General features: G+C 38.0%; 12 protein-coding genes, 1 long non-coding RNA gene and 2 pseudogenes across 19 annotated transcripts; 7 read left to right on the top strand and 8 right to left on the bottom strand.

Annotated features, from left to right (window-relative positions):
- Positions 1 to 510: 510 nt before the first annotated feature.
- Positions 511 to 2,674, bottom strand: LOC106348220 (prolyl 4-hydroxylase 5). 3 transcript variants are annotated; one of them, XM_048751216.1, is made up of 8 exons: positions 2,579 to 2,674; positions 2,226 to 2,468; positions 2,059 to 2,146; positions 1,512 to 1,788; positions 1,274 to 1,403; positions 998 to 1,185; positions 795 to 891; positions 511 to 720 (listed from the first exon to the last, which is right to left on the bottom strand). In XM_048751216.1, exons 2-7 carry the CDS (start codon positions 2,429 to 2,431, stop codon positions 818 to 820), a joined length of 963 nt encoding a protein of 320 aa, XP_048607173.1. In that variant the 5' UTR covers positions 2,432 to 2,468; positions 2,579 to 2,674; the 3' UTR covers positions 511 to 720; positions 795 to 817. The 3 variants fall into 3 exon arrangements, with proteins under 3 accessions (XP_048607173.1, XP_048607175.1, XP_048607174.1); XM_048751218.1 differs by having other exon boundaries at positions 1,512 to 1,609; positions 1,691 to 1,788; positions 2,059 to 2,143; positions 2,226 to 2,611; XM_048751217.1 differs by lacking the exon at positions 2,579 to 2,674 and having other exon boundaries at positions 1,512 to 1,609; positions 1,691 to 1,788; positions 2,226 to 2,531.
- Positions 2,675 to 4,626: 1,952 nt separating this feature from the next.
- LOC125583750 lies at positions 4,627 to 5,830 on the bottom strand. Of its 3 annotated transcripts, none has more exons than XM_048751213.1 (4): positions 5,651 to 5,830; positions 5,287 to 5,566; positions 5,061 to 5,140; positions 4,627 to 4,951 (listed from the first exon to the last, which is right to left on the bottom strand). In XM_048751213.1, the coding sequence occupies exons 2-4, from the start codon at positions 5,533 to 5,535 to the stop codon at positions 4,801 to 4,803; spliced, it is 480 nt and encodes a 159-aa protein (XP_048607170.1). In that variant the 5' UTR covers positions 5,536 to 5,566; positions 5,651 to 5,830; the 3' UTR covers positions 4,627 to 4,800. The 3 variants fall into 3 exon arrangements, with proteins under 3 accessions (XP_048607170.1, XP_048607172.1, XP_048607171.1); XM_048751215.1 differs by having other exon boundaries at positions 5,314 to 5,566; XM_048751214.1 differs by having other exon boundaries at positions 5,314 to 5,827.
- Positions 5,831 to 6,955: 1,125 nt separating this feature from the next.
- LOC125583054 lies at positions 6,956 to 7,726 on the top strand. The gene has a single exon (XM_048749597.1). The coding sequence runs from the start codon at positions 6,956 to 6,958 to the stop codon at positions 7,724 to 7,726; it is 771 nt and encodes a 256-aa protein (XP_048605554.1).
- Positions 7,727 to 20,642: 12,916 nt separating this feature from the next.
- On the top strand, positions 20,643 to 25,286 carry LOC125583749 (lysine-rich arabinogalactan protein 19-like). Its single transcript, XM_048751212.1, has 2 exons — positions 20,643 to 22,394; positions 22,487 to 25,286. Exons 1-2 carry the CDS (start codon positions 21,927 to 21,929, stop codon positions 22,580 to 22,582), a joined length of 564 nt encoding a protein of 187 aa, XP_048607169.1. The 5' UTR covers positions 20,643 to 21,926; the 3' UTR covers positions 22,583 to 25,286.
- Positions 25,287 to 26,983: 1,697 nt separating this feature from the next.
- On the bottom strand, positions 26,984 to 31,479 carry LOC125583745 (zinc finger BED domain-containing protein RICESLEEPER 2-like). Its single transcript, XM_048751205.1, has 2 exons — positions 30,597 to 31,479; positions 26,984 to 29,983 (listed from the first exon to the last, which is right to left on the bottom strand). The coding sequence occupies exon 2, from the start codon at positions 29,974 to 29,976 to the stop codon at positions 28,351 to 28,353; it is 1,626 nt and encodes a 541-aa protein (XP_048607162.1). The 5' UTR covers positions 29,977 to 29,983; positions 30,597 to 31,479; the 3' UTR covers positions 26,984 to 28,350.
- A 165-nt stretch (positions 31,480 to 31,644) lies between these two features.
- LOC125583744 (serine/threonine-protein kinase STY8-like) lies at positions 31,645 to 35,235 on the top strand. The gene is made up of 16 exons (XM_048751204.1): positions 31,645 to 31,984; positions 32,190 to 32,304; positions 32,375 to 32,454; positions 32,545 to 32,655; positions 32,733 to 32,787; positions 32,881 to 32,991; positions 33,096 to 33,146; positions 33,335 to 33,507; positions 33,598 to 33,705; positions 33,780 to 33,853; positions 33,934 to 34,109; positions 34,199 to 34,294; positions 34,392 to 34,472; positions 34,553 to 34,606; positions 34,694 to 34,828; positions 34,929 to 35,235. Exons 1-16 carry the CDS (start codon positions 31,782 to 31,784, stop codon positions 35,001 to 35,003), a joined length of 1,698 nt encoding a protein of 565 aa, XP_048607161.1. The 5' UTR covers positions 31,645 to 31,781; the 3' UTR covers positions 35,004 to 35,235.
- Positions 35,236 to 35,647: 412 nt separating this feature from the next.
- LOC106348215 (UPF0548 protein At2g17695) lies at positions 35,648 to 36,727 on the top strand. The gene is made up of 3 exons (XM_013787906.3): positions 35,648 to 35,910; positions 36,000 to 36,176; positions 36,249 to 36,727. The coding sequence occupies exons 1-3, from the start codon at positions 35,852 to 35,854 to the stop codon at positions 36,640 to 36,642; spliced, it is 630 nt and encodes a 209-aa protein (XP_013643360.2). The 5' UTR covers positions 35,648 to 35,851; the 3' UTR covers positions 36,643 to 36,727.
- A 237-nt stretch (positions 36,728 to 36,964) lies between these two features.
- LOC125583747 (putative F-box protein At1g47790) lies at positions 36,965 to 39,529 on the top strand. The gene has a single exon (XM_048751208.1). It carries the CDS (start codon positions 37,680 to 37,682, stop codon positions 38,907 to 38,909), a length of 1,230 nt encoding a protein of 409 aa, XP_048607165.1. The 5' UTR covers positions 36,965 to 37,679; the 3' UTR covers positions 38,910 to 39,529.
- A 262-nt stretch (positions 39,530 to 39,791) lies between these two features.
- Positions 39,792 to 44,228, bottom strand: LOC125583748 (protein NOI4-like). The gene has a single exon (XM_048751211.1). It carries the CDS (start codon positions 43,991 to 43,993, stop codon positions 43,784 to 43,786), a length of 210 nt encoding a protein of 69 aa, XP_048607168.1. The 5' UTR covers positions 43,994 to 44,228; the 3' UTR covers positions 39,792 to 43,783.
- A 2,573-nt stretch (positions 44,229 to 46,801) lies between these two features.
- LOC106348213 (serine acetyltransferase 2) lies at positions 46,802 to 49,249 on the top strand. 2 transcript variants are annotated; one of them, XM_048751209.1, is made up of 11 exons: positions 46,802 to 46,943; positions 47,049 to 47,189; positions 47,599 to 47,796; positions 47,870 to 47,929; positions 47,997 to 48,092; positions 48,176 to 48,200; positions 48,304 to 48,398; positions 48,479 to 48,645; positions 48,731 to 48,804; positions 48,882 to 48,941; positions 49,028 to 49,249. In XM_048751209.1, exons 2-11 carry the CDS (start codon positions 47,049 to 47,051, stop codon positions 49,078 to 49,080), a joined length of 969 nt encoding a protein of 322 aa, XP_048607166.1. In that variant the 5' UTR covers positions 46,802 to 46,943; the 3' UTR covers positions 49,081 to 49,249. The 2 variants fall into 2 exon arrangements, with proteins under 2 accessions (XP_048607166.1, XP_048607167.1); XM_048751210.1 differs by having other exon boundaries at positions 46,827 to 46,951.
- Positions 49,250 to 53,180: 3,931 nt separating this feature from the next.
- Positions 53,181 to 55,558, top strand: LOC125583053. The gene is made up of 3 exons (XM_048749596.1): positions 53,181 to 53,388; positions 53,865 to 54,811; positions 54,857 to 55,558. Exons 1-3 carry the CDS (start codon positions 53,181 to 53,183, stop codon positions 55,556 to 55,558), a joined length of 1,857 nt encoding a protein of 618 aa, XP_048605553.1.
- Positions 55,559 to 62,559: 7,001 nt separating this feature from the next.
- LOC125583052 lies at positions 62,560 to 64,841 on the bottom strand (annotated as a pseudogene).
- Positions 64,842 to 65,126: 285 nt separating this feature from the next.
- On the bottom strand, positions 65,127 to 67,340 carry LOC125583746 (cyclin-B2-1-like). 2 transcript variants are annotated; one of them, XM_048751206.1, is made up of 9 exons: positions 67,122 to 67,340; positions 66,916 to 67,039; positions 66,773 to 66,829; positions 66,535 to 66,688; positions 66,333 to 66,461; positions 65,931 to 66,242; positions 65,753 to 65,851; positions 65,480 to 65,658; positions 65,127 to 65,400 (listed from the first exon to the last, which is right to left on the bottom strand). In XM_048751206.1, the coding sequence occupies exons 1-9, from the start codon at positions 67,183 to 67,185 to the stop codon at positions 65,265 to 65,267; spliced, it is 1,254 nt and encodes a 417-aa protein (XP_048607163.1). In that variant the 5' UTR covers positions 67,186 to 67,340; the 3' UTR covers positions 65,127 to 65,264. The 2 variants fall into 2 exon arrangements, with proteins under 2 accessions (XP_048607163.1, XP_048607164.1); XM_048751207.1 differs by having other exon boundaries at positions 66,535 to 66,685.
- Positions 67,341 to 80,372: 13,032 nt separating this feature from the next.
- On the bottom strand, positions 80,373 to 81,953 carry LOC106351969 (annotated as a pseudogene).
- A 1,689-nt stretch (positions 81,954 to 83,642) lies between these two features.
- Positions 83,643 to 84,247, bottom strand: LOC125583743. The gene is made up of 3 exons (XR_007320829.1): positions 84,160 to 84,247; positions 83,981 to 84,053; positions 83,643 to 83,673 (listed from the first exon to the last, which is right to left on the bottom strand). It is a non-coding gene; the product is annotated as an uncharacterized LOC125583743 (long non-coding RNA).
- Between the last annotated feature and the right edge of the window lie 28,463 nt (positions 84,248 to 112,710).

Below are 112,710 nucleotides of genomic sequence, written 5' to 3'. Positions count from 1 at the left end.
GAATCAATATAGAAACCCGAGTATACAAATACACAGTAACACACCGACGTAATACTCGTCGAAAATCATCGGATCTGCTCGTCAGCTACAAGATCTGACCGAAGAATGATCAAAATAGATCACTAAGACCACAAAACGCAGACAAAGAATACAAGAGAATAACAAAGAAAAGCATAAGACATGAGAGGAATGAAAAGAAAAACGGTTTATTTCCGGCGACCGCGCGCACGAGACGGCGGCCGCCAGAGAGAGAAGAGAGATTAGAGTTAGGGTTTTTTTATCGTAGCTTTATTTTGATATTTGCTGTGCTACATAGAATTATGGATTTTTTGGTTCGAATCTAAACGGGTCAAGAATCGAATCAAATATACAAATATTTTGCCCAGCTCTTAACAAAGATGCATATGATGAGGATATCATCTATATCTATTTCTATCAACCCCAAATGATGCTTATCCTGTTGCCAGTATCTTCTCCGATCTTTCATATATACAGATATTGGAGTATTAGTGAGTGCAAACAGAAAATGCGTGGTTGTATTATTGAAGTTATAAAACTCAGACTGAACATATAAAGTTACAAAAATCTCAAGTAGTTTAGAAGAAAAAGTAGAAAATGTTCAAATATCCCTCGTGAACAAACAGTCTCCAGTTTCCTAAGTAATGATCCTCACTTTAAGGGAAAATACAACAATACACAAACTTGAGCTGTCGTGAAAACCTACAAATAGATTAAAGAAGTTAAAGATAAATACTTGAAAATGTCAATAGGTAGTTGAAGATTTAAGAGATTACCTCTTCAAATTTTAGTTTCTATTTTAGACCTTGAACTCGTGGACGTGGAACCATTTGGTGGATGACCATTTGTTTCCTTTCACCACTGGACATCCCCCTGAAAAATCAAAGCCAGAGGACATAGAAGTTAAGAGACACTGATATTATTATTATTATTCTCAGTGAAAGCAAAAGAGAGCGTTTTGGTTGTTGGATCTTTTCACCATGCAAACTGGAAGGGTCTAGAGAAGCATCAGGTCTCATGTTCCAGAAAAGTAAAGCATCTCGCTTCTTTGGTAGAACAGAGAGTCCTTCTTTGCCACATTTCGAGAGCTCGTTCCACCATGGGACTGCACTAATGTTTCCTTTTGCAGCCGGGAACACGGTCTCGCCACCATCATCAACATCCGAGCTAAAGTATTGTCCAAAAGAAGATTCTTTTAAAAAAAAGCATAAAGAAATTTATCTGAGAAAAAAAGATTTATCTTTTGGTTACTTACAGGTACATAAGTACAGTAGCTATACGTTGCCCACCGTTCTTGGTGTTGAACTCATCTAAGAAATAATCATAGTGAGGCTCATACTTCTGGCCTACTTGGTAGTGAAGAACCTGAAGACCTTCTCCATTTTCTACAAACAAAATTCATAAAATCACGAGTCAGATCAACCGGTAAATGATAAAATCTTTTAGATGTTTTCGTCACTTATTGGATAACTAAAGCAAAAAAGGGAACGTACCAACAGGAATGAAGGTGAAATCTGAAATCCTTTTCTCAATAGTCTCAACAATTTCGTCATGTCCTCTCCTAAGGAAAGTTCCAGAGCTCGTCCTTACTCTGAAAAGAGAGGGACCGTATACACAAATTAAGAAACAACAAACCTTTCCCAAGTTTGAACGATAAGAGTGGGATGCAAACCTGCTGTCTTTGCTCCCACCGGTTTTCTCATCAACCACCGCTGACTTAACCATGTTGGGTTTAGCGAGGTTGATCAGGTGCTCACATTCTTCATTGGTCTAAAAAGAAACAGAAATAAAAAAGAAGCACAAGATCACATCTCGGACATTCCAATTTAGTAACTCATTTCAGACACAAACCACATGTGTGTTTCTCACTGACAAAAACGTGTTTCCTCCATTTTCAACAAAATTTTAAAAGAAGATTCAAGTAGATCTAAACTCTGTGGGATCACAAAGTCAAACTAAACTTAGAAACAAAAAACATCAACTTAGCTTTATCTGGTCAGACAAGAAACAAGAACTCTAAGAAGAGGCAATCTGAGTTACCAAAAAATTGTGGTAAACGACAGCTCTAGGCTCCCACGATATCACTTCAACCCAACGCTCCCCGTTCCCTTCCTCATCTCCACCACTACTATATATCAAAATTCACAAAAAATAAAACACTCATGAATCGATTTCAGAAAATTCAGTTCGAATCGTTTATCACTAACCTCTGCTCCTGGCTCTTGCGTACAATGTTGGTCAAGTCGTTGGGCTTGGAAGAGTTTCTGTTTGCATTCGGAAGTGACAAGATCCCGAAACCGAGAAGAATCATAATCACCACGAGCAGTAGGATGATCACCTTGAACGCTTGAGTCGATCTCGATGATGATTTTCTCGGTTGGTAACGAATGCTATTCTTCGATTTCGACGCCATTTGATTGACTTTTGATTTTCTCTCAAGATCTAAATGACTAAAACATTGAACGAGACCAAGTTACAGAGCAGCTTTGGTGATTGGAGTTTATTATTTATAAATATATATAAAGCAATTATTATTATTATTATTATTATTATTATGTACTATCTTCTTCGTGTTTGTTTTCTTCTTCTTCTTCGTCGTGTTATTTGTTGGATACAGACACTGTGTAAGAGAAGGTGGCTTTGACTTTTAATATTCCGACTCAGCCCTTTATTTTTCTGTTATTTATATTTTTAGCTCCCGATACTTTTGGGTAATTCGGATTTCACCCTAATTTGTTTTGTCTATGTGTGTGAGTCCGTGACAAACTTAAGCCGATTATTATTAATGTCCTCGATTTTATTTGGCACTAATCTCTTTTTTTTTTCCTGGATAAGTTTCTTACATTTTCGACATACTGCCTCCGTACCCCAAAATTAAGATTTTCTAAAATTTTAATTTTTACGATTATTAAGAATATAATAAATTTTTACGGTTTAGTTTATTACTCCATCCGTTTCATAATATAAGTAGTTTTGGATAAAATCACGAAGATTAAAAAGTATTTTATAATAAATATGTTAGATATAATTTAACCAATAAAAAATAAATCTATTTAATTTGATTGGTCACACTGTATTCAATAAATGTAAAAGTTACCTAGAAATACGAAAACTACTTATATTTCGAAACAAAAATATTTTCCTAAAACTACTTACAATATGAAATGGAGGGAGTATTTATTTTTCTATACACTTTTCAATTACTGTCCACCAATTAAATCTAATCAATTCAAATATTTGTAATTAATGTTTTTCAAAAATATACAAAAGTACTTTAAAAATATATAAAATCTATATTTGTGAAAGAAGAAAAAATCTAAAAAATCTTATTTTTGGGAACAGTATAATAATGGAGTGGGTGGAAAAGAAAAAGGAGTTTTTTAATTCCGAATTTTATAGATTATTTTAATTGTAAATGGCGATAAGAGACATTTACGATCACAAATGATGTTATTCTCTAAACAAGATTGATGAATAAAAACATTGTTTTAGTATTTACTTTTGGGAGATGTCAAATAAAAGAGGCTTTGAAAGTTATAACGTTACTGCCTATCAAGGTAAGTCAATAATGGAAAATAGCATATAGATCTATCCTCTACTTTTTAGTCTTGGACCAGATTTATAAATCAAAATTTCTTGTTGTTCAATGTAAGTTGTCTTTGTTTATTTATAAATTGTGATGTGATAAGAACATGTTCGACATTTACCAAAACATGATATGGTCACATCTTTAAGTCTTTAGTTGTCTATCTAAAAAGTCAACCTTTTCTTTAGTGGGTAATGTTTAATACTAAGTCCTTAGTTTTTTCCTGTTAATACAAAATCCTTAGTTGTAAATAGTAGATCACTAATCCAATTCTTACCAGCATAAAGATAATATAATTCCCTTTCAGATAATCTTAAAATGTTATTTTACATCAATCCCAAATAAATCTTACATTCACTTAATATTGTTCTATTAATCGAAATCAGTTAGTTGTTTTTATCAATGGTTGCTACTGACAACAACCCATGATTAAATTTTGGCAACAATTCCGTAATATTTAACTGAACACTTGTAGTTTTATGGAAGATGTTGTGTTTGAGGAAAAATATAATTCCATTGGTCCTAGATCACAACATATAAGGTCTTCTTAGGTCTGGTTAGAAAAATTTAAGACTAGACTAGATAATCAGTATTGTACTATTGGAACATTAGTTGGACTTTGGCTCACATACCTCTCAACTAACAAGAAAAGAAAAAAACAATTCAATAATACTTGAGATATAGATAGAGATTAAGGGTCTAACTGTTGAACATTAAGAATGAGTAGCGACAAAATGCAGAGGAATAAAATTATAGGAATGAAGAGAAAGATTATTCCTTATCAATTTTATTGAAAAACAAATTTGTTTTATATTCCTTTAGAATAAAAGGAATGAAAATGAATGAAAAGAAAAAAATATTTCTTATAAATGGTAAAAATAATTAAAAACAGTAAAAAAATACATTATTTTCTTTCGTTTTTTGGTCAACAGTTAGGACCTAAGTGTTCATCTGCTATGAGTAGAATTATATAAACACCAAAGTACAATAACCTTATCATCTACGGAACAAGAAGAAATTAATGTTCCATACTAATATTGAATTTTATTCAATAGTTACAAATCAACAATCACACAATAAAGTCCATATCCATTAACATGGGAACAGTAACACATGAATGTACATAGACACAAACACACATATATGTAGACATATATACACAAGACAATTGATCTTGAAAGAGATTTTGCTCATATCTAAAAGACATTGAGCGACGTTGCATAGAGAGGAATGCAAGGCTTGAAGGAGAAATAGTTTGGTACATAAGACGAAAACCTTTTTCTCTTCAGTGAATCAGAAGATCCAAGAGCAGGCTGGTTCAAGTAGGCATACTTGCTCTTCATCCACCTGATAGAGGATACACATTCAACATTCAAATAGCTCAAAAAACAAGGTGGTTCAATATATAGTATGTGTTAAAGGTGTAAGATTATGTCAAGGAGAAATAAACAGAGACCAGTCTTTAATTCCCTCTTGAGCTTCAATTTCAGAGTCTTCCATGTCTAAGCTTTCTTCAAAGCGTTTGTAGTCCTCATCCTGAAACAACTATCGATCTTAGAACCTCTAGCTTTCATCGATTGGTTTGATCTAAAGAATCTCCTCAAGTTAAAAACACGAGATCATATAAAAACTTCTACAAAAGAAAGATCCATTTTTCCTCTTAAGTGAATTAAGAAACGCACAAGAATTGTTAAAACCAAAGGACGTACAGAGAGATTGCGGGCTCTAACACGAGATGCAGCCTTAATAGCAGCAAAGAGATGCTCCTCTTCAATGATCTGCTTCTGCCTCCAGAACTTCTTGATCTGTATATTGGTTATGCTGTCTCCATCGATCTTTCTTGATCCATATCCTGGAGATGGAGGAAGCGGTGGAGGAGGAGGAGGCGACATCAGTGACTTCTTGAAACACAAATTCTCAGACTCATCCATAATCTGCTTCTTCGTTTATATACAGCTAAAACTATATACACAAGAGGAGTAGCTCAAAGATCACAAAGAGAATGAGGAGAAAAAGCTGCTGAACCTAACAGATTCTGAATCTAACCTTCAAACTAAAGAGATACACCTGAGATTCTTAAAGAGTCTACCAAACAATTAAATGAACGTCTATGTCTACTCTGCCAACTTGTTGCAATTATCTTGTACGTCAAGACAAACTATAAGCTTTAAGCTATACTGTAGAAGAAAAAGACAGGTGGGTGTAACTTCTAAACTTCATTCAATAATAAAGTAAGCAATTAGGAAATGTGAGGATAATGCAAAAGCATATGGTCTTTGAAGCACCTAATGGTACATCTTTCAATCACAGCCGTTGAATCATAATGGCCATCGCAATCAGTATCACCGGAAGGCCATTTTCAGCATGACGTACTCCATTAAACAACTAGTAGACCGGCGTTTGTCATTAAATCCGAAATTCTGATTAAACTATCCGTTCTTATTCAAACAAATCCGGTAAATGATATTTCAAGTTTCATTTAGTAATTGAAAAAGAGAAATTCGATAGTTATTTTTAGGTTTTTATCATAAAAATAGTTTTCCATTTCAAAAATGACCAAAAATTTTCTATTAAAGAGTAATTTTTTTTTTATATCTTATAGTTAACTAATCTAAACTTAGAGTTGGGTGGGGTTTTGAGAATATAGTTTCAAATTTTTAAAAATAAAAAATAAAAACTAAAATTTTCAAAATAAAAATGAACTATTTTAGTCATTTTTTTTTATTAAATGCAATTTTTGTGACAAAAACTTAAAAAAATACTAAACTATTTGAGCGGATTACCCATCAAAAAAACATCAAAAGAAAATTGATTATAAGTAAATATCTAAACTACACTTACGACCAAAGCAGTCACTAAATCAGACTACGAGCCTTTTATAGACAAGATCAAAAACAAGATGTTGTCTTGGACGAATAAAAGCCTCTCCTTTGCTGGCAGGCTGCAGCTAATCAAGTCTGTGATATCCAGCATTGTCAATTTCTGGAGCTTTGCATTTATCCTTCCTATGGGTTGCTTTGAAGTGATTGAGAGTTTGTGTAGTGTTTTTCTGTGGTCTGGATCTCCGCATCAGACTCACAAGGCTAAGTGAAGTGTGAAGACTTATGTTACCCGAAGACAGAAGGAGGACTTAGATTGCGCAGGCTTAAAGATTCATAAAAAGTCTTCGCCCTCTCTTTGATATGGAGGTTGCTCACACGATCAGATTCTTTATGGGTTTCATGGGTGCAACACTATGTGCTACAACAAAGCTCTTTTTGGGATGTTAGAGATGATAATAAAGGCTCTTGGATTTGGAGGAAGCTTCTCAAACTAAGACAGCTGGCTTATCCTTTCATTCGAATAGAAGTCATGAATGGTGAAAAAGCTTTTTCCTGGTTTGATGATTGGTTGGAGATGGGGAAACTATTCGACATAACTGGAGCTACTGGGACTCGTTATCTTGGAGTAAGAAGAGGAGCTCGGGTCTCTGAGGCGGTATCACAGGGACAGTGGAAGGTTAGGGGTCAGCGGAGTATACATTTTCAGGCGTTACACGCAAAGATTCAAGCTACACCTGTTCCGCAGGCTGATCTCTGTGAAAATGTGTATATGTGGTGCCACGCCATGGACACATACAAAGAGCAGTTCTCGGCAAGGGACACTTGGGATCAAATTCGAAGTAGGAAGGCACAAGTGGCTTGGTGTAGTAGTGTCTGGTTTCCACAGGGTGTGCCTCGCTACTCCTTCATACTTTGGTTAGCTGTTAAAAACATGTTATCAACTGGAGACAGAATGAGAATGTGGGGCATTAGGCAGGATTGTGTCTTATGTGGAGAGCGGGATGAGACTAGAGATCGCATGTTTTTTGCTTGCCCTTACTCGTATTCAGTTTGGGATAGAGCCGCTAGTGTGCTCATTGGACCAGGTATCAATCCAGATTGGCAGGATACACTCACTTTTATTCAGGATGGAGGACGTTGTCAACTGGACAGTATTCTTCTACGGCTCGCTTTTAAGACAACAGTCTATCATGTCTGGAGGGAGCGCAATGCTCGAAGGCATCTCAGCAATAATCAGACTGTAGCACAACTCATTAAGCTCATTGACAAAGCGGCCAAGAACAGAATATCATCGCTTTGATACATGTTTCCCACAAACTAGAAGGATTGATGAGAAGGTGGTTTGAAATAGCCAGAGTTTAGAGTTGATTAGAGTCACGTAAAGACAAGCACAAAGTCTTTTTCTTTCGATTCTTTAATTCTTTTGTAAATGAATTCATAGCTTGATCAATAAATTTCAAATTTCTTCAAAAAAAAAATCAAAAAAAAAAATAATCTAAACTCCAAGTTTTATCAACCAAACTTAAAATAATATATATATATATATATATATAATATAATAGGTTTTAAATAGAATTATAAAATTTAGGCAAACTCAATGTATTATTAATCAAATTCAATCCAAATAGAGTTTAAGTGACTGAATCCTATAACCTGACCCGAATGTATATCGGATCGTATGTGCTTTAAAGAACTAACTTCAACAAACTGGATAGTGAATTAGCCCCACCAGAAAAACGATTGCAATAACAAAAACTTATGATTATAGAGATGATAAGATAAACAGAGAAATATAATCACAAATCCAAGTCAAGCACATACTTATGATTATTAAACAGAGGGTTTTTAAGCTTTTATATAAACTAGAGTTTTTTCCCGGGCTACGCCCGGGTTTTTGCCTATGATAGTGTTCGATGGATGTTCTAGGTAAACAATTATTTTTCCTCTGTCTTGAGATCATGCAAAAGTTATAACATCCGAGGCTATGTTTACATGTCTGGGTTCTTTGTTAAAGTTATGAACCATTTGAGAGATTCGCTAAGTATTTTGTTTCGCCTCCAATTTCGTTTTGTAAAAGTGAATAGTTTTATCAATTTGTAATTTGCTTTAGTTATTTGTATTCGAGTGAGAGTAGAGAAGAGTAAAAAGACTTTTAAGGTTGTGTTTGTGATAAATGTTTGAGAAATGTAAATTTAGCAGACTATTCATGATTTTGTTATTGATCAAGGCTCGTTTTTGTCCATGATGCAATATTTGCTCATAATATTTTAGGTTTGATTACATTAAAATATTTCAGTGTTATTTACTAAATCTAATAGGTTTTAAAAAATGAAAATTTTATAAACAAAAACTATTAGTATATAAGCCAACATTAACTCTTACTAAAAACTCATAGAAATTTTTTTATAAAGTTAACCAACTTAAGTGTATATATAATTAAGGGAAATTGAGTTTAATAACACCAAAAAAACATAATTCACTATCTAACTAAAATCCTACCCTCTCTCCTCCATTCTCTTCCTAACTCTCTCTTCCCTCTCTAAAAATCTAATTTTCTCTTTTTTGGTTATTTCACAAATAAGTCATATAATTAAATTCCTTGCAGACTCAGTCCTAAAAAAAAAAAACTGCCCCGTTTAACATAGGTTTATAAGTCAGAAACTTTTACATGTCATGAAATTGTTGTTAAACTTTAAAATTTGTAAATTTATATATTCACCTAAGATTACAGAATTTAAATTTTAAGGAAACTTTTGGAAACTTAGATTTTAACTTTTGTTTTACTCTTCTTTCTATGAGTAAAGTGGGTGTTTTATTTCAGTTTTATATTGTTTGTTATCTTTACATCATTAAGTATATTGTAAGATTATATTTAGGAATATGGCTTGGACCAGCACTACATATCTCTCGAGCTCTCTTCTGCTTGTCTCTGACTCTTATTGTAGAAACACATAATATTAGTCTCGAGATAAATAAACCTTCTGATCAAGCAAAACCATGTCTACAGCATAAACTCTCCCCCTTTCTTCATGTTGCCTAATTGGAAGGGGAAGTATAGCTGACATTGGTTACACATCATCGTTGAGAAAAGTCGGGAACAACGGGACATCATCTTTGAGAAAAGTCGGCAACAACGGGACTGTATGTAATATTGTTATAAAAATGTCTAGATAATATCATATATCGTTGAGAGTTATTGCAATATATTGTTCAAATATGAGTAATAGATTAGATATCAAAAGATAAAAGCGGTTTAGTAGATTAGATTTTTGGTGGCAAAAAAAATATGTTAAGTATAACAAATAAAATCATTGTTTACAATTTTTAAAAATCAAATTTGTAAATCCAAACACAATGACAAAATCAGAGCACAAACAAAACTTTATGCCTCAAGTTTTTAGTACGTGTAAGTAAAGATAGGCAACAATGTCATGGGAGAGACTAAGGTAAGAAGCAATATCAAAACTTCATACATATACTAAAAAGAGTCTTCTCTAGAAGATCTTATGGTTTGGCCTTAATCTTTTCCTTGCCGGGAAACTTCCTTTTGAGCATCTACAACTTCTCTGTAGAAGAAAGAAAAGACAGTATCTTGAAAAACGATAGAAAAAAAAACAAAACATAATGAGGGTTTCAAACAAACCTGAACTCATCACTGATCTCTTTGCTTTACTCCTTCGTAAAAAGGCATTGGCTGCCTCAACAAATCTTTGTAGAATCATTGATAACTCAGTGAATTATAATGTTTCAGCGTTCAAAGTCAACTGCTTTTTGTAAAAGGAGTGAGATGGTTTTTACCTGTAGGAAACAAAGAGCAACACCTTCACGGAAACAACATCTTTTAGACCAATCAGGTTTTAGTTCTCTGCAGACGTTAGCATCATATAAGGCATGTTCAGCTTGCCCTAACCGCAACCAGCAGAGGCTTCCGTTTCAGAAGAAGGTATGATCTGTGGGGTCAAAATCAATGGCCTTTGTTCAAAGAAATGCCACAGAATCACAAAATGGACATAAGTTTGAGAATCTTCCTATGAGTTTTTGAAGTATTTTAGTGTTGAATACATGTGTGTAAGTGTCAATGGCCATCTAGAAATGCTTTCTGTGAACGTGTCTTGTTCTCTTGCTTTTACTTTTGTGGCTTGCACCTTTGCTTCTGGAGAGATCTATGGAAATATATAATAGTGTGCTTTAGAAAATTTCATGCGAGAGAGATGGATTTTGATCAAACTTCAAAGTATGAAGTACCTCACTGAGGTTTATGCAAATATCATTATATTTAATATATATATATATATATATTACACATATATTACATATATTTTCTGAAAATATAAATATTACTTTGTTTTAAATATGAGTGAAACTCATGATTTTTTTTTTCTTTTTTACTATCTGAATATGTATGGGATGGTGAGAAAATGTGAAATTGATAAATAATTTGTTAAAACTTAGTTTTTATATTTTTATCTTACATAATTAGGTTAATATGAAAATATATTATTAATCTCAACTGATTAATATTTTTTAACTTTAAATCACTAAACTTACATTGTTTTACTTACAATTTGGTTCAGAATTATACTATTAGAAAATATTTTGTGGTTTTTAGAATATATATGAGTTGATGTCACTTACTATACATGTTGTCTTCATGACACTGCCCGTTCTAGAAAAACATTCAAACGTTGACATCAACATTGTTTAATACTAAATTTAAAGGGTTTATAAACTTTAAAAGACCACTTGGAGGAAAAACGGGAGTTGGCTCCCCATTCGATTAGAAGTTGGCATGGATACTGTGGATCTTATGGAAAACGAGAAATGAACTCTTGTTCAAAAGCTTAGCGCCGATCCCAACAAATGTTATGCAGCATGCAACACAAGACTCTGAGGAATGGTTTGAGGCGCAAACTGTGGAGAAAACTATCACGCTGGACACTACTGTGGGGGCTCAAAAGGAGACGGTGAGATGGAAACCTCCTCCCAAAGATTGGATGATGTGCAATGTGGGCTTTGATTGGAATAGATCCAAAAATCTGGTGGGAGGAGGATGGGTAATTCGAAATGAGAGAGGAGTGGTTGTGTGTCACAGTAGAAGAGCCTTCAGCAACATCAAGTCGAGGGATGAAGCTAGGCTTCTGGTCATACTCTGGTCCTTGGAGAGCATGCGAAGCCATAAAATGTCTAATATAATCATTGCTGGTGAGTTCTCGGAGATGTTTGGGGCGGTGGAGCGTCCACAAGCTTGGCCCTCCTTTCTTCACTATGCAGGACAAATTGAATTTAGTATGGCAGGGATTTCTGGGTGTAAGTTGCAAGTGGCGAGCAGAGAAACCAACAGAGGAGCTACTTTCATTGCACAAAGTGTAACGGGTCAGGGTCTGGTCAGATCATATGTTCAAAGTGGCCACTCCCCTTGGCTTTTTGAGTTCTTTGTCAATGAAAGCTGTTACCTCTAATGAAGGTTCTCGAAGTGAAAACTTGTATGGAGGATGGATTAAGGAGAGAATGTTTGTTCCAAATTCTTCCTTTCCTATTTTTTGGTACCATATTTGGCTGATTGTTCTTTTGGATCAGAGGTGTACGTTTCCTCTTTTTTGTCCTCTATGGATTTGTAAAGCTTAGAACTTCAATGATAAATGGAATTTTAGTGAAAAAAAAAAAACTTTAAAAGACCACTATTTAAAAAGTACTAATTGTAAAACTGATTCTATAATTTATTTTCACACTTATGTGGGTTCATTAACAGAGTTAGTGTTTTGATTACTTTCTTTAGGAGTTTGTTTAATATTTTTGTGTATCGCCATCTTTAATTTCTAATGTATCACTCAACTCTTACATTTTCTAAATATTCCAATCTGTTTTGTGTGGAAAGATTTTTTGGTTTAAAAGGTCAGGATTAAAGCTAGATTGTAGAGAATTTATATTTAACTAAATATACATTTTAAATAAATCAAGAAGATTCTAATTTTTATTTTGCTGGTACGCAGCAATTAATAATATATTTTAAACCAAAATGCATGACTACCATGTACTATGCATGTTCGTTCCATTGGAGGTGGGCACTACTCCAATCCCTGCGCTTGGTAATCCTTAGACATGCACCGGCTTTAATCTCTCTGTCATAAGCTGAAAAGCAGATAGAGAAATAAAAAAAAAAAGAGGATTTACAATCACTAAAATATTTATTCATATTTTCTTATACTTTCTGCACTATTCTACAATTACTTGCCCAATCAAACATGTAGAAGAAAGATGATTTCGTCGGTACACAAACATAAAGAGAAAGTCCGTAATTTGTAGCAGACGTACAGATCCCAATGATATGCGTACACTTTTAATAGACATGTCCACAGACGTGTAACCACCACCTATTGACTGAAGTAGGGAAGCACCAATAGCTTCAGCTAAGTCCGTCTGGGTAATCTGCACAACAGAAGTGCAAAACAGAAACTTTAGGCAACACTCATCTATATTTGAAACCCACAATTGATCATAAAGAAAAGAACCAATATAAGCAAGCACTAAGAAACAGTACCCTCGTAAAAGCCGAGCTTGAGCGTGCCATGATTATAATTAGATAGATAAAACGTTTTTTTATCAAATCCATAAAACGTTTTTATCTTGAAAACAAAAGCCACTCACCTTAAAAAAACACTCACTTCGTTCTTCTTGACTGTATCCGCTCTCTCTTCCAGGAGCCTAGTTGAACATCATCACATGTTCCTTTCCTCCTCGCAAGAGCTGTGCTGCTCCAATTTCTCCACCAGCTGAGATACGGAAACAACATGGATCAGAGAACTGAAACGCTAATTTAAAACACTAAAACGAGGGTGTAAAGCTATTACTTTTTTCCGGTGGGAAAAGTGACTTTGGACTATAATTCGAGATCCCACCAAGACCCGAGCAGCCGTCATTTCCTCCAATCCTCTGTCTCTCTCGATGTTGACTCTAAGTTGTCACCAGGAACAAATGTTCTACTGACATCTCATGTCAGAGAGAGTAAAGACACGGGTGTGTTATACGTTTTCCTACGCCTCTTTTTCTTATTTTTCCGACACACCTAAGGGTCCTGCATGATGAGGCAGAGCTTCGTGTCCGTGAGAGGTATTGGGGCCTCGTACTGGTTCCACTGCTTTGATTGGCTCATACTTTAGTGTGGGAAGTAGCCATGACATGAAAAGCCTTTGTGCCTGGAGGAACTATCTCCTCCTAACCTCTTTCATCGGATCATGAATGTGATGAGATTTTTGTTATGAGATATTTTGAGAAAGAGAGATTGTATTGATCTGATCAAAACGAATACAGACTTGAGAGAAATTATCCCTAGGGTTCTCTTCCCACCCTTTACAATATTGATCAAACCTCTTGATACCCTTCCCTAACAACGTCTCCTCCTTATATCACAAAAGATGAAAGCGACCTAAAGGTGAAAAGCAACGTCACACACACCTCGTGTGATCGTTAGCCGTTAGCCGTTATCTCCAGCTCACAATGACGGCGTTTATTCTCATTCCTCCATAAAGTAACCAATCACGAGGTAGCAGGAGACACGTCACTCCCTTCCGCATCTTCCTTCGCACGTTTGCCTCGCTTCCTGCTGTACGTGTGAATCAAAGGAGGCCGTATAGCATCATTACTAACATTACCCCCCTCTGCGAAATTGACCTTGTCCTCAAGGTCGAACTCCGGGAACTGCACTTTCATAACCTCCTTCCACTCCCAAGAACTCTCATAATCCGGCAAACCTTTCCACTGAATCAGCACTTCCTCTTGGCCTGAGATTGGGCTCACACGAGTTCCCAAAACCCATTCTGGCTGAACAATCAACACCCCTTCTGTAGACAACTGAGGAGGAAGCGGCGCAACTGTATGTTCTTCCCCTACTGCTTTCTTCAACTGAGACACGTGAAATGTGTTGTGGATTTTAGCTTCCTCAGGTAACTTGAGGCGGTAGGCTACTTCCCCAATACGAGCAACCACCTCAAAGGGCCCATAAAAACGTGCTGACAATTTCTCATTCATGCGTCGAGCAAGTGACTGTTGGCGGTAGGGTCTGATCTTGACATACACTCTCTCTCCTACTGCAAACACCACTTCCCTACGATGACCATCCACTTGCTTCTTCATCGTCTGTCGAGCTTTATAGATGTGCTCCTTCATTGTTGCGATCATCTCATCCCGTTCAATCAGTCTATTCTCCAAGTCCGCATTCGCAGTAGACCCGACCTCGTACCTAATGAGAGCCGGTGCCTCCCTCCCATAAACCGCTTTGAACGGCGTCATCTTGATAGCGGAGTGATAGGAAGAGTTGTAACAGAGCTCTAACCAAGGCAGATAGTGTGCCCATGCCTTTGGCTTGTCACTGGTGAAACATCGCAAGTATGTTTCTAGGCCTCGGTTGGTCACCTCGGTCTGCCCATCCATCTGCGGGTGATACGCAGTGCTCATACAGGGTGTGGTACCTGCCAATCTGAACAACTCCTTCCAGAACTGGCTAGTAAACACCCGATCGCGATCCGACACAATCGTCTTCGGAAACCCATGTAGTTTGATCACCTCCTGCACAAACAACAACGCCACATCTGTAGCAGTGAAGGGATGACGCAATCTGATGAAATGAGCGTACTTTGATAGTCTATCAACCACCACCAACACCGCATTATACCCTTCGGATCTTGGTAGCCCCTCCACAAAGTCCATTGCCACATCTTCCCATACTGCTTCCGGAACACTCAAAGGCTGTAACAATCCTCCCGGAGCCAACGTAGAATACTTATGCCGTTGGCACACTGAACACGCCGCCACATACCTTTTGATATCATTCATCATGCCCACCCAAAAGAACAACTCACTGATCCTCTTCTGAGTTCGCTGAACCCCTCCATGTCCCCCCATACGACCATCATGCATCTTCTTCAGTATAACCCCAATCAACTTTGACTCTTTTGGTAAAATCAGCCGCCCCTTTCAAAGCATCCTTCCCTGTACCACCGAGTAGTCAGGGTGACTCAACGGATCGGCCGCTATCTCCCGTATTAACTTCTGCAATGTTTCATCTTGTGCTACCTCCGCTTCAATATCCTGAAACTGGATCGCCGTCGGAACTGTCATTGCTAGTAGCTCCACGGTCGCATCCTTGTGCGACAAAGCATCAGCAGCCTTGTTCTCCAACCCTGGTTTATAATGGATATCGAAATCAAACCCCAATAGCTTGGACAACCAGCGTTGATATTCCATGTTAATCTCCCTCTGCTCAAGTAGAAACTTCAAACTCTTCTGATCAGTTCTCACAATGAACTTTCTGCCTATCAGATAATGTCGCCATTTTTGTATCGCAAACACAATTGCCATCAGCTCACGTTCATACACAGACTTTAGTTGTTGCCTCTCCGACAATACTTGACTGAAGTATGCGATTGGTCTCTGTTGCTGCATTAGCACGGCTCCCAATCCTTTGCCTGAAGCATCCGACTCTACAACAAACTGATCTTCAAAGTTAGGCAGCGCCAGGACCGGAACCGTGGTCATTGCCTGCTTGAGTTCCATAAACGCCTCCTCCGCCTTTTCGTTCCATTTGAATTTATCCTTCTTCAAGAGGTCCGTCAGCGGTCTTGCTATGACTCCATACCCTTGCACAAACCGCCTGTAGTACCCTGTTAGCCCAAGAAACCCTCTTAATGCCTTGATGTTTCTTGGTATTGGCCACTCCGTCATTGCTGCAACTTTAGTTTTGTCAGCTTCAACCCCTTCTGCTGAGATAACGTGGCCCAAGTACCCAATACTTGAACACCCGAACTTGCACTTCTTTCTGTTGGCGTAGAGCTGATGCTGCTGCAGCTTGTCTAGCACCAACCTCAAATGTTCAACATGTTCTTGCGAGTTCTTGCTAAACACCAGGATGTCATCAAAAAAGACCAGCACGAACTGTCTCAAATATGGTCTGAATACTTCATTCATGATCGATTGAAATGTGGCTGGGGCATTAGTCAAGCCAAAAGGCATGACTAAAAACTCATAATGGCCGTCGTGGGTGCGGAATGCCGTCTTGGGAACGTCCTCCGCTTTGACTCGTATTTGATGGTATTCTGCTCGCAAGTCCAGCTTTGAAAACACCTCTGCTCCCCGCAACTCATCGAGCAGTTGATCGATCATAGGAATAGGATAGCTGTCCATGACCGTTGCTTTATTCAAAGCTCGATAGTCCACGCAAAAGCGCCAGCTCCCGTCCTTCTTCTTCACTAGGAGGACTGGACTCGAGAATGGACTAATGCTCTCTTGTATGATACCAGCCTTCAACATTGCTGTCACCTGCTTCTCGATCTCCTCTTTCTGAGCATGAGGATAGTGAAATGGCCTCACGCTCACCGGGTCACTTCCTTGTGTGAGAGTGATCGCATGCTCTATGCTTCGAGTGGGCGGGAGTCCCTGCGGTTCCTCAAAGATCTTCTCATAGTTGAGCAATAGCCGTTTGAAGAGTTTCGGAGTCTTAGTCTCTTCTTTAGGTCCTGTCGTTAGCTCCCGACACTCTACCACTACACTCAACTCTTGTTGTTCCAAGGCCTTCCTCATTGCCTTTGTTGATACTTCAGAACAACAGATATCAGGTTCGCCCTGTAGTTTAACCCATTTCCCCTCTACCAGCATCTTCAATGTCTGCAACTTCCAATTGACCCTCATTTCCCCCAAAGTCTCCAACCACTGGATGCCCAAAATGATATCCACATTATTGAGCTCTAATGGTAAGAAATCTGTTGTCATTGAGTGACTCTGCATCTCCAACTTAACCTTCCTACAAATACATCCTCCTTTCACGGCCTTTCCTGATCCCGTGATTACCCCAAAGCTCTCCGTCTCCTCTCGTTCCAACCCCAACTCTTCCATCAAACGGTAGTCGATGAAATTGTGGGTGGCTCCACTGTCGATGAGGATCAAGGCCTGTTTATTCCCCACCGCCCCACGTAGTTTGATGGTTCGCGGTGATGATATTCCCACGGCTGATTTGGCCGACAAGGCTGCACACTCTGCGAACTCCGGTGCTTCCTTGTCGTCAATGCCCTCACACCCCTCACCTTTTTCCTCCTCGTCTTCCTCCTGAACTACTAGCACCATCAGCTCTTTGTTGGGGCAGTCCCTTCTCGAGTGCGACTTCCCTCCACACTGGAAACATAACCCCTCTCCTCGATATCGTGCGTATTCAGCCGGCGAGAGTCGCCGGAATGGCGCTCTCCCTTTTCCTCCATTATTAGTGTTCTGAGCTTGAGTAATGGGTTTCTTCTCGTTCTGTGTGGTTTTCTCAAGGCCCGACACAGTTTTGGGCCGTTGGATGTTATTGGGCCCAGATCCATTCCCTCCTGTAGGCCCACCTTTCCTTTCCCGAGAGTCATCGGTGATAGGTTCGGAAACCCTCCCCGCGACCCTTTTCCACCCTGCGCCTCCGCCGTCTGTTCGCAGTAGCCCACCCATTCCTCTACCAACTTGGCCACACTCATCATCTTGCGCAGGTTCCTCGGTTCCATGAGTTTAACCCCAGCGCGGATCTGAGGCTTTAAGCCAATCATAAATGCTGTCTCTAACACCGCATCGGGAACCTCCGGTGCGTTCGTCGCTAAGGAGATGAAGTCTCGACAATACTCCCTCACCGTGCCCGTTTGCTTCAACGTCATCAGCCTCTCGCGCGCCGTCATCTCGTATGACGTTGAGAACTGCTCCAACACGCGAAACTTCATTTGCTCCCAACTTGTGAACGGATCTCGATCACGTTCCCAACGGTACCACATCAGGGCCTCACCGTCATAGCACATCCTCACCGTCCGTAACTTTCCTTCCTCCGAGAACTCACCCAACTCAAAGTACTGTTCGACACGAAGGACCCAACTCTCAGCGTTCTCTCCGTCGAAGAGCGGGATCTCGATCTTCCGTGTCTTGCGAGTGATCTCATCTAACCTCTCCTCCGGTTGTCGCCATGTGCGATCGAGATGGCCTGATAAGTGATTGCGTTCCTCACCGGCTCTTGACATCGTTTCCGATCGCAGCCCCGACCCCCCCCCCCCCCCGCGCGAAAGAGACCGCTCCGGTCTTCCTCGGTCTCAATCTGCTTGCCAGGACGTTGAACGGTTTGAGAGTTTTCATCCTCCTCTTGGCGTCGCAGCGACGCTTGAAACATCGCTACGACCTCTCGCTTCTGTGTCTCATCATCCTCATTCAAACGTTGCTCCAACCTCTCCAGCACCCCCATACGGCTTCGGATCTCAGACACCGTCTCCTTAAGATCCACCACTGTACTCTCCAACACTCCGATCTTACCCATCTCCCCCCTCAGACTCTCCACAGCGGTCTCGACATCAGGTTTCTTTGCTGGCGCCATAGTTTCCAGGAAAGAGAAGCTCTGATACCAAGTTGTTATGAGATATTTTGAGATATTGTATTGATCTGATCAAAACGAATACAGACTTGAGAGAAATTATCCCTAGGGTTCTCTTCCCACCCTTTACAATATTGATCAAACCTCTTGATACCCTTCCCTAACAACGTCTCCTCCTTATATCACAAAAGATGAAAGCGACCTAAAGGTGAAAAGCAACGTCACACACACCTCGTGTGATCGTTAGCCGTTAGACGTTATCTCCAGCTCACGATGACGGCGTTTATTCTCATTCCTCCATAAAGTAACCAATCACGAGGTAGCAGGAGACACGTCACTCCCTTCCGCATCTTCCTTCGCACGTTTGCCTCGCTTCCTGCTGTACGTGTGAATCAAAGGAGGCTGTATAGCATCATTACTAACAATTTTCCTCGTGCTGCCGACACGAATCCAATAAACCATAAGTACCAAAACATAACTGGTAGAGAAAGTGAAGTAAGGTAAGGAATGGACATACCTGGTGCACCACTGTGGACTTGTTGGCCAATTTGGCCTACGTTGTAATCTTCAGCATCCGGGGATGAAAAAAATAGTTTAGATCCCAATATGGCTAATCTTTAGTAAATTAATTTACATGGGGAAATCATGGAAATGATAAAACCCTATTCAAACTGCAACATTTTTCAGACAATTAGACGCAAAAGGAGACATTTTAAAAGACCTTGTTTTGAAAGGGTTGACGGTGTATTAGTGGATTATAATCAACATCACAATTTTAAAATACTAGTCATTTTAAAAACAGGTTTATGGACAGGTAATGAAATCAGAAGTGATCGAACTCAGCTTGGTGAAGTGGCAGTTGCTTCTAGCAACACAAAAAAAAAACTAAGTCTATGTGTGGCAATGGTACTTTGTATCAAGGTTTTCTGCAAGTAGAAAAAGTGTGGCTATTAGAAAGTAGAAATAGAACGCATACCTTTGCAGGAATAGTCCAATTGGAGCTCCAAAATCCGATATCTTGGCAGATAATATTTCATCAAAGAGAATGTTGTCAAGCTTGACCTCGCCGTGAACTATTGGGCCAGGAGCAAAGAAATTGAGGTATGATAGAGTTTGGGCGATCATGATTAGGGAGCAGAAACCGATCAAGAAGAGCAAGAATCCAGTGATGTTTACTATTTTACACAATTTATAATTGGAGCAGGATTTAGTTAAATATGAGAGAGCGTCCATGGATATGCGAAGAAACCACGTAAGAACATGCTATAAATCGAAAATATATCTCCACGCACGAATCTTGAAATGGTTCAGAACAATAGCAAAATCAGGCGTCAACACAAAATCTATCGACCTAGCAGCTAACGAATCCCTAATCTGAGAAAAAAACGGAGCGGGAGACATGAAGAAATGTACCGTGGAGATTATCGCCGTTGAAGCGCTTATCGTTCGCACTTGTTCCAATGGAGGCATGATCGATCGTAACAATGGAGGATTCTCTCTCTCGCCCTCAGAAATTTGAACGAAAATTGTTCGTTCGCCTCAGAGTTTGTTTCTTTCTCTCTTTCGCTCTAGTGTAAGTTGGTGGTAGGTGTGTGTGGACTGCGTTCTTCTTTTTGTCTCCACGTTGGTAAAAGCAGAATCTCTCGAAAGAGGAAAGAGATCCATTCCTCGCAGGTGATTCCGATGAGAAAGAAGAAGAAGTCGACTGGTCGAGAGTGGGTGACGTGGACAAAAATCAGGGAATTACCTGAGATAAAGCTGACATGTCAATTTTTTACTGGTTGATTTTTGAATCCGACTAGGACAACCTGAACATTCAGGATATTTGGCTTTTAGTTATTGTATGATTATTAGACTAATCTTGTCCTCTTTCTCGAATCTGAATTTCTCGGCGTCGATGGCGGTGAAGGAGATCGTTCACATTCCTTGCAACTGTAGATCGTGTTAGCCATTTCTCTAATGCTGATTTCTCCTCCTCTCTAGCGTTTTGTTTTTTCTTCTCTGTACAGAATTTTTCTCAAGAGACGCGTTTCTTCGGTCAGCGCCGTCGGAACTGACTCGGATCTCTGCCGGTGTCAAATTGGGCTCAAGGGGCTAATAGATTATGTGCTTAATGTCATTTAAATGTCTGGGCCTTTCATAATTTTGTTTTTGGACTATGTTATTATGATGACTAGGGATCTTCAACTTTTGCTTTTTGTTTCGATTTGGTTAGTCAGCATTATCCATCTCCTTTTTTAAATCGATTTTTATCATTTATTTATAAAAATTAGTCTATCAAACATGTTGGTTTTGCGTAAAACGAAAGTGATATAACGAAAGACCCCAAGCTCGAAGACGCATTCATCTGCCTTGACTATTGGTTTTGCATATAACAAAGTGAACGTGTGAATGGTAAAATTTGACAGTCTCTTCGTGTCACCGCACCACCTATTTAAATTCTATGTTCATGCATTTCTTGATTCTCTGAGAGGTTTGGGATGAAGCGTCTTCATAGTGAAAAGAAATTTGGTATCTTCTTCTGAAGGTTCCATTTCCAACGCTCTCCCACTTTTTAAACATTTCTCTATTGTGATCATTGATGGTGTTTGAGTGTTTTGTTCACCATTTTCATTCTTCTTCTAAGTTTTATACTCCTTTTGCTCTATTTTCTCTGCATGACTTAATACATCCGCTAAATATTGAAATAAAAATATTTCAAACATTTGTTTATACGAAAAATAAAATAAAATATTTTTCATTTAAAATTTTGCTTCCGTTGTTCTGAATTTTAGTACATAATCGCTAGGATGCTGAAGTAAGGGAATGAATGCTGAAGTAAGGGAATGACAACGTCATAGGCAAGACCATAGACTGAATCTTTTGCCAGCTTACAATCATGCACAATAAGTGAATTTTAGAAAACATGTTACCTGCCGGGACAGAATAGCCTAGTGGTAAAACACTAGAGTGAACTGGATCCCAAGGCACACGGGTTCGACTCCTCCGAGATTCCAGAGAGCGCCCAGTGAAAAAAAAAAAAAAAAAAAAGAAAACATGTTACCTACTATCAATAAGAAAGTTGACAATTAGTACATGCTGTAAATATCACCGCGAAATCCGAATCTATATTATAAAATGAGACTTTCGTTGACCCATGAAAGGAAAGAGCTATGCTACGCCTCCAACAACAGTTGTTCCACCCGTTTCAGCTACTCTGCCACCAGCATCTCTGACTACACCTCCACCAGCAGTTACACCAACCGTCTCACCACCACCAGCTCCAAAGGTTGCACCAGTTATCAGCCCAATAGCTCCGCCTCCACAACGACCACAAAGCCCGCGTGTGCCAGATCCAACCGTCTCACCACCGCTTGCACCAGCCTCTCCCCAACCGGCATCATCACCACCAGCAACTTCTCCACCACCAGCTTCACCGCCTCTAGCGCTTACACCAATAACTCTACCACCAGCACCAGCTCCTGCCAAGCACAAGAAAAAGCACAAACACAAGAGGCATCACCATGCCCCAGCTCCAGCACCAACTCCTCCAAGCCCTCCATCTCCTCCAGTTCTAACAGATTCCCAGGACATGTCTCCAGCACCATCACCATTTCAGAACGCGGTAACACTCTCTTACTAAACTACAATCTTTAAAAAGAAACGCACTCTCACCAAACTGAATTATATAACAATCTTTAATTTCTGGTTTTACAGAACGGAGGAAATGCCTTGAACCAGCTAGAAGGAAGAGTAGCAATGTGGCTCAGCACCGTACTGGGAACTCTCCTCCTGACGGCTATCACAGCCTAAAGTCTCTAGCTTTCTTCTCACTATATCACCTATGTATCAATTCCAAAAGCTACATTTTTCCCCATTGTATACCAAACACATTTGATTAAAAAATAATACATTTTTTCTTCTCTATTCTTTGCAGAAAATAAAATCATATCAAATTTGATCAGTACTTGAATCCTTGGAGGTTTCTTTGCGGAATTCATACTCAACAATGACCAAGATTTTCAACCAGCTTATGATGCTTAAGACATCCACCACACTGCCAAAACAAATTAAAAAAAATTCTTTTAAAGACTATCATATAACATGTCTCTTCAGGACAATTAAGCAAACCAAAGACTTGTGTACCTGGACAAAGACAAGGCCACGTTCATAAGCCAAACGGTTGATAAGCCGTTTAGTTCTTCTCTCTCCGCATGAGTTGCAACTGAACTCCACTTGCAAACTTCTTCTTCTTGGTAGTTTAATACCTGTCCTGCATGAAATTAACCAAAAAAAAATCATCAGCGAGAGAAAGAGAGAAAGACACAAAACACCAACATCAAAGAGCATACTACTCATTGAGTTAACCTCTGAGGATTCCTTTGATTCTTCTTCTTCTGGATCGGTGAGAGACCCTAAAACAGAAAACAACTGATTCCTTTGCTCGCATGGTCCCTCTTCTATCACATGAACAGTTCTTGACCTGGAGAAACAGCAAAAGTATGAGACTTTTGTTGACCCATGAAAGGAAAGAGCTAAGCTTTGAGACCTGTGTTGAAGAGCCGATGTAGGAAAGAGCTAAGCTCTGATTATCATCTTCTACGTGAGACAATAAAAAGATGATAATCAGAAACAATTAAATATAAAAAGAGCCAAATTAACAGATTCAAAAAAGAGTCTCTTCTGTTCGAGGAATGGGAAATAAAAAGCTTGAGAAAGCCATGGAGATGTGGTTTTCTTCCAGCTTGCGACAGCCATGGAGTTTCAGCATTAAAATTTCTCAAATTTTTTTTTCCTATACATGCTTCATTTTTTCTTTATTTTCACGACGAGACTTTGACAGTACTCAAAACAGAGTCACATATCTTGTAAATCAGGTTTCATCTTGAATTAATTTAACATTTATTCAAAAAGATAAAAGAGATAGCCAAATAATTGTTTAGATAATCGCTTAAGTATTTACCATGGAAGATTTAAGGAGATGATTTAGCCAGTGAAGGATCTTAATCTGAAAAGGGAGATGAAGAATTAACCAAACTTCTCAACATCAAAGACATTTCAAAAAAATCAAACAATAGTGAAAATCAACTCAGTCTTTTGATTAACAAACATCATTCAGAAAAATAAATCCCAATTGACAAATCTAGAGTGAATCCGTCAAAATCCAGAGATCAAGTAACTAAATTCAAGCACTCATGTGTATATCAGCACGTAACAGAAGCATGAACTCATTAAATCGACAAAGAGGAAACATATCTCATGATTACCTCTGGAAGAACCTTGCTCATCCATCACTTGTTGACACTACTTTGCAGGGAAGATACTCGATCGACTTCTATTTTTTCGAGACAATAAATTATTGGAGTTCGTAAGAAAACTGAACTCTAGTGGAAGAGGAAGCGCCCTCAAACGAAGGATCTCGAAGGAGACGGCAACCCTAATCAGCCAAAGGTGATGCATAGGAGGACGGTAGCGGGCCGGATCAAACGCATAACGCGACAATCTGATAACTTGACATTTTAAAAAAATAATAGAAGTGGGTCCCACATGCTTGTCTACGTGGATAGTTTAAGGAGTCTCGAAACGGTATCATTATAATATAGAAGATTATAGCCAATATTTTAATTTGGGGGTAGTAATGGTGAGAAACAAAAACTTTGTCAAAATGAACGAGCAAGAATTTGGTCACTTGATTCTTTTTTCCTTCGGATTATAAAATTTTCTTCTTGCTGACTGTCAGGTTTCTGAGAATGATAGTCAAGATCAGAGATGTCAAACAAGTTTACCCATCCTGTTACATCACATACCGCGGCGGTTTAGTCGTCGAGCGGGTCACAGCGGGCCTGTCCCGCACGGACTGCGATCTTCAAAATGTGGACCCAAACCCGTACCGCAGAATATATAGGCTTTCGCAGGCCGTCGCGCGGAACGCCTCTTTATCAAACCGCCTGCTACAACTTCTTTCATGAATGTTCAAGTAGAAGAGTTGTGTAAGAAAGTTGAGGAGAGCTCATTAAGCTTCAATAAATCCTTATCAAAACCAATGCCACAAAGCTCCGTTTGTGTTTGCGTTCTTGAGTTAAAAGCCTTCTTTTGTTATCAGCATAAGCTTTTGTTAAGTTTGAATCTGATTGAGTTGTTGTCTTTGTAATAATTTGACTCAAGTATCAAACCATCTCTCTTTTTAATTATTTGGATTGCAAAAAAAATCGTGAATCATTTTGCCAAATTATACAAGTAACGTGATATACAAATAACTTTTCTCCTAAACAACACTATTGTAACCAAATTTAATTTAAGAAAAACAAAACTTCACTGTACTGAAAACAAAACCAATCAACTTAAACAAGAAATATCACATTGTAATAAAGCAATTCATAGTTGTGTGTAATAAAAAGAGAAACCCAAATCAAAACACCACCAGAGCTCGAATCGTCATCGCTGGAGCTGGAGTCATCATCGCCGGAGCTCGAATCATCATTGCCGGAACTCCTTATGTTTTCTCGGGGGGGGGGGGGGGGGGGAAAGTCACAAGAATCACTTTCTTCTCACTCTCCTTCTCTTTTTTTTCAGGTAAAATAAGAAATGAAGAAAAAAATGCGGGTCAATGTAATCCCGCATGACCCGTTTCAGTCCATCCCGCATGACCCGTTTCGGTCCATCCCGCAGAAAGCCCAGTCCCTTATCCCTATTTTTTATTATAAAATAGACTCCTTACTAATCCCCTACATATTAATTGAGAAGCATTTGAAAAGATGTAACATCAATTTTGTATTAATTAAAAAAGACTTCTTGCTTATGTGGCACATCTAAATGCCTTCTAAATCTTTTTTCTAAGAATTCTAGAGCACCTAATATAAACTATAGTTTAATCTAACGTTGTCCCGTTTTTCCATAATTATATAACACTAGAGAACTTTATATTAAAATAAAATATAAGAAGTATGTATTCTTTCCTTAAATAAAAGCTACGGAATTACCTAATATGATTTACATATATATGGTAATTAATTAATGATTATGAATAATAAATATTTGATAACAATTTTTGCATCCTTTTTCATTTTTTTTTAATTTTATATTATTAAAAAAATTAAACAATCACATTAACCATATAATAAAAAAATAGATTTTTTCTTACATGTTATATTTTGAATTTTTTAAAATGACTTTAAATTACAAAAATGAGAAAACCTTATATGTTATATTTTTTTAAAACGACTTTAAAATACAAAAAATGAGGAAACCTTATATGTTATATTTTTCTTATATGTTGAATTTTTTCTTATATGTTATATTTTGAATTTTTTAAAACGACTTTAAATTACAAAAATGTAAGTTTTCCTAATATAAACTATAGTTTAATCTAACGTTGTCCCGTTTTTCCATAATTATATAACACTAGAGAACATTATATTAACCTAAAATATAAGAAGTATGTATTCTTTCCTTAAATAAAAGCTACAGAATTACCTAATATGATTTACATATATATGGCAATTAATGATTATAAATAATAAAGATTTCATAACAATTTTTGCATCCTTTTTCATTTTTGTTTAATTTTATATTATTAAAAAATTTAAAAAATCACATTAACCATATAATAAAAATTAGATTTTTTCTTATACGTTATATTTTGAATTTTTTAAAATGACTTTAAATTACCAAAATGAGGAAACCTTATATGTTATATTTTTTTAAAAAAAAACGACTTTAAAATAAAAAAATGAGGACACCTTATATGTTATATTTTTCTTATATGTTAGATTTTTTCTTATATGTTATATTTTGAATTTTTTAAAACGACTTTAAATTACAAAAATGTAAGTTTTCTTTAAGTATACGACTAAAAACATTAAAATGACATGTATCAATTCGATGGTTGATTTGAAAGCTTTCAAAACCATATGGAAGATAAAAGTCAAAATAATTCAACTGTGAAAACAATACTGTTCACTTTTTCAAGAATGTGTTCGATAGAAAAAATAAGGTTTTTATGTCATAATTTGTTTAATGTCTAATCCGATCAACCCATGATATATTAATTATAGTTTTGTTTCATAATTTTTAATAAAAATTGATCCGATCCATCGGAAAGAAATTATATAATAACAAGAAAAATATTGTATATGTATAAATAAAATGATCAAATATATAAAAGAAATTATCGATAATATATACAAATAAACTCACCATGCGCAAGGCGGAAGTCTTATCCCAGTACTATTTATGCTAAAAGAAAGTTGGGGCCCTGAGCCCACACCCCATTGCCATGTCTCTTAAACCAGCCCTGGTTGAACTTGTATTGATGTAGTAGTAGTCAACTTTAATGTGTTTTGTCTAGGGATGTTAAAATGGGTAAACCCACCCCATTTAGAACCCACCCCATTTAGACCCATTTAGTTTTAAGGTCTATTAGGGCTCCCCATTTAAACCCACAAATTTTACCTTGACCCATTAAGACCCATTTAGACTCATTTAACTCTTTTTTTAATTTGTTTCATACCTTTCTTGTTTTAATTATATTGTAAATCAAATTTTATGGTACAAAAATTTATATTCTTAAATAATATTGTAATTTTTAATGGTCACTACTTAATTTAATTTAAATAAAATAAAATAATAAAAACAATTTGAAAACATGTATAATAATAAAAAAATCTTCAATTGTGAAAGAAATGTTTGAAACTTTTGATATTAATTGAACCCAAATGTGGGAACATATTAAAACCAAGGATCAAGAGAGAGTCGTGAAACTGTGAGACACCAAACAAGAATAATGGAGTTGCTTACTTGCTAGTTGCTACATACGACTGATGCCAGCAAATATATAATCAAATAACTAGAATCTCAAAGTGGCATTACAATAACAAACTTAATAACTTAAACAAGTTCAATAACTACCAAAACAAAGGCACCAAATTGTTCTCGTTATGTTTCCAAACATAATAAAAGAAAGTCTCAAACATGTTTCATGGTGGTACACTTGAGCCTTCTGATCTTGAACTTCCAACTCCAGAAGCACTTGTAGTCTTCCCAACATCATCTTCCTTGCACATATCATCAACATCTTCTGTAGTACCTACAAGTCAACAGGTGAATTAGCATAAAACACATTATACAATAGTTTTAATAAATTATGAAATTTACCTTCATATTCTGCAAATTCACGCAGCCAGTTACGGCTACAAAGCAAAGCTTGAACATTCTTGGGAAGCAAACGGTTTCTGTAGGGAGTTAAGACTCGACCACCAATGCTAAATGCTGATTCTGAAGCAACTGTAGTGATTGGGATACTAAGAATATCACGTGCCATAGTAGCTAAATCACCAAATCTAGACTGGTTCTCTCTCCAATAGCTTAAAACATCCAAATCAGGAAATGACTTTCTATCTAGCCTTTTCTCCTCCAAATACACATCTAAATGTGTTTTTGTGTTTCCCATATCACTTCCAAGGCTTCTTTCTAGTTCAAAGAGATCCTAATATTAAATTGAAAGTTAGAAGCAACTAGATCATGTAAATGAGTTCAATCAAGCAACCAAACGGCCGGGTAAATGAAAAATATGAGTGATGATGCTAAGAACTTACATTGTCTAAATCATCTTCAAGAGGAGATTCAGTAACTAGATCCTGTGGATTTGGAACAGATGAAGCACCTGAAGAACTGCCTCGGGTCCCATCCTGATACTCCTTATAAAGATCAATCAAGTTAGTCCTAAGTACTTCAGGTTTTAAGCTAGAAGTAGCAGGATCCACTCTCTCATAAGCTTTCTCAAGCACATCCAACTTCATTCTTGGATCTAATATTGCTCCCATAGCCAAAATGATGCTGTATTCTTCCCAGTACTTAGTAAACTTAACTTGCATATCTTTAGCCATTTGCCTCAGATCATAATCATCACAACTCGCAAAATTTTTCAGCAGTAGCTCAATCCTCCAAACTTGAGTGAAGTACACACAAGATGTGGGATACTTAGATCCTGAAAAATGAGTAGTAATGATACTGAAAGGTTTCAGCAACTCACTTATTTTTTCTCCACGATTCCACTCATCTTCAGAAGGTAATGAATGGTAGTTTCTGTCAACAACATCCAAGTTTTCAAATGCTTTCCTGAACTTCAATGCCCTAACTAGCATTTCATACGTAGAATTCCACCTAGTAGGAACATCCAGTGATAAACCAGCTCCACTTCCACTCCTCACTCCCTCTACACACGCTGCAAACACTTGAATTCTTGTCTGAGATGCCTTCACGTATCTAACACTTTCCCTGACGTTATACAGGAGATCCTTTGCTAATTCTAAGCCTTCTTTTACTATCAAATTCAGAATGTGAGCACAACATCTTATATGCAAAAATTTGCCATCACGTAACAAGCCAGAACCACTAATCATCTGAAGCTTTTCCTTGAGGTTTCTCTGCATACTATCATTGTTAGTAGCATTGTCCAAGGTAATAGAGAACACCTTCTTATCTAAACCCCATTCCATCATACACTCGAAAATCTTATTAGCGATTTCTTCTCCTGTGTGTGGCGGTTTAAAATCACAAAAAGCCAGAATCTTACTATGCAAGTTCCAACCATCATCAATGAAGTGCGCAGTAAGACATATATATCCTAAGTTATGAGGACGAGATGTCCAGAGATCAGAAGTGAAGCAAACCCGACCAAGGTGGCTAGCAAACACTTTTTTCAGCTTTTCTTTTTCTATTTCATACTTCCTAAAAACATCAGCAGCAGCGGTCTGTCTACAAATAGGCTGAAACTCTGGATTTAAATACTTGTCTCGTTCTCGGACCTTCTCATATTCTACATATCTAAAAGGGAGATGATATATGATTACCTCACTAATTAGACCACGATCTATCTTTTGATCATATGCAGGTTTAGCTTCCTTCAAAGGCTTCTTTGAACAAGTATCCAAGTGGCGTTGAAGATGATGAGTCCCAAAGTTGTGATTCGTTTCACTACGTGTCACTAACTTCGTACCGCAATGCAAACACTTGGCCCTTTCTTTGCCATCTTCTTCTACTCCCACAGACACAAAGTCTTCCCAAACGAGCGATGTTTTACGTCTCTTGCGTGGAGCTTGAGTTGATTCCCCTACTTGAGTTTCACTTTGTTGTGCTTGTGGTTGTGTATCTTCTAAATTTATCTCAGCTAGAGCATCTTCTTCATTCATGTCTATTAACTGATCCATGATGTAACTAAAGAACAAAAATAGATTTTCTTAGTCAATCTAGATTCTAGCACAATCTAAAATAACTCATGTATCCACGTACTGGAAAAAGACACATCAAACATCAATCAAACAGGCGAAGAGTAATGATCAAGATGTCAATATCTCAGCCTCTCAGGTTTATACATGAGTCATGAATTCACACAATGTTTCGTAGAGAAAAGCAACAAGAATAGATATTTTTAATCAATCTAGATTCTAGCACAATCACAAACAAAAAAACATAAGGAAATCACAATCACGTCACAAATATATAATCAAATAATATCAATGGAACAAAGCAAATCACAATCACGACACGGACTTTCCAATAAAAACGCTTTTTACCCCCGAGATTACAGATTCACCAATCACCACTTCACAATCCAAAAGCAGATAATACAATTAAAGAAACACGAATCGAGATACGCAAACCTAATCATTCAGAGACCTGGAAAAAGGAAAACTTGTGCAAAACTGAAACAGTCACATACGAGTACGAACAAACGTATGAACTATGTTCAAGCGATCGTCTTAGCTACATCATGAAAGCTGATACGAGAGATACAGAGAGAGGGGTGGGAATAAACTTCCGTCGTTACCTTTTTTTTTGTCCTTCTCCGACCGATGATGATTCTCCGCCGTCCACTAAAATAAACGATACCCAGAAGATATAAATATGGAAGTTGATAGGAAGAGAGATCAAACATTCGATGCTTGTAGAGATTGAGATTCGGCGGAGAGAAAGAGTAGACAGATTTTTTTTTTTTTTTTATATAATTAGAAAATCTGTCCAACAACGTTTTTGATTAAAGAAAAAAAACTTAAATGGGTTAGTAGGATCCCCATTTATTTTAGCTAAACCCCATATAATAAGTGGGTCTTAATCGGATAACCCATTAAAAACCCAGTACCCTAATTGGGTCTAAATGGACTTTTGTTTATTTTTAATACCCATTAAAAACCCGCTAAAGAAACCCGTTATAACATCTCTAGTTTTGTCTTTTGACGAAAAACAGAGTTAGGTGCAATGTACATGACTGGTTGATTATCAGGTCATCACAATGGAGTATTGAAGTGTAATTGGTTGGGATGAAGTGATTTCGAAATCTTCAAGAAGTCCCTTCAGCCAAACCAGTTATTCTCAAAAGTGTTGATTTATGTGTAGCCTCTGAGTACGATAAAGAATAGTAGGTATAGCAAAATTTAAATAGTAAACATAAATTATTTAACTCCAACTACCTTTTAAGAATCACTGAAGCGATTAGGACACTTTGAGAAAAAAAATATTTTACAAATCTGGAAAGTATCTACATATGTCAATTGCGACTTTGCATTATGAATTGTGAATATAAAATACAGACATTTGAGTTATAATAATCAACTAATCATAATTCATAAAGGCATCATCAAACACCAAGTTGTATTTTTGGAGTAATGACATCATTTAAAAGTTTACTTTATGTGGAAAAAAAAAAAAAGAATACAAAACACCACACAATCCTCCGGGTATCCATCCAATCCAATCTACTTTGGGAAAAAGAAAAAGGACTAGTGGGAATCTTGTGACTCAGACAACGTGGTCCCCACTAAATGACGTGGATATTTCCAACGTGTAACACACCGTAACGTTTCTCTCTCACTCACACTCCCTCTGTCTCTAATTAATCCTTTTCTTTTTTTTCTGTTTCGCGTTTATTTTAAAGAATCTCTCTGAAGATCTTTTTTCTTCAGTTCCGTACCTCTCAATCCTGCGCAGTTACCGTTGCTGAATCTTGTAGATCGTCATGACGAACACATACGAGTCGGAGAGTTGCGGAAGCAGAGCCGTCGTGGCGTCGCCGTCCCAGGAAAACCCTAGACACTACCGGATGAAGCTCGATGTCTACGGTGAGATTTTACAGCGACTCCAAGAATCTAACTACGAAGAGGACACTCTGCCTGATTTCGAGGATCAACTCTGGCAACATTTCAATCGCCTTCCTGCTCGGTACATTTTGTATCAACTGGAATTTTTAGGATAAGGGTTTTAAAGTATTCAGTTTTCGTTTCTAGGGATTGTGTTTTACGATAGCGACCGATCCTGAAGTGAATATGTCTGTTGACAAAAAAAAAAAAGTGATAATCTTTTGGTTTCTTAACACGTGTCTTGACCCAAGAACGATCAGTTGAATGGAGTTTTCTGGTATTTACAGATATGCTCTGGATGTTAAAGTTGAGAGGGCAGAAGATGTTCTCATGCATCAAAGGTTGTTGAGATTGGCTGAAGATCCTGCTGCTAGGCCTGTCTTTGAAGTTCGTAGTGTACAGGTAATATTAAAGCTTTGAGTTCATTCTATCTGACTGTGTTAATTGGTTTCTGTGGCACTCTTTGTTGCAGGTTTCTCCCAGATTATCTGTTGACACTGACCCTGCGTTGGAGGAAGATGCCCAAAGCTCTAGCCACCCAAACAGGCAGGGGTAAAAGGGGTTTCTCTCTTAACTGAGATCGATCCTAAACCCATTTTCAACTTCTTTTTTTTCTTTCTTTCTTTCTTGTTGTATATAAAGGGTTCTTGCACCTCCAACTTTTGGCTCTTCTCCAAATTTTGAGGCTATAACTCTGGGTAGTAAAATTGTTGAAGATGTTGATAGTGCTGTTAATGCAACCTTGGCTACTCGGTGAGATTTCTTGTTATATTTTTGTTTCTATTTGTTCATTGTGTTTTTAACTTTTGTTTTTGCTTCCTACTTTGCAGACCAATGCATGAGATCACCTTTTCAACCATCGATAAGCCTAAACTCCTTAGCCAGGTTCGTTCTGCTTTTAACCACCTCTATTTTGATGCTTCGTTACAGGCTGCCATGTAGAGGGAGGGTGGTTATTTCATCCATTTTCTGTTTCAGCTGACTTCCCTGCTTGGTGAGCTTGGATTGAATATTCAGGAGGCTCATGCTTTCTCCACTGCGGATGGCTTTTCTTTGGATGTCTTTGTTGTTGATGGTTGGTCTCAAGAGGTATGATTTTAGCTTTTTAAAGCATCATATGCTACCTACCTGTAACTTTTATTTGTTATCACCACTAAGCTGTTTAATAAACTTTAGCATATTTGGATTTGCAGGAAACAGATGGTTTAAAAGATGCATTAAGCAAGGAGATACTGAAGCTTAAGGTATTTTCCATATCTTAATTTTTCTTAACATTTCTCATCTCAAATTGAATTTGGAGGCTGCAACGCTATACATCATTAGAAAATTCCCTACCTCAATGTGACTCTGTACCTTCTTTCCTTGTTGATATGTTTTGCTTCAATCGGTTGTCAGTTGGTCGCCTATATTTGCCGCTGTCTGTCTTCTACAGGATCAACCTGGTTCAAGACAGAAGTCTATTGCTTTCTATGAGCATGACAAATCAAGCGACGAGCTGATGCCCGCCTGCATTGAAATACCCACGGACGGAACTGACGAGTGGGATATTGACTTGAAACAGCTCAAAATTGAAAAGAAAGTGGCATCTGGTTCATATGGGGATCTGTGAGTTTATTGTTCTGTAAGCTGTTTTTACAAAGCTGTAAGTTTTTTTGTTTAGAAGTTACAGTAATATGTTTTTTGATGGCAATCCAGGCATAAAGGCACCTATTGCAGTCAGGAAGTTGCTATCAAATTTCTTAGGCCTGAGCGTGTGAACACAGAGATGCTTAGAGAATTCTCTCAAGAAGTTTATATTATGAGGTGGGTGTGCAATGTAGTTCTTTTCATTGTTCTCAGTGTCAATTTGTGACTAATTTTTTTTGTACTGTTTATAGGAAAGTAAGACATAAAAACGTTGTTCAGTTTTTGGGTGCATGCACAAGATCTCCGACCCTCTGTATTGTGACTGGTAAGATCGTAATAGTGAATTTTGAGTAGTAATGCACCAAGACATGTCATCTAAGTTGACGAGTTTTATCTTTGTAACAGAGTTTATGTCTAGGGGGAGCATTTATGATGTTCTGCACAAACAGAAATGCGCTTTCAAACTTCAAACTTTACTTAAAGTTGCACTTGATGTTGCAAAAGGGATGTGCTATCTGCATCAAAACAATATCATTCACAGGGACCTTAAGACTGCAAACCTTCTTATGGATGAAAATGGAGTAAGATTTGCAACCAAATCTCTTAAAAATCATCCATTTGATAAACTCTTTTTATTACCCTGTTCTGATCTTTGGATAATTTTGAGCAGCTTGTTAAGGTTGCTGATTTTGGAGTTGCCAGAGTACAGATCGAATCAGGGGTAATGACTGCTGAAACAGGGACGTATCGATGGATGGCTCCAGAGGTAATGAATCGGTACCTCAAATATATTGATCTGACTCTCTCTCTCCTCTGTTTAATCTCTCAGTTGCTTACTTTGACAATATAATTGTGAAATCCAGGTTATTGAACACAAACCATACAGTCACAAAGCAGATGTGTTCAGTTATGCGATAGTGCTATGGGAACTTTTGACTGGTGATGTAAGAGTCTGCTTGTCATTCTTTCTTTGGATCGTTCATGCATACTGATGTGTATTGTGTATTTCTGTAAATGGAAACAGATCCCATATGCTTTCTTGACTCCGCTTCAAGCGGCTGTTGGTGTTGTTCAGAAGGTATTGCATTTTAAGAATCGTTGCATTCAAGTTTTTTTTGGCTATTCCTCTAGAGGCTAAATTGAATTCTTTTGTTTTGTTTCTCAGGGGCTTAGACCGAAGATTCCAAAGAAGACACACCCAAAAGTGAAGGGACTCCTAGAGAGATGCTGGCAGCAAGACCCAAAAGAAAGACCAGATTTTGAGGAAATCATAGAAATGCTTCAACAGATAATGATTGAGGTAAACGTCGTACCGTCGTGATGATCCGAGTTAAAAAATGAAAATCCCTTAGAGAGGCGAGATTTATCAGAGTAGGATGTGGTTGTGAAAAAACAAGCAGGTTGGAGATGAAGACTCAGGCAAGGACAAGCAGCGTCTTGGTTTCTTACAAGCCCTCAAAAAGTCCCGTTACTAGTTCTGATCAGTTTCAAGGATAACTCTCTTGCATTTTGAATTGTACAGTTTTTTTCTCTCTCTTTCTTTTAGTTGGTTGGTGTGGCTAGTGGAGAAGGTCCCAGTTTGACCTTAGAGAGTGTGTTCTCCTTTTAGTTGCTCTTTGATGGTTCCTTTCTAGTTCTACGTTAGAAAACACTTTACACCTTCTTTACTTTATATAAAAAAAAAGGGTGCGTATTCATTTGACTAAATCATTTTCTTCACCTAGTTTTAGATGTTACAAAGATTCCACTCATGTCTACCACTTACAGATCCGGCTCGAGCTTGACCAAGAGTCCAAGCTCGTGTTATGTGCCCAACTCAAATATCGAGATTGGTTATGTAGTGACCTTTTTTTTAACTACTTGATACAAAGCTGCACAACTATTTCATTAGTTGAGTAACTTCATTTCGAATCTGGACAAAAACATTGAAGCTTGATAATGGTCATAGAAGTCAAAAGTTATTTACAAAAGTAACAACATATTATTATCCCTGATCATTTTAGGACCATCTTCGCCCGGTCGGCTAATCCGTCGTTTTAGAAATTCATGATGGAACACCGTGCTGTTCGGTATGCCAAGAAACGGCATAGTCCTATCCCGAAACTCGTGTTGAGATACAAAAAACACACGCACTTCTGATATGTGAAGCGTACAGTCTCCCCTCTCTTCACGTCTCTCTGATCACTCCCGAATTCGAAATATCTCTAATTTTCGATTTTTTTAAAAAAAAATTCTAATTTCAAGAAAACAAGTGGTTCTCGCTATTTACAGTGTTATTTATCTGGTGATTGTTTGTGGGTCTGCTTCAACTCTAGTGGAAGAGATGGTGTTCTTGAGCTGGGGCCGTCCATCTACCGAGCAACAGCAACAAGTCATCAACAAGTAAGATCATCAAATTCATATCTTTGCAACCAAAAAAACTCTCTCTATTGAGTATATATAAATGTTAGTGTGTGATTTCAAAACTTCAGGTCAGGAACTTTCAATTACGACAACAAGTACAGAGGAGCTTCCTCTAGATCAGTATCCAAACTAAAGGAAGATTCAGAAGTCAGTAAAGATGGGTTCTTGATCAATCACTCTCGTGTCTTAGTTGGTTCTGGTAAAGAGAGTTACGAGAAAGGGAAGAAAGCTCTTCAGAACTGGAAGTAATGTTTTTCTTTACTCATCTTCATCTCAATTGATGTAAAATCAAGAAAATGAATCTCTTTTGTTGCCAGGCACTTTGGTATGGATTGGGCATTTGTTGATCCCAACACACCAGTTGAAACCGGCAAAAAGTTTTGTGTCTGCGTGAAAGAGGTTCTTCCTTGGGTGATGCTTCCTCTTCAAGTGGCTTACGTCGACGAAAGCAAGAAGTCTAGAAGAGGCCCTGCGCATTTCGGGTACGGGGGCGGCACTCTTGAGGGGCATTTACTAGCTGGAGAAGAGCGGTTTTCGATTGAGCTGGACGGAGATGGTAAAGTGTGGTATGAGATAACGTCCTTGTCGAAGCCAGCTCATTTCTTGTCCTTCCTTGGTTATCCTTATGTCAAGCTCAGGCAGAAGCACTTTGCTCATCATTCTTCTGATGCTGTCCTTAAACATCTTAGTAGTGCTTCTTCATCATCTTGAAACTGAAAAAAAAAAAATGAAGTTATTTCAGTTGTATAAAACATGTTGTGCATCTTTTGTTCAATTTCAAGCACTGCTCTGCTCAGTTCTGGTGGTTCTTATGATACCACCATCATCTAGCTTGAACATCTGAATCTCACATTACTTGTAGGGGCCAAGTAGATAGATAGACTATGGTTTGCCAATATAGCCCATTATCCCCTAAACACACTATTACAGTGATTTTTTTTTAACAATGGATATCGATTGTTTGGGATAGATTTAGAGACAAATAAGCTCCTCATCTTTTTAGAATTGGAAGTTTTTCTCCAGCAAAACTCTAGTAAATTACAAATTTACAAACAAAAATATCACTTTTGATTCCGATATTCAAAAACACTTGGAAGTTCATTTTAGATGCTTTACGTGACAAAGATAAAGATTGATTTTTTTTTCATATATCTAGCATGCTTTTTTCAAGTATGAGAGCATTGAGATGATGAAAAGGTGTCTTCAGGAGAAATTCTCAAAAGTAATGTAAGGGCTTTGCGACTTCGCTTAGAAAATCTCTCAATAGAAGTTCTTATGGATGATGCATAATCTTATTAGCACAACTTGTTGGAGAGATTGCATAGAGACTTTTGTTTATGGTCGATGCTTAAGAAGTACTACTCTTGGGCGATACAGTTAGTTATAAAATATCACTGATTGTCAGGTTGACTTCTCTATACCCTCAACTACCCAAACCAATTATATTAATTCAACTAGGCTTATAAATATCACTGATTGTCAGGTTAAAATATCATTTACATTAATTTTTGTTCAAAAACAATTATATTAATTCAACTAGGCTTATAAGACTTTGTTTTAAAATCGTGGTTGAAACGTTTTCATGAGGCACCACAAACATCAAATATCTCAAACAGTCCAACTCGTGATGGGTTTGGGATTTTCTAAGGTTTTTGGAGTGTTTCCTTTCTACGTAAAATAAAAGTTAAAAGTTTTGGTGTTTTTGCCTTTTCTAGGTTTAGTTTTGATTGTATATAAAGGAGTCTCTTATGATCAAAATAGGGTTACTACAGAACATGGAGCAAAAGAAGACGTACAAGAAAAGAAAAACACAATTGAAATCATCAACCTCCTTTCCTGTCGATCTAACCACAGAGATACTCTTAAGACTGCCTGAGAAATCTGTTGCCAAGTTTAGCTGCGTGTCCAAGCTTTGGTCATCGATCATCACCGATCCATATTTCATATACTTATTCCAAACGCAAAGCCTTCAAATCTGTTTCCAAAAAGATGACAACTTATTTTTTTCCTCGATTCCTCAGAACTCTAACAGGTCCTACTTTTCTACTTCTCTGTTTTTTGATCAGACGAAACTCCCAGAAAATTGTAGTCACTGGTCATCGACAGAATCAGTGCATGGCTTGATCTGCTTTCATAAATCAGACAAGCTGATAGCTTGGAACCCTAGCACGAGACAATTCTTAGTTTTACCGAATTTATTACCGAGCTCGAACGACACAATACTGTTTTTAGGATATGATCCCATTGAACGTAAACACAAAGTAATGTGCATTCCCCGTAACAGGACCTTCCACAAGTGCCAAGTTCTTACACTGGGATCAGATCTAATATCATGGTTGTGGAGAAGGGTCGGAACTAACCAGGCGCATTCTACTTCCGTGTTTACTTACGGGCGATGCGTCGAGGGTGTTATATATTATCTAGCCTATTCTTCTCGGAGATCTCATATGGTTATGATGAGCTTTGATGTCAGATCTGAAAAGTTCCATATGATAGAACTACCATGCAACTTTACTGGTCGTCGGCTAGTAACTTATAAGGGAAGGTTAGCTTGTTGTAACAGAAATATTGAAAGAGGCTTCTGGATTTTGGAGGATGCACAGAGACACAAGTGGTCGAGTCAACACTTTCTTTCGCCTTTTGGTACTGGCTGTCGTGATCTGATGAGTGTGGGAAACGGTTTAAACCTGAAAGGTTTCACTCATGGTGGTGAGTTTATTTATGCACCAGACAGGTTTAGTCGATCGTTTTATATTTTATTATGCGATCCGGTGAGAAACACCTGTAGAAGATTTGAATTTAAAGGATTAGCAGACAATGGATCTGTCAATAGTGGAGTTGGAGACGTAGACAGATCGATGTATGCGCTCCATACTTTCCCGAATCACATTGATAGTCCAAAGGCTTTTGCGACACTTTGTAACCAAGCAAAAAGGACTGGCTCGGGGCAAATCGTAAATCCGTCGATCTTGGATTAGAATCTTGCGAATAAATATAGTATACTTTACTTTACTGTTTTTTTTTTTTTTGGTAAAACGTTTTCTTTACTGTTTGTACAAGTTTATGGGCAAAACCCCTAAACCCAACAATATTTGGAGGCAAACGTGGCCGATGTTCTTTACAGAACACAATGATTTTCTCCTATTCCCACTAAACCCTTGCAAAACATTGTTTTATAAACTTGCATGTTGACATGAAGCAGAATTAAACAGCTAGACTTGAGAATTAAGCTGTTAGACTTGAAAATTAAGCTGTCACACTTAAAAATACTTATAAAGTCTTATAAGGTCTTTTATAAGGTTTTATAAAGGTTTTATAAAGGTTTTATAAAGCTTTATAAGAAGCACCAGACTTGAGATGTAAGCTGCCAGACTTGAGACTTGAGTGCCAGACTTGTGCCTAAGAGTGAAATTCGTGCAACTTCAACTTGAGAGGCAAATTTGAATTCAAATTAGGTTCTGACATTTGGAGAGAAAGGCTGGACAAGTGGGGATTAAAATAACATGTTGGAGAGAAGAAAGATGGCTGTTAGGAGCTGTCACTATCACATTGGAAGCTCTCATGCATCTCAGCCATTCAATTCAAATTAATTCAGATCCTCCCATCCCAACCATTCATTTTGAATCCAGATCTATCTCTCTTTGTCTTCTTCCTCTCATTTGTCTAGTGTGTGTGTTGGGTATAAAGAGCCCTCATTGTAATCAATTATAATCTAAGCTGAAAGAGAGGAGTTCCCCTTTCTTCTTCACCATTCTCTTCTCTCTTGGTTACTATCAATCTTTATAATCTCTTGATACTCATACTCTCTTATTCTCAACTTAATATACTCTTCATCACTTTTCTCTCTGTTTACTCTGTTCCTCATTGTCTTTTACTCTCATATTAATCATCTTTTCTTACATGGTATCAGAGCTTTAAGCTCCTGAACCTCACAAAAGCTTCCGCAAATCTAATTCATTCTCAGTTCATCTTCATATGAGTCTGGTACAACCTTTTATCCGGCGGTCCAAAGGTTTTCCAAGAAGGAAGAACCCACAACCAGCTCTAAGGCAAGGTGTATACAAGTCTCTAAGCCTCAAGAACCCTCATCAAGCTCAACCAGTTCAGTCTACCACTCATTTTTCTTGAAGATTTTTGAGCACACTCTTTTATCCAGCAGTCTATTGTTTTCCAAAGTTTCCAATCTCTTTTCCCCTGTCAAATATGGTGAAGAAACCACTTGAAAGCAAAAGTTTATTGAGTAGTTTTCCTAGCAAAGCTTCAAAACTACCTTGTACAAGTGGTTCTCTTTCTCTATCCAAGAAGAGAGCTTCCAAGAAGGTGGCGACCCTCAAGCATGAAGAAAGGAGGAGACTTTGGTGTGATGGATACAAGAAGGAGGTCATGTACTTAAAGAGAAGGAGTTGGAGTTCAACTCAACATCTCAGATCCAACAAATTGTCATGACCCATGTGTATTGGAGGTTCAAGGAACCAGCTCAGGTTCCTTGGTTGTAAGTTAAACCTCTCCTTCTTGATATGAATTTGGGATAATGGTTCTGGTTGTGTTGAGTGGTGTGTTTAGTATACTTGGGACATGTTCAAGTTGCTAGAGTTGTTGAACCTAGTTCATGTCTCAAGATACTTAAGTTGTGTTTGTTGATTCTGTTTTTTTTTAAAATTATTTCTAAGTTTACCAGCATGGTTATGACTAGTTATTGTTTTAGGTCAATTGTTTGAGTTGTGTAAGGTCTAGGCGAGTTGTCTAGAACCTGTTTTGTGTCTTGTTGCATTGCTAAAAGTCTAGGAGAGTTTCCTGGTCTTGTAGTGCATCTATATGTTGTTTCTAGTCTTGTTTGCATCTATATGTTGTTTCTGGTCCTGTGATGCATTCATGAACTGCTTGGGATGATTAAATAAGTTATCTAGTCCATGTTTTGACATTTAATTAATCATGTTGTTACTTAAATGGTCATTAAAAATAGCCTAAATGCCTTGTAATTGATGAGTTATCATACCTGAGCATTTAGTGAATAGTTTGCATGGATTTGAACTGAATGAGTTGTGTAGATTCTATCTATTGCATTTTCTTAAAACATTGGGATCATGATTGGTGAGTTACCAAGGTCTGATCCTAGTGTGTGTGGTCTGATTCTTGCTGGAGTTTGAGTGATGTTTCAGGTACACAAGTGTTGTTCTCTGTCCATCATCAAATCAAGACAAAGACGAAGACTTTTCCCATGCTGTTCAGAGCCTACACATGTGTACATTCCTGTATGATCCAGAGCCTACACAGTGTGTATATTCCTGACCATGGAGAGATTGTTTGTGTGAGGAGTCCAGATGGTAATAAGTCGTGGCTGAGATAGAATATGACTGAGCTTTGAAGATACTTCAGGAAGGAGTATTGATGGAGAGGCAGACCAATGTTTGATCAGCCATCCACCAGGCTGAATCTCCTCATGAATTGCAAGAACCGGTTGACTTAAGCGCAGACCGTTTGGTTGTTGAGCTCTTGGTTCAAAAGACTTACAAGAGGCAGGGGAGAAGAGATCAAGGGAGGAACCAGTTAGCTTAAGCGAAGCTGTTAGGGTGATGCGCTCCTGGTTTCAAGACTCAGTGTTGCTCACTTCCAAGCTTGGTCCTTCACTCATTTTCTCCGGATCAAGCTTGAGGAGGGGTAATGGTGAGCAATCCTGAAGGTCCAAGTCATATGTTGCCTCAGTTACCTCTAAAGGCATTGGAGCAGAGACCAAGGGTGGATCAGTTGGCTTAAGCGCAGGTGTTGGTACTGTTGTGCTCCTGGTTTAGGTTCAGTATTGCTCCCTTTCTAAGCTTGGTCCTTCACTTATACTCTCCGGATCAAGCTTGAGGAGGGGTAATGGTGAGCATCATTCCTGAAGGTTCAAGTCGTCCATTGCCTCACCACAGATCAGAAGTGGAGTTGAAGTGGAGTTCACCAGCCATCTAGAACCCACTACAAAGAAAAATCAACATGGACATCAACAACTTGGTGTTAGAACAGATGGCCATCATAGACTACTTGACAAGAAAATCATGTGGAGCTGAGTGGAATGCTATGGATCAGCCCAAAGCGTGGAGTTAGAACAGTTACCTTCTGGTTGGGAAGCTATGGATCAACTACTATATAGAGTTAGAGCAGTTACCTTCAGTTGGAACAATACCTTCTGGTTGAGAAGCTATGGACCAGCTACTATATGGAGTTAGAACAGATACCTTCAGTTGGGAAGCTTTGAATCAGCCCATAGCATGTGTGCTTGTACCTGGTTGATGAAGTTTAAGGAAGCCAGCAAATGGTGATTTACAATCTGGTCACATATATGCAAGGACACAAGGAGTATTCAACTAGGGATTTTCTTGCTGAGCAATCACATGATGGTGGCAGATCATGGAGTTGCAACGTCCCCCTACATGTTGAAAGCTTCAAGAGTGACAATGCACAGACTGGTTGAGAAGCAGCTGGTGTGAGGGATTCAAGTGTTCAGTACTCCTCACCAGCATTCCAGAAATGTTTACAAGATACCTATTGAGCTCATGAGAAAAGGCAGGCTTGGATTCAACCCTAAATGGAAGCAAGAAGCTAGAAGAAAGGGGGAGACAAGCTCTGGTCATAAGAAGAAGCTCAAAGGTTGTTTTAAGTGTGAAGCAAGGAAGGCATTGGAGTCTGCTTGCCATTGAAGTAAGGCCATGATCCAGAGTTTATGAGTCCCTCAACATCATCATAAGGCTCATAAAATCACTGGTCAATCCCTAGGCTGAGAGGCTTGTACTCTTTTCCTAAGTGTGGTTTTATCCCAAAGGGTTTTCTATGCTTAGGTTTTTAATGAGGCAAGTACTCTCAGTTCCAAGCTTGCCCAAGGATCTCCTATGGTCAAGCTTGAGGGGAAGTGTTGACATGAAGCAGAATTAAGCAGCTAGACTTAAGAATTAAGCTGCTAGACTTGAGAATTAAGCTGCCACACTTGAAAATACTTATAAAGTCTTATAAGGTCTTATAAGGTTTTATAAGGTTTTATAAAGGTTTTATAAGGCTTTATAAGAAGCACCAGACTTGAGATGTAAGCTGCCAGACTTGAGACTTGAGTGCCAGACTTGAGACTTGAGCGCCAGACTTGTGCCTAAGGGTGAAATTCGTGCAACTTCAACTTGAGAGGCAAATTTGAATTCAAATTAGGTTCTGACCTTTGGAGAGAGAGGCTGGACAAGTGGTGATTAAAATAACATGTTGGAGAGAAGAAAAATGGCTGTTAGGAGTTGTCACTATCACATTGGAAGCTCTCCTGCATCTCAGCCATTCAATTCAAATTAATTCAGATCCTCCCATCCTAACCATTCATTTTGAATCCAGATCTATCTCTCTTTGTCTTCTTCCTCTCATTTGTCTAGTGTGTGTGTTGGGTATAAAGAGCCCTCATTGTAATCAATTATAATCTAAGCTGAAAGAGGGGAGTTCCCCTTTCTTCTTCACCATTCTCTTCTCTCTTGGTTACTGTCAATCTCTATAATCTCTTGATATTCATACTCTCTTATTCTCAACTTAATATACTCTTCATCACTTATCTCTCTGTTTACTATGTTCCTTATTGTCTTTTACTCTCATATTAATCATCTTTTCTTACATTGCAGACCAAATCATTCAACATTATCATTTCATTAAATCTTTTCATTCTTTAATCACATATCAAGAACTACAAGTTTTGTTGATTCTATGCATATTATTACCCAATGCATAAATACATCATAAGAAAACAAAAAGGCAGAATCTTTTGTATTAGATGACTAAAAGTTCTCAGAGGCTCATCAGGCTCAAAGCTAAACTCTCTCTTAGGATTAGATTAGAGTTTAATACAAAATCAAGAGAAGGTAAAACAGAGCCATTTCTTGACCGCTGGTTTATCACCGTCTTGTTTCCTCTGAGAATTTGTCTTGGTCGAACTCCGTCCCGTCTTTTTATCTTCACCGGCTTTGCTGAATATCACCGTGTATCCGTCCGCCGTCGCCGGATCATTCACATCCCATTCCCCAAATTTTGGCAACGGCCTTCCAGCGTCGTTAGATGCCATTTTGGTTCGAGAAAGTTAACAATCTTTAATCTCTTGGAAAAATATATAAAACCTTTTCTTCTTCTTCTTAGACGAGTTGATGATTTTGTTTAGAGGTTCTGACCCACGATGAAGTTTTTATAATGGAAAAACTGAAAAAGAAGAAAGAAGAAAGAGATTAAAAAAATAAACAGATAATTAGGATTGTCTTTGAAAGCTTCCTACGAATTGGACTCGTTTCAGACACGGTAGAATATTCTATTGCCTTCTCTCTTTTAATATCCTATAAAATTAGAATCTTTCAGAGGTACAAAATGGTTGGCATTTCCGCCTAAGAAATCTAATTATAGCACTTCCATATCCATAGCTGATTTGTTTCTTCATTTGCATGCCGTGATATACAAGTATTTATGTTTCTTTAATGACGTAGATCACAAGCTTCCCATTTCATTATCCCTATTCCTCAGCAGATACTTCTCTACTTTCCCTGTCGAGGTTTTATATAAGTCTACACCCAAATGAATGAATGATGCACTCCTTGTATATCCCTTAACTTTGTCCTCTCATCCAAATAAAGAGAATCTCATTTGGGTTTCCACATACAGTTAGGTGTTCCTGGACCGTAGGGTTTTGTCAGCCCGTAATGATAAGGCACTTTGAATCCTAGTTCATCCATTTTAGCTCAGGACTTACACTTGAGGCGGTGACCCACCAGTCAAATGCTCAACCCTTTGATGAAGACATCCAAATCAAGTTTAAGGAACCAAAGCCGAATCCAGAGTTGGAACATATCGAGCCTTGTCCCAACAAGCAGCTTCAAGAAGATGAACCCGACTTGACCGAACTTGAGTTGCAAGACGTCGAACTTTTCATCACGTCAAAGGAGCCATGACCAGAGAAAACAAGTACAAAAAAAAAATAAAAGAATGTTAGCTAGCTATCACTCAAGTTAATCAAGATCAAACCAGTGTAAAGGCCCAATAGAAGACCGGCGAAGCATTTTGTTTACAAGATTGGACCGGACCGCCTACAATCAACAATGTCAAGTTACCAGCCCAAATATACAAGACTTCTGTCCATTGATTTCCAAGAAAAGCTCAAACTCATTAGTTCAAAATAAAAAAGAAAAGCTCACCACCTTGTTAAAGATTTCGCAAGTCTTTCTTCCGTAGTCTGCATAATTGTCTAATATATCGATATGCAAGAAATTGCATAGCCTAGAATTCGAACCTAGATCTTGGTGTAGAAGCTTTTAAAGTTTAACCATTACGGTGCTTCCACAGTCTCAGATCTTGTTTATCACTCATAAAGATCAACATCTTTAAAAGAAAGGAATAAAGCGAAGACAAGGCAAAGAAAATGCTTTAGGAATTCAAATCAAATAACAAACAACCCAGCCACGACCTTCATTAGGTAAGTTTCACATTTCATAAATTCATTATCGTTTGACTTATCCCTTTGATATCTTGTTTCTGTCTTTGCCATTTTAATTTTTAATCACATAACCTTAACTTTGTGGAAGAAATAGAATCATGGTTTTCATTTATGTATTCGATTCTTGTTTTGAATTAGCTCCAGAAAGGTCAAAACTGATATAAGATCCATGTACATTATATAACCTTTTAAGTTTTAGCTGATAAACTTTTTATGAAATAAATCGAACTCTTTTCTTCCAACCAATATTGTGTGTCACAGTGTGTTTGTTTCCCTCTCTTTGATTAGTTGACTTGAGAATCAAGTATTACATATTTGAAGATCCAAATGTTATTAGATTTGTACTTTTATTTTATTTTATTTTGTAATGAAATCTTAAACATAATTTTATTTTTACTTCACATTTTTTAAATATTTAAATTGATAAATGTTATTAAAAATATTCTCAATATATATTTAATTCAACTGGAGTTATAAAAATGAAAATAAAATTCTACTCCCTCCGTTTCACAATGTAAATAGTTTTAAGAATTTTTTTTTGTTTCGGTATGTAGGTAGTTTTCACATCTCTAGATAATTTTTACATTTGTTAGATATATTGTAACCAATCAAATGATGTCAACTTTTTTTAATTGGTTTGAAATTATTAATTAAGTACTATAACAACTATTCTAATCTTAGTGTTTTTAGTCTAAACTGCTTACATTATGTAACGGAGGGAACATAATATTTAAATTCTCGAATAGGTAAAAATAATATTGTCAATATATATCAATTCAATTGGAGTTTTGAAGAATGATAGATTAATAGGTTAAAATACAGTTTTAATCGGTTATTAATTTTTAACAAATAAGTATTATTAAAAATTAGAAAATCCAACAAGTTAAGCTAATAGATTTTTAAAATTCAACAAATTTACCATAAAAGAACTCGAGATTAAAAATATAGAAAAAATTATATTTTAATATTTTGACTTATATTAAGTTAAATTTTGTAGAAAAAAATAATTTTGAGCTTTTAAATCGTGGATGAGAGTTTAGTTATTCTTTGAAGGACTCTTACCCAAATATCTGGGTTGACAAAGAAAAGTAGGGAAATATTAAGGTTGAAATTTTGTGAATTAACATAATAAAATAAAATGATACGAGTTCATTCTAGTACAGTTATATAAAGAACATGACAAGTTGACACCATTTGTGGTGGTCTTTCTCTTATATTCATATTCCCCCTCGAGGAATACGATTAAGATCCCATTCAACTATAATAATAATTTATATTCTCTTTGATTAAAAAAGAATTATCTTGTTAAGGAGACCCTAATCACCCATTACGAACTTGGACTCAATTCCGGTCGCAACCAGATATTAGATAAGGCCAAAAAGAAGAAAAATAAAAATAAATACAAATGATATCGTACAACCATTCAAAGCGGTGGACATTGGACACAACACAAGAGACTTTGGAGATCAACGAGACACCAAAACGACCATCAGGAGAATCAGAGTGAATGAGAGGACCTTCTTAGAAAATAAAAAGAGTAAAAGGGTTTTTTCAGTTTCTCTTTATCATCATTATATCCATTTAAAGTTGCCTCCTTTACCTCTCTTCTGAGCAATCACAAGACTTGTCTTGTGGTTGATAGATGGACGGCGACGAGCTCCCGTTCGAGATGGGTATTGCCGTTTACGCTAAGGGAACGAATAAGTTGGAATTTGACCCGGTTTTGCTGGATTCTGGTTACGATCCTATCTGGGATGCTATTAGAGAAGAAGCTAAGCTTGAGGTTCTCACTTACTTCCTCTGCATCATCGCTTCCTGTTATGGGTTCGAGTCTTCATGTGTTAATCTACAGTTTCAGTTTACTTGTTATTTGATCTTACAGCAGAACAACCTTTTTTTGTCTTTTTAGTATTAACTGTGTGTCCATTAGGGTTTAGAATAAGTCAACCTTGTGTCTTTCATTGAAAGCTTTGCCATTTAATCGGACCACCATAGTATTTGAATGTACAATTCCTCCATTTGATCACATGGACTTGATCCAGTAACAAAGTAAATGGAATGTTTGAGATGCTCTTCGATGTTTTGGTCTTGTTGACTGAGTGTTTAAAACTTTGAAAATTGTTTCATGAGGAATAGTGCTATTGTTGTTCTATGGTATTTATATAGATGTTGCTGTTTGTTGTGGGTTATAGGCAGAGAAGGAGCCTATTTTGAGCAGCTTCTTGTATGCTGGCATCTTAGCACATGAATGTTTAGAGCAAGCTTTAGGGTTCGTCCTAGCCAACCGTCTCCAGAACCCAACCTTGTTGGCAACTCAACTCTTGGATATATTTAATGGTGTCATGATGCATGACAAAGGCATTCAGAGATCGATTCGCCATGACATTCAGGTGAAAAAAAACACTCATCTAAAAATACATGATCTATGTTGCTGTTTTTTCTTATGTGGCTCGATGATTGTAGGCATTTAAAGACCGGGACCCTGCTTGTCTCTCTTATAGCTCTGCTATTTTACATTTGAAGGTAACTATTTACTTGAGTCTTTAGAGCTAAAACATCTCTCACATTGGATCTTTTCTGTTGTACACAGGGCTATCATGCGTTGCAAGCTTACAGGGTTGCACATAAGTTATGGAACCAAGGCCGGACACTATTAGCTCTTGCCTTGCAAAGCCGAATTAGCGAGGTAGTTTTGCTTATAATTTTGTCTTTTGGTTAACTAAATTTCAACTCAAACGTCTGATCTACACTTGTGGGTTTTCTCCTCAGGTTTTCGGAATTGACATACATCCAGGTAAAGTTTGAGAACTTTCTCAGTTTCTCAATCTCCTCTCTGGTGTTTTAGTTGATTCAGGTGCATTGACTCCTGGTTATACAAATTGTTCTACTTTTTGTAGCGGCAAAAATTGGGGAGGGTATATTGTTGGATCATGGAACAGGAGTGGTCATAGGTGAGACCGCTGTGATAAGCAACCATGTCTCCATCTTGCATGTAAGCATCTTCTTCTCCAAACCATTCCCCTCAAGATCTATTCCGGGATCAATACTTAGCTGAATTCTTCATTTCCATAGGGTGTGACTTTAGGAGGAACCGGGAAGGAAACTGGCGACCGTCATCCAAAAATAGGTGAAGGTGCATTGCTTGGAGCCTGTGTGACTGTACTTGGAAACATAAGCATAGGTGTTGGGGCAATGGTAGCTGCAGGTTCACTTGTGTTAAAGGACGTTCCGCCTCATAGGTATAAAAGAAAATAAATCTGAAAAATCATTGAATGTTTGTTTAGTAACCAATGAACATCCTTTTTTTGGGGGATTGTTTTGAAGTGTGGTGGCTGGAAACCCTGCTAAACTGATCAGGGTCATTGATAAGCAAGACCCGTCTCTGGCAATGAAACATGGTGAGTTTACAGATTCTTGTATTCTTCTTGTTGTCTCGGTCGGGTTTAGTGGTGACTGTTCCTGAATGAACATGCAGATGCTACTAAAGAGTTCTTTCGACATGTTGCTGATGGTTACAAAGCGGCAATACCCAACGGTGACTTACACATTCACAGTAACATCAAGAGTCTGAAATAACATTTTTTGAACCCTGTGTTTGCTCTTTTGCGTTTCTAAAAACAGGAGCAGTTTCATCAGGAGATGCAGAGAACGGACACACTAACAGCGCAACATGAGATACTTGTTTGCCTTTTGCTTATCAACAAAGGGTTATAAATAATATCTCAGCATTTTCTCAATAAGTTGTTTTATTAAATGATTTTGATTTCTAAAAGTTCAGTCTCGAACAAACTGAGACTATCATCCAATCAACATAGTATAAATGATTCTTGCTTGAACATGAAATCTTGCAGCCAAAGAATTATAACTGAAAAAAAAAGCACAAATCACAAGCATTCGCAGTTTATACTAAACAAGATCACCAGAGAGCAAAACAGAAGATAAAGAATCAAGCATGCCTTGCCTGGAACTCTTTCATGAAAGCAACAAGCTTTTCAACTCCAGCCAAAGACAATGGCATTGTAAACAGAAGCTCTCATACCCTCCCACTGATCTATGCCCCTTGAGCTGCACCATCTTCTCATTCGCAGCTTATTCGATAAACTCAGCTTCCCACTCTGATTTCTCCAACGTAAAAGGAACATTCATCAAAGACCTCACAGACTTCTCCACAGTACACCTGAAAAACCCTCTGCTCTCATCAATCGCATCCTAAAGCAACTCAGCTTTCCTCTGGTTCTTATTCTCCACTTCCTCCAACCATCCTTGCGCCAACAGATCCCCAAAAACCAAAACCACGCATGTAGATCCGGAAACAAGGAGGTGTGTTGTACAAGGAACTGTTCTCATCGTGAACCTTGTAATCAAGCATCACGAGCCTTTCCTATCAAATCTTTTCTGATTATCACAATGGTGACACCTGAAGGACCCAACGTTCTTGTAGAGGATGGATTCGACCATCCCACAAGGCCCGAGGAATAGAAAGGCCTGGCCCGGATTAGGTAGAGCGACGGCTCGATCGGTCGGCTCAAGAGTCAGGTCTCTCGGCTTGACTCTCGAGTACTTTTAGTCGATCGTCATCGACTAAAGTATATTCGGCTCAGCGGCTGCTCGGACGCCTACGGGCTTCTCGGCCCAGCAGAGGAGGCCCACCAAGATGGCGTAAATTAGGTCAAGGATGAAGCATCAGGACGTCTATATAAGGGAAAGTGGAGACAACGAGAGAAGGATCCGAAATCACTGACTAACACTTGGCGGCTAGATTAGGGTTTTCACCTTTGCTTCATCTCGCCGTTAGTTGTACTTTTCCGGTAGCTCATCGAGCCACCGGCTTCCTTTCTGTCGCACTCTCTTCGTTTCCCTTGTAACCGACTGAACGTTTTCTCCGACCATAAATAAGACGTCTTTGTTAAAACCCATATCTTCTTTATTACCGTTTTCCGATCAAACAGTTGGCGCCCACCGTGGGACAACTAGCAAAGTAACGTCAGAACTATGGTCGTTAACAATGACAGTTCTTCGTTAGGCGAGGAGCGCGAAGCTCTCGAGGTGACGCCGGCTCCAGAGGTGACACCTACGCCTACACCAGTAACTCCACTTCCCCATCCTGCGTCTATGAAAACTATCCTGGCACGCCTCGCCCTACAAGAAGCGGCGCAGAAGGCGGCAGTTGACCAAATCACGGCGATAGCAAAGATCCTTGCTCCTCTCGCTGCAAACGCCGAAGCTTCAACGGCGCAGTATCGTCGACACCTGTTCGCCACAGAACGAACCACCGACGTAGCACCTACGCGGGATAACGATAACCAAAGCGCCGGTAATGACATCAACGCGCACACCGCAAGCAAACTAGCCACGTTGAAACAGTCGGTCCTCGACATCAATTCGAAGATCCACCAGGTGACGACGTCCACACCCCAAATCGAGCATGTACTCGCGGAATCTCTTCGTACACCCTTCACGCAAAAGGTTACCGGCGTGCGGCTACAGAAGATGGAGAAACTCCGTCTTCCAACCTTCAAAGGTCTCTCTGACCCTTCTACTCACGTCACGTCTTTCAACATAGCGATGCGACGCGCAAACCTGACCGACGAAGACAAAGACGCTGGCTTTTGCCAACTCTTCGTCGAAACCCTAGAAGGACCAGCCCTTACTTGGTTCACCGGCCTCAGAGAAAACTCCGTCGACTGTTTCCACGACCTCTCGACTGTTTCCACGACCTCTCGACGGCTTTCCTTAAGAACTATATCATGTTCACCAACTAGGAAGCGACCGTGTCAGATTTGTGGAACCTCACTCACGCCAGCGACCAAAGTCTCCGCGACTTCATGGAGAAATTCAAAGCTATTGTCTCGAAGATTGATATTCCCGACCATATCGCCGTCGAATCTTTTATGAACACCTTGCACGTCGACTCCACATTCCGCCAGGATCTCTACCGATATCCGAAAAAATCTGTCTCCGACGCCATCGCTCGCTCGCACAACTTTATCCGCATGGAAGAAGACACCAGAGCAAAGTTCGCAAAAGAAGCAGCAGCGAAACAGCGACCCTCCCGAACAAACGACACCCGCCCCGAGCCCCGCCAGCACTCCTCCGGTGGAAATACCACTCAGAAGCGAGGCTACGTTAGCTCGGTCGGTGATGAGGAATCTCCAAAATCAGCAGCCATCACGCGAGGGAAAGGCTGGAACCACTGGGATCGAGACTCCGCTCCGAAGCAATCAACCTCATCCGAACCAGCGAGTTCAAACTCCGAGGAGCCAAAAAAATGGTGCCTCTACCACAAAAGGGATTCCCATGACACGAAGGAATGCAAGGTCCTCATCGGGCAGTTTTTCGACGGGATCACTAATGGGACAATCCAAATGCCCACTTCTCCTACGACACCGAAAAACACCAAAAGCTGGAGTAAGAACAAGGAGAAGAAGGCACAGAAGTCTCAAAAGAACACGGCCCCAAGCGAGGAAAGAGCAAGCCCTGAGCGCACTCCCGTCAACAACGTCGGCCCCGCCAACGATTCGTCAGAAGACGAACACCCGCGTCGCCGGCGACGAGTGGAAGTCATACTCTCTCGCCCTTGCGACTCCTCTGATGACGACGTCCCGACAGTGCAACCAGATCTGCGCGATAAATTGGACAGCAAGGATAAGCAGTCTCTCGCTCCCTCGAAAACAGATAAAGACCTGCGCATTCTATTGAAGCGAAAAAGCGCCACGAACGAAAACACAGGAACCGCCGACCTCCGTGCGACCATCTCCAAATGCAACACTCGGAGAGTCGGTCAAACTGGCGACCTTCGCGACCAGCTCAATTCGAAGGCCGACGACCTGCGAATCCAACTCAACCGTTCGAAAGGGTCCGATCTGCGACGACGTCTCGAATCAAAAAAGAAACAGCCCGCAGAAACTCCTATATTCGAGAACACAACTGACGATTTGAGGAAGCAACTCGAATCAATGCGAGCTACCCGAGCCCCGCACATTAGTGTCATAATGGGCGGATCACCACCTTGCGGTGACTCGGTTCGAGCCGTCAAAGATTACAAACGTCAAGCAACCACCTCTCAGAAGTGGCCTTCTCCAGTCGAAAATGATCACCAGATCACTTTTTCGGCACTAGACACCAAGGGCGTCCACATGCCACATAACGATCCTCTCCTCGTCGACCTTGACATCGGCGAATGTCTGGTCGCAAAAGTCCTTATTGATACCGGCAGCTCAGTCGATCTCATCTTTCGCGACACACTCGACAAAATGGGAGTTGATTTACGGGATATGAAGCCTTCTTCTCGCACGCTCACCGGCTTCAACGGAGCCTCGGAGCAAATGATCGGGACAATTCGCCTTCCAGTTTACGCAGGTGGTATAACCCGCACCGTCAAGTTCTCCGTCATCCGCGCCAAAGCACCCTATAATGCCATACTCGGAACACCATGGCTGCATTCCATGAAAGCCGTCCCTTCGACTTATCATCAATGCGTCAAATTTCCCGGAAAAGACGGCAAAACTCAGACGATTCGGGGAGATCAACAAGCCGCGAGAGAACTACTGATCGCAACTGTAAAGATGCAGCAACAAGCTTCCCTTGTCAACTCCGTCAGTAAACCACTCAACAAGATATACCCCCAGAAGGAGGAAGTTCGCGAAGTCGCAATTGATGAATCCGACCCGACAAAATCATCCGAGTTGGCGTCTACCTGTCCGACGACGTATGTTCAAGGATTATCTCTTTCATCAAAGACAACGCCTCGACGTTCGCCTGGAAGACTTCCGACATGAAGGGGATCGACCCCGCAGTTACCTCCCATGAACTGCACGTCGACCCGACGTACAAACCCATCCGACAGAAGCGACGAAAACTCGGTCCAGAACGATCTAAAGCCGTAAACGAAGAAGTCGACAGGCTCCTCGACGCGGGTTTCATAACCGAAGTCCGATACCCCGAATGGTTGGCTAACCCGGTTGTCGTCAAAAAGAAAAACGGCAAATGGCGCATATGCGTCGACTTCACGGACCTCAACAAGGCGTGCCCAAAGGACAGTTACCCACTCCCTCATATCGATCGTCTCGTCGAATAAACTGCTGGTAACGAACTTCTAACCTTTTGGACGCTTTCTCGGGATACAACCAGATCTTGATGCATCCCGACGATCGCGAGAAGACGGCATTCATCACCGACAGAGGGACCTACTGCTACAAGGTGATGCCCTTCGGGCTAAAGAACGCCGGCGCGACTTATCAGCGACTCGTCAACTGAATGTTCGCTGATCAGCTTGGCAACACCATGGAAGTGTACATCGACGACATGTTAGTCAAATCGCTCAAGGCCGACGATCACCTAAACAACTTACGCGACTGCTTCAAGATCTTGAACGACTACGGGATGAAGCTCAACCCGGCCAAGTGTACCTTCGGTGTCACTTCGGGAGAATTCCTCGGCTACATTGTCACTCAACGAGGAATCGAGGCTAACCCCAAGCAGATCTCGGCGATCCTCGACCTTCCAAGCCCAAAGAACAGCCGCGAAGTACAACGACTAACCGGACGCATAGCAGCTCTCAACAGGTTCATCTCGCGATCAACCGATAAGTGTCTTCCCTTCTACGAGCTACTAAGGGGCAATAAGAGGTTCGTCTGGGACGAAAAGTGCGAGGAGGCGTTCAATCAACTCAAGCACTACCTCACAACCCCCCCAGTACTATCAAAGCCAGAAGCCGGCGACACATTGTCTCTCTACATAGCCGTCACATCCTCCGCCGTCAGCAGCGTGCTCATTCGAGAAGATCGGGGAGAACAGAAACCAATCTTTTACACAAGTAAAAGAATGACCGAGCCAGAGACGAGATACCCAACACTCGAAAAGATGGCCTTAGCTGTCGTCACCTCGGCCAGGAAACTGCGACCCTACTTTCAGTCGCACACGATTGAAGTACTGTCCAACCAACTACTCCGAACGGTTATGCAGAATACTAACCAGTCAGGACGGTTGACTAAATGGGCGATGGAGCTGAGCGAACATGACATCGTGTACAAGAATCGCACAGCAGCAAAGTCACAGGTCCTTGCCGACTTCTTGATCGAGTTAACACCAGAGCTGGAGCAAGACCTCATCCTACCAAGTTTAAACTGGATCCTACACGTCGACGGTTCATCCACGAGTAAAGGGTCGGGGGCAGGAGTGCAACTGCAATCACCAACAGGAGAACTCATCCGACAATCATTCAGCTTTGGTTTTGCGGCGTCAAACAACGAAGCTGAGTACGAATCCCTCATCGCAGCGCTCCGTCTCGCCAAGGCAGTGAAAGCCAAAGGAATCAGCGCTTACTGCGACTCTCAACTTGTCGTAAGCCAGTACCTCGCCGATTACGACGTCCTCAACGAAAGGATGGACGCCTACCTCAAACTCGTCCAAGACCTCACGCGAGACTTCGAGTTCTTCGAACTCACGAAGGTTTCTCGCGGAGAAAATGTATGTGCCGACGCCCTCGCTGCTCTAGGAAGCAAGCTACACGATCAGGTCAAGAGGACAATCCCAATCCATAAAATCGAGAAACCGAGCATCGATACGAAGGCGGAACAGACTGCGATCGCAGCAGCGATTAGCGAAGCGATGGACATCGACGAAGCAGAACCTCCTTCGCAGGATGATCAGCCAACAGATTGGCGCAAGGAACTCAATGATTACCTCGCTGAAGGTTTATTGCCCACCGAGAAATGGGACGCGCGGCGACTGAAGCGACGTAGCACACACTACGTTGTCATGGACGGGGAACTACACCGATGGACCGCGACGAAGGTGCTACTCAAATGTATCTCCGGCGAAGAAATGAGACTAGTCATGGCCGAAACACATGAAGGAGCAGCAGGCAATCACTCGGGCGGACGAGCTCTCGCATTAAAAGTAAAGAATCTCGGATTCTACTGGCCAACCATGAACGCCGACTGCGATACATACGTGCGCAAGTGCGACAAATGCCAGCGTCATGCTTCCACCTTACACAGCCCAACGGGGTTCCTTCATTCCCTAACTGCTCCATACCCATTCATGCGATGGGGAATGGACATCATCGGTCCGATGCCGGCATCTCGCCAAAAGAAGTTCATCCTGGTCCTCACAGATTACTTCACCAAATGGGTTGAAGCCGAAGCCTAAACTAGCATCACCGACAAGGAGGTGCAAAACTTCGTCTGGAAGAATATAATCTGCCGACATGGGCTCCCATACGAGATCATTACAGACAACGGTTCACAATTCATCTCGCATCATTTCAAGGGATTCTGCGACAGATGGCGAATTCGACTCAACATGTCGACCCCGAGAAACCCGCAAAGTGACGGCCAAGCCGAGTCGAGGAACAAGACCATCATCGACGGTCTGAAGAAATGACTCGACTTAAAGAAAGGTTGCTGGGCAGATGAACTAGACGGTGTCCTGTGGTCCCACAGAACAACTCCTCGCGGAGCGACGAAGGCTACCCCTTTCTCAATGGCCTACGGCGTCGAGGCAATGGCTCCCGCAGAAGTGAATGTGACGAGCTTGCGCCGATCGTGAATGCCACAAAACGTCGACGCACTCAACGACATCGAGGAAAAGCGCGACCAAGCACTACTCTGTATCCAGAATTACCAGCATCAAATCGAGAGCTACTACAACAAAAAGGTCAAATCGCGTCCCCTCGAAATGGGCAATCTTGTCTTAAGAAAGGTCTTCGAAAACACTAAGGAATGGAAAGCCGGCAAGCTTGGAGCCAACTGGGAAGGACCATACAAGATAGTCGAAGTCATCAAACCAGGAGTATACCGCCTCGAGACTTCAACATGCGAAGCAATACCGAGAGCTTGGAACTTCAAACATCTCCGCCTCTTCCATCCTTAGTCAAGACGAACACCTTACCAAGTAAATGCGCCACTAAGGCCACTTTTACTCCCCTCTCGCTCAAAAAAAAAAAAAAAAAAGGCGAAAGAACGACCAACGGTCACGTTCTCTCGCTCAAAAAAAAAAACCGAGTAAATGTGTCTCAAAAGCCACTTTTACTCGCAATCTAAGAACTACGAATGGCTTGATTCCCACAAAGGGATACGTAGGCAGCCCAAAAGAAAAAGGGGTCCAGCCGAAAAAAAAAAAAAAAAACCTCCTCCTTGAGGAATCGATCTCCGAAGCAGACGATCACTTAAGCGATGCCGACACGAGCATGCCCCGACTTCTCGAACAAGCGTATCGGTACTCGCATCCCACGTTGGATATGTCCTGATCAGACACGTATTCAAGGGAGTCGACCGTGTTGCGATTTAAACCAACACGGCCGAGACAATGACTCCAACTCACCCTGTAATTTACTAAGTAAGGTTTGACCCACCGAACGCTTGAAAATTACGTTAGGGTCGATTTGGAACCGTCAACGTCGAGAACTCATAATTAAACTCAAATAACGAACGATCGCGAGTCAAAGAAATCGACCGAGACAAAGTCATAACGAGCTTAACACTACAACGATTCGATATCTCGAATAACGTTTATACTAAACAAACAGTCACTTCAAATATTGAGAAATCATGCATTTGATAGACAAGTACAATAAAAGATAAACAATTAATACGATTTGAAGAGTTGGAAATAACAGAGGAAAAACAAAGTAGAAGCCTCGAAAGGAAAAAGTCTAAAAGGCAACAACACAAGTCCTCCGGGACTCAAAAGAAAACAACAAACAAAGAAAACTAAGCTTCCCGATCACTCTCGCGATCATTAAGGGCGGAAAGCTCCGAAGCCCTGACGCTCGATTCGTGGGCAATCGGAGTGACTTGCACTGCAGCATCCTCTGACACCTCGCCGGTGTTTTCCTCGCCGTCCCGACGAGACTCTTCTGGAGGCGGCGAATCGCGACCCTCGACTGAAGTGTCCGAAAGCACGAGGACAGGAACGTTATCTCCATCGACTCGAGCTCCTCGACCAGGCACTCCTTCCTCAAGAACAGTCGAAGGGTTTTCAATAGGAAGCGTCGGGTCCCGCGCCTTTCTCCGACCGGATGAGTAGATGAGACATGCAGATTCACCGCGGTCTCTGGGTCAATTAAGCCAGCGTTGGAACCATACGGGTCGAGACCCGCCAGAATCCGAGCATCCACGAACTGAGACTCCAACGCGAGGGGAGAGAGTCTAAAATCGCTTTCGGGGATCTCGCCAACCTTCAACTTCTCAGCCTCTTGTTCGTACTTTCTCTCGTACTCGACGAACATATCAATAGAGGCTTGCGGTATGTCGTTCCCGGCTCCTTTCAAGGCCTCGAGGCACTTCCTAGTCCCAAAGGCTTGGCTGTAGAGTAACCGAGCCTCGTCGTAAGGACCCCGACGCTCCTCTCGAGAACGAATCTTGGCGAAGCAACGATCAGCCTTCGCGGTCATTTCCGCCTCAACCCCTCCCCCTTTCTCTCGTCACCTCCAAGATTCTGGAGTCCCTCAGACGTTTCATCTCTCGCTCGTGCGTGGCAGCGAGCGAAGCCCTCTCGCTCTCGAGATCAGCATTCTTCTGTTCAAGCTTGCGGATGATTCTTCGAGATGATTCCAGCGCGGCTTTAAACTCATCGCGTCGAGTAACGGTGCGGGTCATCATCCCGTTGAGCTTCTGCAGATTGGCCCTTGACTCGTTCAGTTGACGAGCAGAAACCTCTTCCTTCTCAGCAAACTCTTTCTTGGCCAGCTCGAGCTCGTCCAAGGCTCCTTTAAGGGCTGTGTCGTATTTATCAATCACGACATTCATCGTGCTATCACCCTGAACACGCGACACAATGGAAATCGTGAGAAGTTAGGTGTCAAGGAATTTTTAAAAAGGAGGACCAAGCCGTTTACCAGCAGTTTGGCCCTCGCAGCTTCTTCGTATTCACCCCCGAAGATAAGGTCTTTCACAGCAGGAAGAGGTTTTGCCCTCCCTCTTAATTGAAAGAGAAACTCTCCACATTTCTCTGGAACGTACACTAAGGGAGCCGGTCCCTCTTAGTGGAAGTCGACCTTGTCGGGAAAGCTGAATCCGGGTGCCCTCCTTAGGAGAGCGGCGCCGCAGGAAGAAGTACCGGTCTGGACGGCCCCTCCCCCGACGGGAACTGGAGTTCTCTCGCGAGGAGACGTCAGAACAGGAGACCGCCTCTCATCATCGTCTTCGTCATTTCCCCTACTTATCAGGAGTGGTGACCCTTCGCTATCTTCCTCGGAATCACCCGAGCGGGCGGCATTAAGAGAAGTCTCGCGTTCCTCTCCTTCACTTACTCCCTCCTCGTCATTCCGTCCCTCCGAGGCTTCAGCCTCAGAAGCCCCCTCTTCGGGCTGAAGTTCTTCTTCTCGAGCATCCTCCTCCTCTTGCTCGATCGGCTCGTCAGCATTCTCCAACTGCTCGCCGGCGGACTTCTTCTTTGTCCTTCTTTTCTTTTTCTTCTTCCGGGGTTCACCGGAAGGAGAGACGTCACTCGTCTCCTCAGTACTCCTCTCGACTCCCGAGCCATCGCATCTTTTCCTTTTCTTGCCCTTCCCCGCACTTCTGGCATCGGAAGGGAAAACCTCATCAGCACGAGGAACCGCCATCGAGGGTCCTTCCCCGCTAGTCAGCCCCAGCTGGGCTGCTATTATTGCCCTCAGATCAGGAAGAGTACCCATCCTCTTTGCCTCGGTAACTTGTTTTTGGATGTCTCTCGGGAAGATGTCTAGTCGCTTAGCGCGAATGGGAAGAACGGTGGGAAGATCGGATCTCCACTCTCCTGAAAACATAAGGCAGAAGGGTCAGGACGCGACAAATAAAACTTGCGACAAAAAGAGCACAGTCTAGAGCTGCGAGAGAACGTACTTCGAGCGATTCGATCTTTAAGCTCACGGATCTTCTCGACGGAGATCTCGGACCAACGATAGATTCTAAGCAGAGCGACGGCACGAACACTCCTCAAGAAATCTTCGGGATAAACTGGGGAGGTAGGATGGCCGACTGCATACAAAGCAAAAAAAAAAAATGGTTGGTTATAATCGACAAATCGCTTACGGTTCACGACAGAATATTCTACCGCAAGAACGGTTCCAAAGAACTCGATAATCATCTTGGGGAGGCTCCTCGAAGGCCGAGCTATCGGACTTAAGGAAGAAGTAGGAGCGCTGCCAGTTCTGCGTCTTATTCGGACGACCAGCACACACATTGCAGTTCGGTCGCATCTTCACCGAGTAGGTGCCATCCTTCATATCGGTTATCGAGGTCATCTCCTCGAACGACCTAACGCTCATCGGCATATCGATCTGCTCTGCCAAAACCGACAAAGTGACCGCTAGTCGCAGCGAGCCATTCAGCAGTTGACTGATCGCGAGATCTCGACGTCTGGCGTATGCTGTGATCAGTCGCGGGATGAGGAACCAGCAACGAGTGTCTTCCTGAAAATAGGATTCGTACACCGTCTGGTACCCCATCGGAGGAGACCAGGGTCTCTGCGCTTCCGTAGGCACAAGGAAGGTCACGCCTACGGCACCCGCAGCCCGAAGAACCCTCTTCACACTTCCAGGAGTCGACTTCGTCTTCTCTACGCCCTCCCAGTCCTGACCGGCCAAGAAGGCAGGACGCAATAAGTCGGGATGGAGTTGAGGAAGCTCTTCGAAAATTCCGTCGGGGTAAAAGGTAGTCGGGAAGAACTCGTCCTCAGAATCATCGTCCTCCAAGGGACCGCCCTCCGCTGGTCGAGCTCTCAGGGTGACCGAGTCAACAGGCATCGCCCCGCTCTGTCCGTCTCTCGAACATTCCATTGCATCCCTCGCAACGACGTTCTGGCTTCCTTCTCTCGCGAGTCTCGCAGCATCCGCAACCAGAAGTCGCTGAGAAATAGATTCGCCGTGTCCATCATCGCCGCGCGATGAATCGCCTCCGGATCTCCGACACGATCCCCGTCGGGATTCCTTTTTGGATTCGACGTCGCTGCGACTGCCTTTCCCTTCTGCTGCTTCGATAGCCTCTGACCCGACGACATCGCGGAATGGAACGGTGAAGAATGCTTCGAATGAATCTAACAACGCTTAGAGAGATAAAGGAAAGAGACAGAAAGTACCTTTGATCGCGGAAAAAAACTTGAAGAAATGAGAGAGGATCTGCGTATTTATAAGGAAAAGAGAGGGGGGGGGAAACTCGAGGCACCATCATTAGGTCTATTCGGGCCTAAACGGGCCTCGAAATCCACCCTAAAAACCCAGCGGACCCTCGCGACGATTCCGCTTCTCGACATGTTATGAAAGGAAGAGAAGGGGGGGGGGAACTCGAGGCGTCGCCATTAAATTCAAACGGCCCCATTTGGGCCTCGAAACTCTCCCAAATGTCCAGCGGACCCTCGCGACGGTTTAGCTTCACGTCTAAATCAAACGTCGGTCATATTAAAATCAGAATAAACCAACGGTTAATCAAGATATGTCAGTCGGGACCGATTATCCGCGGCTGATCGGCCTCAAGCGGAAATGTTCCAGAACCTTTCCAGCGACACAACGACAAAAAAAAAAAAAAAGCGATAAGGCCTCTACTGCTCGCCTACGAGGGAACGACGCTGTGCGACTCATCAGCCAACCGCTCCAACCTTCCGACAGGCCCTCTATTCCCTCAAACCTTCAAACCTTAGAATCCATCACGAGCCAGAAAGCACTTCGCTCACTGATGGACTGGGGAGGGACTTACTGTAGAGGATGGATTCGACCATCCCACAAGGCCCGAGGAATAGAAAGGCCTGGCCCGGATTAGGTAGAGCGATGGCTCGATCGGCCGGCTCAAGAGTCAGGGCTCTCGGCTTGACTCTCGAGTACTTTTAGTCGATCGTCATCGACTAAAGTATATTCGGCTCAGCGGCTGCTCGGACGCCTACGGGCTTCTCGGCCCAGCAGAGGAGGCCCACCAAGATGGCGTAAATTAGGTCAAGGACGAAGCATCAGGAGGTCTATATAAGGGAAAGTGGAGACAACGAGAGAAGGATCCGAAATCACTGACTAACACTTGGCGGCTAGATTAGGGTTTTCACCTTTGCTTCATCTCGCCATTAGTTGTACTTTTCCGGTAGCTCATCGAGCCACCGGCTTCCTTTCTGTCGCACTCTCTTCGTTTCCCTTGTAACCGACTGAACGTTTTCTCCGACCATAAATAAGACGTCTTTGTTAAAACCCATATCTTCTTTATTACCGTTTTCCGATCAAACAGTTCTTCGGCGTAGATCACACCGAACTTTGACACATCCACCGGCTTGGAGCAGAAGTTGGAAGACATATCAGCGATCAAAACACCGTTAGGGTTCTCAGGAACAGGGTAGTCTTTGGATAGTCTCATTGGCGCATATATGCAAACACTTGGCGTGCGAGCTCCAACTCATCAAAGGTCGTATAAGACTAAAGTGTTCCAAACACTCCGGCTCAGGCGGAAGGTTCGGTTTGTAACGTTAGGAGCCTTAACGGCTAGCGGATAGACTGACCCCTCTGATTGAGTCAGTCTTCCCTGAACCTTCTGCCCAAGATCGGTCGACGACGTAATCGACGGGGTCGTCGGATTCGCAGAGATTGAGAGGGAGGGCGGCGAACTGGGTGGTGGCGCCGCCTTGGAGGACACGAGGGAGTATTCCGGAGGGATGTCGAGGAGGCGGCGAAGATGGGATTCGGCTTTTTGGATTATGGAGAGGAACTCTTTGCCGCGGTGGCTCATCTCCATGACTCTCATGCCGGATCCGCGGTGGTTGTAGAGGTTTGAGGTCTGATTGGGCTTTGAGGAGGACGTTTTCGGGTCGGATTCGACGGTGGTGGAAGCGGGTTTGGTTGTGGCGGGGAGGTTGAGGGTGGAAGGTTTGGTGAGGTGGAGAAGGGATTGGGAGATAGGTTTAGGGTTTAGGTTTGGTTACGGATGAGGAAAGAGTTCGTTGGCGCCGCCATTATTGTCGAATCTCGAACCTTTTTGTTTTTCTGAAGGAGAGTGTATGAGAAAAAAAGTAGAGTTACTGCCTCAAATAAAGAAACAAAAAAGTGTCTATTTTGAAAATTGTGAAGTGTGACCGAGAGAGTTGGTGGGAGAGATGTAGACATCATGAAGTAGTTCCCTCCGGTAGGGTTCAAACTCGCAATCTGGGTGCAGGAAGGAGCCAGTCTTTACCATTGCGCCACGTCGTCCGGACAAATACTATATAGTTAAGCTTAAGTGAACCATAATATATTAAATTGCAGTACAAAATAATACAAGTTTTACAAGATCTAGTGTCCATCTCGGGGGAAAAGATCTGCTGCCACAGCTGTGGAGGTAGTTTGGTCGAGCTCGGCCATCTCCCTCTGATCCCTTGACGTTTCCCCTCGTTCTAAGTCGGTCCCACGCCTATCCTTCCACGCTGATGCAAAATCTGGATACAGGTCCGCAATGATTTCAAAAAGAGCCTCGAAGTCCCGATTCTTCTCCTGATCGTTAGACGCCTCTGATTCTGCAGCAGATTGTCGAGCCTTCAATGCTGATGCTATCATCGTGTTCTGATCAACAATTCTATCATAGATAGCAATAGCATCAGGGACCTGTAGCAGTTCCTTAAGAAACTCATTAAGTTTCGCAAGTTTGGACTTAGCAGCATCGAGCTGCTCTTTAAGGTAGTAGTGCTCAGACATATCCTGAGGTGGTGGAGGAGGAGGAGCTCCATGCAAGATGTAAACAAAATCGTACTTATTTCTGTTATTGCGGGGTGTAAACTGCAAAAAACAAGAAAAAAGGACAGATTAGTTAATTAAAAACCGTAGTGGTTTTTTGATGTAATTAAATATTACCTGAGAGGAGATTTCCTCCATCTGGCTTTGGGACATACTCTTCGACTGTGGCACAGTTTCCGTCGAAACCTCCTCCGCGTGGACCTTGTATGCAATGATTTTATAAATTCTATTTACTTCCACGTTTGTAGGATCATCATTATCACTCTCGTCGGCATATACTTCCATCTCATCCAGACATGGGAAAGACTCCAAGAAATGCCTTATCATCTCTTTCTCTCTAACTGTTCCTTTGAACCCTCTGATCTGCAACTTCTTCACTGGACATGATGATAGTGAATGACCTTTGTCCTCCCGAGATATACAGTCACAAACATCCCCGCATTTGTCAGTCACATGGTGTAAGAGACCCTTTAAGGAGGAAACAAGTCAATAAGAGAATTCTAAGTGAGAGCAGTACCATTGTACAATGTTTTGAGCATATACCTTGAGGATTAGAGTTTCTAAATGTGGACAGTTCCTCAAGAGAACCGGCATTGCTTGCCATCCCAGATCCTCAGCACTAATAATACCTAGAAATTTGAGGTTGTTGAACACCGGCATTGACTCACAGCATAGAGACATTACCTGAAACAACAAGACAAAAACCATCGCAAGTCCCAACATTAACATTTTTCTTTTCAAAAACACATAATGTTTCAGATAAATAACAACTGACCTCAAGAGTCTCAGCAGAAATGAAAAGTGTATTAACATTTCTTAAGCCACTTATGAGCTTCCAAACATTTCTAAGACGTAGAGAAACATCATCTTCGTCATCTGGTGCTCGTATTAAATCAACCTGATCCCTAGTTACTTTAAAGTCGAGCAAAGCCTCGGCTAGATTGGGCAAGTTAACTTTCGGATAATCCGCAGCGACAAAATCAGAATAGTCAAGGTAAACAAGATTCGGAGTATCAAAAGAAATGCTCATCGGATTTTGAAAGTCTTCGAAACCGCCGGCATAGATAGTTAACTTCCTGAGGCTTTCACTGGACACAGATTCATCCGAATCAGGCCACTCAATAACAGCCATGTAGAACTCTTCAAGAACAGGGAAAGCAGAGAGAAACACCTTGAGATCATCACACAACAGAATCCACTTAGAGTCAAAGGTGAGAGTCTTAAGCATTGGCAAGAAAGTGTTTGTACCTCCACGCCACCAAACTTACTTCTTAATTTCAACTCGACCAGTTTGGTACTAACAAACATCTCAACAGGCAGTAAATACATATAATTGCCATCACCGTGTCTAGGAAAATCGAGGACAAGCTCAAGGCTTGTAGCACCACGTTGAAGGACGTTACATATCCAACGATTCACACGATCCGTGTCGATGCCAGTTTTGCATTTCAAGGAGAATTTATTGATGGGAGTATCATCACCCTGCGAAGCTAGAACCCTATCCACGAAATCCATGAAGCTTTGGAGGATACCGTCTCTTTCTCGCTTACCTTCTTCCGGGTTAAGAAACACTGAGTCGTCAATGTCGAGGTTAGGGACGAGTGTAAAGAGATTGCGCCATCTTTTAGAGAGAATCGAGGTCAAAGCAGCTTCCTTTGTCGTCAGGTAGACTTCCAATGCGATCCATCTTCTCTGCACCCAAAGCAAATTGATTTTGGGACTTTTGAAGAATAGAAGCAGAAGATTGGGAGTTAAAAGAGTGAGGGATGAATCGCTGGTTTAATAGAAAGAATTGATGGAAACGAAGCGTCCAAGGAAAAGACAAGCATTTGGTTTAGGGGTTGGTTTTAGTTTCTATCATTCTGCCCTCATTTCGATTTGGACCGGTTATTAAACCGAATTGTACCTAATCTATACTACTAAAAAAGTTTACATTATAGAAGTAATCTTAAATTATGTGGTATTTGTTAGTAATTAATTGAGGATCATTATCGAATTTATTGTTAAAAAATGTTGTAAACAGAAAGTTACAATTAACGTGAACAACGACGATAATCAAACTTCAGACAAATTGAACTTGGCTTTTCTGTTTGGGGTGTGTTATTTGTGTTTCAGAGGAAACAGAGGAGGAGCTATTATGTCAATAGAGCTGTACAAAAAATTGCTGTCTTTGCAGCAGCCTTAAGGATGATGATGAGACTAAGAAACAAGAAAGTGTGCAGCTTCAGACTTGGCTATGTACCCAAACTTGAATGTGCTGTACTTCCTATATACTCCTGTCATTTTCCCTGTCGCCGCCCTCTTATGAAGACTCACCATCTTCCTACAACATTCCCTGCAAAACCCACACCATATGACATTATGTACATGGACTAATAAAAGGATCAGTCTTGGTAGAAGAATCAGTTTCTTACATGAGCTGATCTTCAGAGTAGTGAGAGTGGAATTCACATGTAGTGTTCCATTTCCTGAATCCATCGAGTGTACATTGAGCAGTGTACACCGCTGTGGCAGCTAGTAATGAAGGCGGAAACCGAAGCATCTCATACTCCACAAGGGCAAGCTCCATCAAGAATGACGCCAAAACCTCACACTGGTTTTGATACAGTTTCACTCTTAGTCCTTATTCTAAAATTCACAATTCAAGTTAAAAAAAAAAATGATTCATGACCATGTTTGTAACTTACCTTCTTCTCTGCTTGAGCTGCCTTAAGGAATCTTCTCAAGAAAGGGTATTGTGTAGGCAACGAGACATTGAATTGCAAAGTGCTCAACATTGTTTTCTCCTGCAGAACCAATTTAATCAGAGAAAATGTCTTAAAAGTATTAAATGAGACAAGCAAGATTGAACAGCAAAATATTTACCATGTGTAGAACATCAGTCCTGGTATAAGCTTTGTCTGAAATGAGTACTAAATCTTCAACAAGAGGAACGGAAACCTCTTCATACTTGCAAGCTAAGAACAAAGCCACTAACCCTACAAGCTGAAGCTTCTTTCTCAACACAGCTTTCTTGGACAAGAATCTATCTATCAGATTCACTGTCAGAAACAGTGTCTCGTTCATCAGATCAAACTTGTCATGCACCTCGATCAACCAGTCGATTAGTATAGCTCTCATCTTCTCGTTTAAGTCGATTTGTTGCATCATATAATCTACTGGAACACAGCTAAACCTCTGCACATTAAAATCAAGAACTTCTTTTTTAGGGCAAACTCAACACTCTTGTTGCTTCAAAGACACGTAACAAGTAAAACCAGTTCTCACCTCCATTTCTCGGTGAAATGCGTATAGATCCTGGACATACTCAACAGCTGCAAGTGAGTTCTTGGCATCTGAGACATCTATGTCCAAGATTGGTTCTTCCACCGGTACATCCTCCATCTCAACTTCCTCCTGTCAAATTCAACATTATGTAAGTCTTTTATAATTCGATCTTTTTATCAAGATGGGATTGATTATGTTTTACCGTTGGATCATCAGCTTCAGTGTAAGGCTTCTCCAGAGACATTGGAACTGGTTGGTCCAATGTAGCTTCTTCCTCGTTTGCGCTTGGAACTGTTGGCTTCAGCTTCTTCTTCTCCTCATCTTGTTGACACAATGGCTCTTCAACTCGAGATCTGCTAAAAGATCAAAAACATCTATTCTCTCAAACTGAATCACAGACAAAACACACAAATAAGAATCGAAAGATTCAAGCTTTATACCTTGTAATTGATGATCGCAGAGGATCAGGCTTCTTCTTTTGACATCCTTCTTCTTGCCTACCGATTCAAACAAAACCCATAAGCACAAATCAAACACAAAGACACAAACTTGAGAGACAGAGAGAGGTTTTGTTTTAATTTACTTGGATAGGTTTCCTCTCTTGTTGACAACACAAGGATAGCCTCTTGCACCAACCAGATTCTGATTAATGACACCCAATACTCTTCTCTTCATCTCTTGTCCCACCTTTCTACTTCTCGTTTCATCTAAAACACAACAACACGCAATACATGTCATAATCTCTCCATTGGTTAAGACCTCTTATTACTCTAGAAATATTCCTATTACCTTGAAGAATCGTCGTTTTTGTTGGTTCAACGACGATGTTGTTGTTCTCACAAGAATTAACCATTCTTCTTCGTTTTGATTCTTCCAAGCAAAAACCCACCAACGAAACTAGAAGAAGAAGAAGAAGAGCATTAAACGAAGAGATCTTAGTCTGATATTACAGACGAATCTGAACAAGGGAATGATATAGGCAGAGGACGATAAAACAAAAATAAAAAAAAAAAAGTTATTTTTTTTTATTTTAAAGAAAGAAAGAACGGATAGGATGAGAATATGACCGTTGGATTGTGTGAATAAAATGATTTGCTTCCAAGTCTGGCATGAGAAAAGACTTAACGGTAACTTTGTTGGTTCAAGGCATGTGCCTTCGTCTATTCATATTTCAAAACTTTTATTTTTCTTTTTTTTTGGGTGGCCTTCTACTTTATTTTCAGATGAAAATGGTGCGCTCCATAGGCGCGGCTTAACAAACTTTTTTCATTTTTAATGATTTTAATAGTTTTTAAGCAAGTAATTAATAAACATAAGGTTATTATTAATATCCGTATTTACAGAGCTAATCATATGCTCTCTCAGACTAATTTCAGAGAATAATTCGTTTAGGAGACAAGGACCCGATTCCGTACCGAGAATTATGCTGGCCCGTGACAGTTCTTTCCATTTCAAGTGTTGTGTTTCTGAATATATGAATATTCCATTTAATAGCCTAATATATTCTTGGAAAAAATTAAATCAAATTACTTTGCTTCTCTCTATTTTTGGTCAAGATTCATGCCAAGTTAATTAACATAACCTAAACATATTCTCTCCAAATCAACTATTCCCTCAGTTTGATAATTGATTCAACTAAACGAATTTGGGTTTGAAAATAATAAGAAATGAGTCTATTTTATTGTTCTATAAAATTCAAAACACATGTTTAACTGGTATTGGATTGAAGAATTTGATTGATTCTAAAAGAATTCAATTGTAGATATAAATAATAGGTTTTAAAATATTTTAAAGGATTTGATAGATATTTTAATGCATTTCTGTTAATTCTGATGTTTTGGATTTTAAATAATGAAAACTTGACTAATGAAAAGAACAAAGACTTAATCATTTTTCATATAAATAGATAAAATTATTTAAGAAACAAATTGAATAACAAGCTTGATTAATCAAAACTTCAATGCTCAAGAGAAAACCTTAGGCGATAATTAGACGTTTTATAGAGAATTATTAATTAGGTGGGCGTTCAGACCGATTTTTTTAAGAAAAAATATTATGTTTATGATTGATTAGCCATCTAGGTAATTTTTATTAATGAAAAATAATAGTAATCAAGCTAATTATGTATCACTATGTAAATATGTAGCCATGTATAGATAATACAGTTTCATATCAACATAAATTACGACAAATGATATGTTTTTATCATTCATCAAAATAATATCATTTTTAAATTTATAATTTCAAATCTCTTGTATTGTAATGATCGATCATTTTGATGTATATATCTGACAGATAAAGAATTATCTTCAAATCTCAGCATAAAGACAAAGAATTAGTTTTTTATATATTTTTTTTGTAAATTTCCATTAAATTCCTTTCAAATATAATTACCCCACTTTTCATGGATGCTTTAGTTTTACATTTTTTGATAATTATATAATTGTTTTTTTTAAATTGTTTTCTGAATTTTATACAAGTTGATTAAATATATTTTAACCAAACGAAATAGATAAAAATCTATCTAAGATTATAATTTTTTATATATACATATTTATTCTTAAATATAAAGTTAAAATAAAAACATATTTATTTTATCTTAATTTTTATGTTTAGTAAATCAAACTTTATACTGACATATTGGTAAGAAAATAAGAAAATTTAAAATATTAACAAAATTTTATTTTACAATCTAATTAAATTTTAAATATTTATTACTGCACATGGTGTAGGAAAAAACATAGTTAAGTAATGAGTCACCACATGCATTAATTAGGATATGTTTTGATTTTTTAGTATATTAGGATGTTGATTAATTATAGTAAAGTATAAGTATATAGTTGGTGATGGACATGTGCATTTCTAAAGGATAGGCAAATAATCAAATTGCCAAATGATAGTTTTTAGTTAAAAATTAGTGGCCTCTGTAATATCCTACTATATATTAATTGAGAAATTTCTTAAGTGATTTTTTCTTAGGTGTCACTCATATAGAGAATTTGAAAAAAATTGTTATAATTTGATTGATTGATGATTTTAATTTTTATTTATTTTAATTATGTTAAAAAAAATATTCTAAATCTGATTAATGTTTGTTGTCAAATAACCCAATGATGTTATACATTATATTATGGTCTTTTTGCAGAATTGACCTATAACTTAAAGTCAAACACAAAACTAACCTCCTTTTTTTTTAAAATTGGTTTTGCCCTATTCACCCCACAAATTCATATAATTTACGAAAATGCCATCAATTTTTTTTTCTTTTTTTTTTTCGAAAATGACATTTTTACTCTCTCACCCTCATCATCTTCAAGTAATTACAAGATTGCCATTGTCATCAATACCACAACCACCATGAACAACCAATTTGAAGCTCTTAATGCTCCCAAAATCGATTTACTCTTCTTCTTTTTCCATTCTTGTGAACTAAACACAACATATCTCTCACTTTCTCTCCACAATGAGCTAAAAAAACCCAAGATTTTGATTCTAAATTTTTATGGTTCATAGAGTCATAGAAGCTAACGATTCTGGGTGGGTTACTTTCGTTTGTGATTCTGTGTGCTTGGAGAAGCCTTATGTATGCTAAGGAACTTATCTCACCAATTTAAGGTATGACATCGAGTTTTTTTCCAGATCTGTTCGTCAGACGACTTACTTGGGCTGTAGACAACTTACCTGGAAGTCGTCTGGTCAACGCAGAGGTTATTTTTGCAATTGACTTTGAAATCTGTAACCTGAGACGACTGAAAGTTAAGTCGTCTGTTTTTGTTTGGTTTCAAAAAAATTTCCAAAGAACCTAGACGACTTACATTTCAGTCGTCATAGGTTAGTTTTGCATTTGACTGGATAATTTCAGAAGTTTGACTTCCCCAGACGACTTACATTTCAGTCGTCTGGCAAAAATTAAAATAATAATATTATTTTAAAAGTAGACGACTTACAGTTAAGTCGTCATAGGTTAGTTTTGCAATTGAAAAAAAAACTTCAAAATTTAACTATACACAGACGACTTATACTTCAGTCGTCCACGAGACGACTTACTTGTAAGTCGTCCAGGATTTTTTTCTGAGATTCTGGTCAAACCTCGTAAATCCTGGACGACTTACATTTCAGTCGTCTCGTGGACGACTGAATTATAAGTCGTCTGTATATAATTAAATCTTGAAGTTTTTTTTTCAATTGCAAAACTAACCTATGACGACTTAACTGTAAGTCGTCTACTTTTAAAAAAATATTATTATTTTAATTTTCACTAGACGACTGAAATGTAAGTCGTCCAGAAAAGTCAAACTTCTGAAATTATCCAGTCAAATGCAAAACTAACCTATGACGACTGAAATGTAAGTCGTCTAGCTTTTTTGGAGTTTTTTTTAGCCAAACAATAGTAGACGACTTATTTTTCAGTCGTTCGAAATAACAGATTTCAAAGTCAATTGCAAAAATAACCTCTGTGTTGACCAGACGACGTATAGTTTAGTCGTCTGGACAACTTAGATTGAAGTCGTCCGCGTCTTCTCCGCTAGTTTTTAAGTCTTCTACGTTAGTTTTTGAATAACTTGTATTTTTAAGAGTGATAAGTAACTTCAAGATATGTAAAACTCATATTTACAAAATATGTTCTCTCCCTTAGTTTTACTAAATTTGACTAAGTTTTTCAACGCAAACTTATAATAAAATATGATATGCTTTGACTAGTTACTATTGTTTGTTTCCATCTCTTAAGTATTATTGTTATAGACAATAATGATGACTATTGTTATGAGTTGGAAGAAGTGTTAAAATACTTCTTAAAATGTTGTATCAATATAAAGCTACCAACATTCTTGTTTATTAAGATGAGAAAAAGGCCATTGGAGTTTATTATTGCATATGAGAGATCCAAAGATAAGAAAAAGGCTACTGAAGTCTATTATTTCATTGATTTGTAAATGTGTAAACACATTGTTAGCACATTTAATACATCTTGGAATACATTATTACTAATTTTACAAAAAATTCACAACTAAAAGAGTAGACATGCAATTCACAAAACAGACCACAAACAAAACTATTATAGATCATTCCTCTACAAAGACAAGCTTGGATTCCACTTGAGTAGACAAGACCACACGACTTTTAAGAAGTCCAGACGACTTCTAAGAAGTCCAGACGACTTCCAAGAAGTTCAGACGACTTTGTCAGAAGACTTTTAGGAAGTTCAGACGACTTCCAGACGACTTTACAGGAAGTCCAGACGACTTTACAGGAAGTCCAGACGAATTTACAGGAAGTCCAGACGACTTTACAGGAAGTCCAGACGACTTTGTCAGAAGACTTCCAAGAAGTCCAGACGACTTCCAGACGACTAACAGGTAAGTCGTCCCAGAAGTCTTCCAGATCTGAAAAACCTGCATATTAAATCCAGATCTGAAAAACCTGCATATCCAAAAACGTTCAAATGGCTTAAAAACAGAAAAAATGAGTGAAAGATTAGATAAATCTACCTTTATAGAACACACAAAAATACATATCTAAAAATAATAGATCTACCTTTAAATTAGTGGAAGATGAGTACCATCTAATTAAAAACCTGCAAAAAAGATAGATTAGTAAGAAAGACATGAGACAAAACTGGAAAATTCATATAAAGTTTGGTGTTTTCAAGTCAAAGAGATTATAGTGGGTTTGGAGAGTTTTAGTTTGGGAAAAAAGTAAGAACTTTATACAACAAGAAGTTCCCAAATGAAGAAAAATCAGACATAAGAACTTACCAAAACGCTCAGATCTATTATGAAAGGGAGACTTCGTCAGAAGACTTCCATATAGTTCAGACGACTTCCTGGAAGTCCAGACGACTTTGTCAGAAGACTTCCAAGAAGTCTAGACGACTTCCAGACGACTTCCAGACGACTAACAGGTAAGTCGTCCAAGAAGTCTTCCAGATCTGAAAAACCTGCATATCAAATCCAGATCTGAAAAACCTGCATATCCAAAAACGTTCAAATGACTTAAAAATAGAGAAAATGAGTGGAAGATTAGATAAATCTACATTTATAGAACACACAAAAATACATATCTAAAATTAATAGATTTACCTTTAAATTAATGGAAGATGAGTACCATTTGATTAAAAACCTGTAAAAGAGATAGATTAGTAAGAAATACATGAGACAAAACTGAAAAATTCATATAAAGTTTGGTGTTTTCAAGTCAAAGAGATTAGAGAGAGGTTGGAGAGTTTTAGAATGATGAACATTACATTTTTGTTGCAGCCATTTGAGAGGAGGAGAGAGAATGTGTAAATTTTTCTTTATATAGGGAGACAAAAAATCTAATTAGATTAAATATTTTTACTCAGACGACTTCCTGGACGACTTACATTTCAGTCGTCTGGTGAAGAAATTAAAACAGACGACTTACATGTAAGTCGTCCAGAAGAGTTTAATATTTTTAGCGGGAAATTAAATATTTTTAGCGGGAAACTAAAATAGAAGACTTTCCAGACGACTTACAAGTAAGTCGTCTGGTTTAAATTATTTAAGCGGGAAAATAATTTTTTTAAAAATTTTAGGCGGGAATATTTGGACGACTTACATGTAAGTCATCTGTTTTAATTTCTTCACCAGACGACTGAAATGTAAGTCGTCCGAGTAAATTATTCAACAGACGACTAAAATATACGTCGTCCGAGTAAATTATTCAACAGACGACTGAAATATAAGTCGTCCACACCCTAAACATAACCCCTAAACTTAATTATCTAATTAAAGACTTCATAAAATCAAATCAAACTTGAAAAGTGTTTACTATACACATAAATAAACACATATAGGTGAAAACTAATTTTTGAAAAAAACATTTTAGTTTTCCAAAATCTAACCCTAACAATACATACAATACTACAACATATGTTTGCCAAACTCCTAAACCAAAGTATTTCATGATTCACTACTTCCACTCATCTATCTTCAAAACAAATCAATTTTATCATATCTTAATTTATATCACTTAAAACTGTTTATAATTACTTGATTTTTATTTTTCACGCATCAAAATATTTTTTTACAAGATTTATAAATTATTTTTAAAATAAACTGGTACCAGACGACTTACACTTCAGTCGTCCAGACGACTTCCAACATCTCAGACGACTCAGACGATTTACGAGGGCTATATTTGTAAAAATGGCTTCTGTTTTTTTGTTTGGTCACAAGGGGCTGAGCTGTAATTTCACTAGGTTTTTAGGTTAGTTTTGCATTTGATTCAAGTTTGGGTATAAGTTTGGGGTTAAAATCAAGTTGTGGGTTAGTTTTGGCAAAAACCCCTTATATTATTAACTAATTAAAAGGTTAATAAGAGATCATGTTAATCAGTTAGTTGCCTTAGAAAATTCTTTATAATTTGATTGGTTAATTATCAAACCAAATAATATAAGGAATAAAATTTATATTTTGAAATTTATTATTAAACACTTACAATTACAAATTTGGAAATAGAATGGGTAAATGTGAAAATTTCGATTTAAAAGCACACTAAACTTTTAGAAAAGTAAAAGATCCTTCAAAAAAAGTAATATAATTTTTTTTTAAAGTAATCTAAAAACTAACTTTACATCAATCTCCAAACAACATGCAATATATAATCTGAAATTGATATGTATAGTAAAACCTTTGTAAATTAATAATGTTGGGACTTTGAAAATTTATTAATTTATAGAGATATTAATTTAAAAAAGTTTCCTTAATTATATTTCTTATTTTAAGTTATATTTATTCTAAGATAAGAAAAATATTTGATTTTAGTGTATAGACATTAATTGTTATTTTTTTTAAATTTGAAATTTATATTAATTTTATTATATTATTTGGTGTATATAATATATATTGAATAGAACTTAAATGTGTTTTTATATATAATATTATTAAATATCATCAAAAATATATTAAGTGTTAAGAAACTATAAGGATAATTCTATTGTGAGCATAAAACAAACAATTTAATAGTAAGTTCTTACTTATATAAAATATGTTAACATATAAATTATTAATTTATAATTTTAATGGGACCATATATTTACATAGAATTTTCTAAAAAAGTTATTATCTTATTATTTTATCGATTTGTGTCAAATTTTGAACCTGACCAGTTGAGACCGACAAAATTTATTAATTTATAGAGATTATTAATTTATCGAGTATTAATTTATAGAGGTTCTATGTTTCCAAACAAACTCAATAATAATATAAGTTTAAAAACTACCAAACTAATCAAAAATATTTGTACATCCCTCATTTACAAATATCTACCACCATAAAAGTAATTCAACATTGAATCTATATTTTTAAAATTCTAGACGGATGAGTTGTGCTCTAATTCTTTGGATAATACTTATTGATGCAGTTTTACTTAGGTGTTTCGGACTTTATGGGAGCCAAGACCAGAAAGAAGGCGTAACGTGGTCTCTTGGTATTTGGATGTGGCTCAGGACCGTGCTGTATGGCCTTGCGGCACAAACCCAATCTCTATGGCTGGTCTCTTTAAACCAGTTGCAGAAAAGAGATTTGGAGTTGGGTCTGGTGATAGTACTAGAGATGAAGGAGAACCAATGGTGTCGAACTTATGTCAATGGGTTCATGGGGATTTCTTGCAGGAGATATACTGGTTTTGTCCCTATAAACTTTGTCTCTTGGTGTCATGGTTTAGAGATCGAAATTTGTATAAAAAATGGACACGTTAATCAGAGGAAAGGCATGGCATTTTTTGAATTATTTCCATATCATGCATGGAAAATTGTGTATACCATTTGGAGGAGAAAGCATGAGGTTTCGTTCATTATATTATGGCTATGGTTTTTTATTTGTAAAACACTTCGGAGAGTGTTTATTACGGTGAATATGGTGTCAACGATTTACCCGACTCTGGTTTCTAAACTAGATTATATCCAACTATGTACGGTGCTGGGACGTTTTTTAAAATTGGTTCAAGACAACTTGGCACCATTTTTGGACTGGAGGTTGTGGATTTTAAGTTGTTTAAAATGGTTGGGTATCTTCAAGCCTGTTTCCCTCGCTCTTGGGAGCATGATCAAACTTTAATTTAATGAGGATCCTAAGTTGGAATTGTAGAGGAATGGAGAGTCATTGGACAATAAGTTATCTTCGGGAAATTTGGCATAAACATAAACCTGATTTTTTATTCTTATCAGAAACCAAGCAAGATTTTGAATTTGTTCAAAAATTTCAATCACATGTTGGATATGATCGCTTGGTGACAGTAAATCCTAATGGACGGAGCGGGGGTTTGGCGTTTTTTTACAATAATGAATACCAGGTTCAGATTCTCTTTTCGAGTAATAGGATGATTGATGTAGAGGCGGTGGCACTTGGGAAAAAAGTTTATCTTACATTTGTGTATGGAGAACCGGTACAAAAATTGAGGGAACAGGTATGAGAGCGGTTGACGAGGTATGGGTTATCGAGAACAGACCCTTGGTTCATTATTGGAGATTTAAACGAGATTACCGGAAATCATGAAAAAGATGGGGGTTCTTTCAGAAGCGCAAGCTCTTTTGTTCCTTTCAATGATATGATTAGAAACTGCGGTTTGTTGGGGTTTCCAGCTCGGGGAAACACATTTTCATGGCAGGGGAGAAGGGGAAAAGGAAAGGGGGCAGTAACGATCAGATGTCGGCTAGATCGGGCTCTAGCAAAGAGGTTTCCAGCTCGGGGAAACACATTTTCATGGCAGGGGAGAAGGGGAAAAGGAAAGGGGGCACTAACGATCAGATGTCGGCTAGATCGGGCTCTAGCAAACGAAGACTGGCACACACTTTTTTCCTGTTCTTATACTGAGTACCTAGGAATGGTAGCGTCTGACCATCGACCAGTGGTAGCTTTTCTGGAGGATAAAGTCTACCGTAGACGAGGCCAGTTTAGGTTTGATAAACGTTGGATCGGACATGATGGCCTCATGGAATCAATAGCCTCAGGCTGGCTGGAAAATAATGAAGGACAGACAGGGGATGTTGTTTCAAAAATTAGCAATGCTCGACATGAAATTGCAGCGTGGCGGAAAAATAACCCACCTTATGGAAAGGACAAAATTCAGAATCTCCAAAAAGCACTGGAAGATGTCCAATCGGATAATAATAGAACGCAAGAGGAGATTTTGGAAGTCTCTAGGAAATTGCAAGAGGCTTATAAGGATGAGGAGGAGTATTGGCACCAAAAAAGTCGGAATATGTGGTATTCATGTGGAGACCTAAATACTAAATTCTATCATGCTTTGGCAAAACAAAGAAGGGTTCGAAATAGGATTGTGGGTCTTTATGATGAGACTGGTAATTGGATAACGGAAGAGAAGGGTGTAGAAAATGTGGCGGTGGACTACTTTGAAGATTTGTTTAGTACTACTTCTCCTTCAAATTTTGACAGTTTCCTGGGGGAAATAGTTCCGTCTATTACTCCACAGATGAATCATGGGTTGCTGAGGCCAGCAACAGAGGAGGAAGTTCGCCAGACTTTGTTTATGATGCATCCGGAAAAAGCTCTAGGACCAGATGGGATGACGGCGCTTTTTTTCCAACATGCATGGCATATTATCAAAAGTGATTTGGTTGCGATGGTGAATAATTATTTGATCGCAGGAGAAATTGATTCAAGGTTAAATATTACCAATATCTGTATGATCCCCAAGACGGAAAGGCCTACAAGGATGTCAGAGTTGAGGCCAATTAGTTTGTGTAATGTAGGGTACACGATTATTTCTAAGGTCTTATGTCAGCGCTTGAAATTATGTCTCCCATGGTTAATATCGGAGACACAATCAGCATTTGTGCCAGGAAGGTTGATTTCAGATAATATTCTTATTGCTCAGGAAATGTTTCATGGACTGCGGACTAATAAGGCTTGTCAAAGTAAATATATGGCGATTAAGACGGATATGAGCAAAGCGTATGATCGGGTGGAGTGGGGTTTTATTCAAGCGTTACTCCTCAGGATGGGTTTTGATCCGCATTGGGTTAAATTAATTATGGAATGTATATCATCAGTTCAATATCATGTTTTATTGAATGGGCAGCCGCGTGGACATATAGTTCCTCAAAGAGGTTTACGGCAGGGGGATCCCTTATCCCCTTATCTATTTATCATGTGTACTGAGGCTTTGATTGCAAATATTAAGAAGGCTGAAAGGAGTAATCAATTCACGGGAATGAAGGTTGCCAGAGCTGGCCCTTCGATTTCTCATATGTTGTTCGCAGACGATAGTCTTTTTTTCTGTAAGGCACAGAAGGAAGAATGTCACACTATCCTTAGGATTTTGAAGGAATATGAGGTGGTCTCGGGCCAACTGATTAATTTTTAGAAATCCTCGATTCAATTTGGACATAAGATTGAGGAGTCCACTAGACAGGAGTTGAGAGACATTCTAGGGATACAGAATTTAGGAGGGATGGGATCATATCTGGGTCTGCCGGAGAGTCTTGGGGGATCCAAGATACAAGTTTTTGGATTTGTTCAGGACCGTTTGAATAATAGGGTGAATGGATGGACGTTTAAATTTTTTTCTAAAGGTGGAAAGGAAGTAATCATTAAATCAGTAGTCACGGCTTTGCCTAACCATGTGATGTCGGTTTATCGGTTACCAAAGGCAACGGTGAAGAAATTGACGAGTGCGGTATCAAAATTTTGGTGGAGCCCAGGGGGAAATACAAGGGGTATGCACTGGAAGTCATGGGACAAAATATGTACAAATAAGGACGAAGGAGGTCTGGGTTTTAAGGACATAACAGATTTCAATACGGCTATGCTTGGAAAGCAATTGTGGAGGCTGATAGAGAAACCTTCAACTCTTTTTGCTAGAGTTTTTAAAGGACGGTACTATAGGAATGCCTCACCGCTAGAACCGATCCGTTCATACTCCCCGTCGTATGGTTGGAGGAGTATTGTATCTGCTAGATCTCTGGTTAGCAAAGGACTAATCAAAAGGGTGGGAATGGGGTCCTCTATCTCTGTATGGAGTGATCCATGGCTCCCAACCACTCGCCCGAGACCAGCAAAAAAAAATCAACATGACACTTATCAGGACCTCACAGTGGACTCTTTGATAGATCCAATTTCACGAACTTGGAAGTCGCAAGTAATTCGGGATTTGGTGGATCCCCAGGATGCTCAAATTATTGAAAGTATTCCTTTGAGTAAGACTCATATGGTGGATAGGAATGGATGGCACTTCACATATAATGGAAAATATTCAGTTAAATCAGGATATCAGTTAGAACGGGTCTATCCGGACAAGGCAAAACCATCAGTGTTTTATAGTCCAACAGTGGATATTCTGAAAGCGTTTTGCTGGGAGGTGAGATGCCCTCCGAAGATTAAGCACTTTTTATGGCAAATGGTATCCTGATGTATAGCTGTTAAGAAGAATTTGCAAGCAAGAGGAATGAAGGGAGATATTTGTTGTGTTAGATGTGGAGCTGAGGAGGAATCAATAAACCATGTGTTTTTTGAGTGCCTTCCTGCGCGTCAAGTTTGGGCTTTGTCAAAGATACCGTCTAACCCAACTTACTTCCCCACTAGTTCTCTATTTACGAATATGGATCATCTTTTTTGGAGGGTACTCCCGAAAATGGAAGATCATCAGTTTGCGTGGATATTATGGTATATTTGGAAAGGAAGGAATAATAAGGTTTTTAGTAATTTGGATATTGACCTAAGAGATATACTTACGCTTGCAGAAACTGAATCAACACTTTGGGCTGAGGCTCAGGTGATGAAGACTAAGCAGGTACCACAACAGACTGAGGTTTTGAATCGTCAGCCGCTGGTTGGTCGTTGGTGCTTTATAGATGGTTCCTGGAAAGATAAAGAACCTTATTCAGGTCAAGGATGATATAGCATACTCGAGGGCTTTCAGGGATTGATGGGTGCAAGGAATTCTAGGGCATGTATTTCACCTCTTCATGCAGAGATGGAAGCACTGATATGGGCTATGGAATGTATGAGGAATTTACATCAGTTTCATGTTACTTTTGCTACAGATTGTTCTCAATTGGTGAAGATGGTTTCAGAACCAGAGGAATGGCCGGCGTTTGAGAGTTATCTGCACGACATAAAGCTACTGAAGACACGTTTTACTAGCTCAGAGATTATTCATGTACCCCGGACGGAAAATCAAAAGGTGGATAGTCTAGCATGATGTGCCAGAAAACAATCGTCTTTCGTCGCTCACATGGATGCGGAGTTACCAGATTGGTTCGCAGAGTCTATATGAGTCTGTTTGTTGATGACAAAAAAAAAAAAAAAACAAAAAATTTAATATTATATTTAATTTTTTAAAATGTATTTATACCCGCGAATTAGCCCATAGAAAACCAAGTTTCGATGTGTACTTACTTTTTAATATAGAAGATATTTCCTAATTCTAAACATTGATTTGGAGAATATGGTTCCTATCAATTGTAATTTTTGTGACTGAGAAGTATATAATAGTGTAGAAAATATGGACTGAAGAGCCAACGTCCTTGATTAAGAACATGGTTTATGGCCCAATTAATCATAAAATTTTGGTTTTGAATAAATAGATACAGGTCATCTTGCAAAAAGTATAATCTCTAGGTAGTGTGCATGAGGGAGATGTTGGTGGAGAATTGGCGAAACCTGTACAAAGAAACAAAACGGTAGAGGCATAGAAGGCAAGAGTCTGTCTTTGAAGAACACATTTGAACCACCAACGTCGTAACAACAAAGACAAGATCCAGGAATGGTCGTGCAGTTCATCATCTCTGCCGTGCTTGGCGATTCAATGGCCCTTGTCGCTGGAGTTGTAGGCTCCTTCCCGAGGATGATTCCCCTACCAAGGGGTGTCTAGGTCTTTCTACTTTTTGTTTTAATCACTCTTGAATAGGTGATCATGTTGCAAACTGCAGAAAAATGCAGATTTTCTTCTTGTTTCTTTTGTTCTGTTTTTGTTCTTGTTCAAAAAAAAAAACAGAGGAAAGTTTTTATATATATCAGTAAGAGACAGTGATAGAAAAATATGAAGTAGAGAACTGATTTTTGGCTTGCTTACAGTACACAGCATTTGGCCACTACATATTTATAGAGAAAATAGAACACTCTCAATCTTCTCTATATAGTCTTATTTTTCACTAAGACTTAGGAGTACTCTCCATATATAGCCTATACTTTTTAACTTTATACTTAGACTAAAGCAACAAGAAAACTCAAAGACTTTTACAAAGACTTTAACATACCAAAACACCAGCTTGACTTGTTACTCTTCTTTTCCCACGTTTTATGTTTTGTGGTTTGAGAACAAATAGGCAGATCATTCAACAGATCATCAGATCAGTGAAAGACATATCAGATATCAGATATCAAATATCCGATCAAGTTTCATGTCCATAAGAAAAAAAGTTTAATATAAAAGCCAGAAACAAGAAAAGAAACACAAAAAGAAAAACGAATAGATGAAGTCAATTTTATGTGATTTAACAATGGTAAAGTGTTGAATCCTTTTGGATGTTATAATATGCAAGCGTACCACCATCCTCGAGTTGTCTACCAGCAAACATGATTCTCTGTAGGTTTTGTGGGATCCCTTCCTTGTCTTGAATCTTTGTCTTTACATTCTCAACAATGTCTAAGCTGTCAACTTCCAAGGCAATGATTTTACCAGTGAGTGTTTTCACAAATATTTGCATTCTAGCACTTAAAAAACGGATGTGAAGGATTGACTCTTTCCAGATGCGGTAATCCGTCAAGCAACGGCCATCCTCGAGCTGTTGACCGGCAAAGCTCAACATCTGCCTGTGCTTAGGGATTCCCTCTCTATTTTGGATCCTGGCTTTGACGTTTTCAATGGTGTCTAAGCTTTTGACCGCATCGAGGGCTATGGTCTTGCCCGTAAGAGTCTTTATGAAGATACGCATACTTTCACTCAACCTGAGAACACAGTGGAGAGTTGACTCTTTTTGGATATTGTAATCAGCCAAGGTACGGTCACCTTCTATCTCATATCCGGCAAATAGAAGCCTCTGCTGGTCGGTACGAACTCCTTCCTTATGTTGTATCATTGCCTTGACGTTGTCAATGGTGCTTGACCTTTGAACCACAAGGGCTATGGTCTTGCCTGCAAGGAACTTAACAAAGATTTTCATAACCTAAGAACCAAGTGTAGAGTTGAATCTTTTTGGATACTGTAATCAGCCACGGTACGGTGATCCTCCATCTGATTTCCGACAAAGATAAGCCTCTGCTTGTCGCTAGGGATTCCTTCCATAGATTGTATCTTTGCCTTGACGTTGCCAATGGTGTCTGAGCTTAGGACGTAAAGAGTTATGGTTATGTGACTTATGTCTATAAGAGTCTTTACGAAGATTCGCATAAGTCCTTCAAACCTAAGAACCAAGTGTAAAGTTGAATTTTTTTGGATATTGTAATCAGCCAAGGTACGGTGATCCTCCGTCTGAATTCCGGCAAAGATAAGCCTCTGCTTGTCTCTAGAGATTCCTTCCTTATATTGTATCCTTGCCTTGATGTTGCCAATGGTGTCTGAGCTTCGGACGTGAAGAGTTATGGTTTTGGCTGTAAGAGTCAGAGTCTTTACGAAGATTCGCATCACCATCTGAAAAAGGTAGGGGCCCAAAAAGGTAAGTGCAATTTTCGTTAGCACACAGTAGAATTCTAGTATGAGTATATAATTGTATTGTGGATTAATGACTTACATGAGAGTTATATATATACACAAGACTTGATTTATCTCAATTAGAAATAGATCTTATCTAAATCTTATGATGTACTAGGGGATTTGTCCGGGCTACGCCTGGGTATATTCGAATAACGTAGTATTTAATATCTATATCACAACATATTATTTCTATGTTATAAAAATATATATAGTAAATTGAATTAGAAATGAGTAAAACTTACAATTTATTTTTTACTATCTAAAATATGTATGGGATGGTGAACAACGTAAAATGTAATCTTAGTTATTATCCAAAATAATTTTCTTACATATTTAGCATATTAAGAAAATATATTATTAATCTCCACATCCCATATTTCTTTGTTATATGTATAATTTATATCATATTTATGTTTTATTTATTTGTATAATATTTTATAATATATTTATTTACGATTATAATCTATTTTTACAATTATAATAAGTAACGCTAATTTAAATAATCATTTCTTTAAATAGAACTATTTTTTTAAAATGTTGTATGTGTTAAATACACTGAAAATGTTATGAAAATATTATCATTACTATATTTTTTATCAGGAATTATTATTACTATATCATTAGTTTAGTTATAGACAAAAAAATATCTCAAAATCTAGGTATAGTAAAGTATTATTCTGGATTAAAATTCAGTGTAAAATAATAATTAAAATATTCTCAATAGATAGTCACAATTCATTAAAATTTTATTATTATATATTAGTTAGTTTTAAAATTACTATTTACAAAATACAATGAGGTTATTACGCTGTTATTTTTTTTGACATCATTACACTGTTATTAAAAATGAATTTTTATATACCATTTAGGGGAATTTTGAATATATTTTCAGTCCAAAACTACGATCCAAAAACATTATTTTCTTACTAATGATTCTATTTAGTTTTTTTTTACGTCGAACGGCCATGTAGTTTTCTTTACTATATTGGTTTAGTTTATTTAAATTAATGAATTTACAGTATCGGTTATATATAATGGAAACCATGATGATACGCGCACTACACTCTTTCTAAATAAGAATGTAAATGAACACTTAGTAATAGTCTTGCAATTAGAAAATAAGAATATTATGTGAGATAAATAGAATTTGTAAGATCCAACTTGTAACAGCATGGAAATCAATAGAAGATAGTCTTAATCGGGATGAAAGATATGTCATCAAATGGTTGATATTAATGAAAGCATTATCTAACGACTGCATAAAAAAATTACAATTGAATGATGAATAACAGATCTTATTCCTTAGTCTCTCCGCCGTCTGCAGCCTCTTTCTTCAAATATTTGGTTTGATATTCTTTGCTTTGCTAACTCTTGAGATTGAGGCCAGACCTTAATTTGCTGCGGGTGTGGAGCGGTTTCTACCCTTGCGTACTCATCATATTCTAATGACTCGCAAACCCTTGTGGGAAAACTCGATCCCGCAATGTGACATGAATGAACATCTTGGACTCTTGTCGGATCCGATTCGTTTCAAGTTTGGGGGGCGAATAAGAGTATCGAGTTCTGATACTTTTTCTTCATTGTCTTTAGATTTTTATTCTCTTTAAGCCTGGAACACTTCTTAATCCTGCGTGGCAGCGACGATAATCTTTGTGCTGTTCATCTAACAGCAGAAGAAAATAATAAGATTCTGCAAAGAGTTTGAAAACCTCTCAAGGGTATAAAAACCAAAGACACCAGAAAGAGGTTCTTCATAAAGGCATGATTCAGATTATTTATCACCGCAGTTAGGGGACAATGTTCTTATTCGATCCTAAAATGCTGTAAAATGAGTTTCTAAACCTGTACGTTCAACAAAGTCATCTATGAGGACAGGGCAAGCACTTGAGGTGAAACACAAACAATAAGATGAATGAAAACACAAACACATATATAAACACATTTTTTTTGGTGTGAAATCTAAGGAATACCTTTAGAGTCATATCCTTCTAGATTCCCATGCAGACAACGTATAAAAGCCAAAACTTGTTGCTTTACCTACAGCTGAACAAAAATAAATGGAGCTTTGGCATTATTTCTATTGTTGTAATGGAACATATTCTTGGGGAGGATAACCAAAATAATTATTAAAAAAAACAAAAGATCTTACTGATACTCTTATGTCCATTCTCACCGCACATAACGAAAACAAAATTGTAAAAACGGGTAAACTCGGAGAATTTCATTGATCATCTAGCTGGTGCCTCTCAGTCTAATATAAGAGGAAATATCAAAGGTTAGATCGCAGTGCAGCTGGTGAAGAAAAAAAAATTGAGGAACTAATTGTGTAGGAGAAAAACTTGCCATTAAGTCCAGCCATGACATCAGCTTGAACTATTCATCAAAATTGAGCTTCTGCCATATAATGAAAGGGGAAATAAGCGAAAGGATTAGAAATCTGTTCATTTTATCCAAACAGTCTCCCCTGAAAAAGTTGCAACAGAAGACATGCGGAAACCCGTTAACATAACATCATAGAGAGAGAGAGAGAGAGAGAGAGAGAGAGAGAGTGGAGAAGTATCGTCATGATATTATTACCTGAGATTGAGAGGCTCGTTCATGATGCAAAATATTTGAATGGGGTGGTTGCTTTGATTTTCTTCTTTACCGGCTCAAACCAATCTTGGAGTTGAGTTCCAAAAATCAAGTTTTCCTCAAGTCTCTTGTTGCTTTTCTTTAAGCACTTGACCGGGTCAGGTTGCAAACTGATAGTTGGGTATAATAAACTTCACAAATAAATTTACCCACAGATCACAAACTATTGGCCCATATTCATGTAATGTTATATTTCCTAATGTGAATAAAGGAAATAAACGTGTAGTTAATGATTCCTTCTTCGACAAGGGATAGCTAGGTTTGGCCGACCTTAATGTCTTGTATATATACACTTTGTATTGAAGAGATGAATAACAAGAAACATCGTTATCTAAGCTTACATGGTATCAGAGCAATAAACACAAAAGTTTATCGTCGTCTTGTTCTTGGGAAAGTTTGTTAGCAATGGTGGAAACTGGTGTAAAAGACGATGAAACTGCACCAATCTCGCCATACACGCTAGCTGCTTCAGATAATCCTGGAGCCGTCATAACTTCTGTTCAGTTGAGTGGAGACAACTACAATGAATGGTCGTCGGAGATGCTTAATGCACTTCAACCGAAGCGCAAGATAGGGTTCATCAATGGATCATTGGAGAAACCAGATGAAGGGAGTTCAGACCTAGAAAACTGGCTCGTAGTGAACTCCATGATTGTGGGGTGGATTCGCACTTCCATTCAACCAAAGGTACGTTCGACGGTGACGTATATCTCGGATGCTCATCAACTTTGGTCTAATCTCAAAGAACGTTTCTCGGTGGGAAACACAGTGAGAATCCATCAGATTAAGGCTCAGTTAGCCTCGTGTAGACAGGAAGGACAATCCGTGTTGGATTACTTTGGCAAGCTCTCAACCCTGTGGGAAGAGCTGCAGGTGTATCAACCTGTTCATGTGTGTACTTGTGGAGCTGCGGCAGCGATCGCGAAAGAGAGGGAACAAGAGAAGATTCATCAGTTCGTGATGGGTTTAGATGATGCAAGGTTTGGAGCGATTTGTACAACAATCATTGGTATGGATCCGCTTCCGTCGTTGGGAGAAATCTACAATAAAATAGTGAGAGAAGAACAGAGAATTGTAGCTGCTCGTGGTCAAGAACAGCAACAAGAGGCAGTAGGGTTTCTGGCACGTCATGGAGCTAAGGAATCGTCTTCATCACAGACGAACCATTCAGAGAACTCGCTCTTGAAGCCAAGAAACATGCTTTGTTCTCATTGCGGCAGGACGGGACATGAAAAACGTGATTGTTGGCAGATCATTGGGTTTCCAGAGTGGTGGCCTGATCGCAGTGGCAGTGGAGGACGTGGTCGAGGTAGAGGAGGTCGCAATGCTGGTTCTGGGGGCTCAGGTCGGGGTCGTGCACAAGCAACAGTCGCACACGCTACGAGCTTGGACTCATCTGCAGTTCCTGGATTGACTTCCGACCAGTGGAAAGTTCTCACTCAAATGATTCAAGAAAAGTCTGGTGGCCACGGTTCCGACAAGTTGTCTGGTAAGAAAGAACTTGGTGATGTCATTCTTGATACGGGTGCTTCACACCACATGACAGGAAGCTTGTCTCTCTTGACTAACGTCAGGAATGTTGCACCTTGCTCTGTCGGGTTTGCAGATGGTAGCAAAACCATAGCGACGAGTGTTGGTGTCTTCTCACTGTCTACTACTGTTCTATTGGATAATGTCTTATATGTTCCAGCTTTAAACTGCACACTGATTTCAGTTTCTAAGCTACTGAAACAGACCAATTGCCTTGCAACATTCACAGATACAATTTGTGTTTTGCAGGACCGTTTTTCGAGGACTTTGATTGGAGCCGGTGAAGAGCGTGATGGGGTCTATTACTTTACGGATGTCGTCTCAGCCAAGAGTCATAAAGCAGTTGGTGATTCAGATCAAGTGTTGTGGCATCGACGCTTAGGACACCCGTCGTTTTTAGTGCTTTTGGATTTATCTTTTTCTTCTAATAAAGTAGCTGGTTCTGGTCCTTGTGACATTTGTTATAGAGCCAAGCAAACACGTGAAGTATTCTATGATAGTATGAATAAAACAAAGGAGTGTTTTTCACTTATTCATGTCGATGTTTGGGGTCCATATCGAGTTCCATCTTCTTGTGGTGCAGTGTACTTCTTGACTATTGTAGACGATTTCTCTAGAGCAGTATGGACATACCTTTTGCTGGAGAAATCGGAGGTGAAACGAGTACTGCTACAATTCTTTGCTTATACCGAAAGGCAATTCAACAAGTCTGTTAAGATGGTGCGTAGTGACAATGGTACGGAGTTCATGGCACCTTCTTCGTATTTTCGAGAACATGGAATTGTTCATCAGATGAGTTGTGTTGCCACACCTCAACAGAATGGAAGAGTCGAAAGAAAGCATCGGCATATCTTGAATGTTTCACGTCCTATCATGTTCCAGGCGAGTCTTCCTATCAAGTTTTGGGGAGAAGCTGTATTGACTGCTGCGTATTTAATAAACCGAACACCTTCCTCCGTCCACAAGGGTCGATAGCCATATGAGATCTTACATGGTGTGAAGCCTGATTACAAGCAACTACGGGTTTTTGGTTCGGCATGTTATGTTCATCGAGCTGCTCGTGATAAAGACAAGTTCGGTTCACGCAGTCGTCAGTGTGTATTTGTTGGTTTTTCATTAGGCAAGAAAGGGTGGAAAGTTTATGATATGGATCAGAATGAATTCTTACTGTCTCGAGATGTAGTCTTTCAAGAAGATTTATTTCCGTATGCGGAGAAGACAAAGTTGTCTACAGATCTTGCTCCACCAGTTGCAGAATATGATGAAGACTGGCTGATGACATCAGTCGACAGGGGGAGTGATAATGTTGCGGAGGAACTTGATACTGAGTTAGATACACACATTCCTCCTGCCATAGAAGAAGTTCAGACTGCCGAAATAGTTACATCTACAGAATCTGGTGATCCATCTGAGTCAATTCTTCAAGCATACAATGCTGTTCCAGTAGACCCCGACACCCATCATGCTCTGCCTCCGTCCACATCTCAGTCCTCGTTACCGGCTGTTCCAGGTACTTCCCTTTATCCGCTCTCTGATTTTGTCTCAGATGATCACTTCTCTCCAGGACATCGAGCTTATTTGGCAGCTATCACTGCTGTCTCTGAACCGAAAATTTTTAAAGAGGCAGTGACTCAAAAAGTATTCCGTGATGCAATGCAAACTGAGATTGTAGCTCTTGAAGATCAACAGACATGGGATATTACTGATCTTCCGTCTGGCAAAGTTGCTCTTGGTAGTCAATGGGTGCATAAGATCAAGTACAATGCAGATGGTACGGTTGAGAGATATAAATCTCGGGTTGTTGTGCAAGGTAATAAGCAAGTAGAAGGTGAAGACTATTCTGAGACATTTGCGCCTGTGGTCAAGATGAACACGGTACGCTCCCTCTTGCGTCTAGTAGCTGCAAGACAATGGGAAGTCTACCAAATGGATGTCAACAATGCGTTTTTACATGGAGATCTTGAAGAAGAAGTTTACATGAAGATTCCTCCAGGTTTTCGACATAAGTTTCCAGACAAAGTTTGTCGCTTACGCAAGGCGGAAACTGGAAATCTGGGATGTCGACCTGCTGCGACACCTATTGAGCAGAATCATGGATTATCGACAGTGGTTAGTCCGCTACTTGATGATCCAAAGAAGTATCGTAGACTACTTGGTCGTCTCATTTATCTTCTCAACACTCGACCAGAATTGTGTTATGCTGTTCACATTCTTTCTCAGTTTATGAAAGCTCCGAAGTTAGCTCACTGGGAAGCAGCTCTTCGTATGGTTCAATATTTAAAAGGATCTCCTGGTCAGGGAGTGTTACTCAAGTCAGATACAGATCTTACACTCACAATATATTGTGATGCTGACTGGTCTTCATGTCCATTAACACGCCGGTCGTTGAGTTCGTTTGTGGTCATGCTTGGTGGATCTCCGGTTTCTTGGAAGACAAAGAAACAGAAAATAGTCTCACACTCTTCCGCTGAAGCAGAATACCGGGCTATGGCTGCTGCTCTTCGTGAGACAAAGTGGTTTAGGCGTTTGTTGACTGAGCTAGGCATTGATCAAAGCTCTCCCACTACAAGAAAACACATGCTTAACGACGAAAATTAACGAGGAAAAACAATCCTCGTAAATTTGCGTCGAGTTTACGACGAATTTACGTGAAAAACTAAAGTCATCGTTATTTCCTCGTAACGTAATGACAAAACTGTTTCGTCGTAAAGTGGATGTAATTTTACGAGTATTTTACGAGGAAAAACTATTTCCTCGTAAATACGACGTAAACTTTGCGTGGTATTTACGAGGGAATAGTTTACGTGTATTTAGCGAGGAAATTTTTGAATCCACCAACTTCATAGGTGTTACACGTTTTTTTTGCCCACCTAATTAATTTTCGTCGTAAATTCATAGCAAAATTACAACTACCAGATTCGAATTTTCCTATAAATATGGATGTTTGAACATCATTTTAAACACACCAACAACAAAAAACGTGAAAGAAAAAAATGGCTGGCTCCGGGACTATTTACGAGTTGCGGAAGTGGATGTATATGCATAGAGATGCTAACGGGAGAGTGACGAAAGAATACCTTGCGGGTCTGGAGACATTTATGCATCAAGCAGATTCAACACCGCTCGCCCAAGAAAGTGGTAAGATGTTCTGTCCTTGTCGGAAATGCAACAATTCGAAACTGGCAAACCGTGAAAATGTTTGGAAGCATTTAATAAATAGAGGTTTCACGGCAAATTACTATATCTGGTTTCAACATGGAGAAGGTTTTAATTATGATCAGAATGAAGCTAGTAGTAGTAATAGCAATTTTCAGGAAAAAGAACCGGTTGATCATCATTTGCATAATGAACATAGTTACCATCAGGAGGAGATGGTAGATTATGATAGGGTTCATGATATGGTAGCTGATGCATTCGTAGCTCATGATGAAGATGAAGAACCTAATATAGATGCAAAAAAGTTTTACGAAATGTTAAACGCGGCGAATCAACCACTTTACAGTGGTTGTAGAGAAGGTCTCTCTAAATTGTCGTTAGCTGCTAGAATGATGAATATTAAAACTGATCACAATCTACCTGAAAGTTGCATGAACGAATGGGCGGACTTGTTTAAAGAGTATTTGCCGGAAGACAATGTGTCTGCTGATTCTTATTATGAGATTCAGAAACTGGTTTATAGTCTTGGGTTGCCTTCGGAGATGATAGATGTTTGCATCGACAACTGCATGATCTATTGGGGAGATGATGAGAAGCTAGAAGAATGTCGATTCTGCAAGAAGCCACGATTCAAGCCGCAAGGACGGGGACGTAATAGGGTACCGTACCAAAGGATGTGGTACCTACCAATTACAGACAGATTGAAAAGATTGTATCAATCAGAGCAGACTGCTGGAAAGATGAGATGGCATGCCGAGCATACTCAGACGGATGGTGAGATGACTCATCCATCAGATGCAAGAGCCTGGAAACATTTCAACAAAGTACATCCAGATTTCGCTAGCAATATCCGGAATGTGTATCTCGGATTATGCACAGATGGATTTAGTCCGTTCGGAATGTCAGGGAGACAATATTCATTGTGGCCAGTCTTTCTTACTCCATACAACCTGCCACCGGAGATGTGCATGCAACGGGAGTTACTATTCTTGACCATATTAATACCTGGTCCGAACCATCCAAAAAGGTCCCTGGATGTTTTCCTACAACCACTGATAAAAGAGTTGAAGGATTTGTGGTCAACAGGGGTGAGGACGTATGACTGTTCAACGAAGACGAATTTTACGATGCGAGCGATGCTTTTGTGGACCATAAGTGATTTCCCTGCCTATGGGATGTTGTCTGGATGGACTACACATGGGAGATTAGCTTGTCCATATTGTAATGGAACGACAGATGCGTTTCAACTGAAGAATGGTAGGAAGACAAGTTGGTTTGATTGTCACCGTCGATTTCTTCCCATTGGCCATCCTTACCGAAGAAACAAGAATTTGTTTAGGCACAAAAGGGTTGTGAGAGACACTCCTCCTCCATATCTAACTGGAGAACAAATTGAAGCGCAAATCGACTACTACGGAGCTAACGAAACAGTTCGTTGGGGTGGTAATTGGCATGTCCCTCGTAATATGCCAGATTCTTACGGTGTTCATCACAACTGGCACAAGAAGAGTATATTTTGGGAGTTGCCATATTGGAAGGATCTTCTTCTGCGCCACAACCTCGATGTGATGCATATAGAGAAGAATTTCTTTGAGAACATCATGAATACAATATTGAATGTCCCAGGGAAGACAAAAGACAACATAAAATCGAGGTTGGACTTGCCGGATATTTGCTCAAGAAGCGAGTTACATATTAAAAGCAATGGACAAGTTCCCGTTCCGATATTCAGATTATCTTCAGAAAAAAAGTCGGTGTTGTTCAACTGGGTGGCATCAGAAGTGAAGTTCCCCGATGGGTATGTTTCGAATCTCTCTAGATGTGTTGAAAAGGGTCAAAAGTTCTCCGGGATGAAGAGTCATGATTGTCATGTATTTATGCAACGACTACTGCCCTTTGCATTTGCGGAGCTACTTCCAACAAACGTACATGAAGCACTTGCAGGTACGTAGTGTATTATATCACAATAATTTACAAAATAATATATGACTAACAATGTGTTTAATTTTTTTTGAATATAAAAGGCATTGGAGCATTTTTCAGGGATCTGAGCACACGCACTCTTAAAGAAGAAGTTGTGGAACAGCTTCAGGAGAACATTCCCATCTTATTGTGCAACTTGGAGAAGATATTTCCTCCCGGATTTTTTGACGTCATGGAGCATCTAGCTGTCCACCTCCCATATGAGGCATTGCTTCGTGGACCTGTACATTACGGATGGATGTATCAGTATGAGCGAGCCATGAAATATTTGAAGGGAAAAGCAAAGAACCTCGCCAAAGTTGAAGGTTCTATAATTGCTGGAAGTTTGACGGAAGAAGTTTCTCACTTCACATCGTACTACTTTGCGTCAAAAGTACGTACACGGAGAAGAGCTCCAAGAAGATATGATGATGGTGGTGTTGCGCCAACATATGCAGTTGCTGGTGTTCCAGACATCTTTAGCCAGATTGGGCGACTCGGTGGGAAGTCTAAAGAGGTTTGGTGGTCGAGTGAAGAAGACGCTCATAGTGCACACACCTATATTCTACTCAATTGCGAAGATCCATTGATGCGTTATTTTGAAAGGTAACATATATTGACACTTCGAAACACATATAAGTATAATTAATTGTATAATTGCGAGAGATTCATTCCTATAAAATGTGATTTTACAGCCTATTTGTTTCTCAAGTCGAAGAAACATTTCCTGGTATATCCACAAGTGACGTTGACAAAAGGAAAGATCAACACTTCATTAAGTGGTTGCGGAATCAGTATTAACTAAAACTTTTTTTCATACATTATCTGTATTTCATTAACATTCTCTTTATTTTTGCAGGTTGATTATGACGACGACGATGCAGATTATCCTAAGTGGTTACACGAAGTAATTCAATCTCCACTTGTAAAGGTCACCACATCACAGATGTATTTCACACGAGGCTATACTTTTCATACATATGACTATGGTAGACAGCGGGCGACCAGTAACTATGGAATATGTGTGAAAGGGGAAACAGATTTCTACGGAACAGATTTCTACGGGATCTTGACGGAGATTATTGAAGTCGAATTTCCAGGGATATTGAAGCTGAAATGCGTCCTCTTCAAATGTGAATGGTTCGACCCCGTCGTCAACAGAGGTGTTCGGTCTAACAAATTCGGTGTAGTTGATGTCAACGGTGGACGAAGGTACAACAAATTCGAGCCTTTCATCTTAGCTTCAAAAGCAGACCAAGTTAGCTTCCTTCCATACCCTCGGATGAGAGATTCAGGTATAAATTGGTTAGCAGTGATCAAAGTTACACCTCGAGGACGAATCATCAGTGGAGAAGAACCACCATTACAAGAAGAACAGATAAATGAAGTTGAGGAACCTGAACAAGAAATTGATGACATCCTTCTCATTGATCCGCATAATCACGAGTACGAAGATCTTACCGATGATGCCACAGACGAAGCTGTTGAAGACGAGTTTAATGAAAATGATGATGTTTCTAGTGATGACGAGAATGTCGATGTATCCGATTGATGTATTTGTTTTATGAATAAGATGAGGGAGTTTGTTTTATGAATAAGATAATGTGGGGTTTGTTTTATGAATAAGGTAATGCCGGGAGTTTGTTTTATGAATAAGCAAATGTGGGAATTGTGGTTTGGAATGGAAATAAAGATGGGGTTTGGAGTATATGAAGTAGAAAATAAGGAATATGGGGTTTGGGGTTTCGGATTCAAGGGATTTAAACATAACACTCGTTAATTCCACGTAACAAAAAATCGTCGTAAAGGACTCGTAGGTCAACGAGGAAATAACGAGGAAATATAAAAATACAGAACGCGGGACTCGTTAATTCCACGTAGGACAAAATCGTCGTAAATACCACGTACGATGAATTCGTCGTAAAAACCACGTAGGATGAAATCGTCGTAAATACAACGTAAGACAACGAGGAAATAACGACGAAACCTAAAAATAAAGATGGGGTTTGGAATATATGAAGTAGAAAATAAGGAATATAGGGTTTGGAGTTTGGGGTTTGGGGCTTCGGGTTTCGGGTTGGGGTTTGGGGTTTCGGGTTTTTGGTTTCGGGTTTCGGGTTTAGGGGTTCGGGGTTGGGGTTTGGGGTTCGGGGTTTAGGGGTTCAGAGTTTGGGGTTTCGGGTTTAGGGGTTCGGGGTTTCGGGTTTCGGGTTTTGGATTTCGGGTTTCGGGTTTCGGGTTTGGGGTTTCGAGTTTGGGGTTTCGGGTTTAGGGGTTCGGGGTTTCGGGTTTAGGGGTTCGGGGTTTGGGGTTTCGGGTTTTGGATTTCGGGTTTCGGGTTTCGTGTTTCGGGTTTGGGGTTCTAGGGATTTAACCATAACACTCGTTAAAAATAACGACGAAACTTAAAATTAAATATGGGGTTTGGAATATATGAAGTAGAAAATTAAAGATGGGGGTTTGGGTTTCGGGTTTCGGGTTTCGGGTTTGGGCTTTCGGGTTTCGGGTTTGGGGGTTGGGGTTTGGGGTTTCGGGTATGAGGTTTCGGGTTTCGGGTTTCGGGGTTAGGGTTTCGGGTTTCGGGTTTGTGCTTTCGGGTTTCGGGTTTCGGGTTTCGGGTTTGGGGGTTGGGGTTTAGGAATAACGACGAAACTTAAAATTAAATATGGGGTTTGGAATATATGAAGTAGAAAATTAAAGATGGGGGTTTGGGTTTGGGTTTCGGGTTTGGGCTTTCGGGTTTCGGGTTTGGGGATTGGGGTTTGGGGTTTCGGGTATGGGGTTTCGGGTATGGGGTTTTGGGTTTCGGATTCTAGGGATTTAAACATAACACTCGTTAATTCCACGTAGGATGAAATCGTCGTAAATACCACGTAAGCATAAATCGTCGTAAAGACCACGTAACCAGAAATCGTCGTAAAGACCACGTAAAAAGATTTAAACATAAAACACGTTAATTCCACGTAAGCATAAATCGTCGTAAATACCTCGTAGTGTAAAAACTAGAAAAAAAGGAAAAGGATCAAAATACCAGAATAACATGTGGCAAGACTTCCAGCAATTATAATACGTAAGTCTCGCCCACATGAATTCTAATATCTTATCCTTTTCCTATTTTTTTCAAATATTTATAATTTGAATATGATTTTGCTGAGGAATGTGATTTCAGATAGGTGTGTGATTTGGGAGTTTATGTGTGGTTTGAGAATGAGAGTTGTGGGTATATTTATAGGAAAGCAAGCCTCGTTAATTCCACGTAGGCAAAATCGTCGTTAATACCTCGTAAACAAAAACACGGGCCTTTGTGATTCCTCGCAATTTCCTCGTAAAAAAAACACGGGCCTTTGTAACTGCTCGCTATTTCGTCGTAAACTTACGACGAATTTGCGACGATATGTAATCTTATATATACACCCGAGCGCTCACTCTTTCTTTCCTCTCTACTTCCTCTCTACTTCCTCTCCATTTCGTAGCAATGGTAAGCCTCTCTGATTCCTCTCTAATTTGGTTAGTTTAGGATAGATTAGGTGGTTAGTATAGGGAATTTAGATAGGTTTGCGGATTTTATGTTATTTAGTGTTGATTAGGTGGATAATGTTGGGAAATATATTGTTGATTTTAATTTTAAAAATTTCATTTTTTTCCCAGGTTCGAAAAGGATGACTTACTGCCCATTACAGAGAGATCTTCGGTTAGCCGGGTAGTCGTTTAGACCCGGCCTCTTCTTCCGCTCCCAGTTCTTCGGGCCAGGAGACTGTCCCCGAGACTCAGTACACTCAGAGAGTCTCTGGGTCTACTTCTTCTAGTGCACCATCGGCTCCTCATGTGCCTCCTCCGATGCCTCCTCCTGTGCCTCCTCCGATGCCTCCTCCTGTGCCTCCTCCGATGGCACCTCCGATGGTCGCCGATATTCATCCTGATCTGATGGTGCCTCCGAGTGCTCCTTACTCGCAGTACACTGTAGAGGACATTCTCAGTCTGCCAGGCAGAGAAGGTTTACCAGTCATCGACCCAGACCGACCGGACGGAACGTTGTGGTATGTTGCATTAATTTTTTTTTAATTCGTTTAAATTTCTTTTATAACATTAAAAATAATTTATATTTTAAATTTGTATTTTCCAGGTGGGGGGTTGACAGATGTCTTGCATCGGACGTAACCGACACGATCAAGGGTTACTTCTCCATGGCACATCCAAACTGGAGTAAGACGCCTCACTACGTCAGAAAGACGTGGTTCAAAATTTACGCTGTAAGTTTCTATTAATTAATTATATATATTTTAATTTTTTCATGATTTATATATATACTTTCTAAAAAACTAATTGTTAATTTATTTTTTCCAACAGCAAAAATATAATTGGGCCTTGGGGATCACTGAGAGGGTGAGGAAGAAGTTTAACGCGAAAGCGAAAGTTCGCTTGTTGGACACGGTCTCCAACTGGAAGGGTGACTGGATCGTGAAGGGGTATGAGCGTGGCAAACCCGCTGAGCTCACCACGGATGTGTGGGATGGCCTCATCCGTTATTGGCGCCTTCCTGATTCCATTAGAATCGCCCAGGCTTGCTCTAACTCCCGTAACACGGTCGATGAGCACGGGAACGGGCCGATGCTTCACACTACGGGCCAAAAACCCCACGCCGGTGTCCGTTTGGAAATGGTAATTAAATATTTTATTAAATAATTTTTTTAATACATATATTAATTTATTCTAACTTTCTTAACTGTTTTTTAGGCCAAAGAGACGGGACATCTCCCGTCTCTTATGGAACTTTACGAGAGGACCCACAAGAACAAGGCGGGCGTATTTGTAGATGGCAAGTCCGAGCAAATCTACAACGACGTAGTTGCTCGGGTTGAAGACCGCCAGACTCAGCTGACCCAGCAGTCTACCGACGGATTACCCGTCACCTTATCCACACTTGAAGTGGATAAGATTTACGAGGAGGTAAATTTTCAAAAAATTAATTTTTAATTATTCATTTAATTTAACTTTAAATTTTTACTTACAATATTTATTTTTTGTTTTTAAGGTTGTCCCTAAAAAAAAGGGACGGACGTTGGGTATTGGTTCCGTCAACGATGTTCCGAGAGCGACATCGTCTTATGGTCAGCGACGGGATGATGAAGTCACGGAGCTGCGTAGAGAGTCCGCTCAGCTGCGTAACGAGTTGACCGCGACAAAATCTCGTATGGGTGGAGTCGAGGGCTTCTTGGACGTTATTGCGGCCACAAATCCGGAATGGGAGTCCATGTTGAGGAACATGCGACAACAACATCCCATTCAAGGCGAATCATCCGACGTACATAACGAGGCGGATGTTACGAGGAGGAGTGATGAATTCTACCGGGCGATGAACGACCCTTAGTTTTTTTTTTTGGTTGTTGTATTATATAAATTCAAAACTTATTTATATATAAAATATTTTCATATTGATTTATTTTTATTTTGAATTTTAATTTATTATTAAATTAAATAATTTTAATTATTTTTTAATTATATTTTTAAATTCTGTAAAATAATAAAAACGAAGTAAATTCGTAGCCAATGTACGACCTCTTTACGTGGAAACCTTACGAGGAAATGACGAGAAACATTTAACGAGTAGTTTACGAGGAATCATTTACGAGGAAATAACGAAGAAAAGTTTACGACCATTTTACGAGGAAATCATTTCGTGGTTGTTACGTGTATTTTGCGAGGAAACTCTTTCAAGGTATTTACGTGTAGGTTACGAGGAACTATTTTCGAGGTATTTACGAGGTATTATAGCGACGTCCTTACGTGGAATATTGACGTGGTCTTTACGACGAATCGTCCTACTTCGTCTTTACGATGAAATATATTCCTCGCTAAGTTACGACGAATTAGCGAGGAAATATGTGTTACGACAGACGTGTAACGAGCAAACGCGTTTCCTCGCTAATTCGTCGTAAAGCCTTTTTTACGACGAATTAGCGAGGAAAACCGCCCTCGTTAAGATTATGTTTTCTTGTAGTGTCCAACTCGTTTCTTTTGTGATAGCAAAGCTGCTATACACATAGCTGCTAATCCTGTCTTCCATGAACGTACGAAACACATTGAGAACGATTGTCATTCGGTTCGGGATGCAGTCAAAGACGGTACGATTGTTACTCAACACATTCGCACCAATGATCAGATTGCTGATATCCTAACCAAGTCACTTGGTCGTCAGCAATTTGTGAAGTTACTGTCCAAGTTAGGTGTTCAAGATCTTCACACTCCAACTTGAGGGGGAGTATTAACCCATATTCATGTAATGTTATATTTCCTAATGTGAATAAAGGAAATATACGTGTAGTTAATGATTCCTTCTTCGACAAGGGATAGCTCGGTTTGGCCGACCTTAATGTCTTGTATATATACACTTTGTATTGAAGAGATGAATAACAAGAAACATCGTTATCTAAGCTTACACAAACTTCACTAACTCAGGCAAAAAACCTGATACCCACATAACACAGTTTGGTTTCAGATAGTTGGCAAAGGCTGTAGATCCACTTCTGATTACATCGAAAAAAGCTGCTTTGGTTTTCGACCGGTTCTCGTTTATGTTCTACGTCACATTTTAAATCCATCAGCAAAGACAGAAACATATATACGGAGACTGAGAAAACGTTACGTGCAACCAAAGAACAAACACAATAGCATGGTTTCATATTAAAACGTAGTACCTGAGTTAGTGAAGTTTGTGATGATTCAACCGTCAATAATTATTGGAACTTCCATCGAGAAGATATATCATGTTTCGTGGACAGCTTCAAAACACTCCCTTGAAAAAAATAGTATGAGAAGATATATATATATATATATATATATATATATATATATATATGATTCCAATATGTTTAAATATATCATCATCAAAGTGTCATCAATTTAATACTGAGAGACGATGACAATATCATACCTATTTCGTGGGTAGGCTCTTGCCAAATGTAGGATCCAAAACTCGATGGCTTTGTTATCTGCCAAATCTCTGCTAATGAAGATGTACAATAAATGATACGTCAGATCCAAGAATCAAATACAAATACAGACGAAACCCTTTAGTTGACAACATTCAACCTGTTTTCGTCCTCTTTCATATTCTCAGATTCATAATCTGATCTTCTTTCTCTGATTTCGTTCAGGGCTTCGTTTGCTCTCTGGAAAGTTTAGGGTGATAAAATAAATTAACTATGATAAATAAGAGGGTGTAAGAAAATATCCGAGACTTGCCAGAGTTTTGAACCGATTTCATCGCCATGGATTGATATCGTTGAACAGAGGTTGTTGATTATGGTCGAATGTGAAATTCAATGAATGAGTTTATATAAAAGGAGAACAAAGGGAGGTGAAAGGATAGCTTCCTCATCAAGTTTGGAGAAAATATCGTAATTGAATGAGTGTGACTGGACAGTGATAAATACAGATAAACTGTGAATTGCAGAAATCAGAAACGATGATCATGAAGGGGAAGAGCAAGAGACGACTTAGATGCAGTGTTTGTAAGGAGGCTTGGTCTGGTTAAAATGGGCCATAGCTTTCTAATATAAGATGCTCACTTGAATTGGCCCACAAAAAATCTGTTTCGAGTAACAATAGAATGGCATTGCAATTTAGAAGCTCTTGATTGGTTGATTTAATTAAATGAGATGGACACTCTCGATTGAGCATATCTCCCTTTTAGTATTGTCAGATATCTAAATCATCTAATTTTTATCACAATATGCAATGTTTTTAAATCCGATCCGGAAATACCTTGCTATTGGATCTTCCTTCGGATTAATAAATTAATCAGTTTTATTATATAATAATATACTAGATTAAGATCTGCGCCTTGCGCGGGATAAACATTATATATATAAATTATTTTATGTATTATATGTTCTTACATACTATGAAATAATAAATATATATTAAATAATTAAAAGTCAGTAACTATTACATATATAATTAATTTGGTGCGAACGTATAAATCAATTTTATTAATCCAAACATTTTTTTTTTAAAAATTGATAGGATATGTAATTAAATTTAAATGATATTAACATACATAGTATATTTTTAATATTAATGTCTATTAAATGATGCTTTCTACTCATATATTTTTTTGAACATGTGTATTTTTAATAGCAAAAACTTTAAATTACTGATAACAAAATTTTCATTGTGGGATTAATAATTTTAGTAATTTATAATTTAAAAAGATTTATCAATGTTAGTTCAAAACTTTTATCAAAAAATAATAATTCAAAGTAAATTTTGAAATTAAAATTATTTATTTATTCAAAATGGTTTATAGTTTAATTTATAATGAGATATATACATATATATTTTAAATCTTAATGATTAATTAAGTTAGACTTTTATTTATATGATTTTATAATCATTTTTATTTTGTCTTAACAAAAATTTTAAACCATGGATCGCAAAATTTGAATGTGAGACTTTTAACAATTTTAGTAATTTATAGTCATTTTTTAAAATTCAAAATATAACATATACAGAAAAATCTAAATTTTTATAATATGGTTATTGTGATTTTTTTAAATTATTTTAATAGTTTAAAATTAAACAAATTTGAAAGAATATACATTATTTTTTTATCAGATCTTTATTATTCAAAAGCATTAATTGTCAGATATACTTTAGCCACATTAGGCAATTCCGTAATCTTTATTTAAGGAAATAATAAATGACATTAATAATGAATTTATGGTTAGTTTAATAAAAAACTTATTATATAATTAGATGGACCAACATATTTCTCTAATAATTCTAAAAATCATCCTTGTGATGACACGTGGATACAAAAAGAAGTTGTAATGTTTCACAAATAATATATAGGAGATTAGCTATTAAAAATATAAGATATATTTTATGTTTCTTGGGTGGTTTCGAGTTTCTTGGTATTAATCAACCATACATGGTACATGGTACATGGACTTGAGATACATTGTAGCCAAAAAGGCTCGGTCTTAAGTATTTGGATGCCTAAAGCAAGAAATATTATTTGGTGCTTCGTGAGCTTTACCTCAGGGCCAACCCAAAGTGCAAAGAAGCTCTTTCATGAGAGCTATGTGATGATACACACCAAACTGCCTAAAACCAAGGAACTTGTGGAGAAAGCAACCTTCTCTGCACCCAAGTGTGCATAACTGAATATATAGTCAAGAACTAACCTACTCCTAGCTGCCATGGGAATATGTCCGGATCATCAGCTTGAGAAGGGAAGATTGAATCCTGAAGTGCCGCTGCAACTGATCCATCGAAGAACAGGATTTTGAGACCCAGTAGAGGACTGGCCATTTCCATTTTTGATTATTCACTTAAATTGGTTATAACCAGTCTTTATTTGTAAGAACTCTAAAAAAAAAATCATGGAAAACAAGACATGCATATCCCTTTAACTGTGTCTATAGGAAATCGTCCGATCCATAAATTTAAATGTTCTTGGTCACAGGAATTGGATACAACCAATATCTTTTTCTAGACCCTTCTTGTTTACACGTTAACATAAGGGTGATTTGCGTCACATAGCAACCTTTTCGTACACATAATAACCGATTAAAGATTTATAAAAAAAAAAGCACAAAGGTATTCATTAAACATCAACAAGAACCCTGGATTACCAGTTTACCACGAACACAAGAGAAACAGACAAACGAACAGAATAGCTGAATAGCTATCAAACATAATAAAATAGAAACGCATCCAAAACACAGAGCAAGCACATACGGGGATTTGATATATATATATTTATATATGATCATGATTTGGCTATCAACATTTCCAATAGCAGTAGCAATCACGGAACGGCCACATACTACACTCTCCCCAGAAGTCACTGCCACTAATTTTGCACTCTTTGTCGCAATCGTTGCAGTCATCTACTTGTTCGTAGGCCGAACATGATTTTTGTAGGGGTCCTGGTGAGAATCATAAAAGTAAGCTATAGTTAAAATATATATAACTAAGTGGATTTGTTTGTCTTTCTTTGATCAAAAGGGAAATAAAGATGATTCATTGGTAATCGAAGATTAAGAAAATGTAAAAAGAATTTAACGGTTTAGTAATTTAGCACAAAAGAGTTAGTTTCACTGTGGCCCTACTTAGATATTCGCGGAGAGATGTTTTAAGCCATGCCATAAAGTATTAGCAATGACTAGTGCGAGCCTAGGAGGAGATTAGAGATTGATCCAAATTCCTCCAAGTTAACATTTAGAAAAAAAAGGAAAAGAAATTTAATGGAAGGGTTTTGGCCTACCTCCTATTAGTGACAAGGCAGATTGGAGGATGGAATGGTCAACTTGTTCACCGTTCAGCTGAGCGGATACAATTTGTTTCCTGATAACGAGATTGGTTTGTTTGTGTTATAATATAAGGTCCTAAAATGTTTAATTAAGCTCTATAACTTGAACCTTAATATAAGAAAGTTTTATGATTGTTTTTGCATATGTTGTTTGAGATTTATTTCATATATTAAAACTCGTTTTCACACATAAGTTCAAGTTAATATTTGTATTTTATAATCATGGTGTATAAATGAATTGTTATAAATTTTGTACTTAGGATTAGAGAAAATATTATACTTAAACGTTTAAACTGCACACAACCTGAAATAAGAAATTGAATGAAAAGTAAAAAGAAATGAAAGTCAAATACACCAATCGAGTCAATGACAACACTAAACATGTTCTTATGTACTAATTTAATGTTTTATTAAATAAGTCTTTAAAATTTTATTTTGTTAGGATTTTTTTAAATAAAGGAAAACATTTTATTTTATAAATCTCATTTTTATTTACAATTGAAAAAAATAAAAATATTAAATTAAATACTCGTTTATAATTTTGTTTAAGATTTTAGAAAAGGAAAATTACTGTCATATAACCTATTACAATTATCTTCTCTTTATAATTTCAGGAAAAAAAATTGCTATCAAATAATTACTTTTAGTTATTAATAAATAATTTTAAAATTACTATTTTTAAAATTTGTATCAATACAAATTTTAAACTTCTTTTGTTAATTAAATAATTTTTAGTATTATGTTCATCATCAAATACTCACTAAAAAATATTATAAAATAAATTTTTACAATTCTCTTTTGATTAAGACTTAAAAATATGATACAAATTTCTTTTGTTTAAGATTTTTTTTTATAAAAAAGGAAAACAACTATCAAATATTCTTTTACTATTTTTTAGGATTTTAGAAAAGAAAATAAGTATTACATAATCTTTTACAATTATATATTTTGTAAGATTTATAAAAATAAAATTTCTATCAATTAATTATTACCAGTTAACATTAACCATTTTTAAAAGTTGCCATTTCAAAATTCGTTTTTTTCAATATCACTAATATGTTTACAATTTTTCTTGATAGTTAAATAATTGTTACTATCATGTTTATCATTAATTTTTTTTAAGTAAAGTTGACTATTAAATAAAAATTTACAATTCTCACAAGTCAAGGATTTTTTTTTCAAAAAAGGAAAATTTTAACTGGTTAAGATTAGATAATAATTGTTTTTTTTAGAAATCTTTTTTCTTTAGGATTTTAGAAAAAAAATAATTTATTTTCACATAATGGCAATTTTATTGACACATTCAAAATCCTTATATTTTTTTAACAGAAAGTTATTAAAAAGTAAATTTAGTCAATTATAAGAAAATTTAGGAATATTTTTATATTTTTATTTTATTTAGACTTTTAAAAAGGAATTTAATTATTTCATAATTAGTTTTCCTTTTAGATTTTTATACAACTATTTTATTTTTAATAGAAAAAATTATGTTTAGTTATTTATATATTTTGTCTTATACATACAAACACATATTCATCATATTCACGCATACTCATGTACGACAACAAAATCAAAATTAAAAGTTATCTTAGCATCATAAAATGTAATAAGGATAATAAAAATTTGAGTTGTAGCAAAAAATTAAAAGAAAATACTCAGGTAATACTTTTCATGTAAATACTATTGTATTTTGTAAAAATAATATGTGTAAACTTAAACCTAAATATAGATGTGAAATATATGTAGCTATTTTTGGTCATAATTTTTTAACATACAATTATCTATTAAAAAAAGAAAAGTTGGTTACTTATAAGATAATAAGAAGAGTACTTTTACAATTTCTTTTAACTAGGCTTTTAAAAAAGTAATATTATTTATTTTAAAAATAGTTTTTCTTCATGTTTTCTTATTAAATAATTTATTGTACTTGTACGATTTTACGATTCTTTTTTGTTTAACATTTTTTCTTAAAAGTTAATATTTATCTTTTATAATACTCTATCTTTAGTATCTTTTAAAATAAACATTATAATAAATAATAATAATAATAACAATAATAATAAGACTATCAAATAATATTTATAATTAATTTTTAAGAAAAATTGTTTTCATTATTTTAGTAAATATATATTTCATTATGAGATAGTTTAACACATGTCACAATTTTAAATATATACCTGACGTGTGTCACAATCATGTTAATTAACAACTTTGAAGAACCATGCTTTATGTAATAAGAAATAATAATAATACTATTAAATAATATTTATAATTAACTTTTAAGAAAAATTGTTTTTATTATTTTATTATATATATTTTTGATTATGAGATAGTTTAACACATATCACATTTTTAAATATATAACTGACATGTGTCACAATCATGTTAATTAGTTTTCAAATCTATTTTAGTAAAGAAAAATTATACTAAATAAGTTGTTTTCAAATCTATTTCTTAGGATTTTGAAAAAGGAAAATTTCTAAAAATATTACTACTAAATATTTTTTTTAAATTATTTTTACTATTAAATAATTTATTTTCAAAAGTAGTTTTTTTGAAAATTCGTTTTTATTATCTTATTATAATATTTTTAATCATTATATATTTAAACACATGTCACAATATTAGAAAGAAAATTATTATCAAATAATATTTTGCAATTATCTTTTGATTTGGATTTTATAAAAGGAAAATTACTATTAAATAATATTTATAATTACTTTTTAATAAAATTCATTTTTGTTAATATTTTGGTATATATTTTTAATTATGAGATAAATTAACACATGCTACAATCTTAAGATATATAATTTTCAGGTGTCGCGATCATCTTAATTAGCAATTTTGAAGAATCACGCTTTATATAATAAAATATTCTTTATAATTATTTTTAATGCATAATATTTTCATAAAGGTATAATTTATATAATATTTCAAAAAATTTCTCTAGATAAATTTGAGAAACTGTCATGTATATATATATATATTTTTTTAATTCATAATATTTTCATAAAGGACAGTACTTTTATTTTCTGTCCTTATATATATTTATATATATATTTTTTTTTTTTGTGAATCAAATTGCATTTCATAAGCTTAGAATTGATACATTAAAGAAAGAGCATGTTTGGCAATAGAGTCAGCTCTATCATTAGCTGATCTAGGGATATACTTAAACTGGATAGAATTAAAAAGAAGGGAAAGGAGATAAACGTCGGTAAAAAACAAAATTCAAGATGTTTGGCAATAGAGTCCTTATATAATATATCTTAAACTTTCAATGTACATAAATTTTGAGTTATCAAGTATTCTGTATAATTTTATACTTTAATTTTTTTTCCTTTATTTTTCTAATTTAATAACTTTTATATCTATTTTCCTACACAAAAAAAACATCTTGAATATTTTTTTTATGATTTTTGAGATAATTTTAGTGGTTATCATATATTTTCTATAGTTTTTTAATATTTTTATGCTTCTTTTGGCAATTTATTACATCTAATTTAATAATAATATAGTGTGTTTTTAACTAAGTGGTCTTGGTCTATTAGTAAACTGATTCTAGCAGGATTTTCCGTCCTGGGTTTCCCCTTGGCCACTTAGCCATGCCATTTAGATGGATTATTGCGTATCCGGATGCAAGGTCTCGTGGGATTAGTCTTTGGGTTTAGAAAACTTTTTGGATCCTCACGGTAATTAAAAAAATATTGTTGTTTTTGATATTTCAAAATTTCTTCTATAGAAAAGTCTGAATTAATGTGTTATGTTTCTTCTACAATTTTTCAAAAAAAAATTTATACCATTTGATCATTCTTATTTTAAATGTAACACATATATTTTGAAATATAAGTAGGGTTATGAACTATCAGTTAGTAATGAAATGTTCATTTTTCAAAGAATTCAGATATATTCTACACGTTAGATTACAGATTTTAAGTGTGAAAGTTGTTTCCAGCACTTATGACTAGAGATTGATCCAAATTCCTTCAAGTTAACATAAAAAAAAAGTAAAAGAAATTTAATGGAAGGTTTTTGGCCTACCTCCTTTTAGCGACAAGGCAGATTGGAGGATGTAATGGCCAACTTGTTCACCGTTCAGCTGAGGCTTCGGATACAATCTGTTTCCTGTTAACCAGAGGGTTTGTTTGGTAATAATAAGGTTCTAAAATCTTTAATCAATGTTTATAACTTTTTTTTTTTTTGAAAATATCAATGTTTATAACTTGAACCTTTAAAATAAGAAGTCTTAGTAAATTACCAGAAACTGCAACGAGGATAGCAAATAGAATAGCAAGAACATAACTAGACCTCACAAAAATGTTGGCCATTCTTTTTCTTCTTAGTTACTTTAGATCTGGAGAGGAATGAGAAACTATCAACTCGTAAGGAGTGTTTTTATAGTAGAACGTCTTGGCTTTTAGGGTTAAAAGTCTAATTGTAGATCTCACACGCCAACTTCGAGGCAATATAATACTCAATGCGTACCACATTTAATCTTTTAATAAACCTACTTCAATCAATTTATGCAATAATTAAACCACAAATGTTAAACTAAAAGAAGCTTATCTTTTGTGTTGAAAGTAGGGGTGGGCATATCGGTTTAGTTTCGGGTTCGGTTTGGGTTCGGTTTGGTTTGGTTAATTTGGGTTAATTAAAACCAAAGTAGCTTTGGTTTGAGTTCGGTTTGGGTTTAGTTTGTTTCGGTTTAGTTCGGTTTGGTTTAGATTTAGTTTGTTTCTTTAAAAATCTATGAAACAAAAAACAATTTAAAGTTCGATGACAAAACTTTTAACCACATCAAATGAAGAAATACATAATAAGCAAAGAGCAAACTATTTGTAATCTAATTAGCGTAACAAAGACTTGTAAGCATTCCAAAACCTATTAACTAAAAGACTATTTGCATCTACCTTTTTGTTTTTATTGATCCTATAATAACTTTGTTACATAATTTAGAGAATGAAAATTGGAGAAGATGAACGAAACGAGATGACTACGATTTAGATGCTTATAGTTTTTAGGTTTTGTTTTCAGTACAATATTTAGGTATTAGGAATATTTGAATCATATTTGGATTTTCTTTTAAAAAAATATGGAAGTTAAGAAAAAATGAAAAACGAAACTTTAACTAAAATTTACAATATGTTAACATATATATATATATATATTGGATTATTGGTTTGGTTCGGTTTGAACCCAAACCAAACCAAACCATTCGGGTTGAGTAAAACATGAACCAATTGGGTTATGTAAAGAATACGGTTTGGTTTGGAACGGTTTAACTTCGGTTGGTTTGGTTTGGATTGGTTCGATTTGAATTTTTTGACCACCCCTACTTGAAAGTGTCTAGGACTTAGTGAGGGGGGCATACTTTTTTTTAATCATGTAAATGCGTAAATGTGTTTATCGGCGTCAGACAAACCATGTTACTCGTAAGAATTAAATATCCATGTCACATGAACACACAAACGGGTAAATTTAATTTTTACAAGTTTCGACCTCGAAAAGTTTAACATCTCTCCAAATCCGATACCACTTGATCACATTTACGGTTTAAGATAATGTCGAAAGGACAGCGACTGTGAAATATAATGTGAATCCCACGTACTTGAAGTTGACACCAGATATTATTATTATTACTTATTTTTTATTATTCGTGCTTTAAGCAAAATCTTATTATATTATCTTAGATTATCTTACTATCATTTATCAATATGTAGATATATGAATGTGTTATTAATATGTTTTATCGTGCTACACGCGGATTCCTTCGTTGAAAGTCAAACCAAATTTGATATAGTTTTTAACTTTTGTTTTAACTTTTGTTTTAACTTTTGTTTTAACAAATCCCATGTACATTGGTTATAACTATTTTTTTGTGACATTTAAGGTTTTATAACATCTTTACATTTTTTGTCGGCATCCATATGTTTTTTCAAGTATTAGAAAGAGTCAAATCACTCTGAATAGACACTCCCTCTGATCTAGTCTAATCTACATAATAAGTAAACTCTCAAATTTCTCTATAAAACACAAAACCCTAAAAGCATCTTTAACGGTTCTAACACATGCTCTCAACATTTAGGATCCAAATAGTGACGACGGATTTGATAATAAAAGCGGTGCAAAATTAAAGTGCGGTGCGGTGCAATTACGGTTCATGCGAAATTAAAGTGAGGTACTGTACAACTACGGTTTTAAATAAATAGCGGTGCAAAATATTGTTTGATTGGTGACAATATATATTTGCGGTATTGAATAATTATGTAATTAATAAAATAATATTAATTCTTGAATATATTAATATAGTTAAATAATATAAAAGTATATTAAAACGTTAAATAATAAAATAGGTCGAAATAATTTTGATCGGGAAAAACATGTTTAGTGGTTTTGCTAAGTAAATTTAAAATAATGTGATTTACAGAATATATATATATATATACAGATTTTTATTTTGTAATTTAAAATTAAACCGACTCACTAGTTTTAGCGAATTTATTTAACCAATTCTCAACTTAACTCAAATACAATTTTAATCTAATTCGTAACTGGATAAATAAATAAATCACAGTTCGACCGACCAGTCTATTGCTCCTCCTTCTGCCCTATAGGTCCAAGCTTGAATGTGGATGGAGCCACTGCCTCAACCCGTCTTTCACGGGTTCAAAACCTCTGTCATTAGCTGCTGAATACTCCTAAGTGGGAAGATGCACCAGTCAGTGTTGATGCAACTGGCCGTGCTTATAAGTTCAATATTTATTTCCAGTTGCTTTGGTCTATAATTGGGATTCTCATTCTAGGATTTTCACTGTTAAGAACATGTTTTGCACTCAGTTATTAGTGGTAGAATTAGGTGGTTTAAGAGACGGATCATTCTGAGTGTTGGGATGATTTTGTTCTCATAGTGGTGAAAAGTACAATGCCGACTCAACTGGGTAGCATAGGATCCTTCTAAGTGTTCTTAGGTGTTACTCGATTTTGGTATTGCATGTGAGGTTAAATCTGGTGAGGTCGTAATCTTGCATCCACAAATTGGTTAATGAAAAGTTGATGTTGAGTAAAAAAAAAGTCACATCCTTTTAATAGAGAAAACTCTCTATTAGAGAAATGAGAGAAGTCTAACAAAAAAAAGGGTTTTTTTTGCAAATATGACTCAAAACTTGAAGTCAAACACAAAACTAACCCATGTTTTTTTTGGAACTTTGACTTGCCTCTTTCATCCCCAAAGTTCAGATTATTCACGAAAATGCCATCATTTTTTTTTTTTTGAAAATGCATATTTTACTCTATCACCCTCATCTTCCTCAAGTATTCACAATATTGTTATTGTCATCAATACACCAGCCACCATGAACAACCAATTTGAAGCTCTTAATGCACATAAAAATCGATTTACACTCTTTCTTTCTCAATTCTTATGAACCAAAAACAACATCTCTTTACTTTCTTTCCATATCCATAAAAAAAACCAAGATTTTGATTCTAAAAAATTTATAGTTCATAGAGCCATTGAAGCTTACGATTCTTGGTGGATCACTTTTGTTTGAGATTCTGGGTGTTTGGAGAAGACTTTTGTGTGCTAAACAAGTTATCTCACTAGTTGAAACAATGAAATTAGTTTTTTCCAAATCTGTTCATCCAGACGACTTCCGCTGTAGATGACTTACATGGAAGTGTTCTGGTCAATGCAGAGGTTAATTTTGTAATTGACTTTTAAATGTGTTTTTCTAGACGACTTACATGGAAGTCGTCCATCTTTGTTTGTTAAAAAAAAATCGAGACGACTTCCATGTAAGTCGTCTAAGGTAAACATGTTAGTTTTGCATTTGACCGGATTGTGTCAAAATTTTGACTTTTCCTTGACGACTTATGTGAAAATTAAAAAATTAATATTTTGTTATACCTAGACGACTTCCATGTAAGTCGTCTCAGGTTAGTTTTGCAATTGAAAAATAAAAAAAAAAAAATTATTTTTGTCTAGACGACTTACACGGAAGTCGTCCATGATTTTATTCTGAGATTCTGGTCAAACCTTGCTTATCTTGGAAGACATCCATGTAAGTCGTCGGACTGACGACTTCCGTGTAAGTCGTCTAGAAAAAAAATTTGTTTTATTTTTCAATTGCAAAACTAACCTGAGACGACTTACATGAAAGTCGTCTAGGTATAACAAACTATTCATTTTTAATTTTCTACTGGACGACTTACATGTAAGTCGTCCAGGAGAAGTCAAATTTCTGACACAATCCGGTCAAATACAAAACTAACCCATTTTCCCTAGATGACTTACATGGAAGGCGTCTCAATTTTTTCTTTTAACAAACAAAGATGGACGACTTACATGTAAGTCGTCTAGGTTAAAAATCAATTACAAAACTAACCCTAAATGGACGACTTCCTAGAAGTCTACCAGGTCCGTGGAAGTCGTCTGCGTCAATGTTTAATAAACATTCATTTTCTCTAAAACTATAAAGACTTTTTAATTTTTTTTTGTTAATTCATGTATATTAGTCAATATTGGAGCTACTGAATGAAATTTATAACTTAATTGGTGATATTTATAAGGTTACCAACATTCATGCTTAGTAAAGTTTCTAGCTAATTGAGAAAACTTCCGTGGAAGTCTTCTACGTTAGTTTTTGTAAATTTGTTAAGTAACTTTAAGATATGTTTATTTAATTTTCAAAAGTGTTAAGTAACTTCAAGAATATCAAGTAACATAGTTTAATGTGTCTTCTCAGATCATAAGATATATTTTTTACTTATGTATCTAATGAAAGTGTTCTAACTTTGAACTTATGCAATGTTTTATCTTTTGTGATTTTGACTAAGTTTTCTTAAGAATTCTTCTCCCTTAGTTGTAATAAATTTGATTAATTTTTTGTGTTATTGGTTTTTGCTATTGAAGTTGTATCAATAACTTCAATTATGTCATGTAATTTTGGCAAGATAATATCGTGGAAAATGAACATATTTACTAAACTTTTTCATTAATATCTCTTCAAATTTACAAAAAAAGTCACAACTAAAGATAGGCATGGGCATTCGGGATCCCAATCGGATTTCGGTTTTATCCAATCGGGTCTCAGTTTTTCGGGTTTATCAAACAACATCCATTCGGTATTTATGTAGGGTTCGGATCGGTTCGGATTCATTTTTATCGGATCGGGTTCGGTTCGGATTTTCGGGTTCCGCTTATTTGCCCAGCCCTAACTAAAAGAGTACACATGCAAATCACAAAACATACCACAAACAAAACTATTATAGACCATTCCTCTACAAAAACAAGCTTAGACTCCACTTGATATGGAAGAAGACCCCGTCAGAAGACTTCCTGGAAGTCGTCTGGAAGACTTCTTTGAAGTTGTTTGGAAGACTTCCTGGAAGTCGTCTGGAAGAGCTCCTGGAAGTCTTCTAGCGCATTATATTTTAGAATACTTTCGAGAAGAATTCCCATAGATCTTCCAAAGTCTGATCCATATCTTAAAAACATGTATATCAAACCCAGATCTGTAAAACCTGCATATCATATCAAAAAACGTTCAAATGGCTTAAAACAGAGAAAATGAGTGGAAAATTAGATATACACACTTTTATAGAACACACAAAGTACATATCCAAGTGGAAGATGAGAACCATCTAATTAAAAGCTGCAACAAAAAGATAGATTAGTGAGAAAGACAAGAGACAAAAATGAAAAATTCATTTAAAGTTTAGTCTTTTCAAGTTAAAGAGATTAGAGTAGATTTGGAGAGTTTAAATGAAGAAAAATCAACATAAGAACTTACCAAAACGCTCAGATCTATTATGAAAGGGAGACTTGGGAGAAGACTCCGTCAGAAGACTTCCTGTAAGTCGTCTGGAAGACTTCCTGCAAGTCGTCTGGAAGTCTTCTAGCCCATAAGTCTTCCAGATCTGAAAAACCTGCATATCCAAATCCAGATTTGAAAAATCTGCATCTACAAAAACGTTCAAATGACTTAAAAACAGAGAAAATGAGTGGAATATTAGATAGATCTACCTTTATAGAACACACAAAAATACATATATAAAATTAATAAATCTACCTTTAAATGAGTGGAAGATGAGAACCATGTGATGAAAAACCTGCAAAACAAGATAAGCTAGTGAGAAAGACAAGAGACAAAAACAATAAATTGATATAAAGTTTAGTGTTTATAAGTTCAAAGAGATTAGAGAGAGGTCGGAGAGTTTTAGAATGAGAAACATATCATTTTTGTTGCAGCCATTTGAGAGGATAAGAGAGAATGAGAGAGAATGTGTAAAAATTGTATATATATGGAGACAAAATTCTAATAAGATTAAATATTTTCGATCAGAAGACTTACTAGACAACATACTTGTAAGTCGCCCAGAAGATTTCAATATTTTTAAGGAGAAACTAAAATATTTTTAGCGGGAGTTAGAAGACTTTCCAGAAGACTTACATGTTAGTCGTCTAGACCCTAAACATAACCCTAAACTATAACTAACTTAACACTTCATAAAATCAAATTAAACTTAAAATGTGTTTACTATACACAGAAATAATCACATGTAGATAAATTTTTAATTTTCAAAAAAACATTTAATCTTTCCAAAATATAACCCTAAGAATACATACAATACTATAACATATGTTGTCAAACCCTAGACCAAAGAATATCATGTCCACTACTTACATTCATCTATGTTGAAAACAATTCAATTTTATTATAACTTAATTTATATCACTAAAACTGTTTATAATTACATGATTTTAATTTTTCGCTTATCAAAATATTTTTTACAAAATTTACAAATTATTTTTAATATCAACTATATTAGACGACTTCCGTGGACGTCGTCCAGAAGACTTAACAGAATCTCAGAAGTCTGAGAAGACTTAGCGGGGATATATTCGTAAAAATGAGTTCTGTTTTTTTGTTTGGTAACAAGGGGTTGGCTGTAATTTCACAAAGCTTTTTGGTTACTTTTGCATTTGATTTAATTTTGGGTATACTTTTGCAATCAAAATCAAGTTTTGAGTCATATTCGGTAAATTTCCAAAAACAAATTAGACAATTTCTCTCTCTATCCACTCTGTCATATATTTTT

The sequence above is a fragment of the Brassica napus genome, chromosome C3 (assembly GCF_020379485.1).
Source record: "Brassica napus cultivar Da-Ae chromosome C3, Da-Ae, whole genome shotgun sequence".
Lineage (NCBI taxonomy): Eukaryota > Viridiplantae > Streptophyta > Magnoliopsida > Brassicales > Brassicaceae > Brassica > Brassica napus.
This window is presented reverse-complemented; position numbering and strand designations above follow the sequence as displayed.

What these genes read in the sequence shown, in the direction of transcription:
- LOC106348220 (XM_048751216.1), bottom strand. Translation starts at nt 2,431, where the DNA reads ATGGCGTCGAAATCGAAGAATAGCATTCGTTACCAACCGAGAAAATCA. An exon ending in TCGTTTACCACAATTTTTTG is followed by an intron (nt 1,789 to 2,058) that starts GTAACTCAGATT and finishes GTTTCTTTTTAG; the next exon opens with ACCAATGAAGAATGTGAGCA. An exon ending in AGACCCTTCCAGTTTGCATG is followed by an intron (nt 892 to 997) that starts GTGAAAAGATCC and finishes TTGATTTTTCAG; the next exon opens with GGGGATGTCCAGTGGTGAAA.
- LOC125583750 (XM_048751213.1), bottom strand. Translation starts at nt 5,535, where the DNA reads ATGGATGAGTCTGAGAATTTGTGTTTCAAGAAGTCACTGATGTCGCCT. An exon ending in CTTTGGTTTTAACAATTCTT is followed by an intron (nt 5,141 to 5,286) that starts GTGCGTTTCTTA and finishes TAGTTGTTTCAG; the next exon opens with GATGAGGACTACAAACGCTT. An exon ending in CAAGAGGGAATTAAAGACTG is followed by an intron (nt 4,952 to 5,060) that starts GTCTCTGTTTAT and finishes ATCCTCTATCAG; the next exon opens with GTGGATGAAGAGCAAGTATG.
- LOC125583054 (XM_048749597.1), top strand. Translation starts at nt 6,956, where the DNA reads ATGAATGGTGAAAAAGCTTTTTCCTGGTTTGATGATTGGTTGGAGATG.
- LOC125583749 (XM_048751212.1), top strand. Translation starts at nt 21,927, where the DNA reads ATGAAAGGAAAGAGCTATGCTACGCCTCCAACAACAGTTGTTCCACCC. An exon ending in CATCACCATTTCAGAACGCG is followed by an intron (nt 22,395 to 22,486) that starts GTAACACTCTCT and finishes CTGGTTTTACAG; the next exon opens with AACGGAGGAAATGCCTTGAA.
- LOC125583745 (XM_048751205.1), bottom strand. Translation starts at nt 29,976, where the DNA reads ATGGATCAGTTAATAGACATGAATGAAGAAGATGCTCTAGCTGAGATA.
- LOC125583744 (XM_048751204.1), top strand. Translation starts at nt 31,782, where the DNA reads ATGACGAACACATACGAGTCGGAGAGTTGCGGAAGCAGAGCCGTCGTG. An exon ending in GACCCTCTGTATTGTGACTG is followed by an intron (nt 33,854 to 33,933) that starts GTAAGATCGTAA and finishes TCTTTGTAACAG; the next exon opens with AGTTTATGTCTAGGGGGAGC. An exon ending in CTGTTGGTGTTGTTCAGAAG is followed by an intron (nt 34,607 to 34,693) that starts GTATTGCATTTT and finishes TTTGTTTCTCAG; the next exon opens with GGGCTTAGACCGAAGATTCC.
- LOC106348215 (XM_013787906.3), top strand. Translation starts at nt 35,852, where the DNA reads ATGGTGTTCTTGAGCTGGGGCCGTCCATCTACCGAGCAACAGCAACAA. An exon ending in CAGCAACAAGTCATCAACAA is followed by an intron (nt 35,911 to 35,999) that starts GTAAGATCATCA and finishes TCAAAACTTCAG; the next exon opens with GTCAGGAACTTTCAATTACG. An exon ending in AAAGCTCTTCAGAACTGGAA is followed by an intron (nt 36,177 to 36,248) that starts GTAATGTTTTTC and finishes TTTTGTTGCCAG; the next exon opens with GCACTTTGGTATGGATTGGG.
- LOC125583747 (XM_048751208.1), top strand. Translation starts at nt 37,680, where the DNA reads ATGATCAAAATAGGGTTACTACAGAACATGGAGCAAAAGAAGACGTAC.
- LOC125583748 (XM_048751211.1), bottom strand. Translation starts at nt 43,993, where the DNA reads ATGGCATCTAACGACGCTGGAAGGCCGTTGCCAAAATTTGGGGAATGG.
- LOC106348213 (XM_048751209.1), top strand. Translation starts at nt 47,049, where the DNA reads ATGGACGGCGACGAGCTCCCGTTCGAGATGGGTATTGCCGTTTACGCT. An exon ending in GAGAAGAAGCTAAGCTTGAG is followed by an intron (nt 47,190 to 47,598) that starts GTTCTCACTTAC and finishes TGTGGGTTATAG; the next exon opens with GCAGAGAAGGAGCCTATTTT. An exon ending in GTCTCTGGCAATGAAACATG is followed by an intron (nt 48,805 to 48,881) that starts GTGAGTTTACAG and finishes ATGAACATGCAG; the next exon opens with ATGCTACTAAAGAGTTCTTT.
- LOC125583053 (XM_048749596.1), top strand. Translation starts at nt 53,181, where the DNA reads ATGAAGGGGATCGACCCCGCAGTTACCTCCCATGAACTGCACGTCGAC. An exon ending in TGTCGTCAAAAAGAAAAACG is followed by an intron (nt 53,389 to 53,864) that starts GCAAATGGCGCA and finishes TCACTCAACGAG; the next exon opens with GAATCGAGGCTAACCCCAAG. An exon ending in TGGACGCCTACCTCAAACTC is followed by an intron (nt 54,812 to 54,856) that starts GTCCAAGACCTC and finishes GAACTCACGAAG; the next exon opens with GTTTCTCGCGGAGAAAATGT.
- LOC125583746 (XM_048751206.1), bottom strand. Translation starts at nt 67,185, where the DNA reads ATGGTTAATTCTTGTGAGAACAACAACATCGTCGTTGAACCAACAAAA. An exon ending in CTGCGATCATCAATTACAAG is followed by an intron (nt 66,689 to 66,772) that starts GTATAAAGCTTG and finishes TTGATCTTTTAG; the next exon opens with CAGATCTCGAGTTGAAGAGC. An exon ending in TACTCTGAAGATCAGCTCAT is followed by an intron (nt 65,401 to 65,479) that starts GTAAGAAACTGA and finishes TGGGTTTTGCAG; the next exon opens with GGAATGTTGTAGGAAGATGG.